The sequence below is a fragment of the Micromys minutus genome, assembly GCF_963924665.1.
Source record: "Micromys minutus genome assembly, chromosome: 9".
NCBI lineage: Eukaryota > Metazoa > Chordata > Mammalia > Rodentia > Muridae > Micromys > Micromys minutus.
Genome location: NC_137978.1, coordinates 36111173 through 36255351, shown reverse-complemented (window position 1 = coordinate 36255351; position 144179 = coordinate 36111173). Strand labels below are relative to the sequence as shown.

Sequence of the window (144179 nt, the reverse complement as noted above, 5' to 3'; positions counted from 1 at the left end):
ACATTCCAGAACCATTGCTGGGGCATGAGGGTACTGGAAACTGTTGCTGAGGAAGTCTAGAAACTGCTGCTGACCCATTGTCCTCATCAAGCACACATTCTCCTCTTAGATAGCATGTGCTCTTACATACTGACTCTTACATAGTGACAGAGTGTGCCAGGAACACTCAAGCCCCAGACTGAGGGTGGCAGAGTCAGTACCCAGTCCTGCCCTTGACCAATCAATGTCCTGAGCATAGGCAAGCAACCCTGTCTGACCCTATCTCATAAGTACTTAGGGCTACAAGGAGAAGGTGAGCCAGTAGACCTAAATTTCAAGAGCAGTGGCTGGCGTGCTGTAAAGTGTCTGCTTTGTGTGTATACCCTTTATCTTCTCTCTACCGTCAATCTAGTCTTTCTCCTCTCCCCTCCTTCCACCCCATTGCCCTGCTCATCTGTGCACCCTACCCCCACCCCCACAAAGCTCTGCGAGCCTTCATACCCACTCCATCCTCCCAGGAGCACCTGGCCATCAGTCTTCACTTGGAATCATGGGTTCATTCACACACCTGTCTCATGTGAGGCAGGTAAAGGAAACCTGTACAGGCAGATGTTAGGTATTGTTATGGCACTCTCAGAATCCTTCGGTCCTCCCCTTGAGCACTCCCCTGAAGCTCATCCTCCTGTGAATAAGCAGAGACCATGGGGGATGGGCACTCTGAAACTCTAATTTGCAGCCTCTGGACTCTCTCTGACTGCCCTAGCTGCCTTAAAAGAAAGGGGGTGGGTGTGGGGGCTGGCCAGCTATTCAGTGGGAATATCTTTAGGCCAATGACAGCAGTCTGAATATCTATGGGCGTCTTGAAGAGGCTACCCAACAAGCAGCTGCTTGCTCTTGAGAGTTCAACCACTGCCTTACCTCTGGCTTTCCTACAGAACTCCACTTGACTCGCTCTGAGGCCATTTTCATTCTAGACCGGGGGGTTAGGGGAGAGGTGGGGAGAGACTCCCAACCACCCACTCCCACCCCGCACTCCCCCACCCCCATCCCCGAGACTGAGCAGGTGAACTGCTGAGACAAGAGTGACGGGGCATTGCAGTGATTTGGGGCCAAGATAAGCCTGTGATTGGCCCAAACACCCCTTCTCTGGCTATAAAAGCAGGCTATTCAGACTCAAGAGCACTGGCTGAGTGGTACCCTCGCCTCCTATCAGTGGAGGTAACACAGGCTAAGAAGGAAGCAGCAGAGGCAGTGGGGCAGCAACAGTGGACGGCCAGCCCAGAGGTAGCAATGGGACAGCGCTAACAGCAGAACAGCTAATGGCTCTTCAGTTGAAGGGGATGCAGAACCCAGCAGGCAGTAGGCAGAGGTGCCCGGTTGCTAAAGGAGCCATGAAGTCACAAGAAGGTCAACACCACACTCCTGCCATCACCATAGCAATGAGACCACACAGGAGGCAGCCAAACAGGCCAGGGTGGATGTAGGGAGGAAAGGCCAGGGAAAGAACACCCTGACCCTGATTTGAACCCAAGCCCCAAACTAGGGCCAAGAAACAGAATCCCACCAATCCCTGTGCAGGAAATCCCTCCAGTCCCCGAGCACAAAATCCCACCATTCCCTGAGCTCACCCCAAGCTCAGGACTTGAAATCCCACCAATCCTAACCCTAAATATTCCACCCTAGAAAGCTCTGATCACTAAGAAACCCTATATAATCCCTGTCTTCTGCACAGTTTGCTGCTGCTTCTTGCCTGAGCAGAGACAGCATCCTCCTGGGTTTTTCCCTTCTGATGAATCCCTTGTGTGAGGTTTGTTGTAGGGTGTGACTTTGTGGTGTTCCTTGACTCCCTGTAACATTTCCCCTGGAGCAGATCTGTAACACTTTCACTGGGGAAACCTCTCCCTGCTGCAAGGGGAGCAGAAGCAGAGCTGTAAAGTCTGTAGGGTAGCCTTTCACTTCGGAGCTGCAACACTTAGAGGGGGACAGACCAGGCCATGGTCACAGGAAGGGTTCCAGAGCCCTGTCAAGCCTTCAGGCCTGGGAGCTAGGACACTGGCTAAACTCCCTGTGAGTGAGAAATCCAGACACCTAGAGGTAGGCCTGTATAAGAGAGAGAGCTAGGGTCTCACTAACCAGTACCTGCTCAAGAGCTTTTACATTAGAGAATGCCTCTGGTTTCTTCTGTCAATCACCTGCCATGGCCCAGTGCTGTCAAACACCAAAGATGTCTAAACAGCATCATCCACAATTTCTACCCAGATAGAGAAGGACTCTGGCCAGCTGGGAATAAAGTTTTGAGCATACAGAACCCCAGTTTATGTTCTCTGACTAGACTCCCACTCCTGCTAGGTGACAACCCTGACACTGCTTCATCAATAACCCATAACCATCGGCAGATAACTCAGCCAGTTTCAGGAGCATAAACACAAGAAGATGGTAATGGTTTTTCTTCTGACCCAGTTCCCATAGGATCCCAACAGTGTCCATAGAATTTGATGGGATCACAGGGACAGAGACAGATCGTCTTCAGCACAGAGCACCTCAATGCAAAAGAAAAAAACTCTTATATGCCAACCTCATGACCTTAAATGTTTATTTCACTACATCTTAGAACTCAGGTTTTATGTCTGATCTCAAAAGAAAAAACATGAATACCAATTTCTACCTGAGGAAAGAGACAAGCGCAAGACAAGACAGAAAAATATTGGCCTCTTTGTCCTGTGTAATGGCCTGATTGTTATGTTAAATTAACTCCCCTGAGAGAGCTGTTAGACTTCAAGAAGCCCACCCACTCCTGAAGAGGACTCACTGGTGGTAGCCAACATGGACCTATTTCTTTCCTTTCTTCCTCCCAATCTTTCTCTTTCTTTTTTTTTTTTTTTTTTTTTTTTGAACTAGAGTTCAATTGTGCTACATTATAGCAGAGAACCTGACTACATGTGTCCTAAGTTGGGCTAAATTCAAAAGCAATGGCAACTGTAACATTTATTTAATGGAGGAGATTTCTATACCACATTCAGCCTGTGGTATGGTTGTTACTAGCTGCTCTTAGCCAGATTTCTTATGAGAATTCAAAGCAAACTGTGGAGTGGGAAGATGAGGAAAATGTGGAGTTTGACAAGGGAAGTGGTTTGATGGTGAGTTTCCATTGTCACTTTGACAGGATTTAAAATTAGAATGGAGACACATCTCTGGGAGAGTCTGGAAAGGGTTATTTTTATGTTAGGTTACAGATGCAAGAAGACCACCTCAAATGTATGTGGCACTATGTGGTTAGGGTCTAGAACACTGACTAAAGTGGCTAATCAATAGTGTTCTTCTCCCAGTCCCCCACCCCACCCTATTTCCTATGGATTCAAGATGACCAGTTGCCTCAAGCTCTGGCTGCCATGCTTTCTCAGCCATAATGATCTGTATCCTCAGCCTGTGAGCCAACAACATAAACACTTCATTCCTTTTAGATGACATTCTTAGGATGTTTGCCATAAGCTGTTCTAATGTGGCTGTGTGCCCTCTTTTTAAAAGTTATTTACTTATGCTTTAAATTTATTTATTGTGAGGAAGAGGGGTGTGTGCATGCCACAGCACACCAATGGAGGTCAGAAGGCAACTTTGGGGAGCCAGGGGCTTTTTCTATCCACCATATGGGTCCCAGGAATTGAATGCAGGTTGGCTGACTTAGCATCAGGTGCCTTAACCCACTGAGCTATCTCTCTAGCCCTGAGACCTTTATACAGGCACTGTCTGTTACAGACACTGTCACAGAGCATTTACACTAAATAAAGGACGAAGGGTGTGAAAAATTGAGTGACACTTTTTACTTTTGGAAATCTGTGTGTAAAAATATTAACTCAATCTTAGCAAATGCCTTCACTTGTGTTACAAATCATATGAACTGGAAGTGTTATATGAGAAATATTTTTCAAACAAAAAAAATTTTTAATGCTCACAAAATGCACTACATTATTTTATCTGTTGTGTGAGTGTCTTGCTTGAGTGAGGGTATCGCCTATAATTTTCTAAGAAAAATGTCTCCCTAGTTGCCTTTTTTTTAATCCTTGAACTGAGAGAGTTCTCATTGCCCTGAGGTAGGTTCTCAGCTGCATTTAAGGAACATTCATCACCCAGGTTTTAGAGTCTGATCACTCCGGCTTTTTAAAAAATCAGTAACTCAGCATTTTGAGGGTCTCTCACCTGCACAGAGTGATCAGGGAGAGCTTGAGGTGGGAGCATTATTTGTCAGAGACACAGACGCCAGGAAAATAAGAGTGAGAAGCAGGCAACCAGGCTCCAGAGGGGACTGTGCACTTTATAGTGGCACTCAGGCTGTGGTCTCCCCCTCTGCTGAGGATCATGCGGTATGAACACCCCATTTCTCAAGTGGGATTATAGTGAACAAGCCCCAGAGCGTGCGCTGGGACACAGAGTGCTCCTCTCCAGGCACTGGCCTGGCCCCTCAGAGGTTCTAGGAGACAGGTTAATGAAACAGCAGATATTACTGATGTTCAGCTGGAGCTGAGGGCTGTTTTGGGACCTCTCACACCTCAGCAGCATGGGCCCAGAGTCTTGAACCTTAGGGGTCAGTTCTTCAACTGTTTATCTAGTAAGGAGGGGCTCCCAGCTACCACTTCAGTGGCAGGAACAAGGTGAGAGGGGAACCCTAAGTGCCCTGTGAAATATATACATAACTCTTAAGAGTAAAGAAAATCAGCAGGGCAATGGTGATACACATTTTTAATCCCAGCACTCAAGAGTCAGAGGCAGACAGATCTCTGTGAGTTCAAGGCCAGCCTGGTCTACAGAGTGAAGGAAAGCCAAGCTTGCACAGAGAAACCCTGTCTCAAAAACCAAATAAATAAATAAATAAATAATGGGAATTGAGTAGACAGGTCTCCCTGGGCCTTACTGGCCAACCAGCAGAGGCTGACAAGTTCCGGGCCAAGGAGAGATGAGACCCCTGTCTCAAAAACATAGTAGGTGACCTCTGATATTATCTTCTGACATCGACATGCCTGCACACAAAAAAATGACACATACTTTCTCTCACAAACACAGAAGCATACACACACACACACACACACACACACACACTTATATCTTTGAGAACAGCTCAGAGAAATATCCACTGCACACCCCTACCCAGGAGGCTGTTGCAGTGTTTGCAGAGTCTGGAGACGATGATATCGATAGCCAACCACCAGGGCCATGACCTAAGTTGCTGAATTCCTGAGCAGCAAGCAGCACGCATGGGGCCTCCCCACACAATGCTCAAGCAGCTTGGTTCACTGTCTCACCCCTGACTAAACCTTGTCTGTTTAACATAAAGATCCAGGGGTATGGCTGACAGTGCAGGAATGGGCCCAAGTCTCCAGAAAGGTCCTCTGCAAAGGATGCAGGGTGGGCAGGCATCTGGAACTGAATCCAGGCTGCTCCAAATCCTGTCAACCATTTCTCTTCTTCCTCCACCCCACCCCATTCCAGCTGGGCTCCTGATGGTCTCTGTGCGCTGGCCATGACCTCCCTAAAACCAGGCACTCAGTGTCCCTTGCCTTTGCCCTCACATCATGGGTGCCTGGTGTGGGCCTGCCCCTGAGCAAATGAACACCTCAGTCAGAACCACCATCAGAATCCAAGAAGAAAGGGCATGAGAGCGGTTTGTCAGACACCTGGCCACTGTTGAGCAAGAAACAAACATCACCTTTTACTGCAATGACAATTTGTTTATGGTAAACATGTCAAGGTTACTCTGTTTACCTTTTTATTTAGTCATAGTTCTTTGTTGTTGTTGTTGTTGTTGTTGTTGTTGTTGTTGTTCATACGAGGTCTTCCTGTGTGGTACCAGGTGGTGGCAAACTCACAGGCCTCCTGCCCCAGCCTCCCAGTATCCAAGTCCAGCTCCTTTTATTTGTTCCCTCCATCCCTCCATCCTTCTCTTCTTCCCTCCCTCCCTCCTTCCCTCCCTCCCTCCCTCCCTTCCTCCCTCCCTCCCTCTTTCCCTCCCTCTTTCCCTCCCTCCCTCCCTCCTTCCCTCCCTCTTTCCCTCCCTCCCTCCTTCCCTCCTTCCCTCCCTCTTTCCTTCCCTCCCTCCCTCCCTCCTTCCCTCCCTCTTTCTCTCCCTCCCTCCTTCCCTCCTTTTCTCCCTTTTTCCCTCCCTCCCTCCCTCCCTCCTTCCCTCCTTCCCTCCCTCTTTTCCTCCCTCCTTCCTTCCCTCCCTCTTTCCCTCCCTCCCTCCCTCCTTTCCTCCCTCTTTCCCTCCCTCCCTCCCTCCCTCCTTCCCTCCTTCCCTTCTTCCCTCCTTCCCTTCATCCCTCCCTTCCTCCCTCTCTCAATTCTAGCTTCTCTTTTACCATTAATTGCAGACACTATACATAACCCTAAAACAATCTCGGTAACTGGAGATTTGTAGGACAGCGCCTATACATGCTGCTTGTTTCTGTAAATAGATATAACAAATATTGCCACAGAGATAACCCCCTTCCCCTTTTTTGACAGAGTCTCACCGTGTAGCCTCGGCTGGCCTGGAATTTACTATGTAGCCTTAAACTCATAGATATCCATCTGCCTGCTACCTCCTGAGTGATGAAATTGTGAGACTAAAGATGTGCACCACTGGAAACTAGAGGCTGGCATCCCTGGGCAAACACCATTTTTATATTTGTTGCTAAAGCACACTATGAATACATGGAGGCATAAAAACATCTCGGCCATCCATCGCCACCTCTACCCTACTCATCAATGTCCACAGCCACCTCAGTCAGGTCAGCCTCCAGCCACATGGCTCCTATCCACACTTGCCAATGCCAAACCTCGAGCTCACTGGTTCCTGTAAAGGAGGAAGTGGAAAATTTCGTGGAGAGAAGAGGTAAGGAAAGGCCTTTCTGAAGAGTCATCAACAAGAGGGGTTCCAGGAAGCTTTATAAGGACCCACCTGAGGAATCTCTACAGCCACAACTAGGCCACCATCACTGGAGCAGAGCCCACCCAAGTGAAAGAATTTTCTGGATGTCTTCAAGATCTTCAAACTCCCACAGTCCCATGGTAAAGCCTTCCCCTTAAACCTCTTTGTCCCTCACTATATTCTCCAAGCTTGGGTTCTGAGAGTGTCTTCCCTTCCTCTCTCCAAAGCTGAGCCTACTGTCCTGAGATCCACACTCTTTTATCTGTGAAGGGTTAGATTCTAAGTAATCAAGACTGTGCAGAAGGTACCACCGTAGAAGTAAGTCTTAGCTTCCCTGCAAATCAGGGTAGCCCGGACAACGGATAACCCAAAGTTGCTGATAAACTTTGCTCTCTAAGACAGCCAGTGGGTTGGCTCCTACCTGCCAGCTTTGTCACGGGCTGCTCAGTGCAAGTGTCTTTCAGGAGACTTAGGAGGCTAAGCTCTTGTGTGTGCACATAAACTCCCGGGCAATTCTCAACATATCCTGAATGGGCCTTGTGCCCAGTGGTCACCCTCCAAGGAGTTAGGTTTGGAATGTGCTCAAAGAACTTAATCCAGGCTCTGCCCTAATATGTACACATGCTAGGGAAGCTGGGGCTCCTGCTGCCTCATCTCCACATGGGGTGCTTCCTGGGCAGGAGGGGAGGGAGGCTCGATTTTCTTGGCCTCCTGGCTGGTGTGGTGCCTCTCTGCCATGCGTGACTTTAAAAGGGAAAGTTGCTGCGAGTAGATCCAGGTCTTCTCGGGGTTCCCGGGTGTTGGCCCTGAGCTCACGAATGCCAAACTCCTTCTTTTAGCACTTATAGACCCCATGGTACAGGGGTCCAGAATGATGTCTGGGCTGGGACTGCCTCCTGGAAAGTCCACTAAACCAGTTCTTCCCATTTCATCTCACCTTTAGAAAAAATCCAGACTGCTAAGAAAGGGTCCCAGCTGGTCACTTGGCTTTCACATGCGGCTCATGAAATTGTCAAGCAAGCCGATGGAGTACCTGCCATAATTAACTTCATACCCACTTTACAGATGTGAACACTGAGGGCCCTGTGTTCCTTAGAGCCTTCTGTAGGCTTTTAAAAATGCAAATCAGGAGTGTGGCAGAGACAGCTCAGGGGGTAAGAGTGCTTACTATGCAAACATGAGGATCTAACTTCAAACCTCCAGTACCAGTTCATAAAATTCCAGTCACGGTTGTGCATGTCTATGACCCCAGCACTGGCCAGGCAATCTACCTGAAGCATTGCCTCAGGCAATGTAGTGGGAAGTAATGAAGGGAGACACCCCAAGGGCTCTGGCCTCCAAATGTGTGCAACACACACAAACACACCACCATTACCAAGAACAACCACATATCACACCTCGGGAAATCAGATCATGACAACTATTACTTAAAGGGCACTCTGGGCCCTGGCAACCTCCACACCACACACAGCTTTCTAACACCACCCTCAGCCCCTCATACCACCCACAGCCCCCTCACCCTACCCACAGCTTCACACCACCCACAACCCCTCACACCACCCACAGCCCCCTCACCCTACCCACAGCTTCACACCACCCACAACCCCTCACACCACCCACAGCCCCTCACACCACCCACAGCCAGCCCCTCACACCACCCACACAGCCCCTTACCCCACCCACAGCCCCTCACAACACCCACAGCCCCCTCACCCCACCCACAGCTTCACCCTACCCACAGCCCCTCACACCACCCACAGCCCCTCACACCACCCACAGCCCCTCACACCACCCACACAGCCCCTTACCCCACCCACAGCCCCTCACACCACCCACAGCCCCCCACACCACCCACAACCCCCTCACCCCACCCACAGCTTCACCCCACCCACAGCTTCACACCACCCACAGCCCCCTCACCCTACCCACAGCTTCACACCACCCACAGCCCCCTCACCCCACCCACAGCTTCACCCCACCCACAGCCCCTCACACCACCCACAGCCCCCTCACCCCACCCACAGCTTCACCCCACCCACAGCTTCACACCACCCACAGCCCCCTCACCCTACCCACAGCTTCACACCACCCACAGCTTCACCCCACCCACAGCTTCACACCACCCACAACCCCCTCACCCCACCCACAGCTTCACCCCACCCACAGCTTCACACCACCCACAGCCCCCTCACCCTACCCACAGCTTCACACCACCCACAGCCCCCTCACCCCACCCACAGCTTCACCCCACCCACAGCCCCTCACACTACCCACAACCCCCTCACCCCACCCACAGCCCCCCACACCACCCACAACCCCCTCACCCCACCCACAGCTTCACCCCACCCACAGCTTCACCCCACCCACAGCTTCACACCACCCACAGCCCCCTCACCCTACCCACAGCTTCACACCACCCACAGCCCCCTCACCCCACCCACAGCTTCACCCCACCCACAGCCCCCCACACCACCCACAACCCCCTCACCCCACCCACAGCTTCACCCCACCCACAGCTTCACACCACCCACAGCCCCCTCACCCTACCCACAGCTTCACACCACCCACAGCCCCCTCACCCCACCCACAGCTTCACCCTACCCACAGCCCCTCACACCACCCACAGCCCCCTCACCCCACCCACAGCTTCACCCCACCCACAGCTTCACACCACCCACAGCCCCCTCACCCTACCCACAGCTTCACACCACCCACAGCCCCCTCACACCACCCACAGCTTCACACCACCCACACCCTCCTTACCAATGCTTCAGCATCATAAACTACATGTTCCACTCTTCCCTCCTCCCTCTTATTTTTTCCCTCCTCCCTCTTTGCTTCTCCCTCCTCCCTCCTTTTTTTGTGAGTTAAGAGACCTACTCTTGTAAGGTGTTAGGTTGCATTTTCATTTCATTTTTCAGGTAAGGGAATGATACCTTCCTTACAAGGGGTTATGGGAAATTTCTCCCCTCTCTCTGCCATTTCTGACCATGAGGTAAGAAACTTCCTCTGCCATAGATCTGCTATCTACAGCAACCTTCACCACCATGAGCGGAACTCCTTTCTAATCATTATTGCTAGCATTCTGTTACAGTGACAGAAAGCAGACTAACTGAGTCCTACCACCTGCCTGGGATTTTTGCTGTAAAGTCACTTGCTGGCTAAGCCCCCCTGACCTCGGAACCCTGACCAGATCAAGCTAAGTGTCGTACCTTTTTCTCCTTGTCAGTATGCCCTGGATCCGGTGATTTTGTACTAATGTGGGTCTCTATCTATGCAACTGCAAAAGAAATATCAAAACCTACAGGCCAGTCTACACTCTCTAGTTATCCCAGTTTAAAATTGGTAATGATAACATTGATTTTAATGACTTACTGCGCTGATATGGAACCAAGAAAAAAGCTATTAATGAGCTTGCTTGCACCTGTTCGAGTAGGTGGACATTCATACAGCCACACCTCAAGTACTCGACAGCTTTATGGGCCAGTGCCTTATGGACTGAACAGTGCTGAGCTGGTCCAGTCTCTGTGTTCGAGTCAGGATTACCATGGCTGTGATGAAACACCATGAGCAAAAGTAAGTTGGGGAGGAAAGGGTTAATTTGGCTTACACTTCCAGATCATGGTCCATCTTTGGAGTAAGTCAGGTCAGGAACTCAAGTAGGGCTGGAACCTGAAGGCAGGAGCTGATCCAGAGACCATGAAGGGGTTGTTTCTCATGGCTTGCTTCCCGTGGCTTGTTCAGTCTGTTTTCTTATAGAACCTAGAACTACCAGCCCAGGAATGGTACCAGCCACAATGATCTTGGGCCTCCCCATCAATGACTAATTAAACAGATGTCCCAGGGTTGCCTACAGCCTGATCTTACGGAGACATTTTCTCAGTTGAGGTTCCCTCCCTTCTGATGACTCTAGCCTGTATTAAATTGACATAAAACTAGCCAGGACACTCTTGTCCCCAGAGAGGTCACATGTGGCTATATTTCCAAGATGCCACTGAGAGATTCATTTTGGTTGATCTAAGAACCTGCTAAATGCAAGAGCAATTTGTGAAAAACACAAACATCTTAGGAATTTTAGTCTACGCCGGGCTCTTCACCAGAGACACATGCCCACAGCGATGGGCAAAGAAGGGTGCTTTTATGTCCTTTAGACTGGAATGACAGATCCACAGAAGAACAACGGGACAAAATCTAGAGCAGGACAGCAAGTTCTAGAAATATGGCTGAGAGATGAACGGAGGACAGAGAGATGGTGAACTCACTGGATTCTTCAGGCTGGCTGCAGCCCAGTGCCAGGCCCTGGGGAACAAGGCAATCTTCCCGCATTGGCATGCAAAGGGCCCACTGTGCACCTCTAGGGAGCTCTGGACCTCGGTGTAGCTATAACTCCGCGGGGACCCTCAGCGCCAGCCTCACATGCCCTCCCTCTCACTGGCTCGGTCTAGAAGCCTTCTCTGGCAGGAGCAGCACAGAACACCTGAAGACAGCGTCAGTCCGAGTGGAGGAACGCACTAGGGACATCTGCTGGGCGGTGTCGGGTCCAAAGATACACAGCACAAGTGGCTATCTGTAGTATCTATTAGTATACCAAAGCACATGCTGGCATCAAGGGTCCCTCAGTACCTGTGGTTCTTCTCAGCTTCACCCAGCCCCCTGCCCTAAACTTCTCCAGCTCATGGGCATCCCTTTCCCGGATTCACAATTCCCATATAACCCTGCTGCTTCCGTCTTCTGCACTCCTTCTTCAGTCTTCCTCTCTCGCCTCTCTCTGTCTCTCTCTCTCTCTGTGTGTGTGTCTGTGTCTGTGTCTGTCTCTCTGTCTCTCTGTCTCTCTGTGTCTGTCTCTCTGTCTCTCTGTGTCTGTGTCTGTCTCTCTGTCTCTCTGTCTCTCTGTCTCTCTGTCTCTCTGTCTCTCTGTGTCTGTGTCTGTCTCTCTGTCTCTCTTTCTCTTTTTCTCTTTCTCTCTCTCTTTCTTTCTCTCTCTTTCTCTCTCTCTGTCTCTCTCTCTATCTCTCTCTGTCTCTCTGTCTCTGTGTCTGTCTCTGTCTCTCTCTCTCTCTCGCTCTCTCTCTTGCCCACACTTTCTTTGTTTTCTCTCACTTCCTACCCCCACCTCCTCTCATGGCCTGGTCCACCATACGGGTCTTGTTCAGTGTACTACCTTGTCCTCCTGCTCTAGACTCTTCTGGATGCCTCTGACTGTTCTCTCCTGTGATAGGATCTTCCTCTAATAAATAAACATTACAAAGGACCAATCATGGGGCGAATAGGTAGGACTTCTGGGTCTGAAATCGGAGAGAAGAAAGGAGAACTGCGCCTGGCTTCTGTTGTTGTTGTTTTGTTTTTGTTTTGTTTTGTTTTTGGACCAGTGAGAGCTAGGAGGCAGACAGAATGTAGGAAGCTAGAGCCTGTGGTTCCACAGGATCTGCCACCGGAGAATTTCTACCATGGAATAGTTTGTACAATTAAGATGCAGGTTCTGCGCCCAGCGGTTTTGTTACCTGTTGATTCTAAACTGATTGTGTGGTATTTTCCTTCATGCGTCGACTCAACTGAGTTCCAGAGAAAGGTACCGCAGAGTCTGGCATCCAGCCATGGGAATTTGGAAGTGCAGGGCCTGTGTAGCAACAGCCAGCAGTGGGAATTTAGTTAGACAGAAGGAAAGAGCCCTGGATAAAGGAAAGAATGCAGTCTTAGCCTGTCCTCCGGGCTGGAGACAAACTGAGACTGTCTGGTGCTAGCCAGTGTTAGTGTAGGTGGTTTTTATATTTCCTGCTACATTCTCCCTTCTATCTACAGTAAGGAACTGTCCTCTCAACCACACCTTGGAGCAGCTATGTTCTCAGTTTATACAGGCAAAGACCCCTTGGTTCAGCATCCCATGGTGCCTCAAGCATCCTCAAAACTTGCCATCATCTGAGCACAATGGGCAGAGTGCTCTGACTGCAGGAACCCTGAGAGTCAGAGACTCACCTGCCCACCTGATTCTGACTCTACTTGGGCTTGTCATCTCTGTGGTCTCCACCATCCACTGCGACACATCCTCCTAGTGATGAGCCAACCTTTGGCCATCAATCCAGCAGAAATCCTCAATGGATAGCCAGGCTAGGAGAAAAGGATTCTGGCATTGGCCTTTTGGAGGCAGCTGGGAAGCTAAGTGGTGCGTGCTAATGTACTAGTGTGGTATATCACTGATGTACCAGAGGGCTGGAGGATAAGACCCAACTACTGGTTTCTGTCACAAAGCATTTCTAAGCATCGTTAAAAATGTCCTCTCGTGGGGCTGGAGTGATGGCTCAATAGTTAGAAGAGAGTACTGCTCTTCCAGAAGACCTGAGTTAGGTTCCCAGCATTTGCATAACACATGCACATCACACATGTACACATCCACTCACACACATACATACACACTCACACATAACACACACACATCATATACATGTACTCACACACATACATACCCAGAAACACATATACACACATACAAACACACAGAGACACACATACACATCCATTCACATATACACTCACATAACACCCGTACACACACATACATACCCACTTGCACACATACACACATACAAACACATGTATACATACTCACACGCACACACACACACACACACACACACACACATATACAGAGTAATTCAAATTAAACTACATATTTTAAACTCTCCCCCTCAAGTTTATGCAAGGAGTGCAAGCTCACAGGTGTGACCCAAAACACAGGCTGCATCTTGCCTGAGACAGCTCAGCCTCCTGCAGAGCAACCTTCAGACTCTGCCCCGTCTGCACACCTGCCTCTCTCTGCTCTTCCTGTAGATGGCACAGCTGGGAGCATCTATGAGTGTGCCTTTCAACACCTCCCAGCCAAGGAGGAGGTTAAGGAACTCGCCTCACCTTCTAAAAGGCCAGAGCAATGGAAAACAGCACTGAGGTTAGAAGCTCTCCCCGGACGCCTGCTGAGGAGCTGCTACTGACTCAAGCCCTTCGGGAGACACAAGCTCCGCCCTGTTCTGTAAAAGCAAACCAGAAGTGCCTAGTCCAGGGCCTGGCCTATACTGAGATCTCATTTCACTTAATTTTTGTCTTGTTTGTGTTTGTGAGTGCACGTGTGCCACAGCAGCTGGGGCCATGTAAAGGACAACTTTCAGGAGTCCATTTTCTCCCGGCACTGTGTGGATCTCAGGATCAGACTCAGTCACCAAGCTTGGCAGCAGGCGCCTTACCTCACTGTGTCTGTCATACCCCCGTTCTGTTCATTTCATTCTGAAGCAGTTGTTTAAGGGGCAGCAGGTGGACCCTCCAGGTTGTCAACATCCAAGCCCTTCACTCCTCACAGGTCCTTCAGTTTTCACAGATTCCTGGGAAATAATTTCTATACAAGCCTCGAAGTTAGCCAGAGATAGACCGTAGTGAGTCTTGGCCGCAGTCTCAATGCTGAACATATCAATCCATCTCATGTGTCGCTATGAGATCTTTCCCTCTCTCTGCACAGCCAGGAACCACCGTGGATTAGCTGCAGCGTGGATTAGCTTGCTCTTCATATAGGCTATTAGAGAGCTGGACAAACCCGCACTTCTCACATTCAGCATAGATAACTTGAGATTCATCCCCGAAGCACCCGTGTTCTTTCTCATTGTCTAGAAGTATTCCACCGTGTGAATATACACAAACTTGTTTATCCACTCGTTTAAACAAAACAAATAAACCTACAGTGATGACTCATGCTCAGCCTTTGTGCAGACGTGGATTTTCCTTCCTCTTGGATTGATGCTAAGAGTGCCCAGGAAAAAGCTGAATCAGGAAAAGTGATTGTAGGGCTGGAGAGATGGCTCAGTGGGTCGGAGCACTGACCGCTCTTCCAGAGGCCCGAGATTCACTTCCCAGCCCCTAAATGGCAGCTCACAACTGTCTACAGCTCCAAGATCTGACACCCTCACACAGACACGCATGCAGTCAAGACACCAATATGCATAAAAAATAATTTTTTAAAAGGTATAAATTTAACGTTCTAGCTCAGAATTGCTCAGCTGCTCTCCCAAATGTCTGTGCTGTTCACTTTCCTTCTGGAAGCATGTGTGAGTTCTAGTTGCTCGTGCCCTCGTCCACACTACACAGCTCGTTCCAGCTGTGCTGTTCTGTGGGTGTGTTGCACCCCCAGCGAGGTCTGAATTTGCATTGTGCCTGTGACCATCTAACAGAACCGTGTGGGAGGAAAAAGAACTAAGCAGCAACCCTTGCTGGAAGGAAAGGGCGCTTCAGTAGGGACCCAGACGTTCAGTCGGGGAGGACCGCTGGGGAGGACGGCTCCAGATGAGGGACAAGCACAAGACAGCGATGTCATATGCTTCCTGGACAAGCCGAAGACAAGAGAAGCTGGTGTCACTCACATGCACCTGATGGCATGCCCAAGCCAGCCTTTTCTGGGCCCTTCACCCAATGGTGCAGTAAGGACGCCATTGTAACTGAGGTAAGCTACAGTTCTACTGTGAGTCCACCCCAGAATATAGAACATTCAAACTTCAGGGAAGTGCTTCACCCATCTACTGGTCAGCAACATCCCTCACTTCCAGTTTGCAGTCACTTGGCATCTGGTGCCCTGAGGCACACAACCCACAAACTCAAGGCCCAGTGGCAGGAGCAACAGGCATCTTGGGCTCAGGCCTCTGGGTCAAGCTTGCAAGGCTAGCGCACTCTGGGCCCGAAGGCTGCACAGCAGGGGTCCTGTGTCTCTATCCATGTGTCTTCCCTGCTCTGGTGAACTGTCAGGAAGTCTGTGTAGAGAGGGCAGAAATGGTAAGATATCTCGAGAGAGATGCTTGGAAGAGCTTTGTGTCACAGCAGTGCAAGATCATATCAGGGGCCACTAACCTGCCTTTACTGGGGGAGTCCTGAGATCTCATGCAGTGGACACAGCTGTGGGAACAGTGAAAGGAGGGCCCTCTAACATCCCATGGTACTGACACCACCCAACATGCGGAGTTGGCAACCCTGGGTCCTCCCACATTGTGAACCTGCTGCCTCAGAGAGCCTGACACCCATCAGTAAAGGGGACATAGGAACAGCTGCATGTGGCACAGGCACCTCCCCTCTCTACCAGCGAAACCCAGGCACAAGACCCTTTGTGCTTCAATTCCCCAGACAGACAACTGCCAGTCAGCGATAGAGCGTTCGGCATCAAAGGGGATCATGGGATTGATGGGCAACCTGCCACCTCTGCCACAGGAGAGATTTGTGCTGATCTAAATTCCTGAAGGGACAGGGAACAGAGTAAAAGGTGTGTGCTCCACAGCAGAGCAGAAACAAGGGACAACAAGCGCTTTCTCCCAACCCAAATCCCAACTGGATACGTCCAAAGGACACAAGCCTTGTGACGGAAAGACAAAGACTGGTCACTTCATAGTGTCGGCTCCACTCATGGGAGGATGTGATGGGAAATCTTGACTGTCAACTCGATTAGCAGGATATCAAACCATCATGAGGAATTTTCTAGATTAGGTTGAGGAAGGAAGACCTACTTTAAACATGAGCAGCAAGTCCTAGACTGGATTTAAAAAAAAAAAAAAAGATAAAACAAGCTAAGGCCAGCCTTCCCCTCTCTGTCTGCCTGTCAGTCGGTCGGTCTGTCTGTCTCTCTATATCTGTGTCTCTGTGTCTCTGTCTGTCTCTGTGTCTCTCTATGTCTCTCCCTGTCTCTGTCTCTGTCTCTCTGTCTGTCTCTGTGTCTCTGTCTCTGTGTCTCTTTATGTCTCTCCCTGTCTCTGTCTCTGTCTCTCTCTCCCCCCCCTCCCTCCCTCCCTCTGCTTTCTGATTGTGGATGCCATGACCAGTGGCCTCACGCTCTGGCCACCATACCTTCCTGCCACAATGAGCCATAACCTCAAACTGAAAGCCAAATACTAGCCCTTTCTTCCCTCCCTCAAGTCGTCTTTGTCCGGTATGTTGCCACAGCGTTGGGAGAAGTCGCTAAGTCTCCTTCCCTACTGCAGACTCCTCTCCTGCAAGCTGGGTGCTGATGCTGACAGACCCAGCAGTCAGACCGGCCCAGTCTCTTAGGCGGGGGCCCGGGAGAGGGATTCCCAGCCGGTTCTGCCTGCTTCCCTCTCTGCTGATGCCCCAGGAGCCTGCTCCTCTGGGAAGCAGCAAGCTCGCCTGCCTGTCAGGCCTCTCTCCAGAAAGCAACGTGAGGTGAATGCCAATGGACCCCGCCAGGGGAAGGGATGGAAATTACAGAGAATTCTGCTTACAGTTCAGATTCAATATTTGGGAGGGATAATCCTGAAATAAGAGCTTGCCTGATTTCTCTCCCAAGCCCATGAATGCTTCATTAGCTGTTACTTGACATTGATGGCTTAGTCTGATTGGCTTTATTGTGGAGTTGGACTCCAAGAAGTCCCCAAGACAGAGCAATCAAGTTTCACAATGGTCACAACTGCAGATTTGACAGCTGTGCCTCGGCCCTGGCTCCCCGTAAGTGCAGGGGAATTTGTGTTGCAGCCCCTCCTACTGTGCTCAGTCTTGCTTGGCAGCCAGGCCCCTGACTCAGCAGCTAGTGGGTCTCCTCAGCCATTCAAACTGGGCACTATTGCTCACAGAACGCCAGACTGCAGAGTCAGCAAAGATGCTCTGGGTTGTGGGCATGGGTGGGGTCTCCTGGATGCTGGGCTCTCTGAGATATGAGAAAGTGAATCTGAACTCCAGAGATGATGGAGTCTCACTGTGGATGGGGATCCCACTAGAAATGATAAACATGGTGGCATGGGTGACACTCCACTTCCACAGTGGGGCTGACACTGCTAGAATTCCAAAGGGACATGTGGGAATGGGCCTACAGCTGTGACTGGCTTTAAGACTAAACCCTGGAACAACCCCAGACCTGAGACATCAGCTGTGGCTAGAGGAGGACCGATATAGCCTCTTTCCTTTTCACTGGGTTTCCCCCACTTCCTGAGCACCCCCACTCAGCATGCCTCAGCACCTGTGTAAGTCACCTCTGCCTCATCTCGTCCTCATCTGACCCCCTTGACCACAGGCCTTCTGCAATCACGGAGTGCCTTATCCACGTCTGAGCCCTGGTGCCCAGTGTAAGTTTGGAGCCTGAGACATGTTTGCTGACTGACCTAAAAATTGGAACCTGGATGTGTCATATGCTGGTAGCAGGAGAGTCACATGAACCAACATCTGTCACACCTCTTTGAGGGTCCAGGTGCTTTTGGGGGGTGTATTCATGCATTGGAAAGATTCCCTCCTTCCCTTATTATTGTGTGAGCCCCTAGAAGGTAGGAAGATGAAGCCATCTGGCTGGCAAAGATCTAAAAGCCCAGCAGGGAGAACAGGGTCCTGTGCTATTGCCACAGCTGCCTGTGTGGTCTCTGGCAAGTCATTAACCTCCTTGTGGTCATGTCCTCCGTACAAAGGGAGCAGTTCTGTGCCACCTCTGATGTGTGAAGGACCAATGAGCTCACAAGAGGACTTCCCATGAGGCCTTGGTGCATGATGTCAGTCAAAGCCTCCAGGCAGGCAGCAGGGCTGGAGGAGAAAGGAGAGGATGTTCCCATGGACCGTGGGGCCTATCAGCCTTCCACCAACTCACCAGCTGGGGGTGCCAGGCCTGCCTGTAAGGCTCCAGCCCATACTTCAGTACCCTGCCACACCATCGGTTCCATCCTCCCTCAAAGCCTTCTGCATAGAAGAGATCCCTGTTCCCCCCTACCCTCTACAGTTCAGGATGTGTGGCTTCACCAGCATTCCCTACACTCGCTCACACACACTCACAGACACACTAGAACACAAAGACTCCAAAACACACATTCCCATGCACTACTCCCACAGTTTCCACCCACATATGTGCTCACACATATGGGCTCACACTCATCCACACTGTCACACATGCAGGCACACACACACCTTTCCTACACCAACATGGACACACACATTCTCCTATACATACATGCCCAATACTTTCACGTGCATGCTTACACTTTCCCATACATGTTCCCAAGAGGGTTTGGGAATGTACATGTATGCTCACACACAGATACAAGCGTTCACAAAACACACACACACACACACATACCCCACACCACAAGCACACACAAACACATACATTTACACACACACATACCACACATACATATATACCACAAACACAGACCACACCACATATACACACACCACATATATACACATATATACACACACCACACACATACACCACATGCACAGAGAAACAGATACATTCACATACACACACACCTCATATATATAAACCTCTCTCACACACACACATAAACCTCACACACATACACCACACACAGACACAAACACACACACACACACACACACACACCACCACCACCACCACCACCACCACCACCACCACGTCACATTTGCCACCTATCACAGCGGAGGAAGCCAGAAACACAGAAACTTTTTCTATATCACTGTCTCCACAGCACAGCATTCTCACTAGGAAAATCTGGGCTCTAGGGGAGGCAAGTCATCCCTTGGCTGCCCCAGACTCAATATCAGCATCAGGGAGCCTCTGCCTTTTCTGTGGCCCAGCCCTGCTGACCTCAGCATCCACCAGCAGGGGCTTCCCCCAAAAGGTCTCACGTGTGTCCTCTGAAGGCACCTTAAGGGAGCACCGCTAATGGAGGCTGCCCTGTTGTGTGAAGGATGCAAAGGCAGCGGCTGCTTTCCACAGAGCTCCTGCCTTGCTGCAGTAACTCCGTGCCTCAGTCGTTCTCCTGCAGTGTTCTGTGTTCATCACAAGGGGGCAGCCTTGACCCACTTCCTGTGGTTGCCAGGTCTCCAACCCATCCCCCTCCTCTCAACTAAGACAAAAACCTTGAACCTGGAGAGAATATAAATAAACGTGAAAGGGGGAAGGTGTGTGTGTGTGTGTTGAATATGTGGGGTGTTTGTGTGTATGTGGTGATACACGTTGTGGTTTATATGTATACGTGAGTGTGTGGTGCATGTGTGTGTGTGTGATATGTGTATGTGGTGTGTGTGTATGTGTGTGATGTGTGGTGTGTGTGTGGTATGCACATGTGGTGTGTGTGTGTGTGTGTGTGTGTGTGTGTGTGTGTGTGTGTGTGTGTAGACAGCTCTCACGTCTGGCAGGTGTCTCAGACGTAACATTGTCAAGACCACACTTGCTCCCCAATCTTTCCTGTTCTTGCCTCTCATCTCTGTCAAGGGTAGCACTCAGTGTTTGACTTGGGATGACCTTAGCTCCATCCTGGGCTCCTTTCCTCCCTCAGTCTTTATACACAGGCACACAGAAAACCCCACAGACTCCGAGTTCAAAGCCTGGCTTTAGGACACAGGCACACACCAGGTGACCACTGGTTCTGCAATGTGGCTCTCATTGCAGGTCTTTATCACACCTCTTACAGCAAAGCTGCCACTGGGAAATGTTTGTCATTAAACTATTGAGAGACCCAAGTCTTTGCTGAGCATGGCACACAGAGAGGACCGGTTTCTGGGAGTTGTTTTGCCAGTATGAAAACAACATTTTCTGAACAGCCGCCGTGTGCCAGAAGGAGCTGCACAGATGACTGGCTTCCGAGAGGTGAGGAACTCCAGAGACTGAGCACACACTCGTGGGTAGAATAGTGTGTTTGCACACTCCGTGCTGCAGATATTTCCTGAGCACTGATCACGTGCCAGGTATTGTTCTGGGAGAAGACAGTCAAGTTACTAATTCTAACATCTAATATCATAACAGAAAGATGTGGAGTGGATGGATGGCTACATGGAGAGATAGAGGATGGATAGATAGATGATAGATAAACAGACAGATAGATATAGATGATAGATAGATAGATGATAGATAAACAGACAAATAGATATAGATGATAGATAGATAGATGATAGATAAAAACAAAAAAAAAAAATAACCTGGAGAAGCAGAAATAGGCGCCAACCTCCACATACTAAAAGCTACGAGTCAAACTTAACAGTCTGTGTTATCCTAACTGGGGAGGCTCTGAGGGCATTTCCTCTAGGATCTGGGGTTCCCATGGTGCCCAGTCTCTCTGTTCACAGTCACTGCAGTACCTGAGCTGTCAGGAGGAGACCAGTGAGGTTAGAAATAGAAACCAAAGGGATACAGGCAGGAAAAGGAAGGAGTCACGTGCTCCTCTTTGCAGATGGCATGATCCTCTACTGAAAAAGTCCTAAGACTTCGCCAGAAAACTCTTAGACCTGATAAACATTATCAGCAAAGCAATTAGACACAGAAATCAGTATATAAAAATCAGTAGCTTTTCTATAGACCAATAATGAATTCTCTGGAAAAAAAAAAATCAGAGTGGGGAATCAAAAAAAAAAATTCCAAGGGGGTGGAAGGCCCCCACAATTAAAACTTTAAGCTACTGAAGAAAGAAATTAAAGAAGACAGTTAAGAGCTTTCGAACTTGCGGGCTGTCAGAATCAGTGTTGGGAAGATGTTCGTATGACCAAACACCATCCAGACTCAGTGTAAATTCATATGGAAGTACAATTCTATCCTTAGCAGACACCAGCGCAGGAGAGACCACAGCGCCTGACCTTGAATTATACTACAGAGTATAATTCATTATAATATTATAATCCATGGTAACAGGCAGCGTAACGCCAGCACGAAAAGCAACCCAGACCCGTGGGCCCAGTGGAGTGCCCAGCACTAAACTCACACAGAGACAGATGCATAATTTTTGACAATGTCAAAGCATACACTGGAGAAAACTCAGCTTCCTTAGCACTGGATGCTGGGGAAAGTGAAACAGGCCCATCTCTCTCGCCCAGCACAGAATGAAGTCCAAGTGGATGGGAGATCTTGATACAAGTCCTGAAATTCTGAAACTGTGTGAGGACAAAAGAGTAAATGGGACCCCACCGGCACCAGAAATAATCCTAACAACCTGCAGATGGGGTCCAGATGCAAAAGGCTTATTCATGAAACCGAGATGCTTCTGCACAGACAACAGCCTGGTGAAGAGCCAGAAGGGGAGAAAAGCTATCTGCGCAGGGTGTTAATGTTCAGGATGATACAGAATTGTAAACACTGAACACTAACTATGCAAACTCTGGAGGAGAGGTAGGTAGATCTCTATGAGTTTGAGATCAGCCAGGTCTACATAAGTCTCAAGCTAGCCAGAATTGCATAGTGAAACCCTGTCTCAACACACACACACACACACACACACACACACACAAAATAAAGCATCCTCATATCAATAAACAATCTAAAGAGCTGAACAGATATTTCTCAGAAAGAACTACAGATGGCCAATATATACTTGAAAACGTGTTCGATATTACTAGCCATCAGGGAAATGCAAATCTGAACTGTTTGGAGAGTCTCCCTCACTCTAGACTGAATGGCTGTGCTGTGGGGAAAGAGGAATACCATTCACTGCACGTAGGTGTGTGAACTGGTGCACCGCTATGGTGGTCAGCATGTAGGCTCTTCAACGAACAGGAGCTGACCCACCATGCGACCCTCTTGAGTATATACCTACAGGACTCTTTGTCAACGCACCGCAGAGATACAAGACGTCCACTTTTGCAACTGTACTGTTGACAGCAGCCAGGAAATGGAAGCAGCCACGATGGGGATGCAGGACAAGGATACTTGTATCTAAAGATGCTGCAGAGACACTCGTGGTTAATAAAACATAATTTGACATGCTTAGGGGGGCCATGGAAGCTAGAGGGTTGGTGAAGCTCAGAGTGTAAAAAGCAAGATTTTGGAGCTGAAGTCAAAGATGAAGAGGATGTGCCGGAGGGAAGCCATAGGTGGAAGGAAGCCTTTTTGATTGGCTGGGTGAGAAGTGGGAAGCTGTGTTCAGTTGGAGCAGAGACAGCCATGCTCTGACTCAGATCGCCATGGGTCATGCTGACTGATGTGTGGAGAAAGGCCAGTGGAGGGTAAGTGTGGACTCCGTGAGTCAGCTTGGATGCTCATAGCGGCTCATTTTAGGGGTTAGCATTGCTCGGCTGCAGCGTCCCATTGCTTCGCCAAACACTAATTCTGATGTTGCTCTGAAAATATCCTTATTCAGTAATCTTTGAGTAAAGCAGATTGCCCTCCATACTGGTGGGGAATGGGGAAGCTTCCTTCAGTTGGACATCCTAAGAGCAAAGTATAAGGCTTTCAGAGGAGAAGTTGAGCCTGGAGAATGAACCCAGGACCTCCACCTGCATTTCTGAAGCTGCCCTGCCCTGAGGCCTCAAAATCCACACTGCTCCTGTGCAGAGGCTTCCCGGAGAACGGTTGTCAGTCACTAGGAGAGACAATTTCAAGGTGGAAAAAGGTCTGGGGTCTTCTCCCAGAAGCCACATACATACAGGGGGGGAGCTAGGATGGACAGACAGACAGACCAGCAGACAGACAGAGACAGAAACAACCTCTCTTTAAGTGGTGTGTTTCAGGAAAGTACCGTAGAGCACAGTGGCGCAAACCTGTAGTCCCAGCACTCAGGAGGCAGAGGCCTGAGGGACTTTGTGAGTTCCAGGCCAGCCTGATCTACATAGTGAAACTCATTCCAAAGTAAAACAAAACCCAGAAAACACAAAAGCAGACCCAGGCTCCAGTCCCTTTGAAGGTGACATTGACTGAGATGTGGTTACAGTGACTGATTGTTCTATCAACACAGGGTGTGAGGGTCAACAGAGACAGCAAGGCTATATTTAACTGCTCTGTAGGGAAGGGGTCACCTGAGAAACAGTTATCTAAGGCAGGCGTGTGGATCAATCGCATTGAGGAACTGGGCAGAGCTGAGTAAAATTAGAAACGGTGACACCTCCATGTGAAAACATCCAGCCTGGATTTAAAATAGACACACAGGCAACATAAAATGATAAGCAATCACTACAGCCCGAAACATCTCTTAGCTAAATTGTCAACCTGTCAGCCTGCCCTACAGATTTCAGACCTGTTTGTCCTGACAGTCCCATGAGCCAGTTCCTCAAAGTAAATCTAGGTAGAAAACATAACAGATTGATGATTGATTGACGGTCAGATAGATGAACAGATCCTGTGCATCCTGTTTCCCCAGAGACCTCTGCCTAACACTGCTGTTAAAATAATTCGTGAACCCGAGGATGATAGCTTAGATCTTGGGAAGGAGGTGAGGTCTGGTCGGTTAGAAGGTAAGGATATTCTGAATGTCAACACAACTGAGTCTGAAAATGCAAAAATGAGGTGTCAAGAAAAACCCCTTGAGTTTTGACCTGCCCCCCCCCCCCCCGGGCACATAGTAATATCATTGACTGTAATGGGGAAGGATGCAGAGGTGGGTGGTCCCAGGGACTGAGGACATGAAATTCCTTGAAGCTGCATGACATTACCAAGTAGGTGACTGTAGGAAGTGGACAGAGTCCCTAGGACAAGTCCTGGTGACCCCGGTGAGTTCTAACGTTAGGAGACAAGCAGAGGATTACTAGCCAAGGAAATGAAGAGATGAGGCCAGTGTGATGTCAGAAATCTGGAAAGTCCATACGCACATGCCCACAGCCAAGTGGACAAGAACTCTGAGAGGTGCTCCTGAGGAAATGGGAGTTCCCAGCAGATACTTGGTGCGAGGAGAGGAGCAGCTAACCCTACAGAGAGACGTTCCCGTCCTCACTTGTGTGAGCTTCCACGGGCTGGTATGGCAGTGGCTTTCCACCCCGATAAAGTAGGAAGGGTTCTGATGACACCAGGTGATGGGAGAGAGCTGGTGAGGGTGTCAGTGAGGATTCCCATCACTGGCCTAGTTGACCCACGGACGGTGGGTCATTCCTGAAGATGGAATTGGAAATTTTGAGTCTTGACGGGCAGAAGAGGAAGTCATGACTCATCCCCTGGGAACAAAAGCCCTAGCAGCTGGAGAAAAAGGAAGGCAACCTCCACCCCGGGACCTTCAAACTCTGAAGGCTAGCTCCTATCCCTAGATATGACAGTCAGTGGAAAGAGCTCATGACAATTTCAAACACTGGGGAACCCATCATTTTTCTACAAAACCTCAGAAGTTGTATCACTTATGTGCTGTGGTGACCCTGCTGAGGAACCCAGTGTTCTGAAGAGAAGGGCACTGAATCTAGCCCAAAAGACAGGGAGTCAAATCTGTTATCACCCCAGATTTAGAAACAGGGCTTGTCTGGGAAGATACCACGGAGAGGAACAGATGGTGAACCCATCCCCCAGGTATATGCTGGAGCAGTGATCTATCTGGGGACAGGGACAGACAATGGTTTCCCGGAACAAAGACTGTTAGTGCCCACAAACACTGTTAGGTTACTAATTGTGTTCTTGACTTCGGTGGTCAGGAAACAGAGTCATGGAGGGTAAGAAAGGTGGAATGGTTGGTAGCTGAAGTCTGAGTCCAAGCCCCTGCCTCCCTGCCTCTTTGCCTCCCTGTCTCCCTGTCTCCCTGCCTCCCTGCCTCCCTGACTCCCTGCCTCCCTGCCTCCCTGCCTCCCTGCCTCCCTGCCTCCCTGCCTCCCTGTCTCCCTGTCTCCCTGACTCCCTGACTCCCTGCCTGACTCGTTGCCTTGAGCTTCTTTTTCTGAAGCAGCGCAGGCCAAGAACAGGTAGGCATTCTAGACAGAATATCAGCCTGTCCCTCCTACTTCCCAGGGGAGCACAGGCAGAGTGCCTTGTCATACCTTGCATTACTCATGATCAAACATGTGAGCTACTGTTATCTGACAGTTGTTAGCATCTTAGAGAGAAGAGAATGTGAGACTCCAAAGACTCCAAAGAATAAAGGCCGAAGTCTGGATTCAAAGCAAGGCATAAGAAACTCCAAAGTTCACCCGAGCCTTTTATCTATTTCGATGTGAGATAAGAGTAGAGTCTAGGTGTTCTGGGAGGATGACGTGTATCACACATGCAGGAGGTAATTCTGACCTGAAGGAGCACATAACAGTCGTTTAACCGCCAAACCTGGGTGACTGTAGGTGTCAGGTAGGCTGTGGTGGTTTCAGCTTAGGCTCACGCTGGAATATCTGCCACGTGTCAGTCTGTATCAGGGCCAACTGAGCCCCGGCAGGACCACTGTTCAGAGTAGCTGGACCTGGCCATGGTCATAACCTCATCAGAGACTTGACCCTCTTCTCCCTGAGCCAACCTTCACCTACTGTGGATGTGGGCTGCAGGATCAAGGCACCTGTTAAAAACGAGTCACCCAGAGAATGAAGGTAAATTCAAAGGTCTGGAGCCTGTCTTACCCACAGCTACCTTTGTGGGTGGCTTCTGATAGACTTGTGTGGATAGAGAGTAAAAGAAAACTTCAGTCAGACTTGGTGTGACACCCCAGGCTCACACAGCAGCTGCCCCAGCGCTGGCACTGAACCCTTGTCACCTTCTATTAGATCTGAGCTCTTTCTTTCGCACCATGTTGATCTGCTGGCTGCTAAGATATACAGCTGATATGGAATGTGCTCATTTGTACTTGGGTACAGATAGGAAATGGCAGGCAGAGGGCTGGACAAGGGCTGGTTATGAGGTTGGTCTTCCCACAGCTCTGGAGCTGGAGCAGGAAGATGGACATGGGAAAAGTGAATACTAGAAAACCCTGATGTCAATCCCATGTGCCCACCTTGCGCTGAGCCATCTGTCTGCATCCTTCGCTCAAATAACCAGGGGCTGACCTGGACTATAGACACGCGGGGAGAGTCAATTTGGCTGAAGCAAGTCACTTTGCCTGTTATCACCTTCCTGACTCATCACCCTCCCCTCCTCCCGGGTGTGGAGGACAGAGTAGAACGTGGAGTGGTCCAAGGTCTTCCCACAGAGCCCTATTCATGCACGGCCCTTGGCAGACCATGTTCCCACAGGCTCTGGGTTCTCCGTTATCATCATCACCCCCACCTGGGAACCAACTCAGAATCTGTCAAAGAGCCAGGCGTCTGTCAACCCCACCCCAGCCAGACAGTTAATAAGTGACCAGAGCTCTGGACCCTGGCCTATAAGGGGCTGCTGGCCAGAAAAGGCAGGCAGGTGGACAGCAGAGGAAGCAGGAACCCAGAGGTGTGAGCCGGGAAGCGGGACCATGTCAGGAAGCCAGCTGTGGGCTGTTGTCCTCCTCCTGCTGCTGCTGCAGAGTGCACAGGGTGTGTACATCAAGGTGAGACTCTGGTCAGCCTACCTTTTACCTGGAGGTCCTGGGCTCAGCCCAGCAGCCAGTCTAGACCGAGGCACCTGCTGGGCTGGGGCTGCTGGAGTGTCAGCGGTGACAGTGACAGACAGGATGAGATCAGCAGTTTTAGCCAGCTTGCTCTCCTATGACGTCAGCACGCACAGTCACAGGATGGAAGGGACCCTAGAGGAGCCTAGCTGGGACCTCTGTGGTTCCCTTCCCTGTGCTCACCGACACGGGCAAGCCATGGAATGGATACCTGGGTAGTGAACCTTTGTGCTCACTGAAGGACGAATGGTGCCAGGCCCAGGTGAACATGTCCTAGGCAGAGCAAAGGGCAGGAAAGGGGGAACACGGACCTCTGTGTCCTCCCAGGGAGTGTTAGATGGGAGGGGCAGTCAGTCCTGGCTGCAGTGTGGCAGGATGCTTCTGGTCTCACTAAACCCGTGTGACTATGATCTAGCATCTGTATGTGGCAGGGTTTCCGGGAGGAGAGGGTCTGGGAGAGGTTGAGAGAATCAGACTCAATAGAGAGAGCTTCACCAGGCCAGTGCAGAGGGGGTACCCTGTGCACTGACCTGTCTGGTGCCAGGCTTCCACAGGGGGAGGTCAGGTCAGATGGGAAAGAGACACACAACTGGATGGAGGCAAAGGCAGGACTTGAACAAACAAGGGTCTTCCTGTGTCTAATGCCCATGCGCTGACCCACAGGGCACCAGAGCCTTTTGTGATCAGCCTGGGACAGAATGCTGGTGGCAGATCTCAGCGCAATATTCCATGTTCCTCCTTACAAGCTGCTTTTCCACTGTGGCTTGGACTCTTTGTGAGCACAGAGGACATTCTGGAGGACTCACAGGACCTTGATGAGTCCAGTCTCGTGGCACTACCCACTCCTGACCAGGGCCTAATGCTGACCTCTCACCCCTCCCTTCTCCCTAGTACCATGGCTTCCAAGTCCAGCTAGAATCAGTGAAGAAGCTGAGTGAGTTGGAGGAGAAGCAGATGGCCAATCCCCAGCTGCGGAAAAGTGGCCTCCTTCCTGATGTGTGCCATAACCCAGCCTTGCCCCTGGACCTCCAGCCTGTTTGTGCCTCCCAGGAAGCTGCCAGCACCCTCAAGGCCTTGAGTAAGGATAACAACCCTCAGATCTTCCTGCTCCTCTCTCTGCACCCTTCCCTACCTCTCCATCACCACTTCCTTCTGTTAGGCAGCCCAGCAGCTGTGGACAGGGGGAATGAAGGGTCACAGCTCCTGCCCCCCAGATCTGCCCCAGTCTGAGCACATTGAGTCAGGTAGAAAAGAACTCCGTGGTCCCAAGAGATTCCTCAAAGGCCTCACAAGTTAGTGGGGAGGGGCTCTGGGAAGATACAAACGTGATTCCATGAGACACGTGCCTCTGATCCTTCTGATGAGATCAGCCTTGGAGTGGCTCCCCAGGAGGTGACAGCTAAGCTAAAATGGAAAGGGTGCAGAAGAGCAGTCTGCAAGCATTTGTGTCCCTGCTCTGGGCAGGCCCTGATCTGCCCATCTTTTCCAGGACCCTTCCTCTGACCTTGACATTCAGGCCAAGTTGATTAGCCCGTGTAGCAGATAAGAAACTTCAGACGAGGGGTGGGGAGTACCTGTGAGAGGAATCTAAGCCCTGCTCCCCTTACTCCGAGTCCATAGCAGAAACTTCTCTATGGAACATACCGGGGTCTCCCCACCAGGAGCTCCTCTCTGCAAACTGGATGACAGTATCCATGACCACTGACCCCCAGGGTCCAACTTCAACTAATCTGCCTTCTTCCTGCACAGGGACCATCGCCACAGATGAATGTGAGCTATGTATAAACGTTGCCTGTACGGGCTGCTGACGGACTGTGTCTAAAGCCCACCCCAGAACCTACCCCCACAGCCTACCCTGGCCGTACTTAGGCACCACTCCCAGCACGAATGGGTCCATAGCAAGGAAATGTGGACGCAGAGCTGCCATATTTGGCCCCCGGGCAGCTGCACCTGAATAAAGATGCTACCCACAAAACCAAGTGTCCATGTGTTCATTTCTGCACCGTGGGTGGGACATCCTCGAGAAGCTGGATGGGAAGCAAAGGCAGGCCAAGCTGAACACAGGAATTCCCCACCCACAATTCCAAGCTCAAAGAACTGACTCATGGTTCCCGTTTCCCAGGCGAGGGAGCCCAGGGTAGCCCAGACTCAGAGGACCTTCTCCCCTGGAGTAACTCAAGGCTTTCCAGCTCCAGGACTAGAAAGAACCTTGACAGAAAATAGTAGGGAATAGGCAAGGGTATGTTTGGGATGGGCTGCCACCAAGTCCAGTGAGAGTCAGGAGACTTTGCTCCCCACAGTCCAGTGACACTCTTCCCTTTACAGAGGGTCAAATTCTGTGTTCTGGATCCACGCAGATTTCTAAATCCTTGGCAGGATAACTCAGAGTCTTCATCAGTCTGAAGAAGTAGTAACGCTGCAATAGCCAGATCCTTTATAAGGAATGTCCCTACCGGGTCACAGGATGGGCAGAATGGCCAAGCAATGTCCTCCCAGAATGATACAATCCATGCTCTGGTCATTATGTCATTACATATTCTCGGTTGTGGATGATGGCAAAAGACTCCGTGTGACCACTATACATCTCTCCTGAGCGGGGTGGGGTGGGGGACACGGCCCCTGTTAGGTTCGTGGGAAATACACCCAGGTGGTGTCTCCTCCCCAGCAGAGGACACAAGACCGTGACTGCTTATAACCTGAGCCATGGACGGTAGAGCCCAGGGAGCTGGGGCCTTTATTCCAGTCAGGAGTTGTACTGGAAATTCCCAGTATGGGGTTTCCCACAGGGCAGGTCTGCTACTTGGCCTTTGACCTGGGTACTTGGGAGGAAGGAAGGCTGGGCGTGAAGGACCAGCTGAGGGCAGAGGCTGACCCTACTGCTCCAGTCTGCTCCTCCTTCTCACTCCCTGGCTTGTGCCCCGGTCTCTGCCAGCGGAATAGGGTAGCCTGACTATGTCTCTTGTCCTACTGTGTGCTGCATGCTGCCTCTCAAGTCTGTGTGAATTTACCATTTCTCTTTCTCAGAGGCTGTGTCCCCATCCACTCAGGGAACTGCCAATGGAGAGTCACCTGAAGCCTGCACTTCTACAAACACGCACGCACGCACGCACGCACGCACGGAGTATAGATATCTTTCTCCTTCAGAAAGTGGTCATTTACTCCCACAACAGCCATGCCATTATCTCTCCTTCATCCCTTCCCGCTCCTCTTCCCGCACTTCTTCCTCTCCCTCCTCCTTCTTCCTCCCTCCTCCCTCCTCCCCAGCCCCTGGCTGCCACTCTTCTCTCTGCATTGGCTCAGTCGAATCTTTTTTAGATTCCAATTCTAAGTGAGGCTGTTCCCACCTTATTTCCTCCATGCAACACGCTCGTGTTTGTCCTTTGTCACAGGTGACAGGATTCCCTTCTGTTTGGGGTTAAGTGGTATCGTACTGCACGTGCGCCATGTTTTCCAGCAGTGCTAAACATGGGAATGCAGATGGTTATCAGGGTGTGGGGTTGGTGTCTTTGGGATACATACCCAGAAGTGGAACTACTGAGTCAGTGGTAGTTCTCATTAACTGAGGAAGGGGTGGGGGACTCTATACTGTTGTCCCCATCATCATTCATTTGTTTATTTTTAAAATGGAGTCTCATGTACCCCAGGTTAGCCTCCAACTCGTCACATCCATACCTTCTGATCCTCCTGACTCCACCTTCCCGGTACTGGGATAACAGCCATCTACCACCGTGGTCATTTATGCAGTGTTGACGACCGAGCCCAGGACTTCATGCATGTTAGCTGAGAATTCTACCAACTGAGCCACATCTCTAAGCCAGCTACACTAATATCCGGTGGGGCCTTTGCTCCACATCCTTATTAACCCTGTCAGCCTGAATTTTGGTAGATGTTTATTTTACAATGTATGAGTGTTTTGCTTGCACATGTCTGTGTACCATGTGCATGTCTGGTGACACTGGAGGTCAGAAGAGGGAGTGGGGTCCCCTGGAACTAGAGTTAACAATGGTTGTGAGCTGCCATATGGTGCTTGTGAACCAAACCCAGGTCTTTTGCAAGAGCCAGTGCTCTTAACCACTGAGCTATCTCTCCATCCCCCATGCTTTCCCATGTTTTTAAATGCCCCCATTCTTAGATGTGTGAAGTGATACAATGTGGTGTTAACAAACACCCTTCCCCATGGCGTGTGGCCCTGAGCATCTTCTCATGTTCGACATTTGTGTATCGTCTGGGAAAAGTCTCTCCCCCATTGTACAATTTCATCTTTTTTATCTGGACTGTGGAATTTCTTCTGCTCTGGGTGTTAATCCCTCACCAGCTGCACATGGCACACACTCTCCCCCCCCCCCTTACCCTCCACTGTTTCCCAGCGGTCTGCAGCTTCTGAGTTTGTCGTCCTTCTGTCTCTCTGCTTTTGCTTTTTGTCTGTTTGGGATTTATGGTCAAGAACAGGGACAAGAAAGGTTCCCCATCTTCTCTTCCAGTACTCACAGGCTTAAGTTACCTTTCAGTCTTTACTCCATTTAGAGGGGATTTGTGTGTGTGTGTGTGTGTAAATATGTGTGTGAGTGTATGTGTGTATGAGTGTGTATGTGTGTGTGAATATGTGTGTGTATATGTGTGCATGAGTGTGTATGTGTGTATGAATATGTGTGAGTGTGTGTGTATATGTGTGTGAGTGTGTGTGTATGTGTGTGTGGTGAGAGTCTAGTTTCATTCTTCTACATATAGATATGCAGTTTTCCCAGTACTATTTACTGAAGAATCTGTATTTCCTTGTTGTGGGATTTGGGTGCTTTTGTTAAAGATCAGCTGTGAATTTACTTCTGGGCTCTTTGGTCTGTCCCATTTGTTTCTTTTGAAATATTTTATTTAATATCCACACGTGCTTACAACACACTTGGCTCCATCCATCTCTGTTCCCCCTCCTTTAATTCTTCTTCTATCCCTGCCCATACTTCCTACAGCTTCTTGTGATCTCTCCTTATTTTGGTTTTCGGGTAGTTGCCCACAGAGTCCATTCATCACTGCGTATTCACACTGAGTATAGGTAACCTACTGGAGCGTGGAGAGTTCTCATGACTCCCCTCCTCTGAAGCGGTCAGCTACCAATAGATCCTCCATGAGCCCCTCCAGAATCCATGCTTTTGGTTGACTTGATCTGGTACAGGTCTTGTGCACACAGTCCCAGCTGTTCTGAGTCTACATGTGTTGTGTTTACTGTTCTGTCTTGTCTGGCAAGTATTGTTTTGCTGCAGATCAATTCCCTCTGCTCCTTCCAATCTTCTGCCCCTCTTCTGTGATGATCCATGGGCCTTGGCGTGGGGGATCCCATAAGGGTGTTCTATTTAGAGTGTGCTATGTTCTTTTATTCCCTGTACAGTGACTGGTTATTTGTCTCCATATGAATTTACACAAGACTTGAATACCCAGGCTGTCCGAGAGCTAACCGCATGGGTGCAGATGACCTCAAACTTAGGATCGCCCTCAGGATTATACGTGTGAGCTCCCATACCATGAACTTAAAGATTTTTTTTTCTATTTCTGTAAAACATATCTTTGAAACTTGGATAAGGGTCACATTGACCCTATAGGCCTTGGGTACTGTGGACATTCTAGTATTGTTTTTCTAATTCATCAACAAATGAGATGCCTTTCAATTTTCCTTATATTTTTCCTAGTATATAGTTCCTTCACTTCCTATCTTAAAGATTATTTCATAGTTGCCTTTGATTTTGTTCCTATTATGAGAGGAATTTCCTTGATTTTTTTGTGCTTATTGTCAGTGTAGACATGATACTGACTTTTGAGTATTAATTCTCTATCTTGAAGCTTCCTGGGTTATCTATTAGTTATGAGATTTTTTTTTTAGGTAAGCTTCTTGGAGCTTTATATTTAAGATTGTGTCATCAGAAGAGATAATTATATTTCTTCCTGTCTGAGTTGAGTGCTTTTGTCTTCTTGTTTAATTGTTATGGCTAAACTTCCAGCACCATGTCTTAAAAAAAAAAAAAAAAAGCACACCACACTCATGCAGTGTCTGTCAAAGTTACAGACACACACAAGTAAACATATAAATAAATACATACAGTCAGGTCAAGAACAAGGAGACCCCTCTTGCTACTTTTATCACTCATTTTTTATCTTGATCATTTTGTATGTGTGTGTGGGGGGGTGTTTTGTCTGCATGTATGTCTGTGCCCCACACGTATGCAGTGCCTTCTGGAAGTCAGAAAAGACCCACAGCCCAGCTTTTAGTCTTTCCATCTTGACTTCTTTTATTTCTGCCCCAACTTTTATTGTTATGTCCCTCTATAAAATTTGGACATCGTTTGTTCTTTCCCTCATCTCCTGGGTGTGACTGATGTCAGGTTGGTAAGTTGAAATGCTTTTCTCTCCCATGCCCTTACTGTCGTGGGCTTGCTGCTGAACTGCCACCACGGTGCCCACCAGAGTTGGCACAAATACTTCCATCTTCTATGCTGAAAGACAGCTCTCAGCTTTCCTTACTTCTTCTGATTGCCCTGGGGGCTGTGAAGCTTTGAGAACTTCTCCACGGGGCTGGAGAGATGGCTCCAGTCCCAGGATAATGAAAAGGCCGTCTTTTACAAAGCTTCCTGGCCATAGCCAAAAGAGGGTTTCCAGATCACAGGAAGCCTGTCTGAATACCACCAAACCCTTGTGGCAATTCCTCTTAACCTACTCCCCCAGTGTAGACCCCAGCAGCCTCCTCTTTTTCTGTCCCCTATATCCTTGCTGACTGGCCTCACTTCTGTGTTGAATATGGTCACCTCCAGCCTGACCCTTGATTTTCTTTAAAAACCATTTAAAGAATTCCTCTATGTTTCTATTAGGTCTATTAGGGGTTTGGAATTTATAATTCATGGAATGGAGCTAGATTGTGTTACAGAGAAGGAAATTAAGGCACAGAGAAGGGGAGTGGTTTTCCTAACACCACATAGGATGTGGAAGACCAGGGGTGGGACTGGAGAGATGGCTCAGCAGTTAAGAGCACTGACTGCTCTTCCAAAGGTTCTGAGTTCAATTCCCAGCAACCACATGGTGGCTCACAGCTGTCTGTAATGGGATCTGATGCCCTTTTCTGGTGTGTCTGAAGACAGCTACAGTGTACTCACATAAATAAAATAAATAAATCTTTAAAAAAGAAGAAATGAAAACGGAAGAAGAAGAAGAAGAAGAAGGAGAGGGAGAAGGGAGAAGAAGAAGGAGGAGGAGAAGGAGAAGAGGAAGAAGTCAACCAGGGGCTGGGACGTAAAGCCCTGGCATTTCCTCTGTTGTTCTTTAAGCAGACATCACTGGGGGTAAACTTAATCCTGAGCGGAGTTGGAACAACTTCCTCCCACACAGAAATTAGCAACAGGGTGCCTATGCAGGAGGTATAGGTGACCACAGGACACAATCATTCTTCTAGGGAAGATCAGGAAATGACATGGGGAAAGATCTGGAAAGGACATGGGGAAAGCTGCGTGGAGCCTGGACTGGGAACCTAACTAGACACGCAGAAAAGCAGCCGGTGCAGAGGATAGGGCCAGAGTGGATGCTTGGAATGGGATCATAGAAAGGGCAGAGACAGCACTGCGGGTCTGGGGGAGCCAGATCCTGAGTGGTGGGCCAAAGCCTGTGAGTGTGGAACACGTGAGGCAGCTCAGGCAAATTCCTGTCCTTGTGACTTATCAGCAGCTTGGTGACCCCCAGGAGATATGTGAGAAAAGGTCCCTATACTTGTGTATAGTGGTGGTCTCAAGGTTGGGGGAACTTGGCAAGGAAGTGGAACCTTCTACTCTGGACACCGAACCCCATGGTTCTGAGGGCAGGTGGGTATTCACGGCACTGAGGGAATGTTAGACAGAACAAAGTTGCCATTCACAGTACTAAAGTTTGGTTTATTGGCTGAGGGTTAGCATAGCCCCCAGGCAAGGTTTCTTCCCCAGGTAGCTGTCTCCTCAGCCTCCTACTCGCAGTGGCCAGGGCAGGCTGAGATGCTGGGGGTATGAGTTCGTTAGCTCCGCTGCTTCTAGAAGGTAGAAGGGGCTTCCACACGGGCTGAGGGAAAGGCAGGTGATGTCACTCTAGCACCCTGTGCAGGCAGCATAGGCACAGATCTCACATGTGTTTGGGTCCTGAGCAATGGCCTCTGGTCAAGAAAGAAGGAGTCCTGGTGAGAGGCAGCCTTTCCTCATAGCCCCTACCTCTCTTCAACTCGAGTTTGGTATCTGTCACCAGCCACCAGGATAATCCCAGCAGGCTGGTCTTCTCTGACTTCAAACGGAATGTATGAATTACTGAAGCCAGCCAATCAGAGTGCAGCTTCTCACCGGACCAGAGATGGCGTTGTTACATACGACCCCAAAGATGGGGTGCAGGGCTCCTTGTAAGCCATGCTTCTGAATGAAGGCCTTTCTAGGAGGCTTCAGTCAGTACCACCTAGAACTAGCCAATTAGAGCACACCTCCTTAAGCCCCACCAATCAGAGAATGCCTCAGCCACACATGCCAAGGACTCACTCACCCAGCCTCTGCAGGATCTCCTCAGCATTGGGTTTCTCGCAGAGGGGCCTCAGTTCTTCTGGAAATGCAGAGTGGCTACATTGCCGTGGTGCCCCAGGCTCAAGAAGCCTAGGGTCAAACTTCTTGTGACTCATCAGTCTGGGCTCCTGTACCTCCTGGAGGTTCTTAAGTTGTTTCACTGACTCCAGAGGGAAGGAAAGGTCTCCATCCTGAAAGAGGCAGTCAGCATGAGGCCAGGCTGCAGGCAGCTCTAGCCTGGGTGGCTTGCTTGGGACAATCTACAGGGCAGTGTGACATCAGACCTCTGTGTGGATTTGCTAAAGGCCTTAACTTCCGCATACTATCACGTGATGAATGGGGAAGCAGCTGTGGAGAGCCAGGGATGCAGTGGTGTCACATGACGGTGGACTGCCGTCCTTGGTCATGCTAGCCCAGGCTGTCATGCTAGCCCAGGCTGTCTTTTCTTGCCCAAGGGATTCCACCTCCAGCCTATCAGAAGCAATAAAAGGAACCCAGGGGTGTCCCTAGAGAGCAGGATCCTTGTTTGCTGGCAACCTGGCTTGTGTCTGGTGTTACCAGAAGGTATGTCCAACCATCGGGATCCCCATGGGTGCAAATGCCTATGGCCAAGTTCCAGGCAAGTGCACGATGGAGAAACCAGGGCTAGATATGAGCCCAGACACCTCCCTTCCCAGACACCAGCTTTGGCTGTTTTGGAACCTTAGTGAAGCTCATGTTTCTGTTCTGTGAAATGCCACCAGCCCCTCCTCCCCGGGCCTGCCGGGCCACAGTGGGACACTGGAGCAGCCAGATTGCAGGCACTCCACTGCTGTCTTTCCCAGCTCTTTCACTGTCTCCCTGAGGGGTTTCCTCCTCCATATCTGAAGGGAAAATATTCGTGGCTGGCAGGACTTGGGGGTCCTAGAAGAAGCCCATCCCTCTTTCCAGGATTCCAAGATGGGGCTTGACCGAGGAAGAATGGGGCCATACCTGCACAGTGACCCCTTCTACCAGGACAGACAAGGCACCCAGGAGGCACAGCACAGACAACAAGCAGTTCATGGCAGCAGTGTGCAACCCGCAGAACAGGCCAGTGCTGGTGTCTAGGGGTAAACAGTGGGGCTTTTAAAGAGGTTAGGGTTACTCAGTAACCCTGGGGCCTTGTCAGCCTCATCTGCTGCCAGTTGAACCTCATCAGATAAGGCCAATGGAGCCTGGGAGATGAGAGATCAACAGAGCCCAGCAGAGCACTGGCCCCTCCCTGGGCACTACTTTGACCCACAGCTGGGCTGGGTCCTGGATTTACTCCCAACCAGGATGGCAGACCCAGCCCTACCCTTGAAGAGGCCCAGCAAGGTGACAGTGACAACAGAGACAGGGCCATTAGCATGGGGGTGGCGAGCACACAAGAGGCATTTCCCACCCATCCACAGAAGGCTCTGTTAGGAGGGGCAAAAAGTGAGCTGGGCCTGGGATGTTCAGGGGGAGAAAGTGAGCGCAGAGAGGGGAGAGTAACAGGAGACGCAGAGTCCAGCCTTGGTTGCGCTCTGTGATTCAACCTTGTCATTGTCAGGCATGTCCTCAAACCCCACCAGCAGCCTGTTTTCCCCTGTGGCAGATGCTCCCACTTACCAGGTTCTCTGTGCAGACCAATGTGAAAACCTACCTGGTTGGCAGATGCCTTCGTGCTAAGGAGCCTATGAGGACCTAGACGTTCTGTGCAGTTCCTGGCACACAGGAAACCCTGATGAAGGTGCTGTTGTCTGAACAGCAGCAGCTCCTGGTCCCCACTGTCTCCTCAGATGACTACTAGCCTAGCCCAGTCAGAGCAGTCAGTCCTTAGGCAGTATGGCCCATGTCCTGGCCTGCCCTTAGTGGCTGAGATGGATCTACTCGGATCCAGGTCCCTCTAATCTGACCCCTGAGGGGATGGGGCAAGTTGTATGTTCACTGCATGACCTTAGGTGTACAAGCCTCAGGACCTTAGAGAAAGCTGTCCTGGAGCATTCTTCCTGCTGCTTCACCACACTGCCTGCATTCCCAGATAGCCAGAGAAATGGCATCCCTGGATGCAAGGACAATACTGAAGAAGGGGCTGGACGAAGTGGAACTTCATAAGAAGAGACCAGAACATACCTAACCCAGGGGAAAGGTCAGGAAACATTGGGTCTTGCCATGCTGTTCTAGACTGGACTTCTGTTGTCTACCCTCCCAACCCCTACCGTGGGGTCACATGCAGATTGCATGTCTACTGAGGTGTGTGTGTACACAGAAGAGGTATATGTACAGAGATGTGTGTGAGTACATATGAGGTGTGTATTGAAGAGCACATGTAGGCATTGGCAAGTGTGCAAAGGTGTTTGTGCACTGAAGTGTTGTGTGCCTATATATTCAAGTATGACACACTGAGTTGTGTGTATATGCTTGACTATATCCATATGTATACTAAGAGGTCTATGAGCCTATGTGCTAGGGATGTGTGCACACACAAAAGTGTGTTTGTGTACACATCCTGAAGTTGTCTGTTTATGCATATTTGTGAGTTACATATGTACTTCAGGAAATAGTGTGAAGGTGTGTGTGTGTGTGTGTGTGCACGAGCTGGTAGACAATCCATGTGCAATCCATGTGCCCCACACTGGTCTGTTGAGAGATGACCTTCAGAGCCTAGCAAAGGTGCTGAGCAGCGATTCACGGTTGCAGGGTACCTATATGCTAGGTTGGAGAGAAAATCATTGATGTGGTGAGGCAGTAGCAGGAGACCCTTCAGGGTGCACTGGGCTGACAGGGGACCAGCAGCTGCCAGGTCAGGGGTCAAGTTAGGGTGAGTTTGATGTAACATTTGGGAATGGTAGTTCCTGTCAGTCTGAGCTGGCTTTGGCATAAGGCGGAGGGTTGGGTTTGGAAGTGGATGCTGGTTAGGCTAGAGCTTGAGGGGGGACTGCTGGATTTGGTTCGGATTCCTGTGGGGTTGCAACTGAGTAAAGTTTGCAGTGGAGTTGGAGATGGATGGGGTGGGGCTGGGTTTATGATTTGGGTTAGGTCTGGAATGATGTGGGAGCCTAAAGCTGTTCTGGGATTTGATTTGGCTTTAGGGTGGGACTAGGTTAGGGGAACCCTTTTTTTTTTTCTGACTCAAGGTATCTCAGGTGTGGTTGTAACTGGGGGTGGGGTTGGGGAGGAAAAGGGTTTCCACTCCTGCTGTCTCTTTTGCACAGGAGCTGCTCCATCTGATCTTCAGGATGATGCAGTTCCACACTGTGGGAAAGAGGAAGTTGCTATTAGGCCCTATCCCTTTGGGTCTGGCCCTTTCCACTACCACCCCCTCCCGGCATCTCTGCTCTGGGAAGTAGGAACTTATTCTTCTCCCCTTTCCCACGATGGTGCCTGGCCAACCTGGGGACAGCTCTGACTTCAATCCCCTGCCTCCTTTTCAGAAGACATAACCTCATCAGCCTGCACTAAGGCTGCTAGAGATTGGACCTTAGTTGTCCCAGAAGCCTAAGCTTGCATCCTAAATCCCAAGGCTTGTCCTTAGCTTCCAGCATACCTACCTCATCTCATGACGCCGAGCATGTGTAGGTTTCCCAGACATAAGGACCACCTCTTCTGGCAAGCCAATGCACTTCCATGGCCGTACAGGCCACAGTACCATCTAGGGACAACCAGCCACTGTCCAAACCTCAGAGGGAAGCCAGGCTATCTGGCTGGCATTCAAGGTCAGCCCCTGATGAGTGTATTATTCAACCAGGATCTCACAGCACTACACAGGAATAGGAGGGGGTGCCAGAGCTCGGGCTCTAGCTAGACCTGGATAGCTCCCAGATTTGGTGCAAGCTTCACCTTTTGAGTCATGTGACCTTCAGTGTCCACTTCTGTACTGGAGATGGGTGAAAAGAACAGCTCCAATGCAGATCTCAATGTTTTCCAGCAACTTTCAGGGGCTCCCCGAAACCCTGAGCTAAGGTTAAGAGCATTTCTACTCTTGTGCACTGGAAGCCTTCCCATCATACTCAGAGCCACACAGCCGTTTAAAGAGGCAGCGGCATAAACTGCTCACACACGGCCTGGAATTGGGGGGATGCCACCACGTCTAAAGGAAATACAGAAGCACGGCAATTAACTGTGGCAGACAATTCTGCACTCGGCTGGCCCGAACCCCAGGCAGAGTGCTCTGCCACTATGGTTGTCAGCTGACACTATCCCCAGCACAGCTGGTCCTAACTACAATGCTGGAAGTTGGGGAGTTCTACTTGATGCTGGGGTATCCTGGGCTTCTCGAGGAGACTGAACCTATTCCTTTTGGCCAATAGATTTGGTTTAAGAGCTGTCTGAGTAACCTTGTTTGATTCCCAAGTGCCCTTTAAGGTCAGGTCCACTACAAACTTAAAATCCTCCCACAGGTCTCCTGCCTGTAAGCCCACAGGCCTAAACGGGGAGCAAGGCCCAGAAAGAGCCTGAAGACACTAAGCCAGATCTGTGTGACCTTGAGAGGTGTGGTCTACATTTTACTCCAACCTGTGAAGCTGGTAAATATGCTTCAGGGTGTAGCAGTCTCTGGTCGCCATGACTGCCTGGTAATCCCAGTGTCTGTGAGCCTAACAATTTTGGAATTTTGGCAATGAGATAGATAGATAGATAGATAGATAGATAGATAGATAGATAGATAGATAGATAGAAAGAAAGAAAGAATAAGTAAAACTGTATAATCCCATTTAAAGGGTGGGGATGGTGAGCTGGAGCTCAGTAAGGTTAAGAAACCATGACTTCCCAAGGGCATGTATGTACACGGATGCTGGGTACAGCCGAATGGACGGCACTGCAGAAAGGCACAGGGCCAACAGCACACGTGTAAACACAAGCTTCTAGTACCTTCAGACCAGAGGAAGGCACAACTTTTCAAATTTACTGCCAGGTGGATTTGGTGACAACTCTGGTCATATAGCTATAAATTCCAGAACCGAATCCAATATTCTGAAATGCCAAAGAAAAACCTGACCTTCCACTGGGTGCAATGAGGAACTTCCCGAGGGCCTCCTATACTGATCGATCCTGGAAGCACACAAACCTCCCCTTTGAGGGAAGAAAAGTGGCCCACTAAGAGTCAGCGATGCCCACACCACAGAGAAGAGATAACGGATGATCAGAGTCCCGGATCGTACAGGAAGTGGCAGCTGGTGGGGCTTGGAGGCCCTGGCCAGAGCCCAGGCTGTTTCCCTTCCCCCAGGCTAGTGAGCGCTTTCCCTTGAAGCCTTGGGGGCAGCTGGGGAGTGGAAAGGGTGTGTCTGGTTGTTTGCCCAGTCAGGTCATGCCCCTGTGGCTGGCCAGGATGAGATGATGGGTACCCGTTTGCCATCTGCTCCCATCCATACACAGCAGCTGCCTCTTCCTCCTCCTCCTTGAGGCATCTCACTAAAGGCAGGAAGGAGGCTCATCTGGAGTGCTCACCCCCATGAGTCAGTCTCCCTCTGTCTCTCACACACACAGACACACACACACACACACACACACACACACACACACACACACACACTTCAGAGGAGCCCAAGCTGAGACTGGACATGGACGGACTTCACTGGACTCCTTATGGGCCATGCTGGTGGAAGGGGCATTTAAAGTAGCCTTTGACTGACAGATACAGAACTGGGTCACAGGGGAGGAAAGCTGGTGCAGGCTAAAGCACAGCAGGGTTCCGACAGTACCAAGCTTGGGCATTTGCCTGAGAAGCAGTTTAGGACAGGCAGAGCCACTGTGCACACAGACATTGCAGCAGAGGTCTAAGGGTAGGAGGTAGCGGTGAGCTACAACCAGAGAGAGAGAGCACACAGGATGGAAGGCGGTGTTCCATCTCAGCAGGTATGGAGGGGTTGGGGTGGGGGTGGGGGAATCAGCTGCTCGTGCAACTTGGTCAGAACAGAGGGAAGGTCCTCTGGATCTATATACAGTGCCAGGCTGTCATGTGCCTGTCAGCTTCTTAGCACCACTCAGGTAAGGTGCTTTGTTCTGATGAAAAGGAAACTGAGGCTCAGGGAAGGCAGTGTCTGGCCCAGAAAGAATCCTACAACTATCCAAAGCCCGAATTCCTCCCACCGCCTTAAGCATCGGTTGTACTGGCCCCTTGAGGTCTGGAGATCTTAACCACCACTGGCCAAATGACAAGAAATCAGTTCGGCTAGCATGAGAAAGCACGGGCAGGCACAGGCACTCAGCTGCCGTGTAGCTCAAAGCAACACTACCCGGGAGAGAAGCAAGTGGGTCAAGCCAAGGCACGTGAGGAGAGAAAATACCCAGAGACCTGCAGGGCCTAAGTGCAGCATTCCCTGGGTATGCAACTTGAGATGATGCTCTTAAGCTAAGAGTCTAAAACACACACACACACACACACACACACTCGGAACCACTGTGGTCAAAGGCCTATGTTTTAATGAACCAGGACCATCCCTGCCTCCTGAGCACTCAGGCATAGAAAGGGAAGCTGAGAAATATCCTTTGACATCATTATTAACTTGTCTGGGACAGGAAGCTGCCGCTGACCTTTGGGGGAGGGGGGCCGAGAGCAAAGAGGTGACATTTCACGATAGAAAGACAGCATGGGCAGGATCTAGGATAGGGTGGGCTGAGGAGGTCAAAGGCTCCTGGGACGGCTGTGAAAAAGGAAATCTATGGGAAGCCCAGACCAGAAAGAAGCAGATCTGGGCTGTGTTCCCACTCACAAGGTAGTGAGTGACCTTTGGGCTAACACTTCACCCCTCAGAGTGGTAAACCCCGGCAGTAAAAAGCAGATAATGGCACTGACCCAACGAGGTGGCTGGGAGTGCTGAGGCAGATAATGGCTGTCAAGTACCGGGCAGGGAGCTGGCAAATGGTGGCAATAATCATAACGCACTTGACAGCGATGCATGGGACACCATCCAGGCTCGCTGGGGCTCACAGGCAAGGCTGGAGAGGGCAAGGTGTGCCTGCCTGAGCCACACCCGCAGGAAGAATGTCAGCTGGGGGAGTGGGGACAAATTCCTGGCTGGGGGTGGAGGTGTTACGGTGAGTTTCATTAGGGCCCAGCCAAGGCAACTGTGGGGTGACCCCACAGGACATGAAGGCTGAAAACAGCAAGGGGTCAAACATCTCCAGCCAGAAGTACTACCACCCAAGGAAAGGGGACACAGACAGGGAGGGAAGGTGCCTCTTCCTCTAAGCTCTGGGGTGTGCAAACAGTTGGCACAGCTCAGAGTTGAAGAAACCCTTCCAGAAAGGAGAGGCACTGTAGCTGGCAGGGCTGCCCCCTGGTGACCACAGGCACTCTATGCAGCCTTTGTTTTCCATGATTTTAATGACTTTCATCATTTTAAAACTATGTGTATGCACAGTGAGTGCACTGGATCCTTTGAAGCTGGAGTTCCAGGCTGTTGTGAGCTACCCAACATAGGTACTGGGAAAGGAAGAGGGTCCTCGTGAAGAACAAACCACGTTTCTAGCCACCAAGCCACTTCTCCCCAGCCCTGCCATTTTTTGTTTTGTTTTGTTTTGTTTTTGTTTTTTTTCTACCTCTCTCTCTTAAGGTCCTCACTCTGGGGGGGGGGGGGGGGGATGGCGGCAGTTGGTTGGGAATACTACTATCAGGCCCAAGGGCTGTTTCCTAAGAGTGAATACGATGGCATTTGTGAATACCGGGTATTTGGAGAAAACACATTTGAACACTTCCCTGAAATGGGACTGTAATCTGGTTTCGATGCAGCCAGTTGCTTTTCCTATGGTGACTTGTCAATTTGTCAGACCTTAGGAAAGGAAGGAGAGAAAGTTCAAAAATTTCTCTTGAATTTACTATGAAAGAAACCAATGCAGGGGCTGTCTCAGGAAACCAACATGCTGCCTATTCTGCTTGGTTGTGGCCTATCCCCAAGCTCCAGAAGAGACTGCAAACTTGCTTCCAAAGGTAGTGCACACAGCACCAGCCAAGAGCACAGAGGGTGAGATGCTCGACTCATGCGATGTCCCGGTATATAGCCCTGTCCGAGGCCTCTGTTCTCCCGCAGTGTACACTGCAGCTGCAGCAACCCTCACTTCTCCAGAGCTGTCTCCTTCCACACACAGGGCCGTGACACCACTACACCATCAGGTGGCAGGACGTCAAGTCAGACAATGTGTACACAGGGAGAGGAAAACTTGTGGGAGCTTGTTTTCTCCTTCCAGAACTAGTTAAGGGGTCTGAACTCAGCTCATCCATCTGCAGACAAGTGGCTTTACCTCTTGGGCCACCTCTCCATCTGTGTACAGGAAGTCTGATCTGCTGCTACGTCAATGACTCTCCAACCTTCCCTCGGATTTCCCCAAGTAGCTGAGAGATTTGGAACAAGTTGCTTCCTTTATTAGGTCTAAATGCTCTCAATAAAATATGCTTATACTAGTCATTTTTATAAGGAAATGAAGTGTGAAGTTTTGAATGTTCCTTTCCATTAAGTCTTACTGAGCTACCATGGTTTGTCCAGGACTCTTTACACAGGTAATAACCATGTGTAAACCTGCATTGGGAACATAGCTCAGCCTTCCCTTCTAAACACACACACACACACACACACACACACACACACACACACACACACACACACACACATTCACAGTGTGTAAAAGTACTCTCTTTGGCTTTGGCAAATCATGATGTTGAAAGCAGATTTGGAGTTTACCCCAGACATAGCCATCCTAAGTTCACAATTTTAGGTAAAAGCTGGGGCAAACTTTTGATTCTTGCCTGTCCGTTGCTAACTAAGCCTTTTTGAACCTGCTCCTACCCCAACCCACGATTGCTCTAATCCAGTCCGAGCCAGGGCATGGAGCAGCAGTGTCAGGGAGATAACCACTGGCCTTAGGCCCTCTGGAGGCCGACCTGCAGTGCCTTCTCTGAGGGAGCTTTCCTAAGCCACTGCTCCTCACCAGGGAAACCTCCAGGGTGCCCTCCCTGGTCAGGTGCTGTCTGCTCCTCATCCTTTAATGTACACATTAAAGGCAAGAACTGTGGCTTCCTCTCTGGAGGGCTTGCCCCAAGTGTCTTCTCAGGAAAGTGAAGCACAGAGATTAAACAGCTTTTAAGTTCAGTGCGATGCCTGGCCACCAGCCTCAATGTGGCTTCCTCAACTGCAGCAAATAACAAAGATCAGCAGGCTGCAAATACAGTTATCATAATATATTTATTTTAAGTGCCATCCATGCATATCAGTTCTGGCAGCAACAATCCTAATGACACTTGGAATATTTCTTTACAGCACTAAACGGTTACAAAGAATGGGTGCCACTCACCATTGGCAGAATATGAAATCGTGCAATAGGAAAACTGTAGAAACATTAAAACACTGACTGTCCAACAGCAGCACAGAGAGCAGGTTGTTTCTGCACAAAAGCCAATGCATGTCACCACATATATACAATATAAGTATGTACACATCACCCTTTCAATGAACATATCAAAATACTCTATTTCATTTGAAATTATCCCAAGATCGATTCCCTCCCACTTCAAAGACGTCTGAGACACGTATTAAATATTTACAGGAACACACAGGAGTACATTTACATTTCAAACACTGCCACAAATGCCAGTCGGACTCTTCTCTTGGACAGAGCACCCCATTTGTGTATGTACGTTTATTAATCTTTACCCCAAAGTCTCCAGTCGATTTAAGCCTAAGAGAACTTGCTGTGTGTCGTTGAGTAACAACAGAAATGGCCACTAGAGGGACTCTGCACCCACTCAGACTTGCTGAGCCCCTGGGAACAGGGAATCACACAGAGTGGCAAGTCTGGCCTCAAATGCCATTCTTGGTCAGTTTACACATTCATAAATATATTGATCACTGCAAATCAGTAAATAATTGCCAAACAGAAAATTAGCTTCACATAATTTGTGAGCTCATCAAGCCGTGCTGTTTCAGAGACTGCAATACTCCAACACCCAATCATTTAAAGTGCACACTGCTGCGCAGCAATCCTAGTAATGGAGCAGCCATTTTGGTGTCTAGAAAACAGAGATTTGAGTAAACTACCAGGAACATCATTTTCCCAAGCTTTTCCTCTGCAGGCAACCATCTCATCTTGCCTGGTCGGCTATTGTTTGAGAATCCTGATTTTCACTAACCCCAGGGGATGTACCAGAGCTTCTTTCTCTTGCCAAGTGGGGGTCCAAACAACAGAGAAGCCTGAGGCTCTCCTTCCCAGCACTCCCAATGGCTTCCCAGTGATTTATTCAAGACAACACTCCATTAATACGCACTCTCTCTCCTCTCTCTCTCTCTTTCTCTCTCTCATACACACACACACACACACACACACACACACACACACACACACACGCGCGCGCGCGCGCGTTCAAGTAGAGATTACTCATCCACAGACTTGCTGAGGTTAATGTGATTAAGCATTGCTGAGCCCAGAGACACTAACAAGCAACTGGTGACCAGTTATTTCTTCTTGAGTTGACAGAACCTATTTCCTCATTAAAAAAAAGACTCCCCCACCCTCTGTAAAGAACCAATTAACAATCTATTCACTGTGGGGAAGAGAATCTCTTTTCTTTTACTTTCATTATAAAATCAACACAATCAACCCATGCAAGCTGCGACATGACACAAAACAAAGCAACTGATAAAGGCTCTGAGGCTCTTTCTCTGTTGGGGACATACAACCCAACAGCAGGTCATGCAGTCACTGCACTCAAGACTGAAGCAGACAGATTCTGGAGCCGCATGCTTTACCATGTTAGCGTTACCAACAACAGCAAGGACACTGTGGTATAAGCCCAGCCTCTGACTTGCTGCCTAAACAGACTGATTCAAATTCCAGGAAATTCCTATGTAGCTATTTATTAAGTCTCCACCGGCAGGAAGGCTAAGTAAGACAGGAAGCACACTCACCTGATAAGGAGAAGAACAAATGTTTCTGATTGTCTTTGTCTGTAAACTTTTATCCAGAAAAATAACCACGATTTCAGACAATCCCTTCCTAGTGAATCCAACAGAGTACTGTGCATTCACAGAAAGTAGCAATAAATATTAAAATAACACTTTTGAATAATAAATACATAAGTGAATATGGAGACATTGATTTGTTTGAAGAGCCAAGCAATACCTAGTTTCAGTCAGCCCACACACTGCAGCTGAGGAATCACACTGACGAGGTACAGCACACTCCCTACCACATCCTGCATTACAAGCTTGCTCAGAACAGACCCTCTGCATTGTTGAGAGTACCAACTCCAGATTCTTTGACTTACTCGGTGGAATTCATGATTACTCCTATTTCTGAAGATTAAATAAAGGAAACTGGGCTTTGAAAAACTTGATTTTCTTTCAGCTTTCTGTATCATTTGAAAGCATCCTGCAGAAAATGGCCTAACAAGGAATAAAAACTGACAATAACTTTCTTTTCAAGATACAATAATCCAATTAGAAAAAACTTGAAGCCTTTCAGTAATATTTGTACACATATTTACACATATGTATCTATAAACTGCTCGAAGCAAAATAGGCTCTGTCTGAAAAATCAGTCTGGCACTTGTGGTCAACATCAAACTGACACAAATATGCAAAAAGCTGTCCAAATCACAACAGTCAGGAGCTACAGAGGGTACTGGCAGGGAGACAAACATGTAGTTCTTGCTTGGGTTAGATAAAAGCATTAAGTTACCCAGCTAGAATCTCTGATTGTCTTGAAAGGAATTTAGATAGCACTGGTAACATCGCTTTGTTTTCTCAACCGAACTCTAACCCTTCCTTTCACTGAACAAAAAGGATGCTGGAGTCTGCAGTCTTGCAGAAACAAGCCTACACTATTGAATCCCAATCAAAGTCATCCTGGATGTCATCTGGAGGCAGAGAGCGCCGCATCGGGAAGGCTTGGGAAGGCATCATGTGCTGCTGGTTCATGGCTCCGTGATGGCCTGGAAAGAAGAAAGCAGTGTCAGCAGTGAGCTGGTCAGGGAAGTCAGGAAGAGACTAACTAGCCCCTAGAGCTTGTCTCCTATGTGCTAGGACTTAGGCACATTGCCTGGAATCCACCCAAAATCCTCCAACAAGTGGTTCTTCTGGTCCTTATTTTATAGTACAGAGAATAGGGTTGAAAAAAGCTACAGGAATAACAACACACGCATATAATCTAAATCCTATACGCTCAAGAGACAGGCAGGAGGATCATGGGTCAAGGCCAGTCTGGACTACTCACACTGATTCAAACACAAACAAAAACCCAAAATTTAAACACAGTTCACCTGACTCTAAAAAATATTCTTTCATTTTATTATCCCGCAGTAAGAAAGGCACAAGAAAAACTGCTGACAAGCATTTCACATGAGTTTTCAATAACACCAATTAAGAACGCTATCAGAGGACTGGAGTGATGGTGGCTTATAACTCCAGGTCCAGAGGGTCTTATGCTCACTTCTGACCACCTTTGGCAACAGTCACACATTCAGGAAAATCACCCACATGCCTAAAAATTTTTAACAAGAAGAGGAGGAGGAGGAGGAGGAGGAGGAGAATGGGGGGAAGGAGGAGGAGGAGGAGGAGGAGGAGGAGGAGGAGGAGAAAGAGAAAGAAGAAGTCGTCGTCATCGTCATCATTGGTGTACCACTGAAGTTAGACTGGGACATAACAAATTTACTAACAGCAATCCTTTAATTAGAATTTAAGCATATCAAAATATTTACTAGGTCATTGCTGTTTGTACTGTAAAAACAAAATTCCAAGCTACTGCTAATTATTTTTCTCAAGAATCCTTTAACACCTGCTATGGCTTTTCAGTATCATATACTATAACAGGAATGGTTGACGTGTCTTTAACAGAAAGATCAATGCCTCACTCTGTCAGGCAGGCAGAAGACAGGCAATCAGGCTTGAGCTCTAGCCACTGTATCTTGGTATCTACAAATCACTAGTTGGGTGAGAAAGGGAGTAGAAAAGCAGACACATCCCTTCCATTTCATTTAATGACACGGCAAGTGCGCCCAGTCCTTCCCCACTGCCTAGCACATAGGTCTATCCAGATCACACATATCCTCACTGGCAAATAAATACCACGTACTGTCTTTTTCTCAGACAGGTAAAGGGCAAGGTAAAGGGCATGATTTCCATTCACTAACCCGGGAGTTCTAGATAGCCTCTCTGCCCCGATTCCTCATCTAGGTGATCCTTAAGACTCCTTCTAGTTCTAACAGCATGCACTAGTATCCTTGCTACTTGCAAATTAGACCTTTAGCCTGGAAACAAGTAGATTCATTCTTTAAAACCAATAGAACAGAATTCTCAGAAGCTAATCAACACAGACCCCCCCCCCCAAAGCTGCATTAAGTCCATCAAAATAAAAAATCTTCAAAGATACTCTATAGCCCAGGCCATAGAGAAAGTTCACAGCTTCCCAAAGCAGCCTCATTTACTGCTGGACACCCATGCTTTACAGTATTAAAGCTCTAGGCCCCCAATATAATACACAGACATTACCTGCCATCGTAGTTCCTGGAGTGTTGAGCGCCTGTGGGATATGAGGATAGCCAGGGGGGGGCATCACTGAGGGAGGGAGACTTTGCCTGGAATCTATGTACAGATTTCCTAATCAAGTTAAAAAACACAAAGAGAAAAAACATGTTACCACTATCATCAAAATAAGGCAAGCACTAGAATCTTAATGAAATGGCTACCTACACAAATTCAAGGAAGGAAGGAAGGAAGAACTATTCCTTCTGAAATGCAGATGGCTTCTGGTACAGGGTGTTATACTAGGTGCAGGGAACACTGGCATAAGTTCATATGCGAGGACATCTACAGTTGTCACTTCATTACAGTTCAAACTTATTTCCACATCCATGACTTCTCTTGACCCTCCCACTGCCCACAGAAAGCCAGACCAGAAATCACCTCTTCTTTTTACAGAGGTCAAAGGAAGCTCAAAAAAGTTAAGCAGCTTGCCCAAGGCATAACTTTGGCACTGTCAGGACTTGGAATCCAGATGTCCCGGCTCAAAGGCTCTTGTGCTGCTGCCCATTTCTCTACTGTCCTGAACTATCCCCTTGACTGTCCATGTGAGTGAACACCGATTTTTAGACCATGTTCCTAGGAATGTTAGTTATCACATAAATTGCATTTGAATGCAACCAATGCAACGAAACTAAAAGTAACTACCGTGTTTCCTAAGAAGGGAAGAAAGCCGATCCCTATATTAATAAGGTAAGGCACATTGGATCTCACTAGCCTCAGGGAAAGCCAGACCTGTGCCCAGACTTGAGATGGCATCAGAGATGACCTAGCCCAACAACCCCTCAACTTACATATAGGAAAAAAACAGAAGAAACTTGACAGAAGCAGGAGCAAGCTGCCCCGCCCTGCCTCCCTCCCAAGGGGCAGGGGGATAATACACCACTATTTCTCATTTTCTATGCACTCATCACAAAGCCTGCATGATAACTTGCCATTCATTATGTATGTTCTTCAAATGAACCTTAGACTTTTAAATTTATCAACCTTAAAGGATGTAACACTTTGATTTTCACTGTAAATAATTTTTAACTATGTTTAAAAAAAACAAGTATCTTTTAGAGACTTGTTTAATAGCAATAAAGAATCACAAAGTAAATAATTCACACAAATCACAACAAAATAGACTTTTGCCTTCGAATTTTAAAGACACACTTTCTGTAAATCATTTGCCATCACTCATTTTTTAAAAACATCACAATGTAAACAAATGTCCCCTGAGTGACACATTACATTATTACCTAGAACATTGAGCTCATGGAAGTATATTGATCCCATACCTGCCCCGATGTGTTGGGAAGGCTTTGCTGGGTGCATGGCACCATGACAGACATTCTGCTGAACATTACTCTGCGAGTGGATAAGGCCAGTCTGTGTGAAGAACTGATTAAGAGAGGAACAGAGATCAGCGAACTGAACCTGATCTAATGACCAGTTCTTGAGATCCGCCTGCCTCATACTCTCCATCAGACCTACAAGGAAAGCATGTGAGACACAGTGAGCATGGCTAACACTGCAAAACACCCGCACAGTCTTCTCAGCCTTAGTCTCCAGTCACTCACAGAGTATATGTGTGCTCAGAACGTTACAAAACGTGGCCATACTTAGTGGCATACATGTGATTTTGGTGTTTGGGGGAAGTGAAGACAGATCCTTAGGACTCCCTCACTGGCCAGCCAGCCTAGGCTACTTAGTAAGTTCCAGGGACGTATAGAACCCTGTCTCAAAAGAGAGGACAGAACTGTAGGAGCGTCTGAATTTGGATCCCCATAACCTACCTAAAGCCTTCAAGAACTATGGCATGTAGCTGTAACCCAGGCACTGAGAAGGTGAGGTGGGGACAGGAGAGAGAATACAAACAGGAGATAGAAAAACCACAAAACCACAATGGACACAACACACAAGGAAGATCACCAGATGCTGGCCATCCTAAGTCAAAACAGTAGGCTTCAGGTTCAGTGAGAGACTGTCTCAAAAATAAGGTGAAGAAACCAGAGAGAAAGAGATCTCAACCCCTGGCCTGCACATATGGAACCATATCCACACATAGCATACAAAATATAAATTAGGCAGATACGGCTTAGCTGGGAAAAGTGTTTGTGCAAACTTGATGACCTAAATTCAAACCTTAAGAGTCCATATGTAAAAGGACATTAATTGACTCCTTTGAGCTGTACATATGAACTGCGGCATGCATGGATATGTTAGCAATCTTCATATACAGACCAGAACATACAGTGCAAAACCTGATTCTTTAAACATAGCCAATATTCCTGAAAAATTCTCCTATGTAATGTTTTCCTATATCAATTGTCCAATTTATTAGAAATTTTTATGTGCCCTTTAAGAACACTACCATTGGGCTGGAGAGATGGCTCAGCTGTAAGAGCACTGTCTACTCTTCCAGAGGTCCTGAGTTCAATTCCCAGCACCCACACGGTGGCTCACAACCATCTGTAATGGGACCTGATGCCCTCTTCTAGTGTGTCTGAAGACAGCTACAGTGTTATTCATATGCATAAATAAATTTTTTAAAAAGCCATGTTTCTTTTTTTTTTGGGGGGGGGGTGGTTAGAACCTTGTTATGTATTTCTGACTGGAGCAGTATTTACTATCTACCTAGTCAATAGCTGGCTCTCTCTTGGCAATCCTTCAATCTCAAGCTTACCAAGCACTAGGAAAGCAGGCACACACTAACACACCTGGCAGGAAATACTGATTTGACCTATAAAGCAAAAATGTTCCAGGAAAAACATTCATGATTAATTGGTTCTATGTGAAAGAAACCAATCCTTACCTTGGAACTGTGAAAGGTCTACGTCTGACCAGTTAACACTGCTGGCAATTCGACAGCTTTCCTTCAGCATATCGAGTGTTGCATACCAATCGCTTGAAACACCTAAAAGGTCATGTGGACAATGCTATTAACTCTAGGACAGGTTAGAGTATGGTTATGAGCATCAATAGTCAGGTCATGAATCCCTAGCTCTACCACCCATTGGCATTGTGATCTCCTACAAACTGCTTCAGCTCTTTGGAGTTAGGCTTTTCCTATTTACAAGATGTGCTATGTTTTACTTGATCTGGAATAATAACTATGTATCTGGGTTATCTAATACACAATGATAAAAAAAAATCTGTTTTATCCCACCTCACACACATGGGATATATAATTCACAGGAATGACTTATTATCAGAGCCACTGTAATTACTTCTAACTTCCTACGGATATCTTTACTCTGTATGGTGCCACTGACAAAAAAGCTAACCTAGGTTTACCAACAACTGTTTCAATTCCAACTGGACTTTCTTTTCCCTGGCACCAGACTTCCATTTCCTCAAAACCACCCAATCTGTCTGTTCATTAATCACTCCCTCAGAACATACAGACCTAAGTTATTAAATTATATTGATATCAATAAGGCATGCAATACCATCTGCTCTGTCCCTGAAAGTTTTAATTCTATTTGACAACTTTCTTAAGTCATGTATCTAAAAATAACTCAAAACTGTTTAGAAAATAACCTATTATGGAAGAAAATTTTCGATTCTATTATAGAATCTACTTAATACCTGAATTTTGTTTTAGTAAAAGTTAAATTGCATGTTTGAGACCAGCTCAGACCACCTGTTTAGAAACTCCCAAAATCCAAAACCCAAAATCAAGTAATTTACTCAGAGTTACAGAGCTATATTGAGGATCCAAATGCAATTCTTTATGGTGTATACATAACTTGCACTATCTTTTACAATCACATAGTGTGTGTGCAAGTCTGCAAACAGACATCTCATTCCTTCATATCACTAGAAGCAGTGTCAGGTCAATATAAGAATTTAACTAAAACTGTAAGGAAGGCTGAGTTTGCCTATGTTTCCAATGCATTTTAATCAAGGAGTGAATGAACTATAGTAAGAAGAGATTAAACACATAAAAGGGGTTTCAGTAGTAAATACCACAGGAGGCCCAAATAATACAAGGCAGATCTAATTTACAGCTATTCCAACAAAAGCACAAGAAACTTACCAGAATTACAGGATACTTGTGGAGGGGGTGGTGGCGGCTGATGTGCTAACGTCTGATGCTGATGGTTTGGATGGTGTTGTATATGCTGATGTGGAGGGGGGTGCTGGGAGTGAGGTGGCTGTAGTTGGCTGTGCTGCTGTGGGTGTGATGCTGGGTGCTGGGGACGCTGCGGGTGCTGTGGTAAACCATGAGGTCTATGGGGTGTATGTGGAGAGGGTTGTGTGTGCATCTGGGGGTGGGACAGCGAAACCTGTGCAACCGAATTACTACCTGTAGCATTGAGGCCACTATGATTGTTGGGCAGGTTGCTTTGGTTGCTGTGTGGGTGAGAGGTCACTGTACTGCTAGGAGAGTGTTGATAGGAACATGAAGTGTGGGACTGTTGGGAGGATTCCGAAGGTATGCTCATTAAACCTGAAAATAGAGTGAGATCATTTATGGTCAGATTTCCTTCTATCTTATGACACCTGCAGCAGTATATTTACAGAGCAAGGCACATGTAAGAAATCCGAATTCACATGTATACATGCAATTTTTTTAATGGTGCCATAAACAAACCACAAACTTGGTGCTATTAAACTCTAGTGGCTATCTCGCTGTGAATACTAGTCAGAACAAAAACAAGGCCCATGCTTTCTTGTGGCGTTATCTCCACCAATCACAGATCCCATGCGCCACAGGTGTGGTATGAGAATTCTTCAGCACAATGCTCCAGAATGCCCTCATAATCAAGTAAACTCTACATGCAGCTTGAAATTAATATTTTTCCTTTGCCACAACATAAATATACACAGCTCAGTAAGCCAAAAGTGGTATAATATAATCCCAAGCCTCATCATAACTCTCTAAAATTAGCAGGTCTAAGAGATGGTCTGTGAAATTAAAACATTCATGTTACCAAAAGAGGACATTTAAAAAGAAGCTCACCTTGCTGACTAAGTGACTGCTCAAAAACTGACTTATACAGACTCCGGAATGAGGCACTGAGATCTTCAAAATTGTATTCTGTGAAAAGCAGCTGTTTATCTCTTTCTGGAAGGTTGTACTGTGGCTGCTGCTGAGGCGTTAATGATTGAGAGACTGGTTCTGGATGATTAGTGACCTAATAAAAGAAAACAACAAATATAATGGCTCAGTATTAGTTCCAGCTTTGGAATCCAAGTGAATAACCTCAGCCTGTGGGTTTTCCATTCTCTGGCCAGGCACACCCTTTAGTGTCAGAGGGGGGAAAGCACTTGCATGGAGCTTGAGGAATCAAAGCAATCTAATCCAGCCTCCACACGCATAAGAGAAACAATGAGTCAATTGAGATAAGACTGGAATTCTCTCAGTCTCTTCATCATGATTTCCGTAGACTGCACTATATTATATAGAGCTACTTACACTGCTTCTATTTGTCTGTGTCAAATATCAGCAGATTGTATGACATTGCGCAAAACAGCATTATTCATTTTCTGGAGGAAAGGATGTTGACTAAAGGGAACAAGAATGGAAGAAGACAGGGGCTGCAGGTCCTGGGGGAAGGCCTGCCCAGCAGGTACAAGACCCTGAGAACAACCCTAACACCAACCTCTCTGCCCATAAAAGAAACCCAACACAATGACTCCCAAATCTGTAAAAAGGAGATCCTGAACAAAAAGAAACAGGCAGGAGCCTTGAGTTATGCAGGTTGCACAGAAATATAACCAGTACCTCAAAAAATCAGAAGCACCGCACACATGTAGGTTAAGTTTAAAGGGAGTCTCTGTGCTATACTTGTGCTGAGTTAGCTGCCTGCATACCATGACACATATGTGATCATGAGGACCCAAGTTTGGATCCCTAGAACCAAAGCAGAGGTGGATACAGGGGCATGCATCTGGAATCCCAGCAGTTCTAAGGCAAGGTAGAGAATGCTGGGAAGCTCAAAGGTCAGCTAGTCTGGCATATGCAGCTGTGAGCAATTATCTTTTACTTCTGAAGCAGTACAACCTAAAATGACATTTTTTAAAGACCACGTATCTTTTTTTATTTTTATTTTTTGTAGTACTAGGGATAGAACGCAAGGCCTTGCATATGCCAGCAAATGCTCTGCCACTGAGTTATACCTACAGTCCTCCATCAACTGTATTTTTGAAAGACTTTATCAAAAAGTGATAAACTACCATTTGGTTAGTGTTCTGTAAGTTAAGGTCTGTATACTCACTGAAAATTAGTTATTCAAAATGATGCTCATAAGATATTTGCAATAACAAGGAAATATTTTATTTTGCTTATGTTTTTTCAAATACCATTTTCAGGGGAACTGAAGGCTACCACATGCCCATCCACAGACACATATGTGTATAAAATACCCATACACATAAGATAAAAATAAATTTTAAAGAATGTATGAATGGGTATGGTTTCACCAGTTGCATGCTGAGGACTTATACACCACCACACAAATGGTAAAGGTAAAGCTCAACGGCAGGATGTTAATGGTGTGCTTGCAGTAATTCCCAAACACGTGATGAGTAGTGGTTTTCATCTGCCCTCCTATTTTGTGAGGTAACCATAGGGCAGCTTCTCATCCATGCCCCTGGTTCAGTGAGTCATGGTCTTTCTTATTCCCCAAATGGCTGTTACTAAATGCCCTAAAACTGCTCAGCTGCCATATAAAATCTATTCCTCCACTATAGCAAACCATTACTCATGTAGCCTGTCACCTGGATATTCTGGTTGGATATTGCCATGTGAGATTTGGGGAACTGATACACCATTTTGACCTCTTTTATACTACACAGTATTATTTATTCAGAATTACATATTTTTAAGTTTTATATAGATTTAAAAGTTGGCCTATGTAAGTAATAAAACTGCTAATTACATATCCTCTTGGGCTATGGACTTGTGACAAGAAGCACTACCCACTGTTGCTTAAGAACTATTTGACTGACACTGTTGTTGGTGGGTTTTTTTTTTTTTTTTTTTTTTTTTTGCAACTCCCTCCACCCCCCAACAACAACAACCAGGTTTTAGAGACAGGAATTCTCTGTGTAGCCCTGACTGTCCTGGAACTTGCTCTGTAGGCCAGGTTGCCTTCAAACTCAGATTGTCCTGCGTTTGTATGCCTCTGCCTTTAGAGTGCTAGAACTAAAGACATGAGGCACCCTCTCTGGGTGGTGACTCTGCTGTTAAAATGAAAACAGCAATCTATATGCCTAACTGAGCACTCTGACACAGAACAGGCATGTTAGCTCTTTTGTCCTCTAGTTTGAGGAAATGTTCTGCCACCCAACCCCACCCTCTTAAGAGCCAGTTTCAGGAATCCCAGCCTCAGTCTAAAACTGGTCTTTCAACTTCTGATCCTCCTGTCTCCACATTTCAAGTATTGTGATTACACAGTTGTCCCACCCGGCAAACTTGAGGCTTCATGCATGCTACACAAGCAGTGTAGACTGAGCTATATTCTCAATAAATGCTTAATGTTCACACTCATCTTATGATGCTAAATCCTGTTTTTTGGTATCAAGACATTACACTTAAGCAATGTAAAATCATTAAATGTTTGCTTACTTCACTTTATTCTTTTTATATAATAATCTTTAATCACCTAAGTATAATAGGCTCTCCACATCTGTGAGTTCCATGTCTGTGGATTCAACCAAACAGATTAAAAAAAATTTGGTAAAAATTTTTGGTATTAAACAGATAATAGTTTTTCTCTTCTACTATTGTCTAAATTACAGTGTATTTTAGTGTATAATGCACATCACATGTACATTTATTAAGTATCTAAGGCACAGAAATAACTGAACTGTATAGGCCATGTGCAAATACTACACTATTACATATCAGGGACTTGAATGTTGTACTAGGAAGGTTTTTGTCAACTTGATACAAGCTAGAGCCATCTGGGAAGAGGGAACCTCAACTGAGAAGATGCCTCCATTATTTTGGCCTGTGGGTTAAATCTGTGGGACTTTTTTTTTTTTTTAATTAATGATCGTAGTGGGAGGGCTCAGCCTATTATAGCAGCATTACCCTGGCTAGTGGGACTGGGTGCTATAAGAAAGCAGGCTGAGCAAGCCATTGAGAATAAGTCAATAAGCAATATTCCTCAGTGGATTCTGCAGCAGCCTGGGCTTCCAGGTTACTGTACTGAGTTTCTGCCTTGACTTCCTATAATGGATGGTATGCTTTAAGAAAATAAAATGTTTCCTTCCCAAGTTGGTTTTGGTTATGCTATAACAGCAACAGAAACCTAACTGGAGCAAGAATTCTCTGATTTTCATATCCATGGGTGAAGAAGACTGACTTTGTCCTATACATGTTTCCTATGTTTTGTCCCTAGAATGTCCCTATCAATATTACACTAATGAACAGAGTGTTCTGCAACTCTTGGCTCAGTACTCTTAACTAGACCCTCTGAAAAGAGCATTGGTCATCCCTAAGTCTTCTCCTCAGAGGTAACAGATGAACACAAGAGTATTCACACACAAGCCCCTTCGTGGCAAGACTTCGTTTTCCAGACTGAATGAAAGAATAAGTCTGCTTCATGGGCACACATCATAAACTGATGAGTGAGAAATACACACTTCATCTTTCACTTACTCTATTTCTATGTCTGGACATGCATGTCCATGGCACACATGTGCAGGTCAGTTCTTTCCCTGCACATCTGGATCGTGGGAATGGAATCCTCAGGGCCACTTCAATAACCCAGTTCTACATTTTTTAAATTGGCATTTCAAGTATGCTTAGTTAAATTTTTGTACTAAATGAACATTCATCAATTAACTTCATCAGGACTTACCGGTGTATAACTATGTACACTTCCAACACTGTTCAAATTAACAGATGCCAAACTCTGGTCTGAGAGACTGTTGTTAAGGCTGCTTCGAGGGCTATCACTACCATCTTGATCAGTGTTGTACAACGTTACCTGGAATGAAAAGTAAAGCAACACCTCAACACACAGGTCCTATCATTTAGAGGATTGTAAAGTAGCACTACAGACACCTGAGAGAGAAAACACCAGTGTCTTTCCTTCAGTTTTTGCACCAAATCTATGTTCCAATGGTAATTCCTTGTTCACCATGAAACAATTTTCTTACTGCTCCCAATCTAAAATACATACTTATCTAGAATATAAAAGAAATTTAGTGGATGTAATTAGTAGACACTACTGTCGGAAGGTTAAAAATCTCGTGTAGTTTTATATATTGTGTGTCAATGCATACATGCATACAAGTGTACTCCCTTAAAATATTCATGGGCTCCAGTGTCTCTGAAACCAAAAACACATACTCATAGAACCAAGGATATACAATTTTTAAAAATTGGCATTATCTGGTATATTAAAAATTATCACGTAATTTAACTGATTAATTCATTTAAAATAACATTAATCCAATTGCATATTAACATTATCCAGTAAACAAGTAAAACAAGAGAGCAATGTTCTACATTTTCGTAAATTCTTGAGGTCCGCTTGATAGCAAATAGCTTCTCATTAGCTGCTTCCAGAGAAAGTTTGTCACTGTGTTGCTTAAGCATTAATGAACTTCTCATGTAACTGTGCATAGTCTTTGAAGTATCAAGATTATAAAAACTGAAGTTGCAATACATAATTAGTAACCATGGCAAATAACTTTTTAAAATTTCTTGAATTATTTTTTTCTATATATTAGTACACTGTTGCTGTCTTCAGACACACCAGAAGATGGTATCGGATCCCATTAGAGATGGTTGTGAGCCACTATGTAGCTGCTGGGAATTGAACTCAGGACCTTTGAAAGAGCAGTTAGTGCTCTAACTACTGAGTCATCACTCTAGCCACCGGCAAATAACTTTTTAGTTATTAAAATCTACTATTCTACCTTGTACCTCCAAGTGACCATTTATCTAGACATAATGTTATGACACCATTTGAAAATGTTTCTTAAGTCATCTTGTAAGTGTTGACATATTTCACTAAACATTGAAAACAAACAAAACCTAACATGTTAACATCACCCCATTATCACTTGAGGCATCTTAGTAATGGAAGCTAGCAGATTGACTGTAGTGGAGTTTCCTAGAATTCTAAATTACCAGAATCACAGTGTTCATTATAAAAGTGTTTGTCAACACTAACTAATCTGTTAGTTGTTCTCTCCACTGAAATCAGTAACCCACAAACACAGTAGCTTCTAACTCAAAAACACATGCTTTTCTTCGAAACACTTTGTTTTGTGTTCTGTCCACGAATACAAAGCAGAAGTCTGTTCTGTGATAATAAAACCTTTTCCTGGTTTTTATTTAGCTTACATCTATAGTGGTGAAGAATATAAAGGGTATCATGCTTCAATTAACAAAGTTTAGCTAATGTTACCCACCAATTTGGCACACCAGTAAAAATACAAATTTTAAAACCTTAAATATGTTACTATGAAGCCAGTTCTGAACTCAACAGACTCACTACAAACCACTGAGTTACTCAGACATCCACAGTTGACTACATTTTGGGAATGACATTACCTACCTCTGTTTTCCCCAGACCCTGCTGCTGCCCCTAACCATCCACATCAGGAATGGCTGTCTGTCATCTCCAATCTCATCACATGGAGATCTACCACTACTGCCAGGTTTTTCTATGTTAAAATCGTGGTTTCTCTTTCACAAAACCTTATTTCCTGTTACATTATCTGCTCTAAATATTATTGCCTTCCCCCTATTAAAAATATTTTATCTAAGAACATTATCATCTTTTATAATTTAGATATAAGACCTACCTAAAAATGATTTTTTTACACTGAAGATAATTTTTCCTTTTACGCTTATTGAAAGCATTGCTGGATTTATTCAGAGTCTGTCTAGTCTTATGTTAGTACTAGTTTAATTTATAGTAAGCTTTCTCTTGCTTAATATTTGGGAGAAACTCCTCATTTAAATATGTGTATATGCAAGGCAGATTGCCTCAGGTGCCAAGTTCAGCAACATTATCCACCTCTTTCTGACAGTGATTCTCAGTTACCTAGAGTTTACCACCTAGGCTAGTAGACTGGCCAGCCACTGAGCCACAGATCCTCCTTTCTCCACCTCTTCAGTATGAGGGTCACAAATGTACCTCATCATATCCAGTGTCTTTACAAGAATTCTAAAATTCACTCAGGCACTTGTCTTTGTTAGCTTCTGCTGTTTGAATATGAAATGTCTCCCACACACTCACATACATGTTTAACATGTGGTCTCCATTTAGTGCTGCCATTTGGGGAGGCTCCAAGGCCTTCAGAGGGTGTGACCCTTGAGATTCTGTAGTGCTACACCATTTTCTGTTCACTCTCTGCTTTCGCAGGCCGATGCAGGACCAGCTAGCTCTTGCTGCCATGACATCCCACAGTAGTGAGCGTGAACCCTTTCTCCCTTGAATTCATTCTAGTCATACAAATGAGTAGTAACTACTACATGGGACAATTGTCTTACCAACTGAGCTTTCCCACAGGCCCATTATCCCACACACCTTGCTTTGTCATTTATCTACATCTCTCCCTCCATTCCTTCTACTTTCTTCCCTCCCTCCCACCTTCCTTACCCAAAAGCACATCAGGATTTTGACTAGCAAAGTATCAACAGCAACAAGAAACACTAACTTCTTTACAATCATCTTCTACATAAAGATTGTGTATTTACTTAGTTGTGGCTTTATTTTCTGCCAGTTATTTCTGGTCTGATTATTGCCTTTCTCCAATTATGGGTTGTTCCTACTTCTCTCCCTCCTGGTCCTTTCTGCTGCTCCAAGAGAAACACTAAGGCTGCAGGTATGCATCAGCACACTCAACTGCTGCCTGGGACTTTCTTACCTCATACATTAGGACTTTCACCTTCTACAGACAGGGGTTTGAGACCTTATAAATGTTCACCAGATTCTCATTTGATTATTGCTATATAAAATACTTCCTATTTCGCAACCCTCCTTTTTAAACCATAGTCCTTCACTGCATTTGTTTTGGTTGTTTCCAGATACTTAAACCATTAATATTTAATTGAGACTACTACTTTATGTCTCACAGCCTTTGGAGTCACTTGTATTTCATTGATTTAAAGTATTTTCTAATTAATATGACATATCATTGATCCATGGGTGTAAATTAGAAGCACACTGCTTAACTTACAAATTCTGAAGGAACTTTCTGACTATGTTTTTGCTATGACTTGTAATCCTAATTCCATTCTATGGGAAAAACAATTTGTATGTTATAACACGCCTTCCAAATACTGATTTTGGTAACTATTCCATGGGTACGGAAAAATATATTATGCAATTGGTATATACACTGTATATAATTTAATTTCCTAATTTGGGTTCAAAATTCCCACAACTCTAATGGAATTTTAAAATTTGTTACCATAATCTTGATATTCTTGTTCTGAATTTATTGACATGCTAAACTCTAATATTACAAATAATTATTGGTTCATTTTTTCTTTCAATCCTGTCCATTTGAACATATGCTATTAGATGTATACAAAAATTGTCACTTCCTAATCAATATAAATACTCCCTTATAAAACACAACTTTTCACTTAGGATGAATCCTTTAAGTACTGAAGAACTGTATCTTTTCCTCCAACCAATCTAAAACTCTTACCTGTAAGTCAAGTGTTGCTTGTATTTACATTTCATGCTATTCCTAGTATTAACTAAGTTTAAAAACTCTGTTTTCTTTCCTCCCAATTCTTTTCTGTTCCTTCCCGTCTTACTTTTGAGATTTACTATGTTTCCTTATTATACTAGTATATTGTATTATTTTTTTAAAATAACCCAGAGCAGCGATGGTTTATTCATAAGGCATGGAACTGCAATCAGTAATTTGTGGAAAATTATGGCTCCAGATGATCTCTAAATAGGATTTAGCTGTCTTTTAACAAAAATATTTATCCACCTACAAACAGTTGAGGCTAGTCTATAATGGTCTGTCCTTACTCATAGGACAAATGCTATGTAATCTAACTTGGCAGCCTACATTCATTATTCACCACAGCTCTCACTGAAGACTGTGAAGTGCAATCTTTGTCCCCTGTTTGGAAAGACTGATAGATTCCAGCTAGTGTTGAGTCTATTTTCTTTATATGTGAGACCAAGCTCACAGAATTGGGATTTCAAAAATGCTTAAAAGTGGACTTTGCTTACATAAACTTCAACTTCTGGTATCCTTCAGGATCTTTTCTCCTAAGTATTCATTCATTTCATGTCCCATCCCTCTGGCTTCTGTAGCTCTCACATCTGTCATGGGTTCCTATTCTGTGGCCCCTGTCAGGGTCTGTCAAGTAGGAAATGTCCCAAAAGAAAAATGTATCTTGCCTAATGTATTTGCCTTCCCCATGACCAATGTTTCTGTCTCCATTTCCTCCTTCCGTTTTTGGCCCTTTGTATAGATTCACTAGTGTTTGCACAGGTTTGGTAGGGAAATGGTAGAATGGTTTGGCTGGTATTAGTTATCTGAAAATAAGATCTAAAAACTGTAACTCCTTTAAACATCACACAATTTAATCAGAAGATCCAACCATTATTTCTTTCTCATTATATAATAGCTTCAGCTGTCCATGTCTAAGCCATCAGCATCTCAGACTACCACAAAAGCTGTATTAGAGATTCTGGTTTCAAACTATAAAAACTTCATCAGAAATTTTTCACTTTAAATGCCCATCATTAGAGATGCTATTTAGACATCTAGGCTCTATTCAAGATATACTAGCAGGACTACTGGGACCTCCCCAAACTCCATCGCGACTAGGACACACACAAACACTGTCCTAACCCTCAGGACACTGGTCACTCTACAGACTGCCATGTGGGAAGACAAACTATTATACTTCTACTGTCACTGTCCTTTCAAGACTGAATCTGTTTACATCACAGATTCTTGACAGTCTTTACCTTCCTACAAACAAATCTCAAAGGTGCAACGATGTATACATTTGTATTTACATATATAGGTGAGAAAAATGAAAGCACAAAGTGTAGACAGGCTAGAAAAAGAAGGCAGAGGCTATGGGGAAAAGGTGAAACAAGAGTGAAGACTGTGAGCAAAACAACAAAGATGAAGTTTTAAGACTCCTGTGCTCCACAGGAAAGGCTGCCTCATGAAGCTCCCAAAGCTATTAGACTTCCAGCACACAAGAACTGCCTTGAGGAACAGAGGCATTTGCACTAAACTGTGTATTTAGCCACCAACATCTCCAAAAATATAGCAGACCAGCAAATAGGATTTCTGGGTGCATTTCTACACTTGAATATCACAAAAAAAGGTTGACCACCACTACAATGGTTTCTAATACATTGCCAGAATTATGGAAATTGTTTGTTTTATTGGATTCTGTTGATTTCTGTGATGATTACTGTTGTCAACCTGACAGGATCTAGACTCGCCCATGAGAAGGGGCCTGAACATACCCGTGAGTGATTATCTTCATTAGATTAACTGATCCATGGGAAGGACCATTCCTGAGTGGAGACTACATAAAATGAAGAAATCAAACTAGATGCTGACACTCATGACGCTGTAGCCCTGATTTACCTGCTATGATGGACTGTATTCGCCAACTGTGAGCCAGGATGAGCCCTTTCTCCCTCAAGTTACCTCACAGACTAAGAAACTAAGAAAAATTCCATAAAATTTTAACAACTCTTTTCTTCAATTACATATTTGAAAAGTCAATCAAAATTTAAAATGAATTGGTAAATGAAAATAGAGAATTTTATCAATGGAAACTGGCTGAGTCAAAAATTTAAATTAGCACTTAACTTCTCAGTAAGCATGTCCCAATTCTTCCCAACAAATATTTTCTTCCAATTGTTTTAATTTTATGATGAGGATGAGGATGAGGATGAGGAGGATGAGGATGAGGAGGAGGAGGAGGAGGAGGAGGAGGAGGAGGAGGAAGAGAAGGAGGAGGAGGAGAAGGTAGGAGGGGAGATGCTACTAAGGATTGGACTCAAGGCTTACTTATGCATGCTAGGGAAAAAAATATATCTTCTTAAAAACTCTTTTATTACATTTAGTTACTTATTTTGTGGAGGGGGGCAATCAAGTAAGCACATGGTGGTCAGAAGACAACTTGAAGGAGTTCGTTTCTCCTTTCATTATGTGGGCTTCACCTTAAGAACTGAACTCTTAAGTTCTCAGGCTTAGTAGCAAGCACTTTATATCTACTGAGCTATCTTGTTGCCAGTCCATACATTTTTCTGAAGATAAGGTATTACCAAGTTGGCCAGGCTGGCCTTGATCTCATTCTGATACCCTCATAGACCCTAAAATTGAGACCCTTCAGTCTAACTTCCTCTGTGGCTGAAACGATAGAACAGCCCCACAACTGGAATTTGTACATACACTTCAAACATTCTAGATTCAAGTCTCAAGCTGTCACATATAGATTGAGCAAATTTATATCATCTTTAAAATTCACCATACATAACAATTGCCATTATTCAAGAACATTTAAAAATGTTTAAAAAGTAGAATTACTTTGTTAGTCACAGTGTTGATTGCCAGAGTTGGAGAGGCACTTCCCGAAATAATACACTCCATTCCCAAAGAATCTGAATCTATGCTATATGGAGTTGAGGCCTAAAATACAAGAACAAAATAAACAATTATTAGCTTGTATATTCAACAATTTGACACAGTTTGAAGGGATTTTATTAAATTCTCCAATATCCAGTTTTGTGCTTTTTTGCAAATATGAAAATAAATAGCTATTTAAAATCCCTTCTGCATTTTTACTGTATTCTGGCATGCTACTGCCCTAATCCTACCAAGTCTGCTGGTGCTCCCTTACTACACTAGTGAGTCTCATGACAGGGTGGCAGGGTGGAGCTGGCTCCTAACAACTTCCCCACTTCTCCTTTTCAGCCATAGTTATCTACCCATAGCTGCACCCAGGGACCACCTTTCCCAGACTTATCTGCAGCTAGCTGTGGCCACGGGACTGTGCCGTGGTCAATGAGTATTGAGTAATACATGCAACTTCTGCAGCATTTCTTTGAAAGGAGCTTGTTTGTTTGCCTACAATCTTTCCCTCACATTGTGTAGTGAAATATACATATGGTGGGGATAGTCCTGTTTAGCCTGAAAGCTGAGTTAGGCAATTTTTGGGAAACCCTGGAAGAAAAGATTGGAAAGAGTCTGGACATCATAATGATTGGACAGCCCTCTGACTTTATCTATGCCTGTCTCCACCTGAGAACTAGGTCCCTCATTTAGGTCTGTTATATTCTTACTACTGCTTACATAGACAAGTGACAAAACAGGATCTTATGTACTCATCCTATGCACTGTTATAAACGTGAGTTTCCAAAAGAACACATAAGTGTTGTCTGCAGTTAAAGAATATGTGTCTCAAAATTTTATCCTCAGTGTTAAGAATGTATGAAAGGCAAATATGAATAACTTGTAATCATGGTGTCAATTCTCTGGCAAGAAATCTCACCCTCACATGCCGCAACTAAGCACAGACTTTAAAAGCTCACACTTGGTGCTACTGGCATCAATTACTAACAGTAACTATGGGATCGTACAAGGCACCAGGCCCTGGACTCATCTACCCTCAAAGCAAAAGGAAACCCCTAAAGGAAAAAAAAATCCACAGATGCTTATCTAAGACTCAAATGTTGTAATGAATTACTAATTTGCTCAGGAAATAAAGAACATTTGAACAAAATAAGAAAAAGCTCAGTAAAGAGACTTAAAACATAAAAATAAATAAAAACTAGATAAATACTATTTGTGAAAGAACAATCAGCGGGGGAGTGTCATATATACAGATGACAAAGAGAAAACAATTAGTAATAACTTGAACAACAAACAAACACTAGAGAAAGCAGAGAGCTTCAGAACTGACAAGTGCTCTTTATAAAATAGAATACAAAACTATTAAGAGCCAGTAGCTTTTCTGTAATTCCAATGATTTTGCATGAACTCATGAAAGCAACCCAATTCTTAAGAGCTTACACCCTGCAATCTGATAATCAAGCTAACCAAAGTAAAAACCTTTCACAGTAAAAGTTACAAAGTACTTTAGAAAGACCTGCTGCCTACATAAGTGAGAACACTGTTAAATGTTCACTCTACTTAAAGTAAGCTATAAATTCAATGCAATACTCATCAAAATACAAAAGAGCATTCTTCACAGAATCAGGGGAAAAACCCAATCAACCAAACCTAAAATTCATATTGAAATCACCCCAACTCTAGACGAACAAAGCAATTCTGAGCAAAAAGTAAAGGCCCAGGTATCACAGCACGTGATTTCATTCCATACAACAGAGCCACAGTGTCAAAAACAGCATAGTACTAATATAAAAACAGACACTTAGTCCAACAGACCAGAACAGATTACCCAGAAATAAATTCACCCACGCTTAGTGTGGTTAAATTTTTTCCCATCAGCTTGATACAAACTAGGATCATCTGGGAAGAAAAAACCTGTGTTGACAAAATTCCCCCAATAAGACTGGCCTGCAGGTACTCCTGTGGGCATTCTCTTAATAACTGATGAAAGGGCCCTGTCCACTGTGGGCAGGGCCACAATGGGGCATGTGGTCCTGGGTTCCATTTTTTAAAGAAAACCCCTAAGCAAGCTACAGAGAACAAGCCAGTGAGCAGCATTCCTCCTCTGTGGTTTCTGCTTGAGTTCCTGCCTTGGCTTCCCTTGGTGATAGATGTGTAAGCTTAATAAATCCTTCCCTCTTCAAGTTGCTTTTGGTCATGGTCTATATCAAAGCAGTATAATGCAAAGTAGGACATTTAGCTAAACAAATGTGCCCAAGTACACCAGACCAAGTGCAGCTTCTTTAACAAACAGAGCCAGGGAAACGTGACAGAACATTGAAACTAAAGACCAACAAATATCAACCCAGAATGGGTCAAAGCCTTAATATAACACCTAAAACTGAAAATTCTAGAAGAAAAACATAGGGAAAATGTTTCGAGATACAGGCATAATCAATTATTTTCTGTATACAACTATAGAAGCACAGAAAACAAGAAATAATTAAGAAATAAAATGACATCAAAATAAAGGCTTCCTTCTGAATGACAAGCAGAACAGAGCAATGAGACATCCATTCAACACAAGAAAATACCTTTCAGCTCTCCATCTGATGAGGGCTAATATCTAAACAATTAGACCACCTGAAAGGTGGTAAATGTTCTAATAATACAAGTCTCAAAAGAAACCATGAAAAAGCCAGGTGTGGTGGTCCATTCCTTTAATCCCAGCACTTGTGAGGCAGAGGCAGGAGGATCTCTGTGAATTCAAGCCAGCCTAGTCTATATAGCAAACATGTGAAAATACCACTGTAAAAACAAAATTAAAAACATAACTAATTGATATAATTGAGAATAGAGAAAAGAACATGAAAAAAAAAAAAAGAAATAATGACTAACATTTGAAAATTTAGCAAAAGCCAAATCTGAAAATGTGAGCAGCTCAGTGAACCAAGGAAAAACTCAAAAGGAAAACAAAAACAGATACATCTAATTGATCCTGGAAAATAAACACAGAACCCCTCCAAAAAAATATTGTATACGGGGGAATATTAATAGGAAACTGACCAGTGGGTTTCTCAACAGAAATGACAGTACTATTCTCAAAACTACAGGGAACAAACACAAACCAATCCACACTGTTTTATTAATGTAAACATTCAAGAAAGCAACACAAGGGGCATGATGTGAGGATGCCAATCCCAGTGCTGGGAGGCTGACGCAAGGATGTGTGAGTGTGAGGACTGCCTAGAATACACAAGAATCTAGCTCAGCATAGGCACACACACATGCACTGACATGATTTTAAAAAAGAAAAGGTCTCCCTTTCAGAGACGGAAAAATAGTGAATTTATTGGTAAAATATACCTAAAAGGTCTTTTGCTCAAAAGAAACGTATATAGAGAAAACTTGGGACTTTGAGGTATACATTAAAGCACCCGAAACAGATGTTGACATAGAAGACTATTATTTTTCCTCTTAAGTTTTAAAACTCATGCAAAAATTGTTAACACTGTCTTTGCAAGAATTAGCAATGTATACAGATAATATATTATAATGAGGAAGATTCATGGTGAGAAAAATAATAAAAACGCCTACATGGAAAAAAAAACAATACTAAGTAGACTGTGAATGTGATATACTATTTCTTTAAATAGTAAGTAAGTAGAGTTAAAATGTCAGTATGCAAATTAGCATAGAACACAAAAATAAACTTAAACTAAAAAAAGTTTGAAACAAAAATACGATATTTATATTAACTAAACAAATTAAATGTTTTAAAACTATTCCAATAAAAAAAAAGCAGCAAATGTCAAAAAGGAACAAAAGCGTGGCTTACAAATGCAATAACTTCCAACACAGTTGAGGAAAGAAAAACGGTTGGAAAAAAGGAAAGCTGTCAGAATTTGTAGATGAAGTAATTATCCAGAGTATATTTCAGGTTATTTTATGCATAGAATTTATAATTAACAAGATCATAGGATAGAATTGTTGACAGACAAAATGAACTTTATGCTTGCAAAAGCAACTAGGAAACACCCATTTTATAATAGCACCAGGAAACAATATTAAAGATTAAGTCTAACTAGAAATATGCAAGTCCTTTAATGCTGAAAACTAAAATCCCATCTGGCTGAAAAATACCTACTGAGTGCAGAACTACTTTCATAAGTTGGAATAAATATCATGTTATACCATTTCCCAAGTTAGTAGAAGCCTGAGTAGAAAAACTTGGAAATAATGAAAATGTTCATTTAATATTTGTGACAATTTCACTGATACAGATATCAAAACATTCCAATTATAAGACTATCCATCAATTGTGTAAAAAAAGCCAAAATTCTACCCATTTGTTAAAATAAGTTTCATGTACACAAAACCTTCAACTATGAATAGGAATTGTTTTAAAACCCCTAGATTTTATTTACAATTATAGTTTGGAGACAACATGCAGCACCTTCCAAAGAGTGCACACGGGTATTCTTGCACAACCAAAGTATCTGTTCCTTTCTATAGCTGAGGGAAAACGTAGGCTGCAATTCTCCTCTGCTCATTTTAACCTTTGCTTTAAACACATCCTCACTCTTTCTCAGACTCAACTCAGAAGTTGAATAACAAAAATAATATGATAATAATCTTAAAAATATGGCTAGATACATAGTATCCTCAGATGAATCTCCTCTTGGGCCAATGAGATGGCTTATCAGGTTAAAAAGTACTTGTGAGACAAACCTGATGATCTGACTCAATCCCCAGACTCTATAGTGGATGGCCAAAACAACCAAGTTATCCTGACCTCCACACATACATACCACAGTACTTGTGTGCCGTGCCTCTATATGTATTCATGCAAATAAATAAAGTGATTTTAAAAAAGATATCCACAACACATGCTGGTGAGAATATGGAACAAAGAAAACAGTCCTCCATTGATACAAACTTGTACCAACCACTTTTGGAAATCAATTTGGTGATTTCTTAGAAAAATGAGAATAGTTCTACCTTAAGACCCATCTACACCATCCCTGGGCATATGCCAAAAGATGCCACACTATTATACAACAGGGACATTTGCTCACCTATGTTCATGGCAGCTTTTTTGTAATAGCCAGAAACTGGAAGCAACCTAAATGTTCCTCAACTGAAGAATAGATAAAAAAAAAAAAAAAAACCAGACCATCTACACAATGAAATACTATTCAGCTATTAAAAACAAAGACATCATGAAATTGCAGGCAAATGGATGAAACTTGAAAATATCATCCTGAGGTAACGTAGACCTAGAAAACACATACAATATGCACTCAATCATAAGTGAACATGCAGGATACCCATACTACAAATCCACAGACCCAGAGAAACTGGGTAATAAGAAGGGCCCAAGGAAGGATGTGTGAATCTCACTCAGAAGGGGAAACAAAAGTCATCAGAGGTGAATGGGAAGAGGGACCTGGGGGAAAGAGGGGATGAGGGAGTATGAAGATTAATGACCAGGTGTCTGGGGAGTGGAGGCAAGAGGGTTAGGAGTGAGAATGGAAGTCAGTAGGGGCATCTCTGGGACTAGCTAGAGTCCTAGATAAAATTCCTTCCCACCAGCAGGGAATAGAGACAGAAGTGGCAACCTCCTGTAGTCAGGCAGAACTTCCAGTGGATAGAAGGGTACACCAACCCACCCACAAAACCTTCAACCCACAATTTATCCTGCCTATAAGATGCTCAGGGATGAAGATGGAGCAGAGATGGAGGGAATGGCCAACCAATGACGGGCCCAACTTAAGACCCATCCCATGAAAGAGAGAGCCAACCTGATTCTATTAATGATACTCTGTTATGTTTATAGATAGAAACCTAGCAAACTATATCCTTAGAGGCTTCATTCAGCAGTGGATGGAAACAGATGCAGAGATCCAAAGCCAAACATCAGGCGGAACTCTATGAGTCTTGTGGAAGAGTGGAGGATAAAACTGACTGTACCAGAGGGTCAAGGTCACCACAAGAAGATCTAGAATCAAGGGGTCTCACAGAGTCTGAACCACCAACCAATGAGACTGGACCTACCCCACCCCCAACATTTGTAGCAGATATGCAGCTTGGTCTTCATGTGGGTCTCCTAACAACTGGATTCCGGACTGTTTCTGACTATGTTGCCTGACATTGGATTGTCCTACTTAGACTGCCTGGTTGGGCCTCAGTGGATAATGAGTTACTCCTTTTAGGACTAGACATACCAGGGTGGGGTGGTACCCAAAGTGGGGGCTTCCCCTTCTCTTAGGAGAAGAAATAAAAGGGGAAGGGATTTGTGAGAGCGAGACTGGGAGGCGGGGGGGGGGGGGGGGGGGAACGACTGTGACTGGGCTGTAATATGAATTAAAAAAAACATGAAGAATAAAATAAAAAGATATCCTTTTCAAATTATTTTCACCTTTCAGCACTTGTCTTAAATAAATGTAATGATTCCTAACTGCACACAATTTATTTTTTTTCTTGACCAAAAAGTACTAAGTATTTCAACTTCATGATGTTTCAAAACAAATAAAAAAACCCCTAGAGAATTATAGATTTATTGTTTTTTTAAAGCCAGTATATTTTAAATAGTTCATATACTACTACTTGGCCTTTTTATCTTCAAATAATTTGTATGATAATGCTTTAGAGAATTTAAGACAAAATTACCCACAGTGATTTCCCTTCCCATTGTCCTCTAACTCTGTTCCTAGAAAGCTCATGCTCCACACAGGAACTAGAGTGACACTAACAACATCCCCCATTCCCCAGTGCTCCTTTCTTGTCACAAACAACCTATCTTTACACTGGGTTACAGAGACCAGGCAGCCTGCCTCAGGCTTCCACCTCCAACCACTGCTGTCAGTCACTGACAGTTCCTTCCTTCTTGCACCACTTGTAGGGTCTGAGAAGGAATTCTTTCCTAGACCTGACAGTCAACAACCAACTTAAAGCTTACATACAAAGACATCCCCAAAGACTAACAAACTACCTTTGTTCCTAATTTTACTGTTTTGTGGTAAGCTAAATTAAGGGACATTAGATTTACAAATGTTTCTAGAACATAATACAATAGTTATTAAAAAGTGTAAAGTTTTCTAATAAAAGCAATATATATGTCAAGCAGCAGTTGATTCACACCTTTAATCCCAGCAGTCAGTGGGGAGACAGAAGGATCTCAGTCCAGCCTGGTCTACAAAGTAAGTTCCAGAACAGTCAGGGCTACACAGAGAATCCCTGTCAAAAACCAAAACCAAAAGCAAACCAACCAACCAGAAAGAAAAAAGCAATATATACTACAAAGCACTACATACTTTGCAACCAGCCCCCAAGAATATTTTCCTATGAAAAATACAGACACATGGATGTTTCAAGGCAGGAAGTTATTATGACTTTAAAAACACTTCTTTCAGTTATATATTAACCATGTGTCCACCTGGTCGCATGTACACTAATCTCAGCACATCTATTCACATAGGCTCCTCTACCACAATGCCAACTAACACATAACTTGGGTCAAAAGAAAGCATCAGCAAGCAGTACTGAGAAAATGTGGTCCACGTAGATGTCTTGTTTTTGGAATTTTTTTCACTTTAATCTTAAAGTGAAAATTAAAAACCACATAGTAAAAAAACTGAATTAATCAGGTACCATATATATATTTACATTCAAGAGCACCTGCTGCTCCACCTTGAATCTTGGGTTTCTTTAGACTATGACTATATAACTATCAACAGTCTGGGGTGGGGGATGGGATCTAGGGGGGTTCTGAGACTTCAAAAGTAAACTAAGTTTCTCTAAGAATAACAGAGTGGAAAGAAGGGAAGCTTGACATCCAAAGAGGACATAGCTGCCAACTGATTACCAATTCCAACTTCTAAATATAAAGTCAAACTCCAGGAACTTCAAAAGAGATTAATAACAAAAAAAAAGAACATAATTTCTCAGCCCCTTCACTCACCCAAACTACTTGATGATATCATTGGCTAAACAATATGAAAATATTTTTCCTACCTTCAAATTTCTGGATATTCTGGCAACAGATATCAAATATTTTGTATATATATCCAGGCATGTTTTTCGAGACAGGGAATTCTCTGTATACCCCTGGTTGTCCTAGAACTTACTCTGTAGAGCAGGATGGACTTCAACACTGAGATCCATCTGTCTCCTGACTGACTACTGGGATCAAAGATGTGAACCAATTACCACCAGGCATATATATTGCTTCTGTTAGAATACTGGTTCACTTAAAAAGTCAACAATCAAGGCCCCAAAATTCAAATTTAATCTTATAGAATTGATGTCTGGCTCCAACAAGCCTGCCTATGTAGATTGTCCTGAAGCTGTTGTATTTTAATGTTAATTCCACTTCCCCAGTCATGTGACTGGGGCTGCCTAGTCACAGACTCCAACTGAGCCTTCCCATTTTAATTAGTAAAATAAAGGAAAGCCAGTGACTAGGCAGGGTGAGAGAAGTAGAGAGGGCTCACAGCTCTGAGGAGGTCAGAGGACTGAAACAAGGAGCTTCCCAAGGACCAGCTGGACCCAGGTGGGATTTATTGCTGTTAAAAAGCTATGAACATTAAGGATTTTTACAAGTCTAACATCTCATATAGAAGGGCAGTTTGTATCTTTGTCTATTTGATGCAATCTTGTTGTGTAGAGGATTTGTGGATTGAGAGTTGAATATATAAACCTGTATAGGGCTGTAGAGTTGTGTTTGTGTGGGATTTTGGGGGTTCAGAAATACCCTGGGACAGAGGCGGAGAACAGGTGGTAGTAAACAGCCAAGGAAAAGAAGTTGGGCCGTGTTGGCGGCTCAGACTGGGCTCCTGAGGTGTGTGGGGCTCTGTTTCAGGGTCGGGCCTGAGGAGTGAGACCTCAGGGCCAGAAAAGAGATAAGCCATTTTTTTATTTTTTAAAATTAACGGTAACAGCCTACAACATACACTCTTCTGTGGCCATGCTCACACAGCCCTAATGCAAACCTGGTCTGTGCTCCTACTTGTAAGGTTTTATAAAGACTGAGTCTCTGCCTGCCTGCCTGCCTGCCTGCCTGCCTATTGTGGGATGTAAAACCATGCCAGGAAGTTTGGCAAAGCAGAGCAGGTTGAGACCCAGAGACCTGGTGGGCACACACCTGAGACTTAGGTGACCCCAGGTCTCTTCCAGACTCCTGACTTGGAACATGTGCCATGCTTCCATGCTTCTCACATAAAAGAGAGGTGACCTTAGGTCACTTAGGCCCCAGAGTTCTCTATGCTAATGAGGTACCTAGAGGCCCAGAGGGCTTAAGCCAATAATCTTCCTGTCCTAGTCATCCCTCCCTGCAAAAAGGTATTTTAACCTCAGGCCCACCCTGAAAAGTTGGGTATAGTACATTATATATTCATTTTCACCATGAACAATCAATAAACTGTTTGGAACCATGAACCAGCTCTTTCCATCATGATCGTCCCTGGGGAGCCATGAAGAATGCCTTTGTCTACAGAGTCACAGCTTCAATCTCCCATAGAAGACCTCTGTGCTCCCAGCTACAGCAGCCACCAAGTCTGAATCCCCCTCCAGACACTCCTCTTTCCCTCCCCCCAACCACTACTGCACTCCACCTCACCCCCTCACCCCCTGGGCTAGACATTGTCTCCAGCCTGAGGGCCACCACCCAACTCCTGCTCCTGTTTTCTGCTCTTCTATGACTCCCAGTGTGGCCTGGATGTCCAAGACTCTGAGAACCCCAAGACCCAGGCTCGTTGCAGGCCCAGAGACCTCTGAACAAACTACAGCTTCCCACATATCAGACTGTGCTTTCCCCACCCCTGGTGCAATGTCTTCCCTACACAGCCCAGCAACACCGGCTTTGGAGTAAGCTGGGTAAGCACGGTCAAACTCCCCATGTTGTGTTCTGCCTCCCCAACGTGCTCTGTGGTAGAATGGACTCGAGCCTACAGCCTATCTATATACCTATATCATCTTGGTCCTTTTCTTCAAGGCATATATATATATATATATAACTAGCAGCAGACAGGCAGACAGACATGTCAAATTTATTTCACCATACATTTACTCCATTTTCTTCACATTATAATCTTTTTCCCCACTTACTTTGCAAACAATTAATATCCATTATACTAATGCTAGATATATGAATAGTTTGTTTAGAGAAAGGTAAAATATAGAAAATATAAAAAAATTACTATAGAAAAAAAGTGTATGTGATTTTATAAAAGAACTGTATAAAAAACTGTACAGCACCATAAACGCAAACACAAAGAAAGGTTTACTAAGCAGTCAACACCTGAATAGAGTTCAACAGCACAAGAAGATGAGAATGGATGCTTAGCTGTACTGCTGCAAATGTAAGGATGAGGAAAAATGGCATGCAGTCAACACATGGCGGCAGCTGAGGTGTTGACTATCCGGATTGTAACACATACTATCAACCAAAGGTCATTTTCTTTTCATCCTTGGAAATGAGCTTTAACCATGGATTCATACCAATACAAGCACACAGACTATATACAGAGTAACTACTGTATGAGTGAACGAAGACTGCCCACCATGAGGGCAAGAAAGACAATCTGGTGTAACCCGGAAGAACATCTGTGAAATGGCTTTCATTTAAAATCAATCCACAGTGTTTGAGATACAGAACAAAGCTACCAGACTAAAGCCCAGAAGCCTGGAATGTGGGACTCACACAGCAGGTGTGTGAGTAAACCCTTCAAACAAGTCCTAAATTGCCTCCTTTGCTCAAAGTGTAAAGATCAAATAAAACAGGCTGAAAAATGCTCTTAAAATACACAGAACTATAAAACAAAATCTTACTTTTCTTGTGATTACACGTCATCTACTGGAAACGAATTTTAAGAGTCTACATTTCTGATATGCTCAACACTCATGAATCATGATAATGAGCTTTACCCGTTCTACAGATCTTGCCCTCTTCTTTGGCCGAGTAGGCAGCGTGTCTTCCTTCGGATTGGTGTCTATTGCCCAGTAAGAACCCTAAAGATAAAAAACAAATTATTTTAATGTATATTACAGTAAACCTTAAAACATTTAAAGAAATATTTATAGTTGTGTCTTGAACAGTATGGGCCCCATAGACTCGTGTGTTTGAGTGCTTGGCCTACATGGAGTGGCACTATTAGGAGGTGTGGCCTTGTTGGAGGAAGCGTATCACTGTGGGGGTGGACTTTGAGATCTCCTATGGTCAGCCTCCCCTCACCCACCCACCCCTGTCCAGTATGGAAGGCAAGCCCCCTCCTGGCTGCCTTCAGATCAAGATGTAGAACTGTAGAACTCTTGGGTCCTCCAGCACCATGTCTGCCATGATGATAATGGGCTGAACCTCTGAAATTATAAGCCAGAACCAAATAAATGTTTTCCTTCATAAGAGTTGCCTTGGTCATGTTATCTCTTCATAGCAACAACTATGACAATAATCTTCTCCAAAATCAAGAATTTTGAAAATGTAACAACTGACAAAAAGAATGGGAAGGAACATAAAGCTCAGCTGTGTTGGTGGTATATCCATGAGCTCCAGCCTGACCTCACAGGAAAGGTGCTCCACTGCTAGCTTACAGCCCTCCTGTTTCAGCCTCATGAACAGCTAAAATAGCAGGCATGCACAACTGTGCCCCCCCCCAAAAAAAACCTCTAATTAAACAGAAGAAGGAAGCCCACAGCTGAATTATTAAAGAGACCACTGCCACAGGTATCAGCCCAAGGGCACTTACCACTATTGAATCAAGAGAGAACCAACAGCAAACTATGCTTTTAGTAAGTGACTCGTTATTACTTTATTAATTTGTTTTATTTTAAAAACTGTGGGAAGAGGGTTGAGTGTGGAGGTGTGCACTCCAAAGCACACGCACATAGTGGGCCAGATCAGTCAGATGTCTCTTCTATTATGTTCCACCTTACTTGCCTTGAGACAGGCCTCTCATTAGGAAGAAACTCACTGTTCCACAGGAGGAGATTGGATGGCTGGAAACACTCCAGATCTGTCTCTCTCCATCCCTCAATGGTGGGGTTACAAGAACATGCACCCATAAACCATACCCAGCTCTTTATATGATGGCTGGGATTTGAACTCAAACCTCCATACCTGCAAATCAAGTATCACCTCCTAGCTATCTCACCTGCCTGTTACCGAGTCTCAGTAATGTTCAATTATCTGAGATTTACACTGTAACAATATTTTACAGTTAAAGATATTCTATTCTCTATAGCCTGGGACCTACAAATCTTTCTACATCACTTTCAATGATGAACTGGTACATGAAAGAGGGAGTTAAATAAACCCTTTCCTCCACAAGCTGCTTTTGGTCATTGTGTTTCAACACAGTAATAGAAACTTTAACTTCTACACTAGATTTGCACATGATTAGCTGAAGCAATATTACTCAAACTCAGCTTGCACTTGGTATTTATCTTCCTAAGCTGCTTGTTCTATAACACCAAATAATAAAGGAGAACACCTTTTCTCTCAAGCTCACACTTTAGCCTTACATGGTTACTATACATACACTGCATGTTGGTGTGTGTGTGTGTGTGTGTGTGTGCGCGTGCGCGCGCGCGCACGCACGCGCGTGCGTGCAGATCAGAGACCAACTCAATGAAGTTAGTTCTCTCCTTCCACCTTTATGTGATAACCAGATCTGGAAACTCATGACTGAATAGTAAGAACTTACCTGCTGAGCTATCCTTATGCCCCAACCCCTGCATGTGCTTTGAGACAAGGTGATATGTGCCACCATGTCCAGTTTACAAGGTACTGCTAAAACTTTGTGCACATTAGGCAAGCAATCTACCAAATAAACTATATCTGCAGCCCAAATCAGTTCTGTGGATACAGTATGTTTCATATGTCTGCATCCTAACCTCAATGGTGACTGCACAATCTATATTATGCACCCTACCACTAATCAACCCATATTTGACATTCAGACTTACTCCAAACATTAACCAAGGAAAGCTTCTAGTCTTCTTGCCAAACCTGTAACACTTTTGTGCTTTTTACCTGTTTAGATCACTGACTTCCCATTACATTTATTATAGTTTTGTCTAGGCTATCATCTCCTTAAAGGCAAAAGTTTCTTTATTCATTTCTGTAATAATCACAACACATCATATGATACAAAGCAAGTACTCAAAGTAAAACTATACTAAAATGGAAAAAAGAAAACAGTGTTCAACAAATTAGAGCAAAAATATTAGTGTAGAGAGTTATGGTGAGTTGAGATATCAGTGTGTGGACACCTGAGCTTAGCACTGGTCTCATTTTCCAGCCACTGCTTACATGCTACTTTTTCAAGTGGTCACTGCTTTTCAGTTAATGAGCCAACTGGATCTGATATACATGTGACAAGAACCATGTCACCTAACTGGAATCTTACAAGCATGACACTGTAGTCTAAAAGAAAAGTAATGTGCGGTGACACTTTTGGAACTTTGGTCTCGATATTGTAGGATGTGACACTGCATCACTTGTCTGCAGCAGCCAACCATGACTTTGCCTCCTGCTCTCCCAGAGGTGTGGTTTTGCTAGTGCAGGTTATTTCTGAGATTTTGTGACCTTTGGAATTCTCAGAACTTTTCAGAGGGTATATAAATGCTAGAGCCCTGATAGGCATGGTTGGTAGTTCAGGAGGATTGTTTGTAGCTTGTTAGTAGCCATACTCAAAGAAATTAGATTCAGAAATCTCTCTCCCCCTCTACCATTCCTTCTCTCCTATCTAGTGATAGGGAGTGAAAGGGGTGGGGTTTGTAGATGGGAGATTAAGAGTAGGAAAAAAGAAGAACCCACAAAGTAGCAAAGACCAGAAACAGTAATGTATTTAACATAGTCATTTTATACCCTAGAATCTCACAATAATTAAGCACAATAATTTACATGGCTTTATGAGTAGTGTTCAGCTAGCATTTCAAAATGGAAGAAGGAAAAATTAGAGTTGTATAAATGGGAAGGAGAGAAAGTTAATGGAAACTGTTGTCCTTTTCAAGGTGAGGAAATGGCAGTGTCCTAGAGTTCAGCTTTACAAAAAAGCTCAAACAACGGGATTGTTATGTATGCAAGTCATGTCTAGACAAAGATGTATATTTGCAAGGGGTTAGGAGTATGCTGGTTTCAATGAGGTATAACCTTGTTGGTGGAGGCATGGACTTGCTGAATGAGAGCTTTGAGGTTTCACAACAGATCAGTATGTAAAACTCTCAACTGTTCCAAAGTCATGCTTGCCTGCTTTCCATCATGATGATCATGGACTAACCCTCTAGAACTATAAGCAAGTCCCCAATTAAATGCTTTCTTTTATAAGAGTTGCCTTGGTCACGGTCTTCACAGCAATAAAACAGTAACTAAGACAGGGAAAAAGGAACTAGAGACATCTAATAGTAGTTATGTACAACATAAATTCACTGTCAGAAAACAAAGACAGTGGTACTGCCTGGAAGAATTCCTGTCTCCTTATTTCTAGTTGAGTCCTAGCTTTCCTTTATACTAGCCACTAGAGTTCCTCCTAAGAGTTTTATTTTAGTTCATGTGTGTATGTGTATATGTGTACCACATGCATGCAGAATCAGAGACCAGAAGAGGATGTCAGTTATCCTAGGACTAGATTTACAAGTGGTGGAGAGCTCAAAAATGCAATACAATGATAGTGTTTGCTGCACACAAACTCAATGCCTTGATCTAGTATCTATCTCCCCACACAAATCAACTTAAAAAATAGGAATATTTCATAAAGGTAAAAGAACAATTTAAAAAGACAATTAAGAGGACCATACATAAAATAAATATTAACTTGAAATGAATTATGAACATAAATGTAAACTATCAAACTTACAGAAACAAAAAAAAATCTGTATGTACTAGTTGACTGCCTGGACAGCATACAAAAACCACTAAATAGTAACTTAGGAATAAATTCCATTTCATTAACATTTAATATGACAACTCATTTTAGAGCGTAATTATAAAAATAAAAAGGCAAGCCTCAGTCTGAGACAATATTTTCACAACATAAATCTACCAAAGACTTCTATGCAGATCACACAGTCTCAGTAAAAACAATGTTTTTTAACTTAGAAGACCTTCAGAAAAGATATGCAAATGGCCACTAAAAGATGCTTTTTAAAAATCGGGGATGATTAGGATTGTGGGAAAATCAAAATTGTGGTAGGATTTGTTAGACTAGTCACATCTAGACAAAGTTAAAACCATCGCTAATAATGAAAATGCTGTGAAAATGCAAAGTAGCACAGCCACCAGGAATAAGGATGAGTGTCATCTCCCACTGACCCTGTGGGCCAGCAAGTCTTCCTCTCAGTAGTCAAGGACGCAAAGAAAACATGGAGATCATTTCCTAGTAGTTGTTAATGATAGTCCCAAATAGCAAACTGAAATTTGACAGCTTTCACCTACATTTTTCCAAAAAGCAATTAATCCACTACAAACTTCACAATATACTAAAATGAAAGTTAATTCCAAAGGGGGGCGGGGGGAGACCCTATAACAGTGTTTAACAGAAAAGACCATATAGTTAATCCATAAACACCAGAAAAATGAAAATTTGTAAAGATTTGTAAGGTTAACCCTAGCACCTGGGAGAATTCGAGGCAGGAGGACTGATTTGAGTTGTGGGTCAGCCTGAGCATCAGTTAGCATCTATCTAAAAAAATACCTCAATGAGCAACAAGTAATTTAAATGATTTTATTCTTATCATAAAATATGTATTACTTTATAAAAAGTGCATCTTTGGCTTTTCTTTAACAAGCTTCTGGTTGAAAATACTATTAATAAACATTTTCATTATCTGATGAGGTAGAAATACTAATAACCTTTACTCCAAGAAAAACAATTTCGATCCTAAATAGCTAGCAAATCTAGATGGCTAAATCAATAGAGTCTATGTTTTAAATAACCCACTGCTAAGCATATGCTCACTGTTTTTGCTATTCTTTAGCTTTCAATACACACCTAAAGAACTTCAGAAATGATATCAGATCCTTTCCATTTCTGACTCCAACAGTTTTATTTCACACATTAATCTTTTCTTTCTCATTCTCAGTTTGTATGTGGCCATTTATCTTCTCAACAGCATTTTAGGATGCTACTACAGTCTGCATGTCCATATAAAAAGCAACTATTCTTAACAGTTTGAGTCTGGTTTATTCCCATTGCTTCAATGTACTCAACAACATCATCTTTCTCTGGTTACTTTAAAGCACCAGAGCCACTCTCCTAAACACAGAGGAGACTATTAATGATCAAACACAGCAGGCACTCAAAGGCAGGCCACTTGGCTGGCTGAATGAGTGGATGTAGAAACAACTATCCCAATGCCAACTTAGGTCCTGGAACATCTTTTTCTAACAAATGCAGATTTCCTCACTTTAAAATACACTAATTATCAAATTAAGTAAATAATGCCAGGTTGGAGAGATGGCTCAGCGGTTAAGAGCACTGACTGCTCTTCCACAGGTCCTGAGTTCAATTCCCAGCAACCACATGGTGGCTCACAACCATCTGTAATGGGATCTGATGCCCTCTTCTGAAGTGTCTGAAGACTCACTTAATAAATAAATTCTTTTTTAAAAAAAAGTAAATAATGCCTAAAAAGACAACTGAAGAAATTTACTTCTAAATTAATCAATTTAAAATATAAAATTATCATACTAATTTAATAAATGGCTTCTGTTAAATATTAGATATCTCCAAGTTTTACATATCATTACAGACATATAAAAGTATCTTAATAAGTGCTTTTATTTAATCAGTGCCCTAATTTAATTCCTTTAGTTTTTATAGTTGAATATAAAGTTTCATTATGTCATTCTGAATGTCTAAGAAACACCCAGCTCATCTATCTTCAATTTGCAACCCACAAAAAAAGCAGTTTAACACAACTATTAGTTGCTTTATTTTTAAATCTCACTATCTGTCATTATTTGGACTAAGCCTAAATGAAAGGAATCGAATGATCAAATAAGTGACAATTCTGACAGCCTTCAATTTGTGTGGGACCCCCATAGGATGGAACACACAACAAGAAGGAACAAACTGCTGTGCTCATGGTACCGATGAATCTCAAAAGCATCGTGCTAAATGAAAGGTCAACTAAAAAGATTGTACAGTATGAGACGTATTACATGCCAACCTGAAAAAGGCAAAATTCTAAACAACAGCAAACATATCAGTAGTTGTTGGAGCCTCAGAAAAGCAAAGACTGACTTCCAGTGGATAGAATAAAACTCATCTTGATCACAATAGTTACACTCCACACTTCTCCAATTTTCTAAATTGTAGCCCAAAGTGATACCATTTATAGGTATAAAAATAACTTTCGGGTTACATATTGTATAAAATGGTTAGATCTAGCAAAAGGGAGCACAACAACAAAGAGAAGAAACAGTTCACAGCATGCTGTAATGCTGGGACAGAAAGTCATTGAAATACCTATTATCAATGCTGGCTTTTGATTTTCAAAGGGTTTATTTTTATATATGTGTGCATGCGTCCCAAAGGTAGTCCATGGAGGCCAGAAGAGAGTTGGAGTTATTTAACTGACAGTTGTGAGTGCTAGAAACTGAACTCAAGTCCCCTGCCAAGACCTTTTTGTTGTTGTTTAAACAAAGCCTCTCACTTTGCAGCTCAGGCTGACCTCAGCCTCCTAAGTGCTGGAAGCACAAGTACTCATGCCACCAGGCCCAGCCACCCTTGGCTTTCACATCTCAGTGTGTCTAATTACTGATGTGACATTCACAACTGACCTTTGCCTTGACATTTGCTCACCGCACCAATCCAATTCTTTTGGACCTTGTTATTAATTCCTTTAATCACTGATTCACCTGAACTTTGTCTGTTCAGACTGCTTATTCAACTAAACTTAATTATGTCCTATGCCCAGATGGCAATCAAAGCTCTTAGCTCTAATAATTTAAAACCATTAAAGTCTACTCAAACACCACCTTGGCTCAATGGTTTTCTCCCACCGTGGTAACGGTGGTTTGGGAAAGACTCTTAAATGCCGTTATTAAATACTGTTATTTTTATAATTATATTAATTACATATTAAATACTGTAATATAAAACAAAACCAATTAATAAACACCCAAGTTTAACCAACATGTTGGCCTTCTCTCACAGGTATGATGGAAAAAGCACTCAACCAGAAACCAGGAAAACAAGTGAACCTTACTTGTTCTGCGCTCCCTCTAAGGCTCTCTGCTGGTTATAGATTACTTGGAAGGAGGGGGAGCAACAGACGAAAAGTTCTGATGCATAGCCTCTGCCATTATTGACTTTAAAAAATCAAGTCAAAGAAATGAGCAGAACTGAGGACTGGAAACAAACCATTCCTAATAATAAACTGAAAAACTGGTTGCAGCTTTTCATGAAGTATTCCTCTTTAGTTTATTTAGTCTTCTGTAACTGTTAAAAAAATATGACTAGAATAGCTGTCTCTAACTGACCATGAACAAGGAAGATTTTGGCCCTAATTATCTCTTGTATAAAGTGAGGTGAAACCAAAGTTTCTAAAACAAAATGATATTTTTTTCCTTTCTAAACCAAACTTTCATTCTAATATCATAAAGGGGTGGAAAAGTTGGTTCAGAGGTTAAAAGCACTGGCTGCTCTTTAAAGAGGACCCAGATTCAATTCCAACACCAATGTGGAAGCTCACAACCATCTATAATTCCAATCCCAAGAAATCCAACAAACCTCTTTTGGTCTCTGGAGCACCAGGCACACACATGGCAGATTTATATGCAGATAAAATATACATACACATAAAATAAATAAACTTTATATGCCAAATAAAAGTAACTTTATTCACACAATTTATTACTTATAAGATCAAGTTTACAACATCAACTTCTAACTATAATCAGTAAGAATAATGGCTACTAGCTTTGGGATCTCAGTTGATAGCAATTCTATTATTATAAACCTAGTTTGTGAAATTAAATAAACTAGTGAGAGTGATTAGGTCTGTTAGAATTAAGGGCATGAGTGAGGAGTAAAAAGACTATTAGAATAATACAGTCAATCTTAACGAAAGGCTGCAGGAGAGCAAATCCTCCAAATGCCACAAAACACCACCACTTCTGGGCTTCAAGAAGAAACGCCTCTCTATGTCTTAGTGGTCTTGAAGAAGATATAGTATGCTCATCAACAAGAGTGCCTCCTCAATGCCACTGACCTCTGTGCAAGTAACTCGGGTTCACAGTGAACAAGATACACATGATCCTCACACTCCAATGTTTAGATTCTATAGATAACTAATGAAGACTGATGACTGGAGTGTGGAGACAGCATTTCTGAAGACTGCTGGCTGCTTTGTGAAAGATCCTCTAAACAGAAGCATCCAACCCTGAAACAGACCTGGCAGAAAGGGCTATAGCTGATGGTGACTACAGTGAAAGAAAACAAGCTTCAGTGAAGTAGCACTAGAGCTCAATCTCCAGAGATAATATGCATTAATAAGCCAAGAAAGGGACCATGTGAAAGACATGCTTACAAAATTTAAAGATGATCTTCACACAAATGAAGTAAACGACAACTGAAATGACAAGAGTAAAACTGAAAAGGGTATTTTCTAACAAACAACAGACACCTAACCACTCAAATAAGAATGGTATCTTCTGGCCACAAGGGTCTCAGTCCAAATCTAGCAACTTATGTTGACAACCACCTATGATCCAAGCTAGCAATCTAAGCTTTAGAAAAGAACTGACTATATATACAAGCTATAGCTACATTGTTGCAGAGCTACCTAAACAAAGAAGAAAGAGATTCTCCAGATACAACACTGAAACTGTAATGTCATCAGGAGATAATGAACAACTCTAGAGGATAGAGTAGAAATGAATGTTTACTTCATCAGAGCACTTTTCTCCTTGCCAAGTAAGGGGTTCCACCCCAGATAGTAACAGCCCACCGTATTTCCTGACAAGCAATGTTTCAACATCAGATTAGATTCCACACACAACACTAAGAAAACCAAGCAAAAACTAGGTAAAACAAGGCAAACTATCAATGACAAGCTCTAGCTGCATTCTTTATCTCTTTAAAGGAACTCTCAAGCTGGGGGTGATAGCAAAGTATTTAATTGCAGCAGTCAGGAGGCAGAGACAGGTATATCTCTATGAATTCCAGACACCCAGAGATACAGTGAAGCCCTGCCTCAAAAAAAAAAAAAAAAAAAACAATCAATCAATCAATCAAAATTTAAAACAGCTGATCCTTACTTATTTACATTTCACCTAAGCCAATGAAAGTAGGAATACTTGCTGCTTCACATAACTCCTGACCGATGAACTAGACAGGGTCTTGACTCATGTGTGCCAGAGAGATTGCTACAATTTAAGAAAATGTCCTACCTTTCCAGGATCATCCTTGGATCGAGGCACTTTAAGGAAACATTTGTTCAGTGACAGATTATGTCGTATGGAATTCTGAAATTAAAGAAGAAAACCATTGTTGGGTCAGTAGACTATGACAAAACCTATTCCATCTTTAAAAACAAAACAAGAAACCTAAATATTTCTATGAATTGGAATACAGTTACAAATAGAGCCAATTTTTAAAATAAGTTCCACAGATTGGAAAGATGGTTCAGCAGGTAAGAGTGCTTGCTGCACTTGCAGAAGTCCAGAGTCTGTATCTCAGCACCAACATCAGGCAGTTCACAAACAACCATAATTCCACCTTCAGGGGATCCTACCCTGTTCTGGACTCTAAGAGAACCTATTCCTACATTCACATACTATACAGATTCACATACAAACACATATATTTAAAATACATATATAAATGAGCTTCAAAGTTAGCCTTTCTGCTTTTCAAATTAGGCATAGCATATAATAAATGAAAACAATTTATTAGAATACTCAATTCCCAGCAGATTCAATAATGATATATATTTGGCATTTAATTGCTTAAGAATTTTAATTATGCAAAAAGATGCCTAAGATGGCAATACTAAACAATAAGTATCAAACACAAAATTGTACATTGTTGTAAGATTTATTTTGTATGAGTGAGTATTTTACCTGCATGTATGTCTGTAAACCACATGCATGAATACCAGGTTCATACAGAAGCCAGAAAAGGGCATCCTGAAACTGGAATTATAGACAGTTCTGAGCCACTGTGTAAGTTCTGGGAACGGAACCCAGGTCCTTGTGAAGAACACCAAGTGCTCTTAACCTCTGGGTCATAATTTTAACCCCTTAACTGTGGTTATTTACATGTTTATTTACTCTTGGAAATAAATCAGAATGCCAAATGTCATAAGTTACCACACATAGGCTTTTTTTTTTTTTTTTAACTTTCCTGCACAGTCGAAATGGTTTAAGGTACAAGTGTAACCACTTTAAAGAAAAAAAAAGATTTATTTATCTATTTTATGGATGTGAGCACACTGTCACTGTCTTCAGAGACATCAGAAGAGGGCATCAGATCCTATTACAGATGGTTGTGAGCCACCATGTGGTTGCTGGGAATTGAACTCAGGACCTCTGGAAGAGCAGTCAGTGCTCTTAACCACTAAGCCATCTCTCCATCCCCAAGTGTAACTACTTTAAGTGAGTTTCTTAAAGTGTTAAATGCCAGAAACATATAGCACAACAGAAAGCATTTGCTTGGCACACACAAGTCAGATTCACACCCCAGCACTGAAACAAAATAAACTTTTAAAATGCCACTGTACTATAGGTAAACTTGGAATCAGAAGGTTATAGGAGAAAAACTATTCTATGGTAGATAACACATTTCAGAACGTTAAGTGAATTAGACAAATACAGATATCACTTAAATAATACTGGGGCATTCACCAACAGCTATAGCCATCTTGGAATAATGTTTTCTGAAAAACATATACACAAACCAGTTTACCTATGTCCATATGAACATAGGCCCTTTTACCTTTAAAAGTTATTTTTTTAACTGAATAGATAATTTTTAAAGATATGTAGAGGAGAACAATTTAAATATGGGTAAAAGAATATATTTACTGACTTACTGTAAATTGTACTTTCTTATTGGGAAAGGTACACAAACATTCCTGTGTAAATCACATTTTCTTTTTTATTTAACTTATTTACACGCACATGATTATGCACATGTGGAGGTCAGGGGATGACTTGTAGTCAGCTCTCTCTTGTCGTCATATAGGTCTCAGAGATGGAAGTCAGGTCAAAAAGTGTGGCAGGTTAAGTGTCTTTACCAACTGAGCCATCTCACAGACCGGCAAAGCCCTTCTAAGTCATTTTTGAGAAGAGGATAAGAAAGATTAACAGATAAAAGTACTATATTTTCATGGATAGAAGTTTCATAATGATCCTGTCATACACATTGATAAAAATGAAAAGAAAAAGCACTTTTTTTCTAAAGCAAGAACAAATTCCACTACTCTATTACAAAGTCATATAGAAACAAGGTTCTATCTATAACAACAAAAACTACATAAAAAGGTACTGGGTTATTAAAACAAGAGGAAAAAGACATGAAGGTGGTAGGGGGTCTAGGGCATCTAGCAGGGAATCGAGTCTGGAATGGACAACACTGGGATACATTAAACTGCCAAAGAATAAAGAATAGTAGGATAAAACTGCTGAGTACAGAAGTCCAGGAAAGATCTAAATTTCTCAACACAGCAGAAAAGAACCACTAAACTAACTTGGGTGGCAGGAAAATGCCTTTGGGACCTGAAGCGTTCATGAAATAAATAGGACTGGACAACGACTGTTAACAGAAAATATCCCGAAAACCTGTTTCCCAATTAAAGACTCCAAAATCCATTCATAAGTCATCTGTTTATCTGTTTACCCTCAAGTGGCCACATATTTAGTAGAGGCTCCAACTTTATTTAGCCACTACTTAAATGGTATTTTTGAGGATCATTTTTTTTTTTTGGCATAATATCTACTTTATTTTAATTCAGAGTTCTTAGCTCTAAATGGGATATCAATATCATTCCATCCCTCAAGACTCAGGGATCTATGCAGAAGAGGGACAAAAGACTCAGAGACAGAGAGGCGGTAAATGAGTTAAGAAATGTGTTCTAGAGACAAGAAGATGCACGCGGCATACATGAACTCACAGAGATTGGACAAGAACTATATGAGTCCAAACTAGACAACAGCCCAGCAAGAGGGGAGATAGTACAGAGTAGACCACCTACTAACTTCCCATAGATTCTCTAAAAGCACAAATATTTATGTCTGAGGTGATGGCAGTGAAATTTCTTCTCCATAGCACTCTGACAGCTTTGTTCCTTCTGGAGGAAGAATGGACATCAACACTTCTACAGAGGGACAGGAACCCCTTGCCAGGACAGAGGCAACAATCTACTACTATAGAAAAAAGTAGACGTGAATCCTTTTCTTCTGGGAGAGAGATAAGCTGCTGCCCCGCACACTAAGAAGTGACACTGACACCATGCAGATGTGTCTGCTACTCCCGTCCAAAGCAACCAGTTACAAGCTACAGGCACTAGCAGAACACATACACATGGTTATGTTTCAACCCCAACAACACCCCCTGCCCCAGAAGATAAAAGAATTCCTCAGATTAGTTTATAAATAAAACACTACGAAAAAAGCTTGTGAAACTTGAGGACAGAACAGCAACTGTTTTCCACACAGAATGTACCTATAGACAGAACCAAATTCTTACAAGATTCCTGGACAGAGAAAAAAAGGCAGAAGGAAAATTTAAACAAATAGAAAATATTACAAAACAACACAAGGCATCAACCTGCACAACACAAAAATTTCAAAGAACATCAAGAAAAAATAAAAAACAAACAAGCAACTGTAAAAACAAAATATTCAAGGGCTAAACTCAGTGGTAAGAGTGCTTTTGTGCCATACATGTAAAGACCCTAGGACAGTTTCCCAGCATGCACATGGGCAAGAACATGACCTCCCCAACCCCACCTACCTGACTGGGTCCTGTGGAATAGCCCTCAGCATTTGGGCAGAAGGAATACAATGCACACAGTGCACACCCAGGTTATAGGCTATCTCAGAAAATAAGGGGTGAGGTGCAGTACTACTATGTGTGTTATAGTTAAAATGCTAAGAACCAAAGGGAAGACATCCTAAAGGTAACACTGAGAGAAAAAGAGAGCTACAAAGTGGAAAGGACCAGAAATGGTTTTACAAAGTAACAGTGCATTTTAAAAGACTTAAAGTTTTTGTGTCTAAAGAAAACATAGTAGTTGAGCAGAAGACTCAGTATACAGATAAAAGTAATGTAGAACAACAAGATGGCTGAGCAGGAAAAGGCACCTGCAGTGTATGATGGAATGCTGTACTATACTGTACAGTACAAGATCAATGGCTTGGGTTTACCCTCAAAACACAGGGTATTGACTTCTAAAATGTATCCTCCAGCTTCCACACCCATGCCTGCACTCTCTGTAGCCCTTTCTCACAAATAATAAATTTAATTTTTTTAATTAAAAAAAAAAAAAAAGGCCAAGTGAGATAGCTCAGTCTAACAGCCTACATCTGACCACTAGAGCCAGAGTGGAAAGAGAAAGCAACTTCACCAAGTTATCTTCTGACCATGTGCACACAGACACAATACATAACATTGTATATGCTGAGGTTAAATGTATAAAGGAACTAGAAGAATTCAATTCCTGAAGTTCTTACATCATACATAGCATAGCTTAATACTATATGGTGGTAGGTTATAATTAAAGACAATCCATGTTGTGTTTGTGTCTTAAAATTCCTGTGTTGAAATCTAATTTCAATGTGGTAATATCTGGAGTTAAGGCTCCTCCTGAAAGATTAGATCTTGAAGGGAACTCAAGAAAAGAACTTAGTGCCTAAAAGAGGCTTGGAATTCACTACACAGACCAAGACTACACTGACCTTAAAGTCACAGAAATCTACCTGCCTCCAACCTCCCCAGTGCTGGGATCAAAGGCATGTTCCACCACACCCAGCTTTTGGTTCCCATAAATGTGCAGGTATAAATGTATCTAGGTATACAAAAAAGAAAATTAAAGTGAGCACAGTAAATCCTAGGCATCCAGTGTTTTAAAGCCAGTGGGGGAAAAAAAAATTTAATGATTACTATTTCTAATCCCTAGAGATACTGAAGGTCTGCTTGAGACAAATGGTACCAGATAATCTTTCTGGGAATCTTTAGTTTTAGGGACAAAATATACTTTCCCACTCATTTCCACTCCTGATCCACCCACTATTTCTTAATATATAAGCTATGTACCTTTCGGGTGAATGCTTAATCACTACTTGTAAAGGAATTCCCAGCCATGATTTGAGATAATAATCACCAAGACATAACAACAGATTTACACTATATAAGACACTGAGGACTAGCAGGTTAATGAGGAACATAATCAAAATTTATATACTGTTCCTAGAAATTGAAGCAAGTTCTTTAGTTGGGATTTCATATATTTTAAGATCATTATAATCTGGTTCTTTTACCAGGAGCTCCTATAATCAAGTGTTTAAAAATACAATTAAAATATCCCTCTAAATTCTCAAAATAAACTGCTATTTTGCTTCCTTAATAGTTTCCTAATAAGTCCCTTTCCTTTCACTCTGGTAACACTTTATTCTTTGTACCAGTCCCTTCAGAATCCTATCTTCCCCATTATTTTCAGTAACTATACGAACACTTTTTTCTAGGCCACAAACAAATGGTTATGACTTACACACAGTAGCTGTGATCAACTGTGTCCACAATAACACAGTATTCCACAATCCTCTGAAGAACTTGTTATACAGCTTCATAATGGCTTGTTGTATGTATCTTCATCTAAAAGAGGATGAACTCTCTAAGGAATCCTGTACTAAGTTTCTTAGTGCTTCTAAGCTCAAGCTCCGTGAAGAAAGTAAGCCCTTTCCAAATCAAGGAACGGACTATAAAAGTAAACTGAAAGGATTGGTAGCCCACAGGCCAAACAAAATCAAAACAGACACATTTATTATACTGCAGATTAAGAACCCTGGAACTAGAACATCTAGAAATTAGGAATTCTTCACAAAAACATTCCTCTCACTTCTCTTATAGAGGAGAAACCGAAATGCTACTCTGGCCTAATAGGAAACAAATAACCAGAACACATCAGAGATGCAGCCACTGGTTTGGTACCTCTTGCTTTACTCACTATGCTACCTGTCTGGTACCTTCAGATTTATGGCCTTTGATAAAAATCCAGAAGGCTCTCATAGGCTTTCTTACTCAAATATTGTCCTCCTTTTTTTCTCTACAGACATCATGCTTTTCAGTTGCCAAACAGACTTATATTTCCTTAACCCAAAACCTTGACAAAAAGTACCTAGAGTGTGTCAATAACAACAAACATAAAGTACTACCACTTTTTAACAATGTTTTGGTTCTGAGGTTAAAAAAAATGTTTGGCTGAGCAATGGTGTCACATGCCTTTTAATCCCAGCACTCAGGAGGCTAAGGCAGGCAAATCTGAGTTTGAGGCCAATTTGGTCTACACAGCAAGTTCCAGGACAGCCAGGGCTATACAGAGAAAACCTGCCTCAATAATGAAAGAGAGGGAAGGAGGGAGGGTAGAGGGGAGGAAAGGAAGGAGGGAGGGGAAAAAATGAAACAACAGAAATTTTCTGCATTTTTTAAGGGAGTGGGCTAGAGATCACACCCAGGTATGCTTCCTAGGTAATCACCTACCACTGAGCAACATCCCCAAATTTTATGCGACCAATTTTAAAATACACTTCTATGCTAGAGAGATGGCTCGGCAGTTAAAAACCTTGGCTGATTCTCCAGTAAACCCAGCTTTAAGGGATCTGATACCCTCTTTTGGTCTCCATAAGCAACAGCAAGGTATGTGGTATACAGACATACATAGAGACAAAGCATTAATACACATAAAAAAAACAATTTTTAACTTTTTTTCAAACTAGTAAGCCAGCTAAGAGAATTCAACTACCCATGTAGTCTTCACAAAAATGTGTGCTATATACTACTACTGGTTAAGAACAAATGCTGAAATTCTCAAACTACGAAGTCTACTGAGTCTTGATCCTACCATTCTCTACCTCAAAATGTCTGGGGAAAAAAAAAAATCACTTAATTTCTCTGAGCCTGTTTTCTTATCTTTACAACTACGAAAGAGTATCTACTTAGACTACTGTGTGACTTAGAGAGACAATGGTATAAAAGCATTTAGAATAATTCTGTCACATAAAAAATTGAAAATGCAGCTACTATTTGAGTATTTATGTACAAAAAAGAAATGACAGATTATTGAAACAAAAATAAATTATATAATAATTAATATCAATTAAGCATGAAGAAACACACTAAAGATTCACTTGATAAGAAATGGTGGCATGAACTTAAGTGATAAAGTAACACCAACTGGATGAAGACCAAAAAAGAAAAAAGACAAAAGCAAGAAATGTTTACAGACAGCAAGAAGAGAAAAAGGAGTGGAAAAGGAAGGTAAAAAGGAAGCTGAGAGTAAGAATTGCACTTTAATTCAAACTGCACTAAATGAAGCTCTGAAACAGAAAACACGGCACTGTGGATGAAAGAGACAGGAAAGCTGCAGTGTGGCACCATCCTCCCTCAAGACGTCTGACTTCCTTCCACAGCACATGGCACCTCACAGGTACACAGTATGTAAGCAAAGAGCTCTACAACTAGATGACAGTTTTAGGTTAATAAAGGTAGTAAACTTAAAGGTAGTACAGCAGGAACATTTACTAGAAACTGAAGAAACTATCATCTAATATAAACCTAAAACTCTATAAACTTTAAGTATATACAAATACACAAAAGCATGCACGCATATCACGTAGCACACAACTGGGTAATTCCTATGTATAACATAAAAAAATAAGCATGAAAGTAAACTGGATTACTTGTTGTAACACATATAGTTACTGTGCAACTTATGAGATAGTATATCAAAAGGCTTTTTAAATATGCAGTTGATTCCAGAGCTGGCAAGGAAGATACAGATGCCTCTGGAAACAAAAGAATAAGTTCATCCTATAAACATTCCCAATGGTCAAAGTTGCATTGGTTTGGAGGATAACGAGGGTTGGGTTGTAGCTCAGTAGTAGAGCATTCTAACTTTTAAGACCTTAGGCTCAATCACCAGAAACAAACAGTGAAAGTTCACTAAGATTTTTTTTTGAGGGGAGGAGGGCTGAGCATAATAACACACACCTATAATCACAGCACATGGAGGCAGAGACAGAGAATCCTAACTCCAAAGCAACCCTGTACTACAGTGATCACAGTGAGCTGTAAGCCAGCCCAGATTACATTGTGAGACTGTGTCTTAAAATAGTTCAGCACAAGCAAAAAGCAAATGAAAAAGGATAATAATAGCACAAAGAAAAATACCCGCAAGCAGTTACTATTGCAAATGACTGACCAAATCAGACAAACCTTTCTCTTTAATGTGTATTACGTGCCTACACACATGTACATCCACGGGAGTTCAGTTGTCCATGGAGACCAGAAATGGATGTTCGATTTCTTGGAGCTGGAGTTACAGGTGGTTGATAAAATGCAAACCTCAGTTCTATGCAAGAGCCACAAGTGCCCTTTAAACACCAGAGCCATCTCTCCAAGGTCAGCAGTGCTTTTGTCCATCTCTCTACATAGCCCCAGCTGTCCTGAACTCACTATGTAGACCATGCTGGCTCACTCACAGACATGCCTGCCTCTTCTACCTGTGCTGGAATTAATTGAAGGTGGCAAGGGCAACCACAGGTGGTGGAAAACTCCTTCTCACTGAACAAATAACATTCCTCATTTTACAGGAAAAAGAAAACTCATTATTAGAAAACAGCAACGAATGCTAAAATTACTGGGCAAAGCTTAAAAAGAAACTATGTTTGAATGCCCTCAAAATATCTCCCCAAAACTTTGTTTTTACGAGACAATAAACAATAGCCTTATAGTGGAGTACCCAGAGACATCACACTGACTGAGTAATGAGGCTATGCAGGTATTCTGTGCCTCTGATAAGCAGAGAGCCATGTTCCTTGTTATTCTGCCCCAAGCGTGCTATTTCTCACATGAGAAAACACCACCAAACCAAGAAAAACACACTCTGACAAGCATTTCTCAAAAGTGTCTAAGTCACAAGAGTATGTGACATTCACAGATTAGAGAGGGATGGAGAGAATATGACAACTAAATTGCAATGTGGGACCCTGAAACATAAAGGACACTGAAGGAAAAATGATGGAATCTGAAAAAAGCTTAGTCTGGTCAATAGCACTCTACCTGTGTAAATGTTTTGGTCATTATACTATGGTCTGCCAAATGTTAACGTTACAGGAAGCTAGTTGAACAAACATTTATAAAAACCTACACAGCTGTGAAGTCCTGTTTTCCTGTTTTCTACCACAACATCACGGCCAACCTGTTTGCACACTAGGTACCCTTTCTCCCGACTGCTGCATTCACAGTGCTCTCCTGCCATACTACATCAGTCCCATGACATAATAAAGCCCTAACATGCTACTTCCAAAAATAAGGCAACCATACATTTCCAGAGCCTGCAAGAAGGGTCAGTGAGTAATGACACTGGAAGACAGATCTGATAACTCGAGTTTGATCTGTAACAACCATATAGTAGAAAGAGAAAACCAACTCCCAAGTTATCCTTTGGACTCCATGTGTGCTTGGTGGCATACATGCTCAGACAAGCCTTCAATCAATCCATCAATCAATTAGTCCAATTAAAAGGTTTTTTTTTTCCCATTTCTGGCATCCTAAAGAATTTAATCTTTAGCTTTATAGCTTTTCAAAAAAGCTTTACTTTCAACAGCAGTTAACAGTATCACCACTGCTTATTTCACAAAAGCTAAAATTTATTTACCTTCCAACCACTGCCAGCCTCTCTATAATACGGAAAGTTATCACAAATCCACTGGTAAATCTCACTTAACGTCATTTTCTTTTTAGGTGAGCTATTAATTGCAAATGTGATGAGGCTGGCATAGCTGTACGGAGGCTTTCCATCTTTGTGCTGTTGGACTTCTTCCTGGTCCAGCGTTGTATTTGGGTCAAGGAGTGCATTTTTCTTAGAAATTCCTGTTCCATGTGCATTTTGTGTAGCATCAGATTTTTGGATGGCTGCTCTCATGGTGAGCTGTGGTAACCAGTCCATAGATGTCAAGCTGCTTTCCAATTCAGATGTCATCCTGCAGGTAAATAGATTCCTTAGTAAATATCAAAGAAAAAATTCCTGTTCTAGTAAAAATAATCCAATATTCACAAATCTAGGAGTTCTAAAATGAGGCAAAACTTAGTTAAATCTGAAAAGACTAAGTTATGTTAATGGCCAAACTAAATATTTAAGGGATCAAGATTTCCATTTTCTTATTTTTTTTCCTTCTAAATCATGAAGGGTTTAAAAATACAAAATAATACATGCACCAATTGCTAATGCCACTCTGTCTTGGGAAGGGAAGGGAAGGGAAGGGAAGGGAAGGAAAGGGAAGGGAAGGGAAGGGAGGGAAGGGGAGGGGAGGAGAGGGGAGGGAAGGAAAAAGGAAAGGAAAGGAAAGGAAAGGAAAGGAAAGGAAAGGAAAAAGGAAAGGAAAGAGGAAAGGAAAGAGGAAAGAGGAAAGAGGAAAAAGAAAAGTGGCAGCAGGGTCCTGGTATGAAAACTTTATCAGCAGCCCAAGTCCTTACTCACCAAAACACCACAATCCTAGTCTGTATACCTCTACCTCAATTTCTTTGGCACAATTTTAGAAATTATACTAAGTGCCAAAACTAGTGTAAACATAAGAAGTCAGAGAATTGAGAAACAAATGCAGAAATCTACATGAAGGAAAAAAGGTAAAGCTGAACATGTGTAAGGCAGGAAACATAAAGCAAGGGAGCACACAAGCTGGAGGGAGCTGACTACAGGATCAAGGATGCTACAAGCCAGGCTAACAGGCATTTAGTAAAAAAACAAAGTCAAGAAAACAGATTACAAAGACTGAAAACATGGGAGTATAAGACATAAGAGATTAAGCCAAAAATGGTCAAAAAGTAGTCCAAGCACAGGCTTGGAAACTCTGCAAACTGGAAAACCTCTGATGTGTTTTTCTCTAAGTGCATATACCATTACCACCCAGAGAATGAAAAGAAGTTTCACAAGGCTGCCATACTTTCTAGAGAGAAGAAATAAGCTGCTGTATAAATGGGAGATGAGAACACAGAAAGGATGCTGGCACTGTAGGCTGCAGTTGCAGTGTTCAAGCAGAGCACAAAAACATTCCGTCCTGGAATCAAGAAAACACAATTAGTGACCCAGGGACAAAGCAGAAGATGAAAGTGACTTCTAAGTGATACCAAGGTAAGGAATTGCACTGCAGTCAAATGTTTAAGGCTGGAAGTACAGCTCAGTGGTAGAAGACTTCCCTAGTATATGAACGGTCCTAGATTTGCTCCCCAACACTACACAAAGAAAGAAAACTTGTGATTGAGCAGGAGAACATTCCATGCAGGCCCTTCATCCCAAGTAGCAAAAATCAGCCAAGAGTAGAGTCAATGTCTGAGAGCCAACACAGGTTTGGGGAATGAGGAAGATAAGAATTCAAATACTCATTCCAACAGTTACCAGCTGTAAGCCTGTGAAAATGTTTACTATCTGAAACTCCAGCTTCCTCATGTGTACAAAGAAACAATAAAAGTACCTACACTTAAAATCCTATCTGATAAAACATACACGCACGCACAGAGAAAACATTCAGTAATTGTTAATAATATTAGTCTAGGAGCATTTTGGGAAAGTACTAGTGCACTTTTGAGTTCCAGAAAGTGGAGGGAGTGGACATGGAAGGGGAGAAGGAAATGAAAGAGGAAAAGGAGAGGGAGAAGGGGTAGCTACAGAGAAAGAAGGTAAGGAAAAAGTGAAAGGCAAGGAGACAGACACAGAGACCTAGAGCCCTATTATATCATCTGATTTTCCTAATGCTCTGAGCCACTTGTTTTGTTTCTCAAATTCCCTCCTTTTCTAAAAGCCAAACTTAAATTTCCCTAAATGGCACCTTCAGGGATCTTAAAACAAAGGAACAAACACTATTATCCCACCATGCAGTACAGCAAGCAGAAATGCGTACACCCAACACCTTGTAAGGACTGTGAAACAAGGAGATGTGCAAATTTCAAGATCACACTGCACCAAGTGAGTGAAGGAAAGTACCTGGAGCTTGCAGTCTCTGACCTTCAATTTAAAGATGAAAAACTAAGGGTCCAATGACATTGGGGGCTGTTTTTATACCTCTATAATTAGCAAAAGCTTATTGGGGGGGGCGGAAAGGTCAGCTTTTGTTGATGATTATAAAAATGGGAGCTATTACTGTTCAGTCATCAAAGAAGTATTGGCTATTATGTTCCTACATGCTACTGCTCTGTCTCTCGGCTCTCTCTGCACAGCTTTACCTTGTTCAAATTAAGACAGATGTTACACAAATTTCTCATGTTAACATAAAAAGTGTGCTTAAACTGAAACAATTAGCACCAGACCGGTAGTAACATGAACTCAACACTCAGAATATGTCAGCATGAAGGAGCCATTTAAAATGTGTGGCATTACATTTAACAAGACTTCATAATAACCACTGTGTATGGGACTATGCTTGAGTAATAAACAAAGGACCATTAACGATTTTTTTTTTTTTTTTTTTTTTTTTTTTTGCCCTTAAGGAACCAACAGCTTAATCAGTATCAGACATGAAAAAATTGTTTGAAGGAGCAACATTGGCTGCTCAGGAAGGAAACATGGACTGCAGTCCTGGAGTCAGGAAAGGAAGAACTTCATCTGTGTCTTAAAGTAAAGATGGGACAATGTGTCAGAAGGAGATCATGTTGCACTTCTAATTACCTCTAACAATTGCCACAGCAAACATTAAATATTCCACAAAATTTCTCAAATATAAAGTCTGAAAAAGTAGGGTTGTTTCTAATTTATTAGTTTATATACTCTTGTTAATAAAGTAGAAAGTGCCACCAACTGTGATACTTTACAGTAAATCCCCATTAAGCAAAAATATAAAAGATGACCATTCAATTTGGTCCTCTATGAGCAGAGTGGTGATGGCTGACGTTGGCTTGTGTAAAACATAGATGGTGGTGAGTTTAAAACAGCACAGACAGCTCTGAGGAATTTGGTTATGGAAATCTGGCTAAGAAATGTCAGGCCACTTTACCTCACCTCATTCCAGAGGCCTCCAGCTGACCTCTTGGACTGACTTCTCACCATCCCGCCCTGCTAATCACCTCAAGTGCAATGTACACACTAAAGGAGAATTTAGGAACACTCTTTATGTCATCACAGCCAATCTCTTTCCTGACAACATAACATTTAACACATTTTAGCTTTTATTATTGTCTTACTAATTCTCTAAACTCCTACTGTTGTTCTAAAACTTAGCATTTAACATACTTCATATACATTTATCATATGTCTAAGCTTCCTACTCACCCCCCTCTCACACATCCCCACTGAGGATAGTGACCATAAAGTAGGTGCTACCTAATAACAGATACAAAATATCTAAAAATGACAGTAATTTAATAAGGAATTTAAAATCTTATCTGAAATGGCCTCTCCTTTTCACTGTTTTTTCTTCAAGACTCAAACCAAACGCCTCTTCCTACACAAAGCCTAGTCAATTACCTCTTCCCGTTCTGTAACTAAGATGATTGAGATCCTGTTCCTATGAGGCAGATTAAATAAACAGCACAGGATTTGTATTGAAGCTGAATACCCTGTATCATGGAGACCCTCAGAGCTCCCTGAAGGAGGGAACTTCAATAGTTAAAACAGTGACTATTTGCCAGGTGTGGTGCCAGCACTTAGGAGGCAGAGGCAAGTGGGTCTTTGAGTCTGGGCCACTCTGATCTACAGGCTGACAGCTAGAGCTACACAAAGAAGCCTTGTCTCAAAAAATAAACAACGTGTGGATCTATGTGTCTTGGTGGACACATGGGCACACACAATCAGACAGAGTACCTGTCAAGAAGCAAAGCACCTGTTAGAGGTTAAAAGGAAGCAGCAGGAGTAGACTGGACAGCATATGGAAGGTACTCCCAGCAGCAACATCCTTATAACTTGGAAAACCTAGCACAGACTGACACAAACAGCTCTACTGGAATACCAGAGGAAAGTGCTAATATGGAAACAAAGAGAAAAAGAAAGCATTGTTTATGAGAGAAATGGAAATGAAGAACTACCACCTGAAGTTCTGATGTTGGTATGGCAACCTTCAAAAGGAGTTTTTTCACAACTTTCACAACAAGGCATATAGAGCATCGAAGTACAACAAACAGGTGTGGTAACTCACACCCATAATCTCAGCATGTAAGAGGCTTCAGCAGGAGTACTGAGTTTAAAGCTAGCTAAGTCTACAGAATGAGATTCCATCTAAAATCAAAACCAAATAAAACACTTCTCAAAACTAGGTGATGACATGTGGGTAAGGAGATGGAAAATTAATTTCACTTTATAGAACACCACTGATACCGCCTCGAACGCTTTTAATCGTTAACACACTCCTTTCATGTCTGCCTGCAATCTTCCTCATTCCCAAGGAGTACTGATGTTTACTCAGAAAGCTTTTCAGTTCCATCAAGAAAAGAGAATGAATGAATGGTGGAGATGCAGTATCCTGATAGCATAAGAGGAAGACACAAAGGAAAGTAAGAATGATTTTGTGACCCAAATAGTACTGAGCCCTTCCAATTCATTCCTGGAACTTGTTATTTCACCTACAGATTTGGCAGCACATGAAAAATTGCACAACGGGGAATTCAAATGAAATCTTTGTGAAATATAGATTGGCTCCTTCTTGTCACATAAACAATGCTCTAAACAAGAAATTAAACTGATTATAGAGTTACATGTAGAGATAAAATGCAGATCCTTAGCTTAAACACAGGCCTGATTATGGCCTTATGCATCCTACAATCTGACACTCTGTGAGACTGGAAAACACACTTTTGCTCCTGAAATGCAATCTGAAGCTTTAACTAAAGAAATACCATCAAACATTCCTTCATGCTTATAGTGGCTCACACCTTTAATTCCAGCACTCAGGAGGCAGAAGCAGGCAGATCTCTCTGAGTTTAGGCTAACTTAAGGTTCTGCACCCCTCTGGGATTTTGGTGCAATGGAACCTCTTCAGTGGTTTATGAAATTCTTAGAATGAACTTCATAATTAAACACTTAAAATTACAAGGAAAACCAATTATACTAAGTATGAATTTTAAATATTGCTACACGGTGATTTTAAATATACATATGCTATCTTACATAATCATCCAGCAACCTTGGTGAAAATGAACGCTTCATTGAACTACTTATTAAAAGTCATCCAGGATTAAAATTTTTGTAGACAGCACCTGCAAACTGAGAATATACTTATTCTACAAATAAGATCTTACAATGACTCCTGAAACCGTCCGTAAGTAAGACCTTCCTTACTCCACAGAAGAATTCTGAATCCATAGTGCTCAGGTATAAAAGCCCTAGCTGGTTATCATACAGCAGAGAGACAAAGGAGTAAAGGGGAAAGATGTTTTCATTTGCCTGGTACAGACCTGCTTCATCCTGACAAGTATAGTTTTTATAGATTCGCCACAGGAAGACTGGTGTGGTACTATAACGTAGAAGCAATAGCATTAGTTCAATGCCAGCCTCAACACTATATCAAGTTTATGGGCATCATGAGACCCTAGCTCCAAGGGCCACCTCAAATATTTTCCAAGGAAGTAAATTCACAACACAATCAATCTTTTCTGGATTAGAAGATTCACTGTACTTTTAAAAACACTTTTTAGGATAACCTCAATCTCTCCTCCTGTGGAGAGTAGAGGAAAATGTTTTTAGCCAGAGTTCTCTTCATAATGATGCCACCTTTTACACAAGTTAAGTCTGTAACTACTCCAACTTTCCCTACAGGATCTAATAAGCACAACACATTCACTGTTCTTCTCTAGCTGCTCTCCGAAATTACCCTTCAAGTATTTAGTCTTAGATTCAAAATATTCTTAATTCATGAAAACCGTATGCTCAGTTTGAATCTTTAAGTTACAAAGGTACAGGTCACTGAATCAAAATGTTTCTTGATTCATTATCATGTGTGTGTAGTATATGTATGTGTATGTGTTGGTGTGTGCACAGGTGCACATTCTCTTTGGTATATGTGTGGAAGCCAAATGTCAACTGTGGGTGCCTTCCTCCACTGTCCTCTAGCATTATCTTCCTAAGACAAGATCTCTCCTGAACCTGAAACTCATTCATTCCAATAAGCTGACTGGCCAGGAAGCTTAAGGGACCTGTCTCTGCCTCACCAGTGCAGAGATTACAGTTGCCACCACAACCACCAACTTTTACTTATGCATAAATGAAGTGTGGGCCTATGAGTATATGTGCACCATATGTGTGTGCAGGAGTCCAAGAGGGTGTTAGACCCCTGGAACTGGAGCTACAAGTGGTTATGAGCCGCCATATATGTGCTGGAACCAACCCAGGTTGTCTTCAAGAGGAGCTGGCACACTTAACTGCTGAGCCCCTCACCAGCTTTTTAAGTGGATGCTGAAAAAAATCTAACCTCACTTCCTCAAGCTTGTGCCAAAAAAAAAGCACTTTATCCATTGAGCCATCACTCCAGCCCCAAAAGTATTTTTAGTCTACATAAAATTCCTATCTTAAAACTGTTTTGCTTTAAACAGGGCATAGAACATGCCTTTAATTCCAGAAAGAACCAAGGCAACATAGCAAGACACTACCTCAAAAGGAAAAGGAAAGAGAAGGTGGGAAGAAGGTGGGAAAGCAGGGCTGGCAGGTAAAAGAGGAAAGGGGAAGAGGAAAGGGAGGAAACAACTATTTTACTTTAAAGAGAGAAAAAAATAACATGTGGAGACATTAATCTATCATTACTGCCATATGCTCTGCATTTAAAACTATCTATGGAATTATATGAATAGATAAATAGGCTAAAGAACATCAATTCCTTTTAAATATCACCCCCCCCAATCTCTGCAATTGATATTTTAAAACCAAAGCAGAATCTAATACTAATACTTCTTACATTAGGTTGCTTGTACCCACACAGTCATTTCTTTCCATTAAATTTATCCCTGCCCCTTTCTCAAAATACTTCTCAGTTTATCATCCAGCATCTCACAATTATCCTGCCTACATGTCATTGTAACAGTGAGGTGACACCAAGACGAGCAAAGGGTGTGGGAGATGATGCTCTGAGAATGGTAAAGAAACAGCTTATTGCTGCTGCTTGTAATTTCCATAGTCCATCAGCTCTCAGAATATGGTCCAGAGAGCCTCTCACAATAGTGTAAATGGCCAGAACTAGCTCATAAGCTAGTAATGCAATTTTCATTAGGATCATCACAAAATATGTAGGGACACAATGCACACTGAATATGCAGCACATCACAAGGACTGAATAGATAGATGTCAGCCATTATTACTAGTAAGGTAGATGATGATCAGAATATGCTTGCTTATTGTTCTCAGTGCACAGCATGTAACACATCTAAATAAATGTAATGCTACACTATGGATTTTAAAAACCAAGATAAAATACCCCTTGCGATCCATCATGAAAGGTTTCCTAAACACAAGAAGTCATTACAATGGTAGATTTTTCATACAGTGCAGAAAACCTGGAAGATTTTTTTTATCTGTAATTTACCAGTAAGTCTTAAATCAACAATTTGATAGGCCTGGCTGTGACAATAAGGAGAGCTCCTATTACTTACTATCATTTATATCATGGCATCAATGCACAGAAATGTCATGATAAACATGTTTACTTACAAAGGTATTCCCAGATGATTATAAATGCATTCTATAATATCTACTTTTAGATTCCATGTCATGATTTCAAGACTGGTTTAAAAGATCAGATAAAATTTAGTCTACTACATAAAAGGACTCTAAGACATGAACAAAAAAAAAAAAAGGAAAGATGGGAGGAATCAAGATAGATTAGACAGCCAATTAAAACTAGAATTCTGGAAAATATAAACTACAGCTTCCTTGAAGACAAAGAGATGAGCAGTTTCTTCTAGAAAAAACATTACATTAGATAAAAAGGAAAATAGAGCCAGGCATGGTGGCACACTGCCTAGAATTCCAGCACTCAAGAGGCCAAGGCACATCTTTATTTCTAGTTCAGTCTTAGCTACATAGAAAGACACTTTCAAAAACCAAGAGCTGAGGATGCTGGGCAGTGATAAAGTGCTTACACAGCATATACAAGACTCTGGGTTCAATCACTCTGACTTAAAAATAGAAATGAGTTAACCTGAACTCCTAAAAGGCTATAATTTAACTGAGCTTTGAAATTTTAGAAATATATTAATCTAAAAGCTAAATAAACATACCTTCTACTCTAGGAACATGAGTAGTTAACAATTTATATAAAACATCAACTTATTACCACTATGATTACTTTGTGTGAAAAGGTATGGACATTATTAATTCTACACCTATCTGGGGTGAAATGGTTACCAACAAATCATAGGTAAAAATGCTACCTCTAAAATGCATTTGACCCTAAGAGCCTCTGCCTGGAGACCTATCTTTACAAGACTCTGCTGTTCGTGTTTTGCTTTGTTTCTTGCCACCATTTCAGAGTTTCTGTATGTGCAGACCTCTGTGAAATGGAGACCAGGTTAGACTTCCTAGTGAGTCCCTGGTAGCCAGAACTCAGTAATGTCTCAAACACATTGCCACTCTAGTACAAGAAACTATGTTCCCTGGAACATGAATATACACATACAAACCATACACACATACAAATCAGTTGAAGAATGAGAAAAAAGAAGCCTAAGGAGATGGTATTATTTAATGTTATTAAGTAGTGAAAATGCTGTGAAATGTTAACATTGCTGTAAGATATACAATCATATTCAAATGTTGGGGCTACAAAATGGTTAAAAAAATACAATGGAGTTTCAAATTTTCTCAGTATGTTTTTAAGTTTTTCTTTTCTTTTAAGTCAACTAGAGTGGACATACTTATGATACAGGGCAATCAGCATGTCCATCACTATTAACATTTATTTCTTTGTAGTGAGAACTCACAAGACTCTCCACTTCCCTAGTCTGTTACCCTTGAAATACCCAATTCCAAGTGCTTGTTATAATCATGCAGCATGACACAACACTAAAACATTCTTCTTTATCTCACTACAACATTGGACCCACTGAACAACTGGTCCCCGACAACCATAAAAACCTCCGGGACCACAACAGTATGTATTCCTGACTAGTTTCAAACTCAAGCAGTTCTCTTGTCCCCTTTAGTGCTGGGATGACAGGCACAAGTCACTAGCCTAGCTTAAATTAAAACTCTTGCTTAAACTTATCTTCACCTACAAGGACACTAAAGTTATTATCTAATTTTCAAGTTAGCACTAAGCAGATATAAGATATATTAGGTCTTCCTCCAATTAAAAAACATGACTAACAGTTTCAAAGCTTATTCTAAAACTACAATAATATAGATACCTCAACAGCATAGAGCCCAAAACAAACAAACATTATTTCAGTTGCTTTCTAGTACAAATTCCAAAACAAATCATGGAATTAAAAAAAAAAAAAGATACTGAAATAAAAGGCTCATCTATTTGGAGGGAAGGATATACACACACACACACACACACACACACACACACACACACACACAAATGCAGTGGAAAAATTAAAGATAGACCTAAATGTAAAGTCTAAAAGCTATAGAAGAAATCATACAAGAAATCTTTGTAATCTTTCCTAGTCACACTTCACACACACACAAAGTTCATAAGATAAAACTGATAAATTTCATCAAGTTTTAAACTTTATATTCTTCAAAAAAATGAAAACACAACATGGACAGGACGTGGGTATCTGTAAAAAAGCATCTCAAAAAGAACTTGGATCTAAAAATATAAAGAACTCTCACAAAGCAATAAGGAAACAAACCAATTCTTTTTAAATGATGAGATATTTGAATAGGCACTGAACAAAGACTATGCACAATGTCAAATAACTACCTGAAGAGATGCTCGGGCACATCATCACACACTGAGATGGAGCGAAAAGTACAATGAGGTGTCCCTACTCACTTACTACGATAGCTGAAATTAAGTGCTGATGGTAGGGATGTAAAACGGTACAACTGCTTTAGAAACATTTGGCATTTTTTTTTTAAAGTTAAGCCCAAATCCATCACAAGATCCCACTTTGACATATTTATGCAAAAATAAACCATATATTCAGACATATGTGCACGATTTTCATAGCATTTTATTTGTAATAAAAATAGAAACAATTCAAATACACACCAATAGGTGGATGCATAAATTGTTAAGTATACGCATCCAGAACAGAGTAACTACTGATATACCCAGCAACATAGATGTACCTCAAAATTATGCTGAATAAAGAATTACCCTGGGCTGGAGAGATGGCTCAGTGGTTAAGAGCACTGACTGCTCTTCCAAAGGTCCTGAGTTCAATTCCCAGCAACCATATGGTGGCTCACAACCATCTATAATGAGATCTGATGCCCTCTTCTGGTGTGTCTGAAGACAGCTACAGTGTGCTCACATACATTAAATAAATAAATAAATCTTTAAAAAAAAAAAAAAAGAATTACCCTATTTACCTTACTTTAAGAAAACCAAATGCTAAGTGTAGTAGTGTATTATGTGAAGTCATGTGATATATGTACATTTGTTTAAATAGTAAATTTTCAAGGAAAAACTGCTATGTTGGGGGGAGGGAAGAGGGCTGGAGAGATGGCTCAGTGGTTAAGAGCACTGACTGCTCTTCCAGAGGTCCTGAGATCAATTCCCAGCAATCACATGGTAGCTCACAACCATCTGTAAAGGGATTCAACGCCCTCTTCTGATGTGTCTGAAGACAGCTGTAGTGTACTCACATACATTAAATGAGTAAATAAATCTTAGAAAGAAAGAAGGAAAGAAAGACTGTGGGGCTAGAAAAGAAAAAAAAAGTGAATTGTGTTTTCTAGTCTATTTTCTGGAATTCAGAGCCAGGCTGGCATGTGTTTTTAAACCCAATACTTAAGGAGGCAGAGGCAGACAGACCTGAGTTCTAATCCAGCCAGGTCTACCTAACAGATCCCCAGGTCAAGCTAGGGCTATATAGTGAGACCCCCATTGGAATGAACGAATGATAAAGCAGGCAAACAGACAGGCACTCACACATGCATACACTCCCCTAGCAAAGGCTTCCTCACCCAGGTCCTTCCCACAGCACCAAGTAAATCCAGTTCTCAATGTTTCTAACACTTGAGATCCAGCTTTGCCACACCCAATCCAAAAATACCAGCATCTTCCTCAGAAATCTAGGTCTTGCTTGGTACCATTCTGATACTTAGTTAACAACTTTGTGTCTACTTACATTATTTCTACTAAGATATCTTGTGAGGGGGGCAGCACAGTTTCTGCCTCACAAATAAAATCACAGTTGATAAAATAATCTTAGTATGCAGAATAAGATTTTGTTGTCATAATTTTTTTTACCCTTTTTCTTTCCTTTGGAGACTGGGTTTCATGTAGCCCAGACTGGCCTAGAACAAAACTATGTCACCAGTTAACCTTGAACCTCCGATCCTCTTGCTTCCACTTCTCAGATGTTGGGTCTACAAGCATGAAGTGTCATACAAAGCCTTGTAATTTTTATTAAAATATAATTTAGTAGCAAGAACGGTGACAGATGCCTGTAATTCCAACTGGGGAAGGAAGACTGTGATTGAGTCCAGCTTAGGCTATGTATTGAACATTGTCTCAAATAATTTTGCCTGTATTATATTCAAGTAAAGAACAAAGTGCTGATTGGTAAGAACCTAATTAAATCAATATTTAGCTATCACAAACATTGCTTCAGTGAAAATTTGAGTTTGTCCTGAATTCATCCAGAAATATATTGATGGAATAAGATATATGAAGACATTACAGTTACCTCTCTAAATTTGGCATTCCTCTTTAAATCATAAAAATATAGCAACTATAATTTAAAAACCAATCCTAATACAATGATCCAACATCACCTACTAAATACAATTAAATTATTTTAAATATTTAAGGAGACTGGAAATAACTTAAGTTCATTTACCTTATGTCTCCCCCAACAAAAAAAAAATCACAAAGTTTTATTTTAGAGAGAGGGTCTTCTCATGCATCCCATGTTAGCCCTTAACTCAAAATCTTCCAGCTTCTGCCTCCTGGGTGCTTTGACCACACACTTGTATGCCAGCAAACCTGGATCACCCCAAGAACTCCAAAAGCTCTACATACTGTCATTCCACTCCTCAACTTATACACACTGCCCTTCTCACTCATACTTGCCATCACAACCCTCTACCAGCCACAGTTATGGCTTTTCTCCATCACTCATGTACCTAGCTTGTTTGGCAGGTGATGGTCAATTTTGGTTGTCAACTTAGTAAGACTTAGAATCACTATAGAAACAAGCCTCAGCCCACTTCTTAGGGAATTTTCTAGAATAGGCTGAGGTACAAAGGCACACCTATGTTGTGGAAGGCACTATTTTATAAGCTGGAGTCCTAGACTAAATAAAAAGGAGGAAGGAAACAACAGCTTCTTCACTCTCTGCTTCCTGTCTGCAGATTCAATGTGAAGAGCTGCCTAAAGCCACTCTTATGAGCTAAAATATCTTTCCTTCTTATTGTATTTTATTTTTGTCAGATACTGTCACAATAACGAGACAAGTATTTCTGGTTTGGGGAAGAGCACAAGAAGCAGTTTTAAGTAATCAAGTTTTTAACATCACAAACACACATACACAGAGTGGGATGGGAACATTTTTCCTTTCTTGATTCCACTTTAAAAAAAAAAAAAAAAAAAAAAACAGACAACAGTCCTCTTCACATACAAATCTATAAGAATGAGACTTTGCTTTGAGAGGGGCCATATAGAGCACTACAGAAATGAAAGTCTTTACTGTGAGTCTGATTTATAGCTATATTCAAAAGATTCTGATTCTAGAATTTTTATATACAAGAATTACAGCACACTCTAGGTTAGTTAATCCATCCCATGTTCTGTAAACTTATCAAACAAAATTTAGGCAAGTATGCAACTAAACCTAATATTATATAAGGCCCTAATATAAACACAAATACTCCAAACAACTTAAAAATATCAGTTGGTAGCCTTTATATAATTGTTCCAACACACCCAACTATAAAATATTTTTAATGAAATCTATTCAGTGTAGAAGAGTGAAGTCTACAAAACCATTTGATGTAACAATGCCCAAAGTTTTAAATATTAAAAAAAACAAAAACAAAAAAACAAACTACTTCCATCACATAAGAAATCACCACTAAGTCAAATTAGCTCTACAGCAGTTCTGAGATAAAAGAAAGTAATGGGCCTTTTTGTCCCCAAAATTATTTCCAGAACAAAATAGGCATCCCTTGCCTTTAAAGATAGAAAAAACATTCAAGTTAAGTAGGTGAAAAATGCATTCTCATGGGAAGAAACACCAGAATGGCATGAAGTTTTCCAGAGAATAGCAAGGAACTTTGCTCCAATGAATGCTAGTGCTGAAACTCCAAACGAGGCAAACTCAACTCATTTTCCCTCTGATTCATTCTAGAAAATCAGAATTTGTCTCAAACCTACATACTCCTAAACTTCACATTTATGACACAAGTAATGTTTCTCTCTCTCCTCTTGCCCCCCATTTATCATTTTCTGTTGCAGTAATTATTAAAAATGTAAAGGCTTATCTCTTTATTGGCTGTCTCACTTCACGGATGCCAAACACTCAGACTCTGTCACTGCAAGCTACACTCTCCACAAGATTCCCTTCCCAGACGGTTCACTCTGTCTGCCCTGATGCTTCTGCCCTGGGTAGATTTTACTGCCCTGGCGTGTTTCTTTCCACTACTGCCTAGCACAAATTACTCTAAAGCCGGTTGTTTTTCATTATAGATGTATATATTCAATTCTCAATCCACAAACCCTCTATACAATATTACATCCAATAGACAAAGACACAAATTGCTCTTCTATATGAGATAAAATGACCTACAGATAATTTTATATTAAAATATTCATATCTACTTATCACCTATTAAGTGCACTTGGATCTAGGTCTGCTTTCTCAGGATCCATCTTGATTTCCCTCAATCTCCCTCTGCTCCTCTTCCATTTTCCTACCTTTTCTCTGCCTACCTCTCCACTGTCCAATCATGTATTGCCTTAACATAAATCTAAAATTTCCTCTGTTCCAGTAACAATGGTCAGTTGAGGTTTGGTCTGTTTTTATGTACTGTAATATTAATTTTGTATCTAAAGGTCTAAGCTTATCAGTAAATTTTTATGTACAAGCTTTTGTTGTGCAAGCCTTGTTCCTTGACTTAAAGGTACTGGTTAAATAAAACTGACTATAGCCAATTACTGGAGCGACTAGAGGTAGATGGGTTTGAGGTAGTGGGTTGGGGTGGAGAAGAGGAGTTAGGAGAGACCAGAGAGGAAGGAGGAAGAACAACCAGAGGAGAAAGCCATCATGAGAGGAGAGGAACCATGTGTGCATGGCCAAGAAAAAAAAAATTATTATCTGGGGTACACTACTGGGGAGGTAGTAGCCAGGCCAGCAGTTTAAAGGGTAGGTTAGGGATTATCCCCAGTAATTGTTAAAGTTAAATAAAATAACCATAGTCTGAGTCTCATTAATTTGTAAGCTAGTTGGAAATAAATATAAATTGGCTAAACTACATTTTGGCGCCGAACATGAGGCATGAAAACATCGGAGACAAGTTACTGGGTAGAAAAGTACAACCCCAACCCTTCCCCACAAAACATGGCTTTCAAGCTACTGCTGCTTGGGACCAACTGGACTACAGTTATTGGGAAGGCTTTGCACTAGCTCGGCTGCTAATAGAAAGAGGCTGCTGTTCTCCCAAGAGCTGCATGCTGCTCTGGAAAATCAGCGCTCTGCTTAGCAGAAAGCACAGCTTAATAAGGCCCAATAGAGAAGAATGGCAGCCTAGTCCTGTGTCTATTGAGTCTAGCAAGAGCTGCCAGCAAAACCAAACAGGGAAGGGCACAGGAGCTAGAGACTACTGGCAGATGCCCGGGGATACAGACCTAAAGCCACACAAAAGCAGGGCACTTTGGAAAGGCCTGGCCAGGGCCTGCAAAAGGTCAAGCAAAGAGCCCTGAGCTAGCTAGACAGCTGGAGTGGAGCTAATGCAACGTAAGGTACAAACTAAAAGTCCCAAGAGTCTAAACTAATAAGGTATTAAATAAAAAAAAACTATAAAGCTAAATATAAAAATATCTAATTTAAATATAAAAAAATAATGTCCTTAAATTTTTTTTAATTAAAAAAATGCTATTTATATTTGGGATGGAGGAAAACACAGTGACAAAAGCATCTGAATTCTAAATGATCTCACTTCACTTATCAGCATAAAAATGGCTATTTTTTTTAATTATTATAGTTTTATATGTCCTCTTTGGGAAAGATCAAGATAAGACAGACTTAGGAATAAAAACCTAAAAAGTTAAATACTAGATTAGACACCATAAAACAGGTTTTTAAAAAATATTTAAATAAAAATTTAAAACCCTCAAAAAAAATCTAATCTAAAACTTATAATATCAAAAACATAGTTCCAACGTTTCCAGAAGAGTTTAATAAATTAAATGGCAGCCCATAGAAATACAATATATTAAATTAAAAATCCAGATTCTGCTTATTGATGCTAACTTAAAGCAATGCCACACAATGAATTGTATGTTTCATTTTAGTTTAAAAAATTAAAATATGTACACATATTAGTACAAAGTACAACTAATCCAAGTTTAGAGTCTCAACAGACTGCTGCCTTAAGTTCTGAAGGGGATGATTTTGAGATTACACACTTCCTGAGGATAATTTCTATCTTGGAGGTGCCTTCACAGATTAAAACTAATGATGCTCAGACATATATGTCCATTAAAATACAACAATTTTACGGACATTATGGCATAAAGCCTATTCCAGATATTGCTTATAGTCATACAAGCCAAACCATTATAAAAACCGAAGTTTTTAAAAGAAAATGCTCAGAAAACAGAAGGGGAAAAAAACCAGACTGTCTCAAAGCTACACTCTTGAACTTCGAAATTATGAAACTAGCAATATTTAATTAACTCTCTCCTCTTGCCCTCTGTTCATTATGTCCTGTTCAAATAACACTGGCCAGTATAATGTTCCTCAATCATAGAAGAACCTCCTACTGTGGTAATTTCTAGATACCCTTTACTTAGAATGTTCATTCTCTACATACCAAATACGCATCTGGCTCACTCCGTCACTCTTCCAGCAACTGTCCATGCAATTGTCTCCTCTTCAGTGAAGTTTCCCTGGATTATTTTAGCCCAATTCAAAATAACACCCACTCCTCTGTTCCTAGTCTTGTCCATTTCCTCCTCAGCCCCTATCAGGAACGCTCAGCATCTGACAAACAGTTCTACTTACTTTGCTTAAAAATCAAAACAGCATCAACAAGGTTTTACTGTGGTTCACTGAGGAAATATGCACAATGCTATTCTCCTGCTGAAGCCTGTTAGAACGATGCAGGCGTGGATCAGATGAATAAATGACACTGACTGCAGCATCTGGTAAGAGTAGCTGTTGAGATTTGCATCTTATAATCGAAGTTTTCATTTGAAAACCTTCCATTAAAATTAGTTTTAAATTTGTGTTTGTTTGTTTGTTTGTTTTACTCTTATTGAGACAGTTCTCTGTCAGGTAGCCCTGAATGGCTGTCTTGGAACTCATTAAACCAGATTGGTCTCAAACTCAGATCCACCTGCTTCTGCCTCCTAAATGCTGAATTTAAAGGCATGAGCTATCAATCACATCAAGCAAGGTTACTTTTCAAAACCTGCTCTTTAACCAACAACAGTCTCTCAGGGGTCACTAAAAGTATATAGGACATGGAAATCCAGGGAAGTTTTGTATTTGTCTGCTTTACCTACCCAGTGTACCTAAGATTGTATTAAGAAAGAAAAAAGGGAAGGAAGGAAGCGAGGGAGGGAGAGGAAGGAAGGAAGGAAGGAAGGAAGGAAGGAAGGAAGGAAGGAAGGAAATGAAATTTGGTAACTTAAAAAAATCTGAAATCAGGGCTGGAAAGGTGGCTCAGCAATTAAAAGCACTGCTCATCCAGAAGTCCTGAGTTCAATTCCCAGCAACCACATGGTGGCTCACAACCATCTGTAATGGGATCTGATGCCCTCTTCAGGTGTGTCTGAAGACAGCGACAGTGTACTTTTTTTGTAAAATTTTTTTTTACAAAAAAAAAAAATTTGTAAAATAAATTTTTTAAAAAAGAAAACTGAAACCACTAGCTTGTATAAAACAACTTAATTCCTATTTTCTATATTTATTTGTTCAGTTTAATGTAGAAAATGGTAATCTAAATAACCACTCCTCAGAAACAAGTTAAAATCAATATTCAGTCTTTCTTAATAATCTGCTACAAAGCAAACAAATGTTTATTTTTTAATTAAAGCAAGCAGAAAAAAGCTTATACTTTTAATAAACAGCAACATAAAGGTGTAGTTATGTTGTTTCATGCTCAAGATTATACCTGGAGACTAAGAACAGGTAACGGCAAATACCATTACCTTAAGGATAAATACCCCTAATCCACCAAACTGCACTACAGCACAAAACAGCAATATACTTCACAAAACAGCAATTTTCTTCAGCAAAGGTGACTTATTGTACTGCACTAGGGAGATGAACCAAGTGTGAGGATATTTTATAAAACAAAGAGTTTATATGACGTTAGTTACTGAGCTTCACATGACTTCAAATGCTAGGGGTAGGAGAGATGTACTCACCTTAATGAAGTTACAGATGGACAAGCTTGTCCATACAAACCCATCTGGCCACAAAGAGAATCTAAAAGTAAAGAAGAATTCATTTTTAGATGCTTCAAAGAAAATTGATCTATAACTCAACTAACTACAATTCTAATTAAAATGAAGAAAAAAAATCAAACACTAAAGAAATTACCACTATTAAAACATGTATGAATGAAAAGTGCATGATAGTATCAAAGACCTACATATCAATTACAAAGGAGACACAGACACCAAAAGGTGGTGAGACCTCATAAAATTTAAAAGATGAGTCATGGCACTGAGTGTATCTAGTGTTTGTAGAATCCTAGGCATTCCAGCAAGGTACCTGAAAGCTACCATTATCCCTGAACATGCCAGTATCTACACCCATACCATCTCCCACACACAACTAAGTCTACAGTGAAAAGTGCTACCTTTATTGGCTTTATATATAAAATATCACTACTACTTCATCTGAAGAAATAGTTGTAGTGCTTTTAAGTCAGACAGTTAAGAGCAGAGTAGCACTTGAGTAAAAGGGGACTTGAGTAGTTCAGATTTTGATACATTACTAAAAGTTATTTTCTTCATTAAAACTTGGGGATAATACCATCTATCTAGTTTTATGTATTAACCATTACAGGCTTGTTTAGAAAATGGATAAATGTATTTATTAGCATGAGTATATAACAATGGCAGAATACCAATTATTTTTACTAGACACTAAGATAATCCACACGTGCCGAGGGGTTAACAGGTAACAAGATTGGAGAGGTTGAGTACACGTGTAGAGTGCATTTGTGTGGTGAGACATGAGCAACTGAAGGGAGTGCTTACCCCAAAGAGCCCGCCCATTCCCAGTTCCAACCCAATTCTGCTAGGCAGTATTTTAGACAGTGCTGAAAGAACTTCCCAGTTTTCAAAAGGAAAAATTCAAACCTTAATTCAACTCTGACTCCTATTTTCTAAACAGTACAAGAGCCAATAAATCACCAGAGTTTATTCTAAGTTTATAATAACCTTTATTTAAGAAGCTTAATGGGTTCTCAGCAACTAACTAAAGAGATAGACATGTGGAATGGCAACTATCTGATATTTTTATTTACTTTCTGTTTCTCTACTAAAATACAAGTTCCACAATAAAAGGAATTGTCTGCTTCGCTTCCTTTTATCACCATAATCTGACTGTCACTCATATTTATTCAATGACATTTCTCCTATAATTCAAATAAAGAAAATTAAAATAGGCTGGCAAAATGGTCCTGCAAGCCTGGCACCCTCTTTCAATTCCCAGAACCCACAGAAATTACCAACTCTATAAAAACCAAACTCTGACCTCCACACAAGTACATCTGAACACAGACAAGTTTTTTAGAAGCAAGTTAAAATAAGATCCGTTTGAAACTGAGCAGATTACTAATCCAGTCTCTGTGTCTTATGCTTCTATCTCTACATAATTTAGGACCAATAAGAGCAAGTTAAATCCAGAATATATACAGAACCTTCAAAATTCAAAAGTCAGCCTAATTTAAAAATAGGTAAGGATTTTAACAGTCAGTTACAGGCAAAAATACAAAAACATAGGTATTCAACAAACATTATTCCCCACATTATACAAGTCAAAACCATAATCACAGCAGGAAACCTGGCTTGGGGGAGGGACTAGTAAAAACCTGACTTGAGTTGGATCCCTAGAAGCCATGGTAGAAAGAGTAGGAACACCTGCACCCACACATAAGTTAAATAATTTATAAGTTTTATTAAACTTCTTACGTTTTTAAACTCTTGAAGTTGCTAGTGTTGCTCCTCTGAAAGCACATCAGCCAATCAAAAAGCTAAACACTGATTTACTATATTATATAAACCAGCAATTTATGTCCTAAGGAGAAAGAAGGATAAAAAAGGGCCGGCCAGCCTCCCTAAATATATAAATCCACTGGGAAAAAAAAAAAAAAAACTAAATAGAAGATTAAATCCTAACAACAAAAGAGTAAGACAATCCAGATACCCACCAACTGATAACTGGGGTGTTAAATATAAAAAGTACTATGTCCATGAGTACTGACAAAAGGAAATGATGGATGTCATAACACATACAACCTTGAAAACACTGCTAAAGGAAAAAAAGGCAAAAACAACACCCTATACATCGTATAACTCCATTTATACAAAATATCCAAAATTGGCAAATCTGAATTAGTAAGTAGATTCTACTAGTAGTTTCTCAGAACTAACAGGGAAAGAAGTAAGAGGAGGAGAGAAATTGGCTACTAAGGAGTATGGCATGTCTTAGAGGGATGGGAAAGATTCTAAAATTAGATTGCAGTGTTGGTTGCACCTGTGAATACACTTTTTTAAAAACCACTGATTTTTACACTTTAAATGGGTGAACTATGTATGTGAATTGTATCCTATCATATCTATTCAGAGTTCAGCAGCCATTCACAAATGTTTTTATTCTGCCAAGTGTTTCTGCTTCTCTCCTATACAGTAACTGCCACAAAATCCAAAGCAAGAATGAAAGAGACTAAGGCAATGACTTCATTAGAAAGCAACACTCCTCCTAACAATCATTTTCAAACTGATAACCCCTTGAACCATTCCAATTCAACAGTGTGTTCTAGGGTCTCCATTATTTCCAAACCATACTCCTCATTCACTAAGCAGTAACACACAGCCCATTACAGAAGTTCATACAAGTGGGAGGGGAGAATTGGGTGGATACGATCAATGTACACATGTATAAAACTGTCAAAGAATAAAAATAATTTTTAAGGTTCATTTACAGCTAAAAAAAACATGAAGGAAGCCACTACTATTTCCTCCTACAGATCAACTACAGAATATATAAAACAAAAAACATCCAAGAAGAGACAGGATGAGCTGGGGGAGGGAGCAACCATTAGCTTCAGCTTTTTAAGGTAAAGAGTATAAAGTTTAAGACTGGCCTCTTTTCTTTCACCTGCTTCAAACCAGGGTCTTAAAGCAGGTGCTGAACACAAGGGAGAGGGCATTCTAGCCAAACACCAGAGCTGTAACTTCTTCCAAATCCCAAACTTTACTTCCTGCAACTATATAATCAGAGACCTCCCACTTCAAACCAAATCATAACCAAGCAAGGAGCAGAGGATTCTATTTCTGGGTCTGTTGTAAACTCACTGATAATACTGAAGCTTCAGTCTTTCTCATCTGCTCAATAACTTAACCATAACATGTGGACCCAAAACCAAATCACATGATCCAAAAATAGATTTTCTTTCTCTTTTATATTTATTTTCATGGAAAATATAAAAGTATGCTAAACTAAATCATGTTATTTGTTCAAATCACATTTATATACAGAAATATTCAAAAATCTTTTAAAAACTTTCCACTCCCAATATATTAACCCCTTCTTTTAATTACTTTTAAAGGTACTCACTAAACAAAGGTAGAATTAGCTTTCAGAGAGCTGAAAGTTGCTGACTTTAAATCTACACTCAGTTACATTTAGAAAACTAACATGCCATTTCTCTGGATCCTATGTCTTCACCTTGGACATTAGATTTATGTGCTCTGCCTAGTATAATTCAAAGCAAGAGTCTACTCATACCCTTGAAATGGGGGATTGGAGAGGTGGCTCTGTGGCTAAGAGTACTGACTGCTCTTCCACAGGTCCTGGGTTCAAATCCCACAACCACATGGTGGCTCACAACAATCTATAATAGGATCCCATGCCCTCGTCGGGTGTGTCTGAAGACAGCTACAGCATACTCATATATAATAAATAAATAAATCTTTAAAAAAAAATAAGAGTAAAATGAACCTATCAGACTTTCTGAATATCAAAAGGAATGCTGTAATATATCCACTGGAATTCTGGTTCCCAGTAGGTTAATACATGCCAAATAATTTCCATCTATCTCACAATGACTGGCATGGGTTTTGTATGTATCTTCCCAATGAAAGGAAGCTATACCTCCAATATTAGAATTCATAAAGTAAAAATTACCTCCCTGCTACCTAAAATCAGTCTAAAAAAACAAACAACAACAACAAAACACTGCTGACTTTAAAAAAGAAAAAAAGAAGAAAACAATATTTTTCAAGACAGGGTTTTTCTGCATACCCCTGGCTGTCCTGGAACTTGCTCTGTAGTGAAGGCCTGGCCTTAAACTCACAAAGATCCACCTGGCCTCTGCCTCCTGAGTGCTAGGATTAAAAAGGTATGTGCCATCATTGCCTGGTTGTCATTTTTATCCCATTCCTAGAAATCCTAATTTATTAATGTCTAGTGAAACCCAAGCTGTTTGTTAATTAAAAGTTCTATCAGGCAAATTTGATATATGTTAATTCAGGCTTAGGGCAAAGTCATCAGAAAGACTTCACATCATTTTCAATCCTGCTCAACCCACAACGGCTGCGTTAGGAGTTCATTTCTAAATACAACCAAAAACTAATAGATATCCACAGCTAACTGGGAAAGCAGTTACACAAACTGCAATCCTGTCAGCCCTGATTCAGACCACTGAATGAACAAGAGACCCACATCAAGGCATTCTCTTTGAATTAGCAGAAACTCTGGATTCTGGGTAGAACAACAGGCCAAGTACATCAACTATAATTCTCTGGATACTCATAATTAGTTCCTAGACTCACACATAATTTTTTTTTCTCTCTCAAAGATGTTTGTGAACCTGAAGAATAAAAATGCTACAGGCATATGAAAAACTTGGTTCTAGTTCCACTGAGAAAGGTGGTAAGATTCAGTGAATACTGGATGATAGTTCAGTAGAAGAGCACATGCCTAGCATGTTCAAGGCTTAAGGATCCAATTTCTCAGCACCACGATAATAAAATTAAAGTGGTTTTAAAAACAGCCAGTAGAAACATGAGTGACAGACCAAACAAAAAGGATATAATCTAGATTCATTCAAGAGGCAATCTGTCAATGGGATTCTGATTTGGACATAATTAAAGGGATGCAGCCATAATATTCTAAAACAGGGCATGATAGCACAGGCCTGTTTATCCTATCATTTTGAAAGTGAAAGCCATATATCGAGTTCAAGGTTATCCTGAACTACAAGAAGCCTCATCATATAAACAGGCAGGAAGGGAGCACGTAGGCAGAAAGACAGACAGACAGACTCTCCCTCGCTCTCTCACACACCTACCCTCCCTCCCTCCCAACTGACAGCATTAGAGAGAGGGGGAAGTGAGGGAGAGAAGGAAGAAATAAGACTATTATAATTAAGGCATGACTCACTAGAGGGCAAAAAAAAAAAAATCTACCCTGTACTACTTCACACCTGCCTCTGCCACTGGAATTCTGGTTCCTAGTGGTTAATACATGTCAAATTTTATCTATCTCACAATGACTGGCATATGTTTTTTACCTAACTTCCCAAAACACTTGCTGAACTGATTTTTTAAAAAAATCAGGTACATGTTTCAAAATAATACAAAAGAATTATGTATAAAAGACTTAAAAAAAAAAAAACAAAAACAAATGAGTCAAATGATGACAAAGTCAACAGGAAGCCATGGCCTAAGGTTTAGGCACGTCGTGCCTAAAATGATGATGTCTGATAGCCTGAAGCAAGAGGGACACTTCAAGACTAGCCTGGCTACATAGCAAGTTCTAGTCAGTTATCTGTGTTTCTTCCCTATGACTGTGATAAATATACCAGCAAAAGAAACTTAAGAGAAAAAAGGTTTAATTCTAGCTTACAGTCCATCATGGTGGGACTCAGAGTGACAGGAAGCCTGGGCACTGGTCACATCCACATCAGAAAGCAGAGAACATGAGTAAGCACCTACCTTTGTTTTTAACCAGTTCCAAACACCCAGTACCACCAAATATTAGCATCAAGATAAATCTCCACACACAGGCACACACAGAGGCCATTTCCTTGCCAACTAATTCTAGATTCTGTTAGGTTGAAACTAATGCTACCCATCTCAGACTGCCTAGAAACCTGGCCTACATATAGTGAAGACCCCACCTTAAAACAAAAAGGGGGAACAGGGTAGCTATGGTTTGGATAAAAGTAAATACACAACTAAATGCACTGTGTGGACTCTGCCTGAATCTTGATTCAATTAAAAGCCAACTGTAAAAGGCATTTTAAAATAATCAAGAATTTGATTATATACTAGAAATCAAATGACATCCATGAAATGCTGTCAATTTAAATTTAGGGGAAGGATGACCCACACCTAGAGAAATGGCTAAGTAGTTAAAGTACTTGCTGTGCAATCACAAGGACCAGTTGGACTCTACAGAACCCAGGCAGGTATAATAACTACCCAGCTATAATTTTAGTTCTTACAAGGACAGGCTTTCCATCAAGCAAACCTATGGGAGAATGCTGGGTTCAACTGAAAGATAGTGCCTTAATGGGTAAGGAGAGTGACTGACTAAGAAAGAGTCAATGTCAACCCTGATCCTCCATTTACACACACACACACACACACACACACACACACACACACACACACACACACACAGAGACAGACACAGACACCTCACATACGTACACACAATACTAGAATAATGGCATGTTCAAAAATATAAATCTAGTTTCTTCTCTCTTCCCTCCTTCCCCATGCTCCATGCCCATGCCCCCCCTCCTTCCTCTTTCTCTCTTAATACCAAATGGTGGATGACACGGTATAGCAGAAGGGCCCAGTATTTAGAGGCTTCCACAGCAGTCTTGGTCAAAGCCACCAGGCTAATGGACTATTTCAGGACTGCAATGGTTCATGTTGGTCCTGGTGTTTAGTGCCACTGCCATCGAGGAACCATCATCTTGGCCAAGCTACCCATCATCCCTTTGCAGAGAAGCTACTGAGGAAACAAGATTGGCAAGCTCCACACTGCTCCATACAAGGTGACAGGCCGATGTGGCTCTATGCTGGTGCGTGTCATCCCTGCTCCCAGAGGCACTGGCATTGTCTCTGCTCCAGTGCCCAAGAAGCTACGGATGATGGCTGGTATAGATGACTGCTACACTTCAGTCAGGGGCTGCACTGCTGTCACCTTTGATGCCATCTCCAAGACCTACAGCTACCTGACCCCTGACCTCTGGAAAGAGACTTTGTTCACCAAGTCTCCTTATCAAGAATTCACTGATCACCTTGTGAAAACCCACACCAGAGTCTCTCAGAGGACCCAGGCTCCAGCTATGGCTACCACATAAGGGTTTATATACAAGAAAAATAAGGTGAATTAAGTCTATTTAAGAAAGAGAGACAGACAGACAGACAAAGAGTCTAGTGTAATGGCACATGCCTTTAATCCTAGCAGAGGCAGATGGATCTCATGAGTTTTGAGGTCAGCCTGGTCTACCCAAGTTCCAGGTCAGCCAGGGATACAAAGTAAGATTATCTCAAAAAAAAAAAAAAAAAAAAAAAAAAAGAAAGAAAGAAAAGAAAAGAAAAGAAAAGAAAGAAAAAGAAAAACTATTAGTAATAATAAGAAAATAAAAATAATAGCACATCAGCACATAAGAAAAGACACTTGAAGTATATGGAAAAACTCTCAATTATTGAACCTCAATAAATGAGTATTCGTTTTATTTTATAAATAAATACTGGGGATGGACAACAGCATGGAGGATCAAACCCAAAACCCACATATCTGATAAGCATATGCTTATCACTAAGCCATATGCCTAAGACCTCTTACTATATTTTTTAAAAGATTTGTTTATTTATTAATTTATTTATTATATATAAATACACTGTATCTGTCTTCAGACACACCAGAAGAGGGCATCAGATCTTATTTACTTATGTACATAAGTACACTGTACTGTTGTCAGACACACCAGAAGAGGGCATCAGATCTCATTACAGATGGTTATGAATCACCACGTGGTTGCTGGGATTTGAACTCAGGTCCTCTGGAAGAGCAGTCGGTGCTCTTAACCACTGAGCCATCTCTCCAGCCCCTTGTATTACTTATGTTGATACAGGGCCTCACTAAATTGCCCAGGCTGTCCTTGAACTTATTCTGTAGCCCAAGCAAGCTAAGCTTGTGATCCTGTTGCCTTAGCCTCCCAAACAGCTGGAATTACAAGCTCAGACCACCAGGCCCAACTTATATTTTATATACTTCTGCACATACTCAGTAGAGCAAGTGGACTGAAGTCTCTGGATACTATTTATTCACCTCCAGTATTTGTACAATTAATTGTCTTTCTTTTCTTAAATTTCAAGAAAAGAATATGACTTCTGAGAAAATGGCATATGTAATCAGAAAAAAAATGGGCACTCATTTGATAGTTTTATTTTTTTTTAATTCTCTCTGAATCAACTCTAAGAAATTCTTGTAAATCAATACAGGAGCTGAACATGAGCCAGGATAGTGCCTCAGCTAAAAAGTAAATACAGTCTCAAGCTTCATTAGAAAGCTAGTATCCAGACCAAGAAGGGCAACAGCCTCCTAAACTCTTCACTTTGTTGGTACTGGAAAACTGTGCTGTTTAAGCAGAGCATATTAAGAGCACTTACAAAGCTGAGTGTTCAAAAGAAAAGATTCATAATACTAGTGAAGAATTTAGAAACCAAAAGTCTGAAATAGTGGTGGGGTACTATGGGGGAGGGGAGAGTGAATCTTTAGTTTGAGGTCAGCATAGTCTACATCCCAAGTTTCAGGGCAGCCAGAACTGTGTAGCAGTAAGACCCTATCTCCATCAAAAATACAAAGGAAACCATGTCAAATGTAAAAAAGAAGCTAGGTCTACTTAGCCTGAAGAAGAAAAGATTTTCCAGCTTCACAACTCAATTCTAATATAAAGACTGAGAATATTATTTCCTGAGGCTTTCCTGACTGTTAATGAGTATTCAAAAAAGTGAAGAAAAAAAAAAAAAACACTATTTTTCCACTCCAAAAGACCCAAAAATGTTCAATAATTTTAACTATTGTGAATTTACATTTTGGCAGTTTATTGATTTCCCACAATTACTTGCCAAACTTCAAGTACTAAGGAAACAACAATGAACATTCAATATCCTGGTATACGGTTTGGAAAGCTTCTTTAACTCCATTATGCCCAATCTCTTAAATGTCTGATTAGTCTTTCAGCTAAAATGCCCGTATCTCATGCCATTTCAAATAGTATCTGTTGTATGAAGCTTTCTTCATCAGTAGAAGCAAAACCATTCCTTTCTGGTAAATCCATGGCTCTTTAGCTACACCTGTCTTTGAGAACAAACTGCCTTTTAACTGCCATTTGACAATTCCTTATATATACAGCACTCAAACTGTCCATTAAAATAATAATTTTTAAATACTTGAAGAGTTAACTTGTAGAAAGAGAGACTGTACTGTTCCACAGAGGAAAAAAGATTGGTTATTAGTACATTTTGTTTCATTTAATGCCTACATAAAATTAACAGAGTACTCTTGTTTTCTTTTCAGGCATGGTCTTAAATCTGACATCCCTACCAGTATTCAACTCACTATGTATACAACAGACTAACCTCAAATCTACAGCAAATTTCTTGCCTCTACCTCCCTTCCTGAGTGCTGGGTACAACACTCAGTACCATGCCATGTTGACTACCTTTCAACTACCACTGATGATAGACTTAACTAAATGGCCATACTTTAAGTGTTCTAATAGGAAAGCTCAATGGTATGAATGACTAACTCAATATTCTAGGAACTATAATTTATTTATCTCAACATACTAGGGGAAGGTAACTTGATACATACTATTTTTAGCAATATTAAAATTCTTAAAATTAGTTGCCAGGTAATGGTGGCTCAAGCCTTTAATCTCAGCACTTAGGAAGCAGAGGCAGGTTAATCTTTGAATTTAGTTTAAGGTCAGCCTAGTCTACAGAGTGAGTTCCAGGACAGCTACACAGAGAAACCCTATCTTAAAAAAAAAAAAAAAAAAAAAAATTAAGATGAAATACAAAATGTCTTTTCATGTACTACTTTACTGATATGTAAAAATTACTACACCTCTGCACAGTGAGTCACTTGCCATATATCCAATGGTGGTCCCATCAGATTATATCACCAGTAACAGTACAACCATCAATGTTTGGATAAGATTGTCCCCAGTGACAAAGTCATCTAACATTTCTCAGAACATGTCCCCTTTTATTAGGTAACAGAACTGCAGGAAGGATAAAAACAGAAAGACATTGTCTCCATCCTTAAAAGTAAATGTAAGGATCTTTTAGGGGGTACAGTTGGCTTTTAAAGCAAGATCTTACTACTTGCAATCCTGCCTCTACTAGAGTATAATTTCTTAAACCATAGTATCAATGCAAACATGGTAACCTCCCATAAATCATAATGCCTAAATCATCTATCTCAATAACAAATGTTCTTCAGGGAATGTGGTAGTAAAGAAATGCTCCTTAAGGACAATCTTGGGGTTGTTTACCTTCATCATTTGTGGGTGTGGATGTGTGCTTAAAAATGTCAGAGGGCAAATTTCAGGAATTGGTTCTTTCCTTCTATTTCATGTGGGTCCTGGTATCAAACTCGGGTTGCCAAGCTTGGAGAAAACTGTCTTTACCCACTGATCCACCCCACAGGTTCAAGGGCATGCTTTACAACAATGCTTCTCAGCATTTTATTGTAAATAACTATGAGGCCATCAGGTCTTCTTAAAAAATTCCCCACCCCAGAATGCATTAAGTTCTTCAAACCAAATGCTAAACACTGCCTTTCCAAGTAAAAGCTAGTCATTAGAAGCAATCAGAGGCACCTCTATTGCTGGAAGGACAGCTGTGGTACCTCTCAAACTAAGCATCTGTTGTCTTAGCTAGCATGGACCCTGCTTTTCACTTGTCTGGACATAAATAGATGAAAAATAAATGACCAATCAAAAAAGAAAAATTAATTCAATTTCCTAGATTAAAACATTATCTTAAATATTAACAATTTTATTTTTCTTATTAAAAATCTGCGGGGGGGGGGGGGGGCAGGGGAGGATCTGCCAGAGAATGAAAGAAAGCAGGTAAGTAAATCCTTAGGTCTCATTTTCATTTCAAACTAGACTACCATTTCAGGTAATTTAACTGAGAAATGACTACTAGAGGTAAACCTAGGATTTTTAGTTTCCTTCTGGGGGAAAAAGTTAATTTCTTGAAATGAGCAAATTCCACTGCAAAGAAAACTTTAAATCACCTAACATACTCACAACTTGATCCACAATACTATAAGTCATTTATCAAACCAATTTATCTATATAACTTCTTAGAAAATTCTTCAACAATACCAAGTATTTAAACTGCTCTTCAAAAGAGTTACTTTTCAATTTATTATGTGAACCATAAAAATCAAATTTTCTGAATTAAACATGTTCACTATAAAGGTTCATAAAAAGACACTTTAAATTACCCACTGTCATGCTTTTCTCCCAGTCTGATTTTTGTTGTTGTTTTGATTCCTAATCAGTAAAACTTCCTTGTATACTATCAGTCTTCTTGCCTACCAGGCAACAGACAACAGGTCTCACTAGATGACAATAACCCAGATAGATACCTGCATTACATCCATATTATGTATAATTTCTCTAACATGTATTAACATATACTTCCATTCTGAGGGAAAGGGTCGGAGACCTAAATGCTACTTAACAATCCTTAAATTCCCATTCTGATACTTCCCTATCTCACCTCCAGAATACTAACAGCAGAAATGGAGACCAAGTAAGAATGCTTCCAATGACTACAAATGGACCTAACTTAACAAGAAATTGTACCTGCTAACTTTACATGAAGCTTTACAGTATCATAGATACACATTTATTTAAAAGACTGACCATTTGGGATTTCTATGGCTTTTCACTTCCACATCAAAAACCTAAAGCCTGTTCCTCACTCTAACTTCATTAGTTTTCTACTGTAAAAATAAAGACACAAGAATACAGGAAATGGGTTCCAGTGTGAGCTCTACTAATAGTAATTAAGTGACACTCTTGTCAGCTGACTTCATGGGTTATCCTACCTGTATTTCAGGGCTGTTTTAAGGCCCACAATCCAACATCAATCTATATCTAAATGTACGGTGGAAATACTTCAAAAGTACACATACTCTAACTAATATGACACATCATTTTCTGACATACCAAGTATTTCTGACAGTGTTTGCTACCCATTTATACATAAGATAAAGCCATTAATCTATGCCAAACCGTACCTGTCTAGCCTGTGTAAAGTATTACAGATGGATACATCCAAGGAAAGCAGCAGAAACACCACTTACCCCCTTACTTCCTACCACAATATTATGCCCTATCTTTCGAGAATCAACCTACCCTTGATTGTTATGTGTTAACCACTGTGACTATAACTCATTCACAAAACTCCTAAAAACCAAGCAATAGATGCTTTATTTAAATTATTTTAATAATAATCAACCAAAATCTAAAATGTAAACAATAATCTATTTCATCATACTATAGCCTCCTACCGAAGTCATATCTGTGAAGAAAAAAACTATGAAACTGCTACTGAATGCCAGCAGTCTTACCCCTAGTGGATTTCTCTCACAAATCTCACAGCTGGCAGTAGAAACTAAGATCTACTGGTGGTTTAAAAGTAGGGTCAGATCTCAACATTTAGGCAAAAGTAGATTCCAATTCCTATGGTTTTTAGTATGTATACACTGGCACTAAACTTTAATTCTAATTGATCCTATTCCACTAAGCAGGACTTTTGTTGGCTGGGAAGAATTCAGTTACAGCTCTTATGTACTCCAGGTAAAAATTTTGACTGAAAGTCAGTTGACTAAGAAAGAAAAGTCTATTTTAGACAGTCATCAAGAAATAATGGCCAGTTAGTTCTTCAGTGAGCTCAAGACTCTTCACTACACAGGACTTGAAAATAATGAAAAGCAGCATAGGCAGTCAGTGCTAACTCTAAAGTTCTCCTGGACTATATTCTACTACACTATTGTGTGTATGTGGGGGAGAATACAGGCATGCCATGGTGCCTATACTATGGTCAGAGGACATTTTGTGGAATGTGTGTTCTGGGGACCAAATTCAAGTCACCAAGCACCTTTACTAAGCTACGTCACCAGCTTTCTTTAAGACTTACTGGATTCATGTACATGTCTGTATGGGTGTATGGAAACATATACATGTGCAAGTTCATGACTTAACTTCAAACAGAAGCCAGAAAGGGGAGTTGATGCCTTCAAGTTGAAGTAAAGGCATATGCCACACACTAGGCTTGTTACATGGGAGCTAGAATCCAAATCCTAGTCCTCATAACTGCACAGCAAGCATGCGTAATCTCCGAGCTATTTGTCAGCTTAGACTATATTCCCTCTTCACTAAATCTGAATCTGTCATAGAGCACTTCACTCACCGAAGACAAAAATAAAGACAGTGTGGTGTTAATATAGATCCAATCACACCAAAATAAAATCATGTTTGATTTATGGTAAAATTCTTAAAGCAACTGAATTTGCCTACAAGGTATTAAAAACTGGGTCTAAAAGGGGTATCAGAGTTTTTAAAAGTTCTTATCTTATGGTAATATTAAAGTTTGGCACTATAAGTCATTTGTTTTGACTTGAATGTACAAGAGTATTCATCAGTTTGAACAAATATCCAATTCTCATAGATGGAATAGAATAGCAGCTAAAGGTACCTATCAACAAAAGGTTACTTAAAATAAGTAGAATGCCATTGTTATAAATATAAGTACAACATCTGGTTCCTTGCAACAAAGCTATTTCCATAGCCCAACAGATGGCCCACAATAATAATGCTTTGCTGATCTGGTTATAACAAATTCTATTAAATCAAAAATCCTGTACAACAGATGCCTTTCCCAATCTCAGTATAAGTCAATCTCTTTAGCAAAAACACTGTACTTCAGTTCTTTTTGTACACTGAAATAGTTATGCCAACTACACTGATAACTTTTTTTGGAAGTTATTATAAAGTTCCACTGTCATGTTTTGAACAGTGTCAATGAGGGAATGGACAGGTCAGAAAACGCCAATGGTGAAGAACAATGTAAATATGTAGGTGTTAGCTGAGACGCTGTAAGGACAAACAAAACAAAAAACCTTGTTTTAGGTCCACACTAAAAGGAATGCCCATGCAATGTCAAGTAATGTTTCACTGCTTCTCTACCTGTATTCAAATCCTATCTTCATATTCTGGCCCTGCTCTTCCTTGACATAGTTTATTAATTAATATCAGTAAGCAAAACAGTGTAGTAATTAATTCTGAGTTCTGAAAATAGTGAAACTTCAAAACTTGGCTCTTTCCATCCTATAAGTACTGTAGGCAATTTACTTCACCTTTCAGGGTCCATTTCCTCAGCCGTGGAAATCTGATAATGAGATCTACTCAGAGACTGTTGGAAGGATTATACAATGAATGTATTCTGAACCCTTTGTTGCTAAAATAAGATCTCAAAATGTTAGTTATTAATAACATTACCTATTACCATCACATTAAGAACCATTAAAGTTCTAAAGGAAGGACACAAATATAAAATCTCTTCTTTAAACAGAGCAAATGAGTAAAAAAATTCTGCTAAGTCTTTACTCTAATTCCCAAAGAGTCATAAAAATTCAGTAATTCCCAGGTTGGGTGTGGTAGTTCATCCCTTTACTATATCCCAAGACCAAAAAGATAGAGTCAGAAAATAACTTCAAGTTCAAGGGAAGCCTTGCCTACTACAATCCAAATTCAAGAACAGCCAGAGAAACACAACAGAGCTTTTTTTTTTTTTTTAGGCAAAAAAGACACTAAAAAGAAAAAAATGAGATGATCTCCCCAAATGAAATGGATTTTCCAGTCCCCTTGATTCTCCAGGAATTTATGCAGGGATCCTTTAAGTAGCAAAGAATAGTAGAATTGGCAAAAATAAATAACAATGACATCTGGTCCAGCATTTCAAGTGCAATGGCCTAGTCACCTGACATAACTTTTCATCCTAAAGATGTTTTTCCTATACCACAGGTTTACTGTATGATCCAATGAGATAATGTATGAAAATGCACATTTTCATGAAAGTTCTACACATGCTTAAGGGCCAATTATGACTTACTTACCTTTAGATCCCTAATGCCTAGTAGAGCACAGTAGAGTTTATAAAACTAAAAATTAAGCCAGAGTTGGTAGAGTGAAGGGTTTAAATGAATTAAGAATGGATAAAAACATAGTATGACTGTAGAATATCTGGCAATAAAAGGGACTGACACTAACACATACCAGTGTCAACAACACTTAAAACAAGGGCAAAGTTATACCCAAAAGACGTCAATGTGAAACAGTGTGATCCTTAAGGGTGTGAAGGAAAATGCCTTTAATTCAGGCCTCAGGAGGCAGAGGAAGACAGATCTCTAAATTTGAAGCCAGCCTGGTCTACACAGAGGGTCCCAAAACAGTCAGGACCCTGTTTCTAAAAAGAAAAAAAAAAGAAAAGAAAGCAGGAAAGGAAAAACAAAGAACTTTCTTCAGAACACTAGTTTCTTTTTTGGGTTTTTTTTTTATAGTTTTCACTGGGTAGCCCAGACGGTGAGATACTCCTACTCCTCTGCTTCCCAAGTACTGGGATAAAAGGCATAAAACAGTTTCTTTCCTGCAGACAAATTCCAGTTTTTATAACTGAATAACTCTGATATGATCAATAATAATATCAGGGAAACCTTAACAGCATAAAAAAAAATCTCTACAGATCATCTGAAAACCTAATTTGTCATCTGTTACCTTTCTTTTAAAATTCCTTCTGGTCTAGTTCAACCCTCTTTGCATTAAGGTCGAAGTCTGTGAATTGTAAAACTGAATTAAATAATGTCAACAATCCTATCTTATAAAAATATTCCTATTCTTGGCTTCTGTAACAGAAATTACTTCTTGGTTCTTCTTGTCAGAATGTTTTGTTTTCCTATTAGCCTACTATAAAACCCCAAATCCCTCAGGTTTCCCCCACTATATACCTCCTGAAAAACATCTACTGAAGTGTTTTACTACCATTCACAGGCCCTGCAAATCTACAGTCCACCAGGCTGCACACCATAAATGGTAAGTAAATGCATAGTTAAGAACCTGCCCTAAGTCACTTCATAATAGTAAGACCTTAAGATGAAGACTTAATAAATTAAATATATGTAAGAGCTTACAAAAATTCTGAGAATACTATAAAGCATTTAATAAATGTTATTACTTTATTCTCACAACCAGTTTCTTAGGTCAGACTATTACTCCTGAAACTCTCCAAGAACATTCTAGTCAGGTTCCCATTTCCTGCACACTCAACTGACATAGAGCCCTACCTCAGATAATAAAGCACTATGACAGCCTACCAAACCAAATCTGTCCTGACAGAGCCTCAGCCGAGTACCCTAGCCAATCTTCTAAGTACACATATTATTCAGCAATGCGATGCTCTGTGACAGTCCCTGTAATCTCCTAAACACATTTGCCTCCACTTTTTTTTGTAAAAATTCCTTTTTTACACCACTTATTTGGTTGCATTATTTCAAATATAAGTCTGCTGTTACTTAGTACACATAAATTATGTATAAAGCTGCTTCTCCTAAGTAGAGACAATTTCTATTCCTTTTCAACAGAAGATGAAGCTTTCATACATCAGTATTTTAGTCCTTGTCTCTTTATATATCTTACTTCACAGCACTGCATTTTACACAAGTATACAAATGCTGACTGCCCTGCTATAAAAATGTCTCAGAGTATATCAGAACATTCCACTTTTCACAGCCCCACCCATACGTGTCATAATAAAAAGATAGAATCTGTATTTAAATTCTTTTATTCCACATAGAAGGAAAAGATATGCTGACACTTGTATCAGATAAAAAGGGGAAAGGCACTATCAAAAATACATTTTAAGGCTACAATGTAGGCAGTTACAGTAGTAACCCAGCTTGTAATTTCAGTACTTAAAAGATGAAGGCAAGATCAAGAGTTCAAAGCCAGCCCTCACCACACTGTATTAGAGGTCAAGCCTGGTCTACACAAGACTATCTAAAAATTAAGATGAAAAAAGAAAAAAACCTAAGTGCAAAAAACAAGAGAATACTGGAAATTGTCACATCGAAAAAGTGACTTCAAAACAGTAAGTTTTATTTCACCCAAACTAATAAACTGAAAGCCAAAATAAACATTCTTGACCTCATCCACAAAACACCTAATAAAGGCATGAGAAACTCCCCAGCAGCACAAAGCAGAGAACAAGATCCACATCAATTCCAATACAAAACCAAACAGGAAAGAGCTTCAAGTCCATCTAAAGCAAAAACTCAAAAATCAAACAACAACAACAAAAAGCAGCTGCTATCATTTTCTCCATAAATACTATGGTTTAAAAAGAATAAAAGCATCTGTCACTCCTACTGTAAGAGCGCAATCAGTGGTCGCCAAAGACGGAACACAGATACGAGTAAACGTTAACCTGGAAGAGATATTAAAGGGAGGTGGAGAGGGAGACACATATTTTAAAACAGTGTTAAAAACAGAGCCCAACAGTACCTAGTGCATTTTAGAAACGTGGAATAAAAGAACTTTCAAAATAGCAAGCGGGACAACCTAGTCCTCCTACCAGAGGGGGGAAAAATCTATGTATATTATGCCCAATAGAGCATGCACGAATTCTCACTAGGGAACAAAACACAAGGAAAAAATAAAGGCAAATAAACAGTAAAAATCGAAAAGAAGCCCACTTAGTTTCCAGCTCCCTGACACGACTCATTCAGAAATCTAGCAACAACTCGAGTCCCTGCATCAACACGGACTAGAAAATACTAGGCCACAGAGACACAAGAAAGTAGAATGGAGAAAGGAAAACCGTACACACCAACACATCAGTAGCAAGCGCTCGCTCTCTGGAGGATTGAGCAGTAGAGAAAAGAGCGAGAGCTACTGGAGTTGAAAAGATGTCAATGAACTAAGGTCTGGTATGTCCTCTACTAGTCTCAATTTCGTAAGAGTACAACTCTTGATTCTTCCGTCAAACAACAGTCATCCTCGGCAAAACAAACTGACCTTAACACCTTCCACGCTGCCCCAGGGGGAAAAAAATCACGGGGTAGGGGGGAGGTAGTAAAGCACGGAGGGATAAAAACATCTTGACCAACTGCAAAAATGGAGGGGGTGGGAGGGACGGGGCACTACCACGTGGGCAGGATGCAACACACGCAGGACAGCAGCAACACGTCCGCATGCGAAGGCTGCCTTTGCCCCAATGCCAGAGAAGGACGCGGGGACAGGATGGGAGGGAAGGTGGGACCCTCGCCCCAACCTCCTCACCCCAGCAGGACACCCGCGACCCACGAGGCACTGGCAGCCGTCCCGGCAGTACAGCGCCCGGAGCGCGAAGGGAAAACGCCGCATCGCTCCGGGAACAGGACGAGCCCGGGCTAGGCGCCGGTCACCGCGCGACGAGGGCGCGACTGTCGCGGTCCTCGGAGGCCCGGGCATCCGCGGCGCGGGCCCACCTGGGGGAGGGGCGGCCGCGAACAGCATTAGGCTGAGGGGCAGCGGCAGCTGAGGAGCGGCGCCGCGGGCGAGGGAGGGCCGCCACCCGGCCAGCCTAGCCCAGCGCCCACCGCCGGACACAGGGAGCGTGCGCTGAGGACAGCGAGCGCTGCTCGCCCAGGGCAGCCCCCGCCCGCGTCCCGGGAGATGCCCCAGCCCCGCCTCCCCGCCCGCCGCCCCAGCCCCGACGAGACCCTGGCGACGCGTGCTCACCTCAGGCTGCGCAGGCCCGGACGGCCCGGCCGAGCCCCCGGCCGCTGCGTGCGTCTCTGTTCCCCGCGAAAGGTCCCAACGGCGCCCTCAGAGAGCGGCCCAGGCCCGGAGCGGCGCCGAGAGCGGCAGCGGCGGCGGCGGCGGCGGCGGCGGCGGCGGCGGCGGGAGCAGCCAACATCCGGGGCCGCGCACCCGGAACTACTTCCCGGCCCGCTCCCTCCCACCCCCGCCTCCCGCGACGTCTCAGCGCTCCCGGCCCGGCGTCCTCGGCGCCACGGCCCGCCCCGTCGCTGCAGCGACGAAGTGCGAGAGATCCCTCCGCGGGGACAAGTAGTGCCTCTGGGCTCCCGCGGTTCTGCCTGCGTGCGGCGGGCGGGAACCGGCGGTGGGCGGTGCGGAGCGCCTTGCAATGCTTGCGCCTAGGGCTTGAGAGCGGCCAAGGCTGCCCCGGCCCCTCTCCGGGGATTCCAACTCCTGTGGAATGCGCCTCGTGACCTCCCCGCCTTCCAACCTCTGTCACTGCGCGGCCCCGACAAACACACCGCGCGGATTTTCCCGGCCGCCACCGGGGCGCATTGGACCTTGCTTGGGGACACGCGTCCTTCGGAATGTCAAGAACCCGGGTTCGAGGCCCCTCCCTACCCAGGCATGTCATCTTGTCATTACCCCTGCCGCGTCATCCTCTCCATCTCGAGTTAGCTGGCCAGGTCGTGGCCTCGCTATCAACAGGTGGAGTGTTAGTATAGAGTTGCTCAGACTTCTGGTAAACTTTGGACTTTCCCTCAATCTTCACTGATCCCGCTTCTGAACTATTAGCGTTCAACCTGCCCTGTCCTTTTACACTGAATCACCTTGGGGCAGTATTATTTGCTGCGCAGATGCTACACTAAGTCACGTACAGCCTCAAGAACAATTGTGAACTTAAAGCAGTTGCTCAGTATTTGGACATTGGATGGTTACATAGATGTCAGTAAGTTTGGTGGAATGAGAAGGCAAAAGGTCTGAGAGAACTGACCCTGGCTGCTTTACTGAGCTAAGACCTCATGAAACCATCCCTCCATTCCTTCATCAGGCATTGAACACCTCCATCTGCCAAACATTTGGCAATGGGGATTCAAAGTATTCACTTCTGTCCAGGATACTCCAGTGAGATTCTGAAGATATATCCACTCATTTGTCCAACAGAGACTTAAGAAGTCATTGTACCAGGCACTTCAGTGCTTAAGATGAATCAGTAAACAAAAAGGGGGGGACTATCACTCCCTCTTGTGCGGAGAGAAAGATGATAAAATAAAAAGAATTATGTAATAGTGTTAGAAAACGTTGAATGAATGAAGAAGCAATCAGGACAGAGCTGTGTGGAACACTAGAAGGATAGTCCTTTTAAAAAGAGCTGCCTGGGTTAGCCACAATAATAATCAGAGCTTGAATTATAATAATAATTAGCAGCTTGAATCAGAGACTTGAAAGAAGTAAAGGGATTAAATGTAATTGTGGTTAAAACATCCCTGTCAGTGTTAGAAGTAATGAAGTCAGGAGAGGTCAAAGGTAAGGACAGAGGCGGTCTTGTGATGTATTTGCTAATCTGATAACACAAATCCTTCTCCTTTCTTGTAACTTGGCTCACCTCCACTCTCAGAATCACCTGGACTAATTAAAAACATAATGAGAGACACAAAGGCACCAAGACAGCTGAGCAAACATGAGCAAAGGAATAGACTGAATGAAGTATTTACATTAGAAGTACGCAATAACGTAGATGAAATGGTAGACGTTCAAGGGAGAACTCCTCTCCACCAGTTACTCACACTTTAGGGAATGGTAGAATGAATGGAACCTACGTAGCAGAGAACCAGCAACCAGCTTTGCAGCTCAATGGAACTTGATCTTCTGGGTGCAAAATTGGGAATTAAATTACTAGCTTCAAGGTGTGACACCATTGGCTGATTATGTTGAATGAACTAAATGGGAACCTTTGGGAAGCTCCAGTGCTGAGGAGACTGATGAAGACATACTTATCACCTACTGAATATTCTTTGTGGACCGTATAATCGATCCTTTGCATCTTTTTATTTAATCTTTACCACAGAACTGGGAAATGTCTGTCTCAATTTTGAAGAAGAGCAAGCAGAGTATAGATTTGAATCCAGAACCACCTGATTCTTAGCATTTGTTCTGCCTATTTTCAAAAGACTCTCCAAACCCACTTTCGTTGTTTCTATTGATATGAAAATTGCAGCCTCCTGGGACTAGCTACTGCAAGATGTTGTCTTAGCATCTAAGTACCACAGAGTCAGTATAATTGACTATATTACCATTTCCAGATGCTTAGGGTGCTACTCAAGGTTGGGTTAGACCTTTCCACTAAGAGCAGAATTGACCTTGTGACTTGTATTACCTAATAGAATGGGAGTATCAGTAGAAGACAAGCCTCCAGTCAGTGTGCCATATCATGGTGTCCATTTCTAGCTGTCCTGATGACCACTGCTGCTTGGCATAAAGGCTATTCCATCGGTGGCAGATCCAGAATGGAAAACATGTACAGCAAAGCCACAGCAGACCTGGGAAGGACCCAACACATGAGGAAAATAACCACTGGACCACTGAGAGCTGAGGATCATTACAGCAACATAACAGTTTATACAGACAGCTTCTGAACCCTTTTCTGGAACTTCTTAAAGCTCTGGTGTGTTTTCCAGGTAAAGAGACTGCCTGGGGAATATGCAGAAAAAGGGAAAAGGACATAGCAAATTTAAATTCAATTCTAATCTGTGAGCAGTAGCAGGCCTCTTTCAGCCTTGTTGTGCCCTGGGACTTAGGGAAGTTATGCCACAAGCTAGAATCCAGTCCCTGTGTTTGAGATGGACCATGTCTATCTGTTTCTACACACAGCACCATCATCATACCTGGTACCCGCTGGGCATTCTCCGTATTTTTGTCAAACTAATGTATAATGATCTAGACCTGTAACTCGGAGCTCCTAACTCAGTGCAAAGGCTCTCGCTGTGCTACAATGTGTTGCCAACTTGGGCTAGGGAGTTGTTGTTCATTTTTATGTCATACTTTTTATTTGTTTAAAAGTCACACAAACGGAGAGTAGGACAAGGGCTCTGGAGGCCTGGGGTGAGGAAGAGTTCATTAAAGGTACACACACACTCTCCTGGGACATTACAGAGCTGTAGAAAACATGAAGGGTTCCAGAGGGCTTGGAAATTGGAAAATTAGTTGAGTTGATAGTGGGACTGGACAAAGAAAGTGTGTAGGTTAACATTAAACTCAGATGAACATCAGGGCAGAGAGAGTCCCAAGGCTTAACATTTCTTAGATATCTTCAAAGCGTGAAGAACAGTGATTTAAAGACCTTTGTGGTAGGCTAGCCCATACCCTAGAATGTGTGAGGCCCTTAGTTCAATCCCTAGTACTGAGATAGAATGGAGGGAAAAAAAAATACTTCCATGGGATATTCTTAATGCAACCATTGAGAACAACACGACCAACTAAGCCTGTCCTAACACCTGTTTATTACTGTTTCCTTAAAAAGTTAAGGTAGTACAAAGATGAAAGCAGTAGCTAGGGGGCAGTATGGCATAATCATGATCAAGAACGTGGACTCCCCATCTGCCTCTTAAAACCAACCCAGAGCTCAATAACATTAGTTGGGTGATTTCTTAATTTCTCTAAGCTCAGTTTTCTCATCTGAAAATTGAAGTGCTGGTAGTAGCTTCTGGATAGGTGTGTGGTGAATGAACAGAAACCACAAACACTGAGTACTAACTGTTTCTAGGTTCTTGTTTGATCCCTAGAAAACGGAGAGGAGAGGAAGGAGTTTAATCTGACTGAATCCAAGGGTCTTCACAAAGAGTTTGCTCATACACGAACATTTGAGTTTAGCCTTAAACAATGAGTCTGAGCTTGAAGCAAGACACCTGAGAGAGTGGTTGGAGAGTAAAGGACCATCTCTGTTCTTCAGGTGAGACCTAACTGAGGTCCCCTTTCCTCTCTCACACTCCCCAGGGTCTGGTGAGGAGGTGAGAATTGCACACTAACTACATCACAGCCAAACTTATCTCATTTTCCCACTGAGGATGATCACAAAGCCCTCCTTCCCCTCAAAACCGTACCTCTCACCTTTTGGATTTTGTTTTTCGAGGCATCTAACAAGATAGTATTGTTTATGTTTATGACGTAGAAACCTCTCCATGAAGAACTAGCTAGAGGAAACATTAACTTACGTGCTATAAAACATCACAGATTGCTCACCACTGTTCTTTATTTTCTTACATCTGAGTCTCTATGTGCATTCAGTCTTGGAGAGATAAACTGAAGGTTTGCTGTGTTTTGGGAACGGAAACACCCTTTGCAGGCTCCTGTGAATACAACTTAGTCCCCTTGTGGGGCCTTGTTGGAGGAAGTAGGTGACTACAGGGTGTGCTTTAAAGGTTATATACCCTGTCTCTACCTCTCCTCTCTCTCCATTTTTCATGAGGGAAACAGCCTCCTCCATACCTCCCAACACCATGTGGTTCTGCACAAATGTAAAAGGCCAAGAAAGGATAGAAACTATAAGCCAAAATTAATCTTTCTACCTTTAGGTTGGTTGAATTAGGTATGATGTCGAAGCAAGAAGAGAGCCAACTAACACAATGTTCTAAATGTATATATAGTTCCTTAGTTTTTCAAATGATTCATCTTGGAAAACTTCAATATGCAAATGACAAGAAATACCAGGAACTCCTTAAATTCATCAGCCAACTGTGACAGCTACCTAGTGGCAGGCAGTCCAGATTAATCTCCAGCCTACCCTCACCCTCTCCTTCTGTATTACCTTGAAGCAAACTCCAGACGTCAAAGAAATTAATGCATCTTTAAACATACCTACAAAAGATTTGAATTCGCTTTACAGCAAAATCTTATCATGTTTACAATCCTAACATGAATTTCTGAAGTTACCGGTATTGAGATATATGTTTTTAATATATTTTTATTTTGTCGGTGTATACTGATTTACATGGTACTGGTTACCTGAGGATATTTACACACAGTGGATCCTTCGCTGTGCCTGTTCTCCCTCCTCACTCATTCCTCTTCTTAACCCTCTGATGTACTGTTAATTACCTTGTTCCCTGACAGTTTCACTTCGGATGATAGAATCACACATGACTTTATATGTCCACATAAAACCTAAGAACTGCAATAAGAGAAAACACAATATCCACCTTTCCAATACTGCCTATGTTGTCACTAGACACATCCATTTTCCTGTAAGTGATAGGATTTATGGGTTAAAAAAAAAAACCCTCTATGTGAGTACACCACATTTTTTTTTACCCATCCCTCTGTTGATGTACACATAAAAAGGGATTTTTTTTTTTTTAGGTGACCTCGAGTTTCCTGGGTAAATACTCAGAAGTGGTGTGATCAGATTGCAGGATAGATCTACTTTTAGTTTTTGGAGGACCCTCTGTGCTGAGTTCCAGTGCCCTGAGTAGTTTATGCCCAATAGCAGGCATAAACATTGTGTTTGGTTGGGTCTTTGGTTGCATTTGTTGTTCTTTTCTTAGTAACAGCCATTCTCACTGGACAGAAATGGCTGTCCCTCCTATTTTCTCCCCATCATCTCAAGCCTTCCTCCCATCCCCCACTGTGCCAGCTTTATTTCACAGGTGCTCTATGTCCTCCCCACCAAGTCCTCAAAGCCCATGTTTCTCCAGGCTCTGGGCCTTTCCTACTCCCCTGACCTCTACACACTCACACTCACAGAAAAACACATGTATAAAAAATAGAAGCTAGGACCTGTGGATGAGAGAAAATACATAGCGTTTCTCTTTCTGTGCCTGGCTGGGTTCTCTCACTTAACATATTATTTTCTTTTTTTTTAATCTTTTTATTGGATATTCTGTGTGTTTACTTTTCAAATATTATCCCCATTCTCCTCCTCCTACCCCTCCCCTTGCTTCCATGAAGATGCTCCCACTCCTAACCACCCACTTCCACCTCATCCCCTTTCACTGTGAAAACGAGCCTTTAATGAACCAAATGCCTCTCCTCCCATTGATGCCACACAATGCCATCCTCTGCTATATGTGCAGCTGGAGCCATGGGTCTTTCCGTGTGTACTCATTAGTTGGTGTTTTAGTCCCTGGGAGCTCTGGGGGCGGGGTAGTTGGTTGATATTGTTGTTCTTCCCATGGGGTTGCAGACCCTTTCAGTTCCTTCAGTCCTTTCTCTAACTCTTCCATTGGGGCCCCCAACCTCAGTCCAATGGTAACTGCAGGCATCTCATCTGTATCAGTATGGCTCTGGTAGATCCTCTGAGGAGACATTCATCTCACGCTCCTGCCAGTAAGAACTTTTTGGCATCAACAACAGTGAATGTGTTTGGTGTCTGCATGTGTGGGATAGATTCCCATGTGAGACAGTCTCTGGATGAACTTTTCTTCAGTCCCTGCTCCACTTTTTGTCCCTGTATTTCCTCCCGTAAGTATTTTGTTTTCCCTTCTAAAAAAGACAAAGCATCCACATTTTCGTCTTCCTCCTTTTTGAGCTCCATAAGGTCTGTGAATTGTTTCTTGGGTATTCCAAGCTTTTGGACTAGTATCTGCTTATCAGTGAATACATACCATGTGTGTTCTTTTGTGATTGGGTTACCTTACTCAGAATGATATTTTCTAGTTCCATCTGTTTGCCTAAGAATTTCATAAAGTCATTGTTCTTAATAGCTGAGTTGTACTCCATTGTGTACATGTACCATATTTTCTGTATCCATTTCTCTGTTGAAGGACATCTGGGTTCTTTCCAGCTTCTGGCTATTATAAATCAAGCTGCTATGAACATCATGGAGCATGTGTCCTTGTTATATGCTGGAGTATCTTTTGGGTATTTGCCCAGGAATGCTATAGCTGCTTCCTCAGGTAGTACTATGTCCAATTTTCTGAGGAACCTTTATACTGATTTCCAGAGTGACTGTACTAGCTTGCAGTCCCACCAACAATGAAGGAGTGTTCCTCTTTCTCTACATCCTTGCCAGTGTCTGCTGTCACCTGAGTTTTTGATCTTAGCCATTCTGACTGTTATGAGACAGAAACTCAGGGTTGTTTTGATTTGCATTTCCCTGATGATTAAGGATGCTGAATATTTCTTTAGGTACTTCTCAGCTATTTGGGATTCCTCAGTTGAAAATTCTTTGTTTAGCTCTATACCCCATTTTTTAATAGGATTATTTGATTCTCTGGAGTCTAACTACTAGAGATCTTCGTATTAGATATTAGCCCTCTATCAAATGTAGGATTTGTAAAGATCCTTTCCCAATCTGTTGGTTGCCGTTTTGTCCTACTGACAGTGTCCTTTGCCTTACAGACACTTTGCAATTTTATGAGGTCCCATTTGTTGATTCTTGATCTTAGAGCATAAGCCATTGATGTTCTGTTCAGGAAATTTTCCCCTGTGCCTATGTGTTCTAAGCTCTTCCCCACTTTCTCTTCTCTTAGTTTCAGTACCTGGTTTTATGTGGAGGGCTTTGATCCACTTGCACTTGAGCTTTGTACAAGGAGATAAGAATGTGTCGATTTGTATTCTTCTATATGCTGACTGCCAGTTAAACCAGCACCATTTGTTGGAACTTCTGTCCTTTTTTCCATTGAACTGTTTTAGCTCCTTTGTCAAAGATCAAGTGACCAAAGGTATGTGAGTTCATTTCTGGGTCTTCAATTCTATTCCATTGATCTACCTGTCTATCTCTGTACTGTAGCATACAGTTTTTATCATGATTAATCTGTTATACAGCTTGAGGTCAAGGATGGTGATTCCCCCAGAAGTTGAGGATGGTTTTCGATATCCTGGGTTTTTTGTTATTCCAAATGAATTTGCACATTGCTCTTTCTAACTCTATGAAGAATTGGGTTGGAATTGTGGTGGGGATGGCATTGAATCTGTAGATTGTTTTTGGCAAGATGCTAATCCATGAGTATGGAGATCTTTCCATCTTCTGAGATCTTCGATTTCTTTCTTCAGACTTGAAGTTCTTGTCATACAGATCTTTCACTCACTTGGTTAGGGTCACATCAAAGTATTTTATATTCTTTGTGACTATTGTGAAGGATGTCATTTCTCTAATTTCTTTCTCAGCCTGTTTATCCTTTGAGTAGAGGAAGGCTACTGATTTGTTTGAGTTAATTTTATATCCTGCCACTTTGCTGAAGTTGTTTTATCAGCTATGGGAATTCTCTGGTAGAATTTTAGAGTCGATTTAGTATACTATAATATCATCTACAAATAGTTATATTTTGACTTCTTCCTTTCTGGTTTGCATCCTTTTGACCACCTTTTGTTGTCTAATTGCTCTGGCTGGGACTTTGAGTACTATATTGAATAGGTAGGGGGAGAGTGGATAGCCTTGTCTAGTCCCTTATTTTAGTGGGATTGCTCCAAGTTTCTCACTATTTAGTTTGATGTTGGCTATTGGCTTGCTGTATATTGCTTTTACTATGTTTAGATATGGGCCTTGAATTCCTGATCTTTCTAATGAAGGGTTGTTGAATTTTGTCAAATGCTTTGTCAGCATCTAATGAGATTATCATTAGATTTTTTTTCTTTTAGTTTGTTTATATAGTGGATTATGTTGATAGATTTCCATATATTGAAATATCCCTGCATCCCTAGGATGAAGCCTACTTAATCATGGTAAATGATAGTTTTGATGCGTTCTTGGATTTGGTTTGCAAGAATTTTATTGAGTATTTTTGCATTGATATTCATGAGGGAGATTGGTCTGAAGTTCTCTCTCTTTGTAGAGTCTGTGGTTTAGGTGTAAGCATAATTGTGGCTTCAAAGAACAAATTGGGTAGTGTTTCTTCTGTTTCCATTTTGTGGAATAGTTTGAAGAGTATTGGTATTAGGTCTTCTTTGAAAGTTTGATAGAATTCTGAACTAAATCCATCTGGTTCTGGGCTTTTTTTTTTTTTTTTTTTTTTTTGGTTGAGAGACTTTTAATGACTGCTTCTATTTCTTTAGCAGTTATGGGACTGTTTAGATGGTTTATCTGATCCTGATTTAACTTTGGTATCTGGTATCTACATTTTTTCCAGATTTTTCAGTTTTGTTTTGTATAGTCTTTTGTAGTAGGAGCTAATATTTTTTTTTTAATTTCCTCAGTTTCTGTTGTTATGTCTCCCTATTCATTTCTGATTTTGTTAATTTGAATTCTGTTTCTGTGCCCTCTGGTTAGTCTGGCTAAGGGTTTATCTATCTTGTTGATTTTCTCAAAGAAACATCTCCTGGATTTGTTGATTCTTTCTATAGTTCTTTTTGTTTCTATTTGGTTGATTTCAGTCCTGAGTTTGATTATTTCCTGCCATCTACTCCTTTTGGGTATATTTGCTTCTTTTTGTTCTAGAGCTTTCAGGTATACTGTCAAGCTGCTAGTGCACACTCTCTCCAGTTTCTTTCTTTTTTTTTTTTTTTAAACGACTTTATTTTGCAAAACAAAGATAACTCTCTCCAGTTTCTTTTTGGAGGCACTCAGAGCTATGAGTTTTCCTCTTAGCACTGCTTTCATTGTATCCCATAAGTTAGGGTATATTGTACCTTCATTTTCATTAAATTCTAAAAAGTCTTTCATTTCTTTCTTTATTTCTTCCTTAACCAAGTTATTATTGAGTAGAGTATCGTTAGCTTCCATGTGTGTCTAGGCTTTTTGTTGTTTTTGTTGTTATTGAAGACCAGCCTTAGTCCATGATGATCTAATAGGATGCATGCGATTATTTCAGTCTTCTTGAATCTGTTGAGGCCTGTTTTGTGACCAATTATATGGTCAGTTTTGAAGTAGGTGCCGTGAGGTGCTGAGAAGAAGGTTTATTTTTTTGTTTTAGGATGAAATATTTTATAGATGTCTGTTAAATCCATTTGGTTCATAACTTTGTTAGTTTTACTGTGTCTTTGTTTAGTTTCTGTTTCCATGATCTGTTTATTGATGAGAGTGGGGTGTTAAAGTCTCTCACTATTATTGTGGTGCAGTATATGTTTAGTAAAGTATCTTTTATGAATGTGGATGCCCTTGCATTTGGAGCATAGATGTTCAGGATTAGGATTTCATCTTGATAGATTTTTAGTTTGGTGAGTATGAAGTGTCATTCCTTACTTTTTTTTTATAACTTTTAGTTGAAAGTCAATTTTATTCAATATTAGAATGGCTACTCCAGCTTGTTTCTTGGAATCATTTGCTTGGAAATTTTTTTCCCAGCCTTTTACTTTGAGGTAGTGCCTTTCGTTCTCACTGAGATGAGTTACCCATATGCAGCAAAATGCTGGGTCCTGTTTACATATCCAGTCTGTTAGTCTATGTGTTTTTATTGGGGAATTGAGTCCATTGATGTTAAGATTGTTGTTTCCTGTTATTTTTGTTGTTAGAGGTAGAATTATGTTTGTACGGCTATCTTCTTTTGGATTTGTTGCAAGATTACTTTCTTGCCTTTCTTAGGGTATAGTTTCCCTCCTTGTGTTGGAGTTTTCCATCTATTATCTTTTGTAGGGTTGTATTTGTGGAAAGATTGTGTAAATTTGTTTTTGTCATGGAATACCGTGGTTTCTCCATCTATGGTAATTGAGAGTTTTTCTGAATGTAGTAGCCTGGGCTGGAATTTGTGTTTTCTTAGGGTCTGTATGACGTCTGTCCAGGATCTTCTAGCTTTCATAGTCTCTGTTGAAAAGTCTGGTATAATTCTGATAGGTCTGCCTTTATATGTTACTTGACCCTTTTCCCTTACTACTTTTAATATTCTTTCTTTGTTTTGAACATTTGGTGTTTTGACTATTATGTAATGGGAGGAATTTCTTCTCTGGCCCAATCTATTTGGAGTTCTATATGCTTTTTGTATGTTCATGGACATCTCTTTTTTCAGGTTAGGGAAGGCTTTTTTCTATAATTTTGTTGAAGACATTTATTGGTCCTTTAAGTTGGGAACCTTCACTCTCTTCTATACCTATTATCCTGAGGTTTGGGCTTCTCATTGTGCCTGGATTTCCTGGATGTTTTGTGTTAGGAGCTTTTTGCATTTTCTTTGACTATTGTGTCAATGTTTTCTATGGTATCCTCTGCCCCTGAGATTCTCTCTTCTATCTCTTATATTCTGTTGGTGATGCTTGCATCTGTGAGTCCCGATCTCTTTCCCAGGTTTTCTATCTCCAGGGTTGTGTCTGTGATTTCCTTATTATTTCTATTTCCATTTTTAGATCTTGGATGGTTTTGTTCAATTCCTTCACCTGTTGGGTTGTGTTTTCCTGTAACTCTTTAAGGGATTTTTGTGTTTCCTCTTTAAGGGCTCTACTTGTTTGCCTGTGTTCTCCTGTATTTTTAAGGGAGTTATTCATGTCCTTCTTAAAGTCCTCTATCATCATAATGAGGTATAATTTTAAATACAAATCTTGCTTTTCCAGTGTTTTAGGATATTCACTACTTACTGTGGTGGGAGAACTGGGTTCTGATGTTGCCAGGTTGTCTTGGTTTCTGTTGCTTAGGTTCTTGCACTTGCCTCTTGCCATCTTGTTATCTGTGATGTTAGTTGGTCTTGCTGTCTCTGACTGGAGCTTGTCCCTCCTGTGGGCCTGTGAGCCTGTGGCCTTAGGGGTGAGAGTGTTCCTGGGAGATCAGCTCTCTGCAGGCAGATTTTGGGTCCAGATAGCAGTGGGATGGCCCCAGCTCTAACATATTAATTTTTAATCTCATCTATTTCCCTCAAACTTTCATAATTCCACTTTTTTGTAAAGTAAATATAAAATTCAATATATGGCTCATTTTTTTTCTTTCCATTCACTTGTTGGTGGATACCTAAGATAATTTTATTTCCTTACAATAAATATAGTGATATGCAAATGATCCTGTGGTAGAATACAGGAATGTAGATTCGAGTCCTACTGTGCTTTTATTTTTCAAATTCTGAGACTCCTCTCTTTTGATACTGTCTATACTCATACAACAATAAGAATTAAGGTTCCTCTTTTTTTTACAAACATATTTGTTATTATTTATTTTCTTGGCAATGACTAGTTTCACTGGGACAAACTAGAATCTCAAAATCGTCTTAATTTTCACTTTCCATATGGCTAATGTTAAAAAGGTTTTAAAATATTTATTTGTCATTTGAACCCCCACCCTTTTTAAGAACTGTCTATTCAAGTCAATGGCCCATTTATTGGTCAGCAGGATGTTTTTCAATTGTGTTCTTCAGTGTTTTATATATTCTAGATATTGACACGTGTCTGAAGTACAAGGAGCAGAACTTCTGTCAGTCTGTCTCTGCACAGCTGGTTCACTCTCCTGATAGTCTACATCATCCTGTTTGTCATAGATAGATCTTTGATACTTCCTCCTAATGATTACACATCTAGTCACTTTATGGGCCTCTTAAAATTTTATTTGAATCAAAACTCAAATAAGATCCACACATGAAGACTCACTATCTCCCTCATATTTGTTTTTTACATTAAAAGTTACTTCTGGGCCAGATGTAGTGGTGCATATCTTTAATCCCAGCACTCGGGAGGTAGAGGCAGAACTTTGTGAGTTCAAGGCCGACCTGGTTACATGATGAGTTCCAAAAGGCTACGTAATGAGACTCTTTCTTTCAAGAAGGAGGAGGAGGAAATGACAACTTTCCTAAGGCCACACAACTGGCAGATGGCAGATGTAAAAAACAAAAACGAAAAAAAAGTGTAACCCAAATGTAGCTGGCTCCCAAGGTCTGCATCTTCCCAGTGGCTCCCACTGGCTCTCTACTAGCTCACCGCATAGTGAGTACAGTATATTGAGTGCTTGGAAAGTACAAGTTAACTGTAAGAATGACCCCTGTCTTCAAGGGAAGTACAGTTTTTAAGAGAAAAATGACACATTACAAAAACAGCTGAAGAGTATCAAGCAGGAAGTATTACATAGAACAGGAAGACTAGTCATTTTTTAGTTGGTGATTGCTGTAAATGCACA

At 42.2% G+C, this 144179-nt stretch overlaps 3 protein-coding genes across 4 annotated transcripts; 1 reads left to right on the top strand and 2 right to left on the bottom strand.

Annotated features, from left to right (window-relative positions):
• Positions 1-26913: 26913 nt before the first annotated feature.
• On the top strand, positions 26914-28856 carry GUCA2B (guanylate cyclase activator 2B; the record flags this gene model as incomplete). The annotated part of the gene is made up of 3 exons (XM_080922044.1): positions 26914-26988; positions 27940-28126; positions 28798-28856. The coding sequence occupies 3 exons, from the start codon at positions 26914-26916 to the stop codon at positions 28854-28856; spliced, it is 321 nt and encodes a 106-aa protein (XP_080778170.1).
• Positions 28857-35135: 6279 nt separating this feature from the next.
• Positions 35136-36635, bottom strand: GUCA2A (guanylate cyclase activator 2A; the record flags this gene model as incomplete). The annotated part of the gene is made up of 3 exons (XM_080922045.1): positions 35136-35200; positions 35575-35782; positions 36564-36635. 3 exons carry the CDS (start codon positions 36633-36635, stop codon positions 35136-35138), a joined length of 345 nt encoding a protein of 114 aa, XP_080778171.1.
• An 8115-nt stretch (positions 36636-44750) lies between these two features.
• FOXJ3 (forkhead box J3) lies at positions 44751-131283 on the bottom strand. 2 transcript variants are annotated; one of them, XM_080921788.1, is made up of 13 exons: positions 131207-131283; positions 112512-112572; positions 94484-94808; positions 84996-85070; positions 75527-75610; positions 64577-64678; positions 57883-58011; positions 54033-54207; positions 53106-53519; positions 51879-51980; positions 50362-50553; positions 49052-49159; positions 44751-47496 (listed from the first exon to the last, which is right to left on the bottom strand). In XM_080921788.1, the coding sequence occupies exons 2-13, from the start codon at positions 112553-112555 to the stop codon at positions 47381-47383; spliced, it is 1866 nt and encodes a 621-aa protein (XP_080777914.1). In that variant the 5' UTR covers positions 112556-112572; positions 131207-131283; the 3' UTR covers positions 44751-47380. The 2 variants fall into 2 exon arrangements, with proteins under 2 accessions (XP_080777914.1, XP_080777915.1); XM_080921789.1 differs by lacking the exon at positions 64577-64678.
• Positions 131284-144179: the final 12896 nt, after the last annotated feature.

Bases quoted from the DNA above. Each gene is read 5' to 3' on its own strand.
- FOXJ3 (XM_080921788.1), bottom strand. From the start codon at position 112,555: ATGGGTTTGTATGGACAAGCTTGTCCATCTGTAACTTCATTAAG. The intron at 94,809-112,511 runs GTGAGTACATCT...ATTTACCTGCAG, and splicing joins CCATCTGTAACTTCATTAAG to GATGACATCTGAATTGGAAA. The intron at 58,012-64,576 runs GTAATTCTACTT...TTTTCATTCCAG, and splicing joins TCAACACTGTGACTAACAAA to GTAACGTTGTACAACACTGA.